Below are 143,675 nucleotides of genomic sequence, written 5' to 3'. Positions count from 1 at the left end.
GTGGATGCAGGCTTTGAGGTCGAGGTCTTATAAGCTCAAATCTGGCCAGTGTGTCTCAGTCTCCTACTGCTGCCTTCTGACCAAGATATAAAACTCTCAGCTCTTTCTCCAGCGCCATGTCTGTCTGCATGCTGCCATGTTTCCCACCATGATGATAATGGACTAAACCAAATTAAATGTTTTTTGTCATAAGAATTGCCATGGTCACAGTACGAATCCTAACTAAGACAGTGACAAAGACATAAGATTTGAATGTGTGAGACTCCTGTAGGAGAGATAGACTGTTTTTGTGTTGATCCCCAAATGTGGGATGGGGAACAGACTTGTGAGAGAGCAGGATGTTTATCACCTTAGAAGTCGAACCACTTAGTAGCGGAGCTTGGATGTTGCCAGCTGAAAACATCCTAGTAGACACTCTGAGAGCCCAAAACAAGAGGCTTGGGAGAGAGGAGTTGGGATTGTTTTGGCTGCTGATTGCAACACTTTAAGAGATGCTCCTATAGAGAACTGCTCCAGGGAAAGCTTCAAGGCTTTGGACTCCAGCTGAGGCTTCAGGTTCCAGCAGTTAACGTTGTTGGGGTTGCTGGTTTGCTGGGGTCCTGCTGACTACGCCAGGAGAATCACCAGGGAATCGTTCCTCAGAACTAATATCCTTAAGGTTTCATTATTGTGTTCTTTAATCTCCTTTTCCTATTGTTTGGGCTACTCGGGTTGTAAAAGAGGTAGGCTCATTTAATAAAGTTCATAATAAAATACAGTTGTTAAGAAAATTGATCTTACAGACTCCGAGTGAATCTGGACCATTCTGCCCATTGTTAGACATGCAGGACTATAACTTGTTATCAAATGTGTAGGAAAATGGATGGGCTTGGAAAGTCACATTAAGTGAGGTGACCCAAACTCAGAAAACACTCTCTCTCTCTCTCTCTCTCTCTCTCTCTCCCCCCTCCTTCCCTCCCCACCCCCCTCTCCCCCTTATATGTGGTTTTATACATGTACATGTGAAAACAAATAGTCTACAATTTAGAAAGGAGACTAGGAAAGATGGTGTCTGGTAATAAGGGCAGATGCAGGCAAAAGCACAAACAAGCCATGAAAGAGAATATAAAACTTACATCTTTTCTGTTGTTTGTTTGTTCTACTCTTTACATTTCTCTTGTTGCCGATAAGTGAATAAAAATTGATAGTCAAAGCGTAAAACCCTATGCGAAGCTTCATTGTCTCAGAATGTCTAACCATATAGAAGTCCGCTGAGCTGTGCAGAGATTGGGAACAGGAAAGTGTCTGAATGGCCTCCTTAAATTAGCTATGTGATGTTTTTATTTCATTTCCCACTTAATTAGAATAAAGTGATTTTTTTTTTTAAGACCTGTGATTTTGTTTATTTGCTTGTTTGTTTTTCGAGACAGTTTTCTTAGGACAAGACAGGGCTGCTGCCTGACCTCCTGCAGCTGAGCTGTAGTTGCCTGTAAAAGATGAAGCCAGTCAATATGCCAGCAGGGAGCGGGGAGGGGCACTCAGGACCTCACCCTTAGCAGTGGAGCTATTGGCAGCTGATGGCTGAGGGCATGGAATCAGTTTTATCCTTGGCTGTCCTGGAACTCAGTTTGTAGACCAGCCTGGCCTTGGATTCCCAAGAGCTCTGATTAAAGGTGAGAGTCACCATCCCTGCCTTTTTAAAAAGCTGCAATTTTGACTGGGCTGTGGTGGTGCAAGCCTTAAGTCCCAGCCCTTGGGAGGCAGAGGCAGATAGATCTTTGTGAGTTTGAGGCCAGCCTGGTCTACAGAGTGAGTTCCAGGACAGCCTAGGGCTACACAGAGAAACCCTGTCTCAAAAAAACAAAAGAGAAGGGGAGCTGCAATTTTAAAAATAATTTTATTCTCTGAAAATTTCATACGTGCATACATTATATTTTGATCATATTTATGCCTCACTCCCTCCTCCAAGATGTCACCCATGTTCCACTCCCAACTACATGTCCCTTTTTGAATTTGTTTTTGTAACCCGCCAGGTCTAATTACTCTTGCCCACATGTACATGAGTGTGAGGCCATGCACTGCAGCATCGTCAGCTTCCCCGGGACCACACCCCTAAAGAAAACTGACTCCGCCCCTTCAGCCTTCAGCTGCCAATAGCTCCTCGGCTAAGGATGAGGTCTTTCATGACCTTCAGCTCTCCATGCTGACATATGCTGGCTTGATCCTGTGCAGGCAATCATAGCTGTGGGAGTTCACACGGCAGTCCTGTCATGCACAAAGACACTGTTTGTTCCCTGTACTACTCACTCTGGCTTTTACAATCTTCCAGCCCGCCCATCCACAGTGTTCCCTGAGACCGTGTGATAGAGATACCCTATTTATAGCAAAGCCCTTCATAGACACACACTTACTACAGTTGGAGTCGTGAGTCTCTGTCTTAACCACTGCCCACTCCAGTAAGAACCTTCTCTAATGACGACTAAGGGCAGCACTAGTCTTTGGGTATAAAGACATGTGTTTACACGACAATTTAAAACTGTCTATTTGGCTAATAATAGTAATACGTGTTGTGGCCTGGAAAATAGGAGCTAACACCAAGTTGTTGCAAGGTAATCATTTTATTTCCAGCTGGGCCAAACTTACACTCTCCCTTGATAGGAGAATAAAAGGGACCACACCAGAAGCAGAAAGGCCTTTTTATGGCAAAAGAGCAAGTGATTACAAGAGCAAAATTTTGCAGTTATTTTTATGATCATAGGAAAGATCTTACGGGTGTATGGTTAGACAGTTAACATACCATGAAACATTTTATAGTTAGTCAATTCTTGGAACAATTGAAACAGTTTACAGTGTGTAATTCACAAGATTATTGAGGAAGAACAAACAAGAAGTTGACCTCAAGCTAAAGTCAGCTATCCCTTAACACTGTGTTCTTCTCGAGGGCCTGTACGAGCTCCCGGCCATGGGTTCTTGGCTATATGTACAGTCCCACAAATGAGTTGCCCCCTCCTGTGGCTTTAAATCCAATCAGAAATGACTTGTTTATCCCTGTAACATCCATGCCACGGTTGCATTCACATCTTGCCCGGCGGGCCATTATTGTAGCTCACAGGGATCACAGCTGAATAAAACTATTGATGTTTTTTTCTCCCCACCCCCAGCACCCTGCCTAACACCTTCTGATGCTGTGAAAGGAAAAGAAGCCTCCAAGTCTGTTCCAGGTTGATTTCTCCATGTCCTGTGACCAAAGTATGTAATATCTTCAGTAAAAGTTCTAGAATCTTACCATCAAAAACAGAACCAAAAGTGGCATAAGCCTTTCATCCCAGAAGTTGGGAGGCAGAGGCAGGTGGATCTCTGTGAGTTCGAGGCCAGCCTGGTCTACAGGGCAAGTTCCAGGACAGCAAGAGCCGTTACACAGAGAAACCCTATCTCAAAAACAAAAACAAAAAACAAAACATGGAACCAATGGAAAGCGTGTGTGTGTGTGTGTGTGTGTGTGTGTGTGTGTGTGTGTGTGTGTTGGAGTCTTGATATGTAGGCTGTGTTGACTTTGAACCTGAGATCTTCCTTCCTGCCTCACTGATGGGATTGTAAGCACGAACCATAAACACCTTAACCATGGCTTCTAAGCCAGCAGTAGCAGTGACAACTGAGCTGATTCCCAGAACAGGAAAGTCCATCTGCCAATGTCCTGGGCAGAGGCGTGGTGTGCACCAGGGGCACTTATTATTATAAGAAAGACTAGAATATCATGCTGCAGTCTCACTTGCCTCTCTGTCTATGTGTCTTACATGATGGATCACATGATAGTTGGTCTCGTAAGTTTGATAAGCCTGTATGCCTGGTTTCTTTAATACAATCCAATAAATTCATGTGTCCATGTGCGCCTGATGAAATTTGTGTGTGTGTGTGTGTGTGTGTGTGTGTGTGTGTTTTGCTGGGGATCAAACTCAGAGCCTGTGGATGCTAGGCAAGCACTGGGGTTGTGGTGACAAGATTCCTAGAGAGATGTGGACGAAGATATACTCATCCCAGATAGGGAACCCATGGGAGACCAAAGTACAGATACCACCAAAGTCCAACTTGGTGAACCAGTGAGTTTCTTAAGAGTTACTTATTGTGGAGGGGGGTGCTGGAGAGATGGCTCAGAGGTTAAGAGCACTGGTTGCTGTTCCAGAGGACCCTGGTTTAATTCCCAGCACCCACACAACAGTTCTGGAAGATCTAGTGGCTTTACACAGACATACATACAGGCAAAACACCAATGTACATAAAAATATTTTATTACTTATGGGAATATGGATTAGGAATTAGGATTACAGGGGCAGAAAAAAACATAAAGACAGGTGCATCACCAGTGTCCATCTCAGCATGAATGACAGCTCACAGAAGCTGGAAACCTAGACTGCACTGCACACCCTGCAGACAGCTCAATATGGTAGAGAGTGTCGTTTCTACGTAGCTCAGTTGATCTAGCCTCTTGCAGACAGCTCAACTTGTCTTTGCTTTTTCTACGCAACTCAGCTTGTCTCCAAATGTCTCTAGACAGTCTTTACTGCCTAAAAATAAGCTTGGTGAATGAAGGGTCTAATGAATCTGGTCGTTTTCGGAAACCTCCGGAAGCCTTCTTTACTTCTGTACTAAAGAACTGTAGAAGAGTTCTTTACTTCCTGGGTTAACAGGCTTTGGGATTGAATGTTTCACTTCCCCTTAAATCATCATGTTGTTTTGTTAGAGTCTAGAATGCACTGAAGAAAACACCCCAGACTCAAATAGTATGTAAGCAACAAAGAACATTTACTGTGCAGAAGTCCAGCATGCTGGGATCACCACTTAAGACACAATGGCGACCCACCAGGTGAACTCACAGGCTCTCTTTAAAGGCATTCAGGGGAATTCCAAGGGAGGTTAGGTAATCATTCGCACTAGAAAGCATGGGCAAGCTGAAAAAGCAAGAGCACCCCTAGTCAGTGGTCTCGAGTTAATCATAAGGCAGGAAATTACCAGACCCTACTGTAAATCTTCCTTAAGCAATTAGACTGACAGTTGATCAACCTTAAACAATCTTATCTTCCTCTGGCCAGTGGCTAGGCCATCTGACTGGCTGCCCATTTTCTGCCGTATTTCCAGTGACAGCCTATTACAGAGTTGGCTTGGCTCCTAGATCAAGCCTTTTGTGGCCTCAGGGTTCCTCAGGGTTCTTGAATAGGGGTCCCTGTGGGAACCCACAATTTCACTTCCTTTCTTACATCCTGTGTGTTAAGGGGTTTCCCTCCAGGATGGAGGGACTTTTTTTTTTTTTTTTTCCGAGACAGGGTTTCTCTGTGTAGCCTTGGCCATCCTGGACTCACTTTGTAGACCTGGCCTCGAACTCACAGCGATCCGCCTGCCTTTGCATCCCAAGTGCTAGGATTAAAGGCATGCGCCACCACGCCCAGCCTGGGACTATTAAATTTAAGGAAACTGCTATACAAAGGCCACTGAGCTACATCCTCAGCACTACTGGTTTTATTTACTATGTTCCTGACTATTACAAGTTAAAAACATATAGTGACTGTAAGCATAAGAGTCTCAGAAAACTTGGGCTGGAGAGATGGCCTAGAGGTTAAGAGCACTGACTGTTCTTCCAGAGATCCTGAGTTCATTTCTCAGCAACCACATGGTGGCTAACAACCATTTGTAATGTGATCTCACGCCCTCTTCTGGCCTGCAGGGGTACATGAAGGCATAGCACTGTATGCATAATAATAAATAAATAAATCTTTAAAAAAAAGAAAACTACAGGTTTGGAGATGAGTAAGGTTGAACTCAAAGGTCACAAACACTTCCACTTTAAGCATGGGTGGTTGCTATTTTAATACTTTTATTTGAAATGTCTCTATAAAATATTCTATGTAGACATTCCTTATGGCTTTTTGTTATATTGAAATCCTTGATTTTTGAATGGTGAAAAACTTCCAACATCTCTCTGGGGTGAGGGTCTCTGTAATGGTTAATAGTAATTGTCAGAGGTGTTGAGATGGCTCCCCAGTTAAGATCACTTGCTGCTGTGACAGAGAACCCATGGTCAGTTAGTTCCCAGCACTCACATGGTGGCTAACAACTCTCTAAACTTCAGTTCCAGAAGAACCAATCCCCTATCCTGGCCTCCAGTGGCACTAAGCACACATGTGGTTCAGATGAATACCTGATGGCAGTTATACACTGAAAATAAAATTTTTTATTGTTATCCAGCCCAGTCTCAGAACTGAAGAAGCATTAGCCAGACAAGCTGCCCTCAGCCTGTGAGTGGGTCCTGGGAAGGGATGCCTGGTATGTGACTGACTGTGAAGACAGCACTCTCCATTAGTCTCCAAGAGAACGCAAACAAAGTGCAAGGTACCCTGTGACTTTCTCAAATGCTGGTTTGGTTTGGTTTGGTTTTTCCAAACAGTTTCTCTGGTAATAGCCTTGGCTGTCCTGGAACTCTCTTTGTAGACCAGGCTGGCCTCAAATTCACAGAGATCTGCCTGCTTCTGCCTCCAGAGTGCTGGGATTAAAGGCATGTGCCACCATGTCTGGCTCTTAACAGTGTTTTTTAGGGGTGTGAGTTTTCATTTGGATAAATGCCTAGGAGTTTGACTGACAGGTCCAATGATAAAAGTAAATGTGTAACTAAAAAAAAAAAAAAAAAGGTGGGATAACCATTGAGATGTAACAAGAATAAATTAATTTTAAAAAATCATTAAAAAAACAAAAGGTAACAACTAAAAGTAACTGTACATACCATTTCATATTGTCATAAACAGTGTATGAAAAATAACTTTCTTGAGCCGGGCGTGGTGGCGCACGCCTTTAATCCCAGCACTCGGGAGGCAGAGGCAGGCGGATCACTGTGAGTTCGAGGCCAGCCTGGTCTACAAAGTGAGTCCAGGATGGCCAAGGCTACACAGAGAAACCCTGTCTCAAAAAAAAAAAAAAAAAAAAACCAAAAAAAAAAAAAGAAAATAACTTTCTTTGTATTCCCTTTTTACTTATTTTTGAGGTCTTACTATGTAGCCTTGGCTAGCCTGTGATTCCCTGCGTAGACCAAGCTGGGCTTGAGCTACCATGCCCTGGTTTCTTTGCATTCTAATAAACATTCAGTATAACTACTTTTCAGAATTATCAACCCACCAGGTATGGTGTACACCTGTAATCCCAGCACTCGGTGTTATCCCTAAATATATATATAGAGAGAGAGTGCAGCAGATCTGATATAAAGAGATTTATTTGGGGAAGGAAAGAGGAGAGGAGTTAGAGCCTGAGTGGGCCATGAGGGGAGAGAGACACAGTGGGAGAGAAAGTGAAAAAAGGAAAGGGGGGGCACCCCTTAGAGAGAGTGCAAGAGAGAGAGAGAGGTAAGAGAGAGTAAGAGAGATAAAGTGGAAAGTTGGCCCTTTTATATCTGCTGCACAGCTGGAGGGCATCTGGCACACACCTAGCAGAGACAGGTGATGACATCACAGGTTGCTAAGCAACCTAGAGGCAGGCTAGTAGAGCTAACCTATATGCTAGCACTTCGGGAGGCAGAGGTAGGCAGATTGCTGAGTTTGAGGCAACCCTGGACTACAGAGTAAGTTCTAGAACAGCAAGGGCTACACAGAGAAACTCTGTCTTGAAAAAAACAAGAGAGAGAAAGAGAATTATCAACTTTCTAGGTGTGGCGGTGCACACCTTTAATCTGAATACTCTGGAGGCAGAGTTGGGAGGATCTCTACGAGTTTGAGCCCACCCTGGTCCACATCGAGAACTCCAGGACAGCCAGGGCTACATAGAGAAACTTCTTTTTTTAATGGGAAATCTTCATTCATTCTTTACAACCCTAAACAGTGACAACAAAATTAGAGTAAGAGAAAAGCCTATTGACAAAGAGGAAGTCTAGGACACTCCTCAACCTGTCATCCTATCAATGCTCACTAGAATTGGCTAGAATAGCTGGCTCAGGCAAAGAGGCACATCCGTGTGTCTTAAGGTATTGTAAGACTCAATGTGGTACTAAAATGTGCACGCCCTGAGTCGAGACGAAGACACTAAGCCTATTCAGCTTATTAAGCGCCATCTCAGCTTGTTGCTCATATAAAAGGGTCTCTACACAAGGTCAGATTTACCATAAATTATGTTTATGCTCAACATACCCTATGGCCTTATTAATCAGCAAAAATTCCCCATCCGTAAGTCCCGCTGCCCCCAACTGCTAGGCACACTTTCAAGGTTAACCAGAACTGCTTGTTAGCAAAATAACTTGAGTCAGAGCTGACCACCCTGTTCCACCATCCGCCCTCCTGAATCAGGATGTGGTTCAGACCCCAAACGGGCTGAGCTCAGAAAATAAAGCTTTACTTTTAAGCTTTGATGCCCCCTAAGCTCAGAAAATAAAGCTTTAGTTTTAAGCTTCTGCATCTGAGGTGAGTTTTCTCAGCTTCAATCCCCAACCTACTACCTTTGTAAAACACTGGGCATTTGAGTTTCTAACTTTTCCCCTCCTCTGGCCTACTTCCTCCCTTGGAAATTATTAGTTTTAGGTTCTTTTGTTTTGTTTTGTTTTTAGTTAGAGGTCTCTTCAATCCATCATGGAGGAAAAGTCACAGTGGCAAGAGCTTGAAGAATTGTTCTTATTGGTCAGGAAACAGAACAAGGATTGCTAAGGTTCATACTAGCTTCTTTTTTTTTTTTTTTTTTTTTTTTTTTTTTTTTTTTTTGGTTTTTCGAGACAGGGTCTCTCTGTGTAGCCTTGGCTGTCCTGGACTCACTTTGTAGACCAGGCTGGCCTCGAACTCACAGCGATCCGCCTGCCTCTGTCTCCCGAGTGCTGGGATTAAAGGCGTTCGCCACCCACGCCCGGCTCTTTTTTTTTTTTTTTTTTTTAAAGATTTATTTATTATGTATACAGTGCTCTGCCTTCATGTACCCCTACAGGCCAGAAGAGGGCATCAGATCACATTATAGATGGTTGTGAGCCACCAAGTGGCTGCTGAGAATTGAACTCAGGACCTCTGGAAGAGCAGTCAGTGCTCTTAACCTCTGAGCCATCTCTCCAGCCCTCATACTAGCTTCTTTTTATGTAATCCTGGGCCCAAGCCCAGGGAATGGTATCACCTGTAGTGGGTGACTCTTTGCATCTCTGTTAACCTAGTCAGGAAAATCCCCTATAGGCATAACCAGAGGCTCATCTCCCAGATAATTCTAGATCTCAAATTGACAACTGAGATTAAAACCATCACAGAAATATATTGGTTTTTTTTTTAATTCTCTCACCCCGCTTGCTACTATCTACAGGTCTGTGTTCCACTCCTTGTTCTGGGATACAGAAAGGTATCCCACTTGCAGAAGTTCCCATTGAACTCTGATAGGCCTCAGTGTCCGTATCTATGACAATGATTTGTTACTGGAAACAAATACAAAGCAATATCAACAAATGAAAAAGATACGCGGGACAATGTAAGATCTAAGTGTGCTGTAAAAGCAGACACTCCCCAGCTCCGCTGTAACCTATTAGATGCCCCTACCACTGTACTTGCATTGCTTTCTGATTTCCTTTGTTCTGTGACTAATAAAATCTCCTGTGACCACCTTCACAGTGGAACTATCATTCAAGGCTACCTGAATCTGTGTCTCCCAAACATGGTCACTTTTTACTTAGCCCTGATAAACTCCCTTTTAATTCCTTTGAAGGAAGAACTATGTTTTGCCCTGACATTCACTAGAATCATTTCTAATGGAGTCACACAGGATGTGATCTGTTAGTTATATTTATAACGCTGCGTTTGTTTCTCTTAGTTTTTTTTTTTTTAACTTATCTTTTTAAGATTTATTTATTATTTATACAGTATTCTGCCTGCATGTGACCCAGCAGGACAGAAGAGGGCACCAGATCTCATTGTAGATGACTATGGGCCACCATGTGGTTTCTGGAAATTGAACTCAGGACCTCTGGAAGAGCAACCAGTGCTCTTAACCTCTGAGCTATCTCACCAGCCCCTCCTGATATGATTTTAATATGTCTATTTTTCCCTTAAAATCTCAATCCCACTAACGAATTTGTAGCTTACTACCCCAAAGGATAAACTATTTATTCATCTATATCATGTGAATAGTGCCAGACAGATGGTGCTACTCACATGTCCAGGGTCCAGAGTTACCCTCCATCCTTACAACAGACTCAAACGGTGCTTACAAAATGCAGTCCTTAAAGCAGAGAACAGTCTGGGAGGGAAAAAAACCAAAACTGTTTGTACAATATGGAGTAAATAATGGCCACAGAGAGGCTCTAGAAATTGGGTTCAATCAGTTGTACATAGTTAATAAGCCACAGTGAAAAGTCTCAGTCTAGCATAGTGTTGCATGCCTGCAATCTCAGCACTCAGAAAACAGACAAGAAACTTGCTACAAATTTGAGGCCAATTAGGTCTCTACAATAAGTTCAGGCCAGCCAGAAATACTCGGAACACTTGTTTTAAATAAACACAAATTAAAAAATGAAAAACTTAGAAAGTCTGCTGCCATGAGCTTTCCTGGTTGATAATTACATCCATGTGCTGGAAGGGAAGGGTGTTCCATACTGATCTTATGGAAGCTTTATGTTTAAAATGCTCTCAGGCTTTGCCCTTTCTCCACTTGCCTGGTCCCCATCTGTATACTGTGGCTGTTCGTAATTATTATGTTGTGAATCATTACAGCAAATTGGTAAGCATCAGGGAATTCCGGGAATGCCACGCTTAGAACCATCTGCTCATAAAAGCAAGTTGTCCATACAAGAACCTCCATGTAAGCAAGCACTCTACCCCTGCGCAATGCTCCCACCAGCAAGGTAGTGCCCTAACCTGAGAACTCTAGATCTTTCACCAATAGATCTTGTGAAGGATCTTACCCTAACACTGTGAAGCCTGAGCTAAAATAAAGTAGTCAGCATCAGCAGTGCACTGCAGCCAGCCACTCATAGCATCTAAAGTGGCAGGAGTGGCAGCAGTGACCAGGGCAGAGACACAGCTCCATTCTACTCCCCCTGCATACACACACTTTCTCTGGCCCGCACTGCACATAGTAGGACTCTCCACTCAGGCAATACTGAGATTCAGGGCCTCATGCTGAAAGAAATTGCACGGCAAGCCAGTATGAAGCTGGAGGTTTGTTAAAGGACTTCCCATCTGTTAACCCAGGCTATGCCAATTTAGTATAACTCAGCCAAAAGAGCCGTTCCTCCATTCCCCAGGCCATGTTCACACGCAGGTTTGAGCAATTAGGAGGAAGCTGCCATACTGTGGGTGAGTCTGGGGGAATTCCTCTTAAGGGACAAAAGTGGGAAATAGAGTAAATATTGGAATTGACACTGACTGCAGTAATAATCTATTATTATTAACACAGATATGGGGGAGAACCTTAGCAGGTGCACCACCCTAAAAAGCAATAGCAGCTGCTTCTCCCCTAGAGCCTACGACTTTGCTGGTCACAGGTTTTGTCTAAGTTCCCAGTACCATATGTGAATTCCCCCCTGGTGGAGGGGGCCCAGTGTCCAAACAAGAAGTTGGTTCTATCCATAACTGCTCATGCCACTGCTGCAGCACGAGCTGGAGTATCTTGCCAGCAACTTCCATCATGAAGCACACAAGATCCATAACGGCGGACTTGAGCACAAGCTTTCCTTTCCTCTGTATCAGCAGCCAACTCCAAGGGCATTTCTTCTTGTCTCTAGTTCACTCTTTTTTTTTTTTTTTCTACTTGGCCTTTCTCATGCTGTTAGAATGATACATGTGAATAATGCCTTGGGGAACAGTGAGAGAGTCTCAAAAAAAAAAAGAAAGAAAGAAAGAAAGAAAGAAAGAAAGAAAGAAAGAAAAGTGAAAGAGAGAAACCTGTTCTTTAGGATCCCATGTGTGGGATCGGAACGGTCTAGTGAGAGAACAGGTGATGTTAATTCACTAGAAGAGCAACCACCTCGTGCAGGAGCTTAATTGCTACCAGATGAAAAAGATCCCGTGAACAGACTCTGGGAGGAGATATATAAATGAGCCCAGAACTGGCGGCAGGGGCGGATTGGAGACTTGGAATAGATTTGGCTGTTTATCGCTGCCCTTCAAGATGCTCCTAGAGAAAACCGCTTGAGGGAAGGCTTCAGAGCCCCGGCTCCTGCTGAGCCTCTGGGGTCTGGTTACCCCGGATTCCAGTGGAAGAAATCCTACGGCTCCTGACCGGAGAATCGTTCCTCGGGACTGATATCCTTAAGGTTTTGTTGTTGTGTCAACTAATCTTCATTTCCTACTGTTTTGGTTAATCGGGTTATAATTGACGTAGGCTCAGTCAATAAGTTGTTAATAAAATATTTTGGTTAAGAAAATTGAGTCTACAGAAAAAAGAAAAAAGAAAAAAGAAACCCTTTGCCTCAAGGGCATTTTGTTCCCTGGATTGTTCTTGAATGTGGTTTCATGCCTCTTGTGGCAAATATTTACATTTATAAGACATGTTTATTCTTGTTGGAGCATAGCTATCGAACTCAATCTGGTGAAAGGATATGCTAAACTCTGTCCTCAGTGTACCCTAAACCTGGATATGGCTTTCTGCCTTGCTTTCGTGCTTTCCTAGATATAATCCATAGTATGTGCCAGGCAATTGTGTTTAAATTGTCCTGTCCTGAGAAAGGGCTGCTCTGTTAATACTTAGTATGTGCTTACCGGCGTTTCTTTACATGGTTTTCTGGACTCAAACAACCTTCCTTGGATCATTGCTTTTCTTGTTTTATTCATGTATAAAAGTGCACTGAAACAGAAGTAAAGTTGTCTGCAGCATCAGACTGTAGTCCTGCCCATTCTTTAATGTTTTCAAATCCCAGGTCTTCCAGCTAGATCTGCAGAGGCCAGTGAAAGTCGACATCATGTATTCCAGCTTTGGGGTTCCAGGAAGGGCTGTTTAGGATAAATATAATTTGAGTTTCCTTTACCCTTCAATCTCCTAGTTGTGAGAAGTGCCAGGCTAACACCACCATCACCCCTCCTTTTATCCAATTTACGCAGTAGATTGGAGCACAACAAAGGAAACCAGCTGGGTGTCTCTCCTTTGTTGCAGTTCCTCCCTCATAGCTGCCATCGCCCTCTCTCCCACCACCCAGGCTTCAGATAGCTCTCAGCATCCAGAGCAGCAACCAGGCTGTGGTGTCTGCTGTTCTCAAAACATCTCCATACTCCCTCCCTTGCCTAATCCCACCCCTTACCACCCAGAAGACTGTCATCCCCAGCAGGCATCCCCTCACCTTGGTTTTATATCTCACTGCCTTCTCCATTCCCCATGTCACTCTGCCACTTCTGTCAGAAAGCACACTACCCCATGTCACACAGGGAGAGAAAGCCGTGTCAGAATTTCCTCTGCGAACACCCCACCAGTAGGCTTCAGCTGCCTGTCCTATTCACCATATCAAGGCAGCACCATTGTTCTTCCTGAATTTATCCTCAGTTTTATCACATCCTGCCAAGTGTTACTAAAATTTCGTCCCTGGGGGAAACATAAACAATGTTTGCCCCCCTCCTATTGGCCCAATGACAAAACATAATTCCATCTCTGGGGAATTTACAGAGCAAAGTTCACTCTAGCTGACTTACAGAGCAGCGGCTGAGGGCTTAGGGGTAGAAACGTGGAAGACCTTAAGCCAGAGTCCTGCACCCAGCACGGAGCTAGTGCTCTGAAGGAGAATGGCCTCCATAGGCCTTAGATTTGAATGCTCTGTCAAAGAGAGTGGAAGTCTGTGACAGGAGTGGAGAAATTAGGTGCTGTGGCCTTGTTGGAGGCACTGTGGGAGTGGGGTGGGGGTGGGCTTTAAGGTTTCAAAAGGCCATGCTACAGCCAGGCACAGTGGCCTGTCATCCTAGCACTCGGGGAGGCAGAGGCAGGCAGATCTCTGTGTGTTGGAGGCCAGGCTGGTCTACAAAGCCAGTCCAGGATAGCCGGGGCTATACAGAGGGGAAAAGAAAAAAAGCCCAAGCTACACTGTTTAGTCCATGCCAAGCCCACTGTTCTCTCTCTTGCCTGCAGATTAATGTGTAGCTCTCAGGCCACTCCTCCAGTACCATGCTCCCTGCCGTGATGGTAAAGGACTAAAGCTCTGAAACCGGAAGTCAGCCCCCCAATTTAATCCTTTTTGTAAGACTTCTCTTGGCCATGCTGTCTCTTCACAGCAATAGAACGGGTGTCTAAGACAGAATTAGCACCAGGGAGCAGGGTGTTGCTGTGACAGGCCTGACCGTGCTGCCTGTTCATAGACTGTGGACTTTGGATCAAGAAGGCAGCTGAAAGCTTTAAGTGGACTTAATGGGCCACACCAGTAGGAGCAGGGCAGACGGTGGTGCTGAGAACAATGTAAAATGTAAAGGCCTGGCTCAAGAGGTTTCATAGGGGAAGAATATTAACAAGTGGCCCAGAGACCATTCTTGTGATATTTTGGCAAAGAATGTGGCTGCTTTTGCCCTTGTCCTGAAGATCCGCCTGAGGTTAAATTGAAGTTGGACTGAATGCCTGCTGCATTATGGGAGGGCTGAGAGCCTATGAGGGCCATGTGGTGGAATGCGGTGGTTAGAATGAGAATGCTTCCCCTCCCGCCCCCCTGCAGGCACATATAATTGAATGCTTAAACACCAGGGAGTGGAACTCAGGGTTGCCTTGGTCATGGTGTCTCTTCACAGCAATAGGACAGTACCTAAGACAGTGAATAAGGACACCTCCATGCTGAGTAGATGGAGCCGCCCCCCAGTCGTCCTCCACGTGTGTAGTACTGTATCTCTCCCTCCAAACCCCAAGGTGACGTGCAATTAGAGCAGAAGTATATATAACGATTTAGGATGAGTTGCTGGGTGCTCTGGTGAGGGTCCTATGACCCTTCCTGTCCCCTCTTTCTATGAGAACATGTCAATAGTCAGCAAACCCAGCTATGATGATCTTTCCTGAGCAGGCCAGCCAAACTCCTGCAGATGGCAGTCCTGTACCTCAAATAGTCCTATACACTGGCCTACATAACCTCAGCACATTGGAGGAAAAGGCAAAAGAATCAGGGTATTGGTAGGAGAAAGAGAAAGAGAAAGAGGAGAAGGAGGGAAGGAGAGAGGAAGGAGGAGGAGGGAGAGGAGGAGGAAAGAAAGCAAGCCAGTAAGATAGCTCAGTAGGTAAAGGTGATCGCCATCAAACCAGCTGAGTTTGATCCTTGCACAGTGGAAGGAGAGAACACATGGGTACATACGCACATATATACACACAAATTAAAAAAGAGAAAGTCAGAGGAGTAGACCTAAAGATGTAGCTCAGTGGTATGATGCTTACCTACCATGAACAAAGCCCTGGCTTTCACCCTCAGTAACACACATATAAGAATCACTGAGTCCCAGTGTAAGAGACGAGCTCAGGCAACACAGCGCCACCCCATCTCAAACATTTACGTAGTTCCAAAAGATGTAATATACTAGCATTATAACCACTGACATTTGGCCAGAAGATTAGCTTTTTTACAGGTTTTCAATGAAAACTGCAGTACTCACTCCGCTCTAATCAGCCTGTGGACTTCTGTTTGTGTATGAAAGGCAAGCAAAGCTAAGCAAGCATTCTGTCACTGGGCTACATGTCCAAGTTTGGTCATCTCCTGACCCTCGACCCAACCCCTTTTTGTTTGCTTGTTTGTTTCTGAGACAGGGTTTCTCCGTGTAGCCCTGACTATCCTGGAACTCCGTTTGTGTGTTCCACTCCGAGTGCTGCCAGCAGCCCCACCCCCACCCCCTGGCTAAGTGTCTTGTATCTAACACACCTATTTGAGAACTTCTCTCTGCAGCGCTGATACAACTTAGGCTACCCCCTCCCCAGAAGCATGAACCTGGGTGAATCCATGGGGTCCCTTTTCTGCATCCCACTTCTTCTGCATCAGTACCTAGTGCTAAAATTCCTAAGAGGGTATGGAAGGTCACTGGCATGCTGATCAATCAGGGTATGCCATGGCCATATAGAGAGCCTCCGCCAGCAGCACTGAGTTAGAGGCTTTCAGTTAAAAAGGGAATGGCGGTACAGAGAGGGACCGCTCAGGGCTGCTCAATCCCTGGCTTTGACTTACAGCAGAAACAGTTATTAGCAAGTAAGCTAAAAGGATGTGAAGCTCATCACCTAAGTTCACCTGGCCCCTCGTGTGATAACCACCTGCACAGCCTGTGCCCGTTAGTCCAGAGTGTAAAACGTTATGGCCATTATGTGTGATTTTTGCCAAATACTTGAGCTCTGACCCCACAATACTCTTTTTCTCTCCAAAAGCTTAAAATAAATCTGGTATCAACAAATCCATGACCCATCTGCTGGGCAGATCACTTCCATCTGTAGCCTTGGCTCTGCTACCCGATTGGAAGCCTTGCAAAAAAAAAAAAAAAAAAAAAAAGTCCTTGGCCAAACATTGTCTTGTATCAGAATTTAGATTCCCAGTTAGGCGGTTGTAACCCTAGCATTCAGATCCCTTCAGCCAGGGAGTTTGAGCCAGTGTGGGCAACCAAGCATAGGTAAAATCTGTCTGGAAACAAACAAAACACTCATACTCTTCATGGGAATTAAAGTTAACTTAAATAAGTAAGAACCAGGGCTAGTGGCACATGCCTCTAAAGGCAAGGGCAGGCAGATTTCTGTGAATCTTAGGCAAGCAAGGGATACATACACCTAGTCTCAAAACAAAGAAAGAAAGAAAGAAACAAATTATCCTATATCCATGATGAGCAGAAAGGCCTTTGATCCCAACACTTGGGAGGCAGAGGCAAGAGAATCTCCTAATTTGAAATCAGCCTGGTCTACAGAGCAACGTTGAGGCCAGACAGTTATAAAGTGAGACCCTGTCCCCAGTCCCCTGGGGGGAAAACCCCTAATAAATAAACACATAAGGCTGAATATAGAATAAATTAAAATGTTAAATGTCGGCCGGGAGTGGTGGCACTCACCTTTAATCCCAGCACTCGGGAGGCAGAGGCAGGTGGATCGCTGTGAGTTCAAGGCCAGCCTGATCTACAAATCGAGTCCAGGATAGCCAAGGCTACACAGAGAAACCCTGTCTTGAAAAAAAAAAGTTAATTGTGATTTTAAAAAGTAACAGGGAAGTTGCTTGCAGATCTTCATAGCTTGCTTTTTCAGCCTTCTAACTTAAAAAGCAAAATAACTTTTTTTCTTCTTTTTCAGGATATCAGCGAAGGCCTAAGCATGCTTTCCTTGACACTGTATACTTTCTCACTGTTTCTCTAAAGCCTCCCCACCCCATCCCTGTTACCCATACCCTCCCCCAGCATCCCCTTTCTGCAGTTGGCTTATGTCTAATGTAAAAGGCATGGCTTTTTCTCTCTGCCTTCCTCTTCCCAGCAGCCACTGGGATTTCCAATTTGCCTTCCCGATTGTTTTTCTCTCCAACTCTAATAAAATGGTCCTCAAATTTCATCCCCACACAAAACTAATAACAAAGAACAATGAGAGAAGGGAAGGGAAAGAAGGATGAATAGAGAAAAAAAATAAATTAGCCAGGCACTCAGGAGGTAAAAACAGGAAGATCAGGAGTTCAAGGTTATTCATGCTGCGTGGTAATTTTATTATTTATTTGTTTATTTTTTGGTTAGTTTTCTTCAGGACAGGGTTCTTTGTGTAAGAACCTTGGCTATCCTGGAACTCACTTTGTAGATCAGGCTGGCCTTGAACTCATGGAGATCCACCTGCCTCTGCCTCCCAAGTGTGTGTGTACCCACCACATCCAACCCTGCATAGGAATTCTGAGACCAACCTGGGCTATATAAGGGGAAGTTGCCCCATCCCAAACCAAAAATAAAAGAGAAACATGATGGTTTGCTCACAGAAAGCAGGAGTCGGCCAGGTACTAGTGGTGGTGCACACACACCTTTATTCTCAGCACTAGGGACACAGAGGCAAGTGGCCAGCCTGGTCTATAGAGTGAGTTTCAGGACAGGCAGGGCTGTTGAAAAGCAGGAGAGGAGGAGGAGGAGGAGGAGGAGGAGGAGAAAGAAACTGCAGCAATAGCTGCTGCCAGTTGGCAAAGACTGGAAACCCTTCCCTTCCCCACTTGGGGAATAGCAAAAGGAGGGTGTCCAACCAAAGCCTCCCACATACAAACCTGAGAGAGGCGGGTATGTAACATCTTATAAAGTGTCCCTCTGGCCCATGGCCCAGCAATTTGGATCCTTTGCCTCAGCTCACTAGTCACTCCCATTAAGAGGGCTTTCCCTTTCTAATATTCTATTTCTGTTTTAACCACATGTCCCTGGCCAAATTCTTTGCGGTGGGACCTGAGAACCTGGATACTTCAGCAAGGAGCCCTTAGTCGCTTGCTTCAACTCACTGCCCATTCCACCAGCGTTCTGTCTTCTGTTTCTGTCTCCTGTGTATGTGCTGCTAAAACTAAGGTCTTCTGCCCTGAAACTTCCTCACCCCAAAGTTTCCAGAAAAGAATAGATGATAAGATGCAACACAATCAGGAATTAAATAGGGTAACAAAATGCCTTTGGATTTTGGCGATTTGGATGGCACTCAGGTGAGTTGGTGGCTGAGGAAGCTGCTGACCTCATGGCAGCCAGGAGCAGAAGGACACTGATAGAATTATTCTGGCAATCTCTTAAGAATGGACTGAAGCCAGATATATCCATGTAAGTAATACAAAGTAGACATTAAGGTCATGGGTAAAACGATATATATATATATATATATGAACTACTTTCTTTTCCCAGTGGGTGGGGCTAAAACTCTTGCTTACTAATAAACAAAGGCGCTACCTCTGAGGTACACCCCCCAACCCCTAGTGTATATGTACATGAGTGTGCACAGGTGCACGCATGTGTGTTGGGATTAAACTGATTTTGCATGTGCTAAACATGTCTATCATTGAACTATACCAATAGCCTGATTTTTTTTTTTCAGTTGAGTTGCTATAATACAGTCCAGACTAGTCTTGGCCTCTTGATTGTCCTGCCTCAGCCTCCTGAAATGCTGGCATTACCGATGTGGCCACCAAAACCAGCCTAGCCTGATTTAAACAAACACACACATTACAAGGATGAGTGGGTAACCCTTGGTTTAAACATTATTAAATTCCTAATGTTAGCCGGGCGTGGTGGCGCACGCCTTTAATCCCAGCACTCGGGAGGCAGAGGCAGGCGGATTGCTGTGAGTTTGAGGCCAGCCTGGTCTACAAAGTGAATCCAGGATGGCCAAAGCTACACAGAGAAAGCCTGTCTCGAAAAACCCAAAAAAAAAAAAAAAAAAAAAAAAAAAAAAAAAAGTTCCACCCTAGTTCCCAGAATAGTTACATGTTAAGTTTCCATATATCAGATGTCCCCAACTGCTTTCAGTAACCGCCCTAAAGACCCACATCCAAGCCCCCACAAAGCTTCCCAATGCCAGATGTCCTAATGTCCATATGGTCTAACCTGATAAGCAACCCCACCTGCTTTGTGGTTTTAGCCTTTAAAACTAGCCTGTAACAGCTACTCGGGGTCCTTCACCTCCCGAGTGCTGAGGGGCCCTGACACATCGACAATTGGGACTTCTGATGTGTCAGTAATAAATTTTACATATACCTCCCGCCTGTGTGACTTGAGTGGTCTCTTGAGGCGACTCCCTTCCTGAATTGGACTCCAGGGTCCAACATTACTTTTTTTATTCTTTTGAGACTAGGTCTCTATGGAGCCATGGCTGGTCTGGAACTATGTAGACCAGGTGGCTTTGGACTCAGATCCGGCTGTCCCTTCTTCCCCAGCACTGGGATTAAAGTGGGCGCCATCACCCTCAGCTGAGAGTACTTTATTTAATGCTCACAACCCAGTTAAAATGTTATCTTAATCTCAGGTGAAAAAAAAAAATTGAGGCTGACTTCCGGTTGGACACATCTCTGCGAAAGCCTCAAGGACTCCTTATCAGAGTCTAACGGAGAAGTCCCTGATACTAGTCCTTTCTGGGGAAACCTAACAAAATTAACTCTTGAGACCTCGAATGCTCCGCAGGAGTCTGAGTCACGCATTCGCCAAGAACATCAGGGCCACGAGACCCCCATCTTGCCTGGAGAAAAATCAAGCCACCGATGCAAACTCTCAAATACAGCGACTGTGTTTAAATTCCCTTCCCGCAAGGACCAGATTCCCAGGAGAAAGCCAGACAAGCCGGCAGACAGACCACCGCAGCAGACCCAGCACGCAACGACCTCGCGCAACCAGGAAGCGGAATCTCCTGCCCACACGGGTGGCTCTGATTGGCCACGGGATTCGCTCGAACGCCCCGGGCGTGGGACGTCACTTCCGCTGGGCCCGCCATCTTGTTCCCAGGGGCAGTTGGCGGAAGAGATCGCGCTCCTTGGTTGTCCGCTCTGCGTTGCGCCTGGAGTTCTCGTCGCCCGCGTTTGGTCTCCGTCCTGGGCCCGGGAGTCCGTGTGTCGGCGTCCCAGTTGCAATCCCTCGCTCGGCTGGGGCACAACGCGGCGGGCTTCCTGCCCCGGCGGCCTTCCATGGAGTAGGTCCGGGACCGTTGTCCCGAAGAGCGCGATCGAGCTTGGGCCCCCCCCCTCCCGCCCTCCTTCCTGCCGCGGCAACATGGCTAACAACAGCCCCGCGCTGACAGGCAACTCGCAACCGCAGCACCAGGCGGCCGCGGCCGTGGCCCAGCAGCAGCAGCAATATGGCGGCGGCGGCGCCACCAAGCCGGCGGTGTCGGGCAAGCAGGGCAACGTGCTGCCTCTGTGGGGCAACGAGAAGACCATGAACCTCAACCCCATGATCCTCACCAACATCCTGTCGTCGCCTTACTTCAAAGTGCAGCTCTACGAGCTCAAGACCTACCACGAGGTGGTGGACGAGATCTTCTTAAAGGTACGCATCCTCTAGGCCTCGGATAAGGGGGTAAGTTTGCCCGAGCGGGTTGTCGGAAACCGGTGGAAGCGCCCCCCTTTCTCCTCCCTCACCCCCCCCCCCGGCTCCCTCCCGAGACTTGAGGATTTGGGGGAGGGGGAAAGTTGGCGGAGGGAGAAATGAGGCTGGTTTGGGACGGGTTGGGCCAGGGCCACCCTTTCCTTTTCAGGTTTGGCTTTTCTTTCTTTCTTTTTCTTTCTCTCTCTCTCGCTCTTTTATTTATTTATTTTTTTAAGAGCCCGGCGAGCCCGCCACAATCGATCTTTAACCTACCCCAGCCTCCTACCTATCCCTAGGGAGCTGTTGGCTAAAAAAGCTAGGGGAGAGAAGAAAAGTAATACCAGAAGCCTGTCCAAGTTCAACGTTTTAAAAAATGACTCCCCCCCCCTTTTTTTTTTTTTAATCTGTGTCGACTGAGCACTAATTTGGTGCTTCTAACGCTGCCCCTCGGGCCAGCGGAATTCCCCAAGTAATTGCTTTTTCAGTGTCGGCCTCGTGTACATCGTTAGCTCTCCACTCCAGACAGAAATTGGTCAGTGTGAGAGTGTCAGGTGGGGTGGGAGGGTTGAGGGTGGCGTGGTGTGCCAATGCGAAGAGCTGTACAGAAGGCCTGGAAATTTTTCCCAGCAGGAAGTCAGGAGTCGGAGGTCTCAGCCACCTGTGCATTTGGTTATAATTAGAAGTATCTGGGCCCTGGGCTTCTGCGGCAGGGTCGGTGCTGGCTTGGCTGTGCTGGGGAGCTCACCTGGCGCCTCCTCACTGCACTCTTGTCTCAGTTCTTGTTTCGTTAGCAGGATTGACTCAGTCTTGCAGCGAGGCTCGGAGCAGCCCAGGGTCGCAGGTAGAGGTATGCACTATTAATCATGCTCAATCGCCATAAATGCATTTCCCTGGTTAAATGAATGGCTAATTAGTGTTTTTGGGTTTTTTATTTTTTTGGTTTGGTTTTGGGCCATTGATTTTGGTCTCATTAAGTAGATTCTCCACTTCTCTGCAAATTAGGTAGTTTAAAAAATACCTTCCAGGCCTCCGAAGTTAATTAATATTTTAATGAGTGTGTAAAGTCTTAATGCCTTCAAGCATTTTCTCTAGAGCATATAAAATAAGATGCAAATCATTTTTCTTGTCTTGACACTTACAAACTTGAGACAGACCAAAAAAGATTATTTTCTGTCATTTAAACATACATGTGGAGATGTTAACCAAAAGAAATTCTCTGTATATTTTACGTATTTTTTTCCTAGTTATATGTTTAGGTTAATGATAGATTTTTGAGATACTACTTTTTATTAAAAAACAAAAAACTTTAACTTTGACTATATAGAGTACACAAATACTCTTGGTGTTCTTTTTCGAAAGCTTGTTAAGTAGGTGTAACTGATACTATGAAATAGTTTTGGAAACCAGCTTTTAAAAGGGAAGGCCTTTTCAGTGTGGGTGTAACATGATGAAAAATAGTTTATTGTGTATGCAGTTAACTTTGGAAAATTAGGTCCCTGCACCGTTGTGACAGGTTGTTTTAAAATACAGGGGTAATATTTCAAGTTAATTTCAAATACTGTATTTTGAAACAACTTATTCCACCAGAAAGTATGTTTGTTCATTTTTAAAAACTAAAGTCTCAGCAGGTTGTAGAGGTGCCCCGTGGATTATGAGCATGTTTACCTTTGCAGAGGACCTAAGTTCAGTTTCCACCATTCACATTGGGCAGGGGGTACAACCACTGTACCCTCAATTCTAGATCAGATCCACACATACACATAATTAGAAGTAAAATCCTAAAACATGACTGAAAACATACGAAGTTCTTTGGATCAAATAATCTTTGAAATGTATAGGCTTCCAATTTTGCATTGTATCCACTCCTTTGGGAACCCTTTGAGGAACAGAAACGAGTTGGTTTCGGTGGTGCGGTGGCCCTTCACTTCACCCAGCACGAACAAGGCCCTAGGATCAACTCTCAGCACTGGGCTGGGTGGGACATGACTTGGGAACAGGAAAGAACTCCAAGAACTGAGTAGTTTTTTCTCTAAAGCCACTGATTTGAAGGATAAAGTGTTACCATGTGTGGTCAGAAATAAAGAGCAGGGCTTATTTGTTTTAAAAAACAAAAACAGGTCTAATATTTTTGGCTTATCTCTTAGTGTTAGCTTTTTGCTATTTTTAGGTGAAGCTGTTAGGGTACTTCCTTCAGCGAAGAGGATACAGAACCATTGATTGTATTTGGTATATATTAATGACTTCACACTTACCTTTTTAACTTTTTGCTTTTTCGAGACAGGGTTTCTCTGTGTAGCCTTGGCCATCCTGGACTTGCTTTGTAGACCAGGCTGGCCTCGAACTCACAGTGATCCGCCTGCCTCTGCCTCCCTTTTTAACATTTTATATTCTGGGTTTGCAGTTAGGCTGAAAATTAAGGACAAGAATGACCTTGTAGCTTTGTGATTTTAATCTTTACAACTTGATCAGCTGGGCTTGGTAGTGGATATACCTTGATAAAGGAATGGTAGAGAGCCAGGCACTGTGGTGCACACCTGTAATCCCAGTGCACGGGAGGCAGGGGCAGGCAGATCTAAGTCCAAGGTTGGTGTGGTAGTAATCAAGCACTTGTGAGGCGGAGGCAGGAGGATCTCTGACATGAGCCAGAGATTCCCTGACCTCCATCTTCCGCACCCACCTCCCTACCCGCCACCCCAGGCCTTAAGCAAGCCCTCTTCTGCCCTTAGCAACATCAGTAGTGTGGGGTTAAAATGCATGTTAAGGAATTTTTAAAGCTTTATTTAAAATGTAGACCTTCTCGCTTTTTAATACTATAAAAGATAAAATAGGGCCAAATAATACTTGTTGCAAGTGATTTCCTGACCTTCATATAGATATGACCTGTCTATAAAGCTAGTTTAATGAGCTATCTGCTTTTTGAGAACATGCTAGGGTTTTCTTAAGTCCTCATAATTTTTTTTTTTAAGTCCTCATAATTTTGTTGGTGTTCTGTCTGAGCAGTTTCCCAAAGATGAGCACTTAGTGTGTGAGTACAGGCTGGTGTGGATGATGCAGGCACAGTGGCACGGCACTTGGGAGCAGGTGCTCTGAGGAACTGAGCTTACTTCAGGTTCAGAGTCCGAATGTTTGTTGTCTTCCTCTTTTTTATTTTCAGGTCACACATGTTGAGCCATGGGAGAAAGGAAGCAGGAAAACAGCTGGCCAGACGGGGATGTGCGGAGGGGTAAGTAGAAGTACGTGCATTTTTTTTTCCCAGTTTTTCTGTCTGCTAAGTTTATAGGAAAACTAAATGTTATTAGATATTCAAATAACCATTCATTGGCAGATCTTAGAATTTTTCGAAAAGGTAAAATTCAAGACTCCAGTGAATCAGCTTAGGATAAGTATTAGTTTTTAATGCTCCATTTTTAATTCTAATTTATGGTTATTGATAACTAACAGCATCAATAAATGGGTATTAAGTATCTGCTTATTGTTTTTTATTAATTATGTTTCCTTTAAAGGTTCGAGGTGTTGGAACAGGAGGCATTGTTTCTACAGCCTTTTGCCTGCTATACAAATTATTTACCCTGAAGTTAACTCGAAAGCAAGTGATGGGGCTTATAACACATACAGACTCTCCATATATCAGAGCCCTCGGATTCATGTATATAAGGTGCGCCTGTGCTGATCTGCTCTTCGGGGGTTTTGTTTGTTTTGTTTTTTGAAGAGAGTCTCTTTGTGGCCCTGGCTGTCCTAGAACACTTTGTAGACCAGCCTGGCCTCAAACTCAGAGATCCTCTTGCCTGTGCCTCCTATGTGCTGGGATTAAAGGCATGAGCCACCATCATCTGGCTTATCTACATTTTTCAAATGAATGTTTTATTTTAATTCACATAAATAATAGTGAACTAATAGTGAAAACTTTTTTTCTTTTATTTAAATTTTAGGTATACACAGCCTCCTACAGATCTCTGGGACTGGTTTGAGTCCTTCCTTGATGATGAGGAGGTATGTCAGCAAGGGTAATCATCCGCTTTCTTCTGGCTGCTCTACTTTTGCTCTTTTATTTGTTAAAGGGTTGTGTCTTAGAATTTCTGTACATTTATTTCATTCGTATTTGGGGATTGCTAAGATTTGATGACTTCTGTGTTGGGTTACAATTTTAAGTTCTGTTAAGTGTTTTAAGAGTTAGTATGACTTAATACCTTGAATAATGACTTTCTCTTCCCAATTACACTCTGTATTGTGTTGATCCTAACTTCTACGGCTGATAGTCACTTTCTAAGGTGATAGAAGGCACATGCTGCCATCCCTGAAGGCATTTTAAATTGATACTTTTGTGTTTTTTGTGACCTTTTATAAATACCAATATTTATATTTGCTTTTAAGTACAGACTTACAAAGAGTTGAGATTGGCTTAAATGGCCCAACAACTATACTTTTCTAAGGTGAAAAAATAATTCTTTTCTGTTTTCCTTTTGAGCCAGATACTCAGTGTTGCCCAGGTCAGTCTCAAACCTATAATCTTCCTGTTTCAGCCTCCTGAGTAGCTAGGATTACAAAAACAGGATTTACCACCAAGCCTGGCTAATTCTAGCTTTCTTTGTTTTTTTAAAAAACCAGGCTTAAAATTTAAAAACTTAACTCATATTCACAAGTATATGGCTCTGGGATTGATCCAAACACTGCCCCTCCCCCCAAAATTAAGGCCAGTTCTTTTTCTTAAATTACCACTTCATATTTTGAGTCTAAATCTGGTCACTGTCTCAAACATGATGAACAAAGGCCAGAGTTAGATTAAAATCATACCTGTATTTTACATATGTATTGAGGACTATTGAAAAGTATCACCATAAACCCAAATGTGAGCTATATTATCTTTATATCTACTTTGTCACTAATTTGTGATTCAAACTTTATAAATAGAGTAAAGCTTCTGTGAGTTCAAACAAATTGGGGCGCAGGTGCTTAGGGTAGCACACCTTTAATCCCAGCACTTAGGAGGCAGAGGCAGACGGATTGCTCAGTTCCAGACCAGGCTGGTCTACATAGTAAACTCCAGGCCACCCGGAGTGAGACTATGTCTCAAATTCTTTTTTGTTATAAACCCATTGTAAAACAAACAAACAAACAAAACATCACTGGTGTAGACATAGAGGAACAACACTTTTGAGAAAGGTCTTCTGTAACTCAGGTTGGCCTCCGCAGCTGAGAAAGGCCTCTTCTGCTGGTCCTGTCTCAGTTCCCTAGTGATAGGGTTACAAGCATGGCCAGCAGGCCCAATGGTGGTTGTGATTTTCCTGCCCTGTTTTTTGCCTGTTTACTAATTCAAAAGACCAAGAGAGTATTTGAGGCAAAAATCATGCTTGTTAAAACTTTTTTCCTAAAGACAGATTTAAGTGCCTCAAAAGGGCATGTCACTTTTTAAATTGTAGTGGGTTTCTAAATGCTTCTAACTTATTTATCTGTTCTTTGTTGTGTTTACAAGCCTGAGGTCCTCTATTTGAGCTAACGTATGTTTTCTTCTTTAGATATCTGCAGCGATTATATTTGGAAATTCTGTATATCTGAACACTTAAATGTGTGTGAGTGCAAGCAGTTTTACCTTTAGCTCTTGTTTTCCTGTTTAGATAACAAATCTCACTTTCCTTGTGTGCTTGCACTATAGGTTTGGGACTGACAATAGCTGACTAACATGTCCTGAGCTGTGAGAGGGCATAGCAAGAAGGCCTTCATGCGGTAATGACCCTTTTCAGAGACAATGGTCATCATGGATTATGCGTTTCCAATTATTTGTTCATTTATTTATTTTGTGCATAACTTTAAATTAGAAACCTCACTGCTTCATGGCAGTTGGTTTGCTATTGCTTCCAGTTTTAGCAGGGCTTCATTTTATACTGCAGCTGTTAGAGAGTAGCCTGTAGACAGGAGGTGTCTGAAAGGAGGAGTCCCTTGTAGCCAGGTTTCAGTGCGAGATGTGCTGTGTGCAAATGTGTCCTCGGGTGTAGGTATGTGAGGTGGAATTTTAAACCACTGGTTCCATGTAGTTTAGCAATATTAAGGGCTTTTTCCTATTTTTGTTAATGAGTGAGTTAGTTCCCTTTATGCCCAAGAGGCTGCAGGGTTTGTTCTCACCTGCATGTATACAGTTAGCCCCAATATTCATTCATTACCAGATTAGGGTACACAAATTGAAATTTTTTTGTTAGTTTTTTTTTTATCCTTGATTCCAAAGATGGTTTAAAAAAAAAAAAAAAAATTTTTTTTTTTTTTTAATTTTATTTTTTTAGTGTTGACATATATGTTGAATTTTTTTTTTTTTAACCACCTGGGTATCTTTTATGTTTCCTAGGACCTAGATGTGAAAGCTGGTGGAGGCTGTGTGATGACCATTGGAGAGATGCTTCGTTCTTTCCTCACAAAACTGGAGTGGTTTTCTACTTTGTTTCCAAGAATTCCAGTTCCAGTTCAGAAGAATATTGATCAGCAAATTAAAACGCGGCCAAGGAAAATGAAGAAAGATGGAAAAGAAGGTGTTGAGGAAATAGACAGACATGTTGAGCGAAGGCGTTCCAGGTAATTAGCAGTTACATGTCTTTAAATGTTCTGTACTAAGTTGGTGATCTTGGAAAGCACCAAGTTGTTATGGTGGACATACCGTTTGTCATTCCTCTTTAAAAAATTATTCTTTAGCCGGGGCAGTGGTGGCGCACGCCTTTAATCCCAGCACTTGGGAGGCAGAGGCAGGGGGATCACTGTGAGTTCGAGGCCAGCCTGGTCTACAAAGTGAGTCTAGGACAGCCAAGGCTACACAGAGAGACCCTGTCCGGAAAAAAAAAAAATTTTTTTTTTTTCTCCCAGCAAAATTGTGCATCTATAATGAGAACAGTCAAATTCTTAGGTGTCTCTGGTGCTAAGCATTGACGTACACATGCACGCTATGCAAGCACTCTGCCACAGTTATACCCATCCTGATTCTTTTTGCTGTGTGTGTAAGCTGATGAAAATGTTATGGTGTGTTTGGTTGGTTTTGTGCATGTTGAGTGTTAGGGAGTGCTCGTTGCTGAGTGGCAGCCCCAGTGTCCTAAGGACATGCCAGACAAGTGTTCTACTGGGCTACAAGTGCCCTTACAGTGTTATTTATTCCATTTTTTCCTTTCCCCTTTTCTTAGATCTCCACGACGATCACTGAGCCCACGGAGGTCTCCAAGAAGATCAAGAAGTAGAAGTCATCATCGGGAGGGCCATGGATCTTCTAGTTTTGACAGAGAGTTAGAGAGAGAGAAAGAACGCCAGCGACTAGAGCGAGAAGCCAAAGAGAGAGAGAAAGAAAGGCGAAGATCCCGAAGTATTGATAGAGGGTTAGATCGTCGGCGCAGCCGGAGTAGGGACAGGCACAGAAGCCGCAGTCGGAGTCGTGATAGGAAAGGAGAGCGAAGAGACAGGGATCGGGAAAGAGAGAAAGAAAATGAGAGAGGTCGAAGACGAGACCGAGATTATGATAAGGAGAGAGGCAGTGACCGAGAAAGGGACAGGGAGAGATCAAGAGAGCGCTCCAAGGAGCAGAGAGGTAGGGGCGAGGGAGACGAGAAGAAACACAAAGAAGACAAGGAGGATAGGCGACACCGAGATGATAAAAAAGAGTCCAAGAAAAAACACAGCAGAAGTAGAAGCAGAGAAAGGAAACACAGAAGTAGGAGCAGAAGCAGAAATGCAGGGAAGCGGAGCAGGAGCAGGAGCAAAGACAAGTCAAGCAGACAGAAAAATGAGAGCAAAGACAAGTCAAACAAAAGGAGTAGAAGTGGCAGCCAAGGAAGAACTGGCAGTGTTGAAAAACTGAGAAAACGAGAACACAGCGCTAGTAGAGAGAAGTCTAGAAAGCGCAGCAGGAGCCACGACCGTTCCCACAAGAGAGATCATGGTGATAGCAAGGACCAGTCAGACAGACAGGATCATCAGAGGAGCCAGAGTGTAGAGGCAGAGAGCCAAGAAAAAGACAAAGATGAGACTGCGTGAAGATGCTGTAACATTGGATCACATTGAATCCTATAAATGTTGATTAAATTCTGCTTTTTTCCCCCAAGTTGAAATTGTGCAGTAGTTATGCACTCTGAGCTCCCAGTAGGCTGTGTTTTCATTTCTTTTGTGTAGGGAAGTGCCTTTGTAATCCCTTTAAACATTGTTTTCACCTGGTTGAGTTGACACATGATACATAGGTTGTTCTTGCATTTTTGTTTGTTTTTAAAATGTACAGTCTGTACATAAGTCCTGAAAATGTTTAATTCCTTTGGCATGGTTGCCATGTTGGTTAAATTTGTATAAGGCAATAAACTGCCACTAATTCTATTTTTGTTTTGTAGGTGTGGGATTATGGTTGTGTACTGAAGTTAGCATGGCTGTGCTTTTCATAATAGAATGCTAAAGACTTTGGGAATGGAGCTTGGATGTTTGTTTTAGGAGAATTATGTGCTTTCAGTATACATGAAAGCAACAGTTGTAGGGTTAACATTCTTGTCCACTGTATATTACCTTAAAAGCTCTTGTTAATATGTTATACTTAATATTCTCCACAGTCAATGTTAGAATTTATAAGAGGTTTAAATTAGGCTGTGATTTGATCAAAAGTCCTTTTAGCATTCTACCTCAAAGGGACACTGTTAGTATGCCTAAAATCTATTCACTTAGTTTCTTTAAAAAAAAAAAAAAAAATTGACATGTGCTTTCCCCGCCACCTTGGATTCTTTCTCAGATTTTAAAAGTGCTATATTAAAGAAAATGTGTAACCCCGCATTGCAGCAACCCTGTGCTGACAAGTGACTGAGAAAGGGCAGGCACGTGTAGAGACGCAGCCGAGCCTCAGGCTTCCAAAGCATTTTTTATAAATGGAGAATACTTAAATTATGAAACAGCTTGATATAGTATCCTTTTTTTAAGAATTCAAAATTTTTTTATTGATAATGAAGATTGCTGTTTGAGTTTTTAAACTTAATCTAGGACAGAAGTATTAACAGTAATGCAGTGCTGCGTTATTTAAGACTTTCAGCAAATTATTTGATAGATTGTTCTTATGACTTGTATTCTGATTTCAGAAAACCATCATGAGTGTGGAATAAATACTGGATTAAATCCTTTATCCTGGGTGTTGGCTTTCCCCCATTTGTTAAAACATTTTTTAAACAACTGAAGCCTGCCTTGGGGCACACGCCTTTAATCCCAGCATTTGGAGAGGCAGCGGTAGGTGGGTCTCTGAGTTTGAGGCCAGCCTGGTCTACAAAGCAAGTCCAGGACAGCCAGGGCTACACAGAGAAACCCTGTCTCGAAAAAATAAAAACTGGAGACTGACAAAATGTCAGTAGTTTTCTGTAGAGGATATCTTGAACAAAAGCGACTTTTAAAACATTGCTTAACCTGTAAAGGTGCTTGCTGCCTAGCCAGACCTAAGGTCATCCCTGGGCTAGGAGGAGAGAGCTGACGTCAGCACTGTCCTGTGCCCCTTACACAATCCTAAAAAATTTTTTTTTTTTTTTTTGAGACAGGGTTTCTCTGTGTAGCCTTGGCCATCCTGGACTCACTTTGTAGACCAGGCTGGCCTCGAACTCACAGCGATCCGCCTGCCTCTGCCTCCCGAGTGCTGGAATTAAAGGCGTGCACCACCACGCCTGGCACAATCCTAAATTTTTGAAGATTGGAAGTGGATGTGCTATGCTGATGGTTACTAGACCTTGATGGCAGTTTCCCTTTTTATTGGGGCCTCTTTTGCTTTGTCCACATCAAAGGAGATTGTTGACAGAGTATTTGCACTATGTTAATACCATTGAAAGTTTTAAGATTTTTAGGACAAACGATAGAGAACCAAAGTGATAGGTTTCATCTGGATAAAAAGTGAATGAAGGTTAACAGCATAATACTCTGTTAGGGTTTGTCTCAACCCCTTGGCCACTTGAGCACTTAGAAGATACTTTACAAGTGGTCAGGAGCAAGAGACATTTGTACGGTTCCTTTTAAGAAAAACTTCATTAAATGAAATGTGCACGTTAAAATGCTGCACTTTAAGAAATCTAGTCATATTTCAAATTGAGCAGCTAATCTGTTAACAGACAACTAGAAATTAGAGAAACAGGGTCAGCCAGATAGTTCAGTGAGTGCTGAGAACCTGAAGCAGAATCCTGCAGGTTGCCCTCTGACTATGCTGTTGCTCTACTAAACCAGGTTTATGTTCTGTTTCAGGGGTTTTTGGGTTTTTTTTTTTGCAGTGATGGGGAATCTAACCCTGGGCTACATGGTAGGCACATGTCTGCTCTCAGCCTTTGAGCATATCTGAGGTGTTAAGTGGTTTGTTGTAGGCAGGCTGGAAAGCTTTTAGGACACTTACAAGTGAGATGAAAATTAACAGCTGAATCTCATGGCAAGTGTTTTCAAAAGATGCCTTTGGTGGGTGTAAATGTATGCCTATTTTACTTGGAGGGAGTCTTCCCATGACTGGGAATGAGTTGGCCCTGGAAGATGCATTGATCATTTATCGGGACCTGGTGGAAACTGAAAGAGTGCTTTAATAGTGGTTTAATACAGAGTTGGGCATAGTGGTGCATGCCTTTAATCCCAGCACTGGGACACCAGAGGCAGGCAGATCATTCCTAAGGAAATTGATAGCTTTTATTGATCTCTAAGTATCTGTAGCCCCACTAGTCTTCAATTTGTTTTTAATTATGGTATATGTGCAGGTGCTCTTGGAGACCAGAGAGGTCTGTTCCACTTGGGCTGACAAGGTGCTAGGAACCAGACTCGGGAAGTGTACACTACTCTCAGTTCCTGAGCCCTTTAGCCCCTTCGTCTCATCACCGTTTAACATCCTAAACAACACATGAAAGTAAATGCTGCATGTTAAGCAAATGCAAGAGAAATCCTGTCCTCTTGTTCCCTCAGATACCTTGATGCTGCCAGTGTCCTAGATATCCAGCATTACCAGTAAGGCAGCCAGTCTTACTGCTTTTCTTACCCCACTTAGCTGGCCACCTCCATCCCACTTCGTGCCAAGCTGTGTTTGGGAACCACTTCTAACTTGTGTATGCACCACTTTGTGTATTGGCTCCAAATCCGGCCTTCATGGCCCTGCATTGTGACTTGGAGCTGACTGTGCCACACATTCTCTCCCAACTGGCATCAGAGAGCTGGAGGGATGCTGCAGAAGAGACTCATGGTTCCTGTTTACACTGTAGGAGCTTAGCTTGAAGGGCACCCGCAGGCAACTTCTGGGAGTTTCAGCACTATAGTGGCCTAACTACCCTTTTTTGGTTAGGGGTGAGGGGCAATCTGGTGTGATGTTTTAATCACACCAAAAGAAGTCTTATTTGTTGATAAAGCATCTAAAAGCTATTTTGTAATATAATTTTTTAGATTGAAAATTTATACAAAACATTCTTAAATTGAAAATGTGTACAATATATTTAGATCAGTTTCCCCTCATCACCGAGATGCTCCCTACCCTTTTAACTCCAAGCCCTTTTTAGACAGGCAAAAGACAAAAAAACAAAACATACCAAAAAAAAAAAAAAATTGCCGGGCGATGGTAGTGCACGCCTTTAATCCCAGCACTCAGGAGGCAGAGGCTGGTGGATCGCTGTGAGTTCGAGGCCAGCCTGGTCTACAAATTGAGTCTAGGACAGCCAAGGCTACACAGAGAGACCCTGTCTCAAAAAACCAAAAACCCCACAGAATTGTAAGCTATACTATATAAGCAAAAGACTAGAGAGGTGTTTTATGTGTTGGTCAGCTGCTGGTGTTGGAATAGGGACGGCCATTTATTGTGGCTTATACACACACACTCCACTGGAGAATGTAAATTTTCTTTGGCAAGCAGTTGTTGGTTGGAGATTGTTTCTTGGTTAAGGATGGAAGCTTGTGTCCACTTCCCCTTCTCTGCACCGAGACCCTGTTCTCCAGGTCCTGCCTTCCTGTCTCAGCACACGGGACCACAGCTATACCCTCTCCAACAGTGAAACTCAGTCTTGCTCGGGTACCAATTCTTTCCCTTCCTTTGGCACTTCTGCCTCATCCCTAGAGGTTGCATCACTTCCCTCGAGGCTGGATCCAGAGCTAGTGTATTATGATACTGGCCATATTGATGCCACCTCCTCACACTGCTTGGTAACCTCTGATGCTCAGCTGAGCAAGTTTGTTAATCATACAAGTGAGTCAGCCTGACTCTACAAGTGTTTTGAGAGGGACCACAAGGTGTATGTAGCAGGTGTCCTCATTGATGGAGTGCTGACCTGGCATGTGCAAGGCCCTGGGTTAATCCCCAGCAGTGACAAAAACAGACCCTAGAAAGACAGGACCAGACTCATACACATAAAGGTGAGCATGTGAGTGAGATCCCAGTACCTAAGTCATCGGACCTCGAAGCTGCTTTATTTCCTGCTGGCTTTCCAAGCCGTCTGGTTTCTATTTTGTTTTGTTTGCATTTGAGTAATGAATATCCTTGTGATTTCTCCATTTTCCTTAGGAAAGTCTGATGTTTCTCTCCCTTGGAACCAAAGGGCCAACTCTGGTTACTTTTACTGTTAATCAGCATCAAACCTCGTTCAACCAGGGAGGTTCTGCCCAGCATTTCCTTAACTTTGAAATTCTACCTAGCCTCATCACCAGGCCAGAAAATGTCACCTTGAGTTAGCCAACCAACCCAAAAGCTTTGAAGTGCCATTCCTCTCCCTTGGTAGAAATGCTATCTCTGCTGGAGGGCAGAAGGGGATTGGGGGAGGGTGAGAGTGTGACTTGGTGTCACAGAAAATCTTGGTTTTTACTGTTTCCTGAGCCTGTGAACAGTTTGTGTATGTATGTGTGCCCTGGGGAGCAGCCCCAGGTGATTGTGGACTCTACTGAGCTGTAGTTTGCTTTCTGAGGTTGGTTTGGGGTTATATTTGTTTACTTGCTTGTTTGTGGGTTTGTTGTTTTTTTGTTTGTTTTTGTTTTCTTGGTTGGTTGGCTGGTTTTGTTTTGTTCTTTTTTTTTAATTAATGTATTTTTTTATTAATTTATTCTTGTTTCATCTTGTTTTGTTTTTCAAGACAGGTTTCTCTGTGTAGCTTTGACTGTCCTGGACTCCCTTTTGTAGACCAGGCTGGCCTCGAACTCACAGCAATCTGCCTGCCTCTTGGGATTAAATGCGTGCACCACCACCGCCCAGCTTGTTGACTTGTTTTTGAGACAGGGTCTCACTGTGTAGCCATGGCCTGGACCTTGCCATATAGACCAGGCTGGCCTCAAACTCAGAGATCCGTCTGCCTCAACTTCCCAAGTTCTAAGATTACAGGCGTGCATTCCCACACCTGGCTACTGAACAATTATTAAGCAAACAAAACAGGCCTCACTATGTTGCCCTGACTCTCCTAGAATTCCATATGTAGAATAGTCTGGCCTCAAATTCACAAAGATCCACCTGCCTCTACCTCCAGAGTGCTGTGATTGAAGGGGTGCACCACCCAGATCTCCTAAGCAGTTCGTATGTACCCCCTACTATCCTACAATGGCTGTTTCAAGCCTTGACCCCGCCGCCCCACTCACCTAACAAACTGTCAAGTGGAGTCCCTCAGGGTGCTACCTTCTTTCCTCCAAGCTGCAAGGTTAGCTGTAGTCACATCTATCTTACATCTCTTGCCATCTCTCTTCTCTCCCCCGTCTCTTTTCCACTTCTCCCTCACTCACTTTCTCCTGCTAAATGTCCCAAATGTCTCCCAACCTCTCACCAGCTGCATGGAATTATGTGACCAAATTATAGCCAATGGGATGGAAGTGGCCAGAAGGTTTTTCTGAGCTGCATGGTGGCACACAACCGTTAGTCCCAGGACTCCAGAGGCAGAGGCAGGTGGATCTCTGTGAGTTCAAGGCCAGCCTGGGCTATGGATCTAGTTGCAAGATGGCCAAGCCTGCTTAGAGAAACCTTGTCTACAAAAACAAAACAAAACAAAAAAAAACAAAAAACAAAAGTTTCTCTGGCATACTTGGTTGTGATCACTGAAACACTATCTTGCATCAAGAGGACCTCATTTTAGGGATGACCGAAACAGTAGAGACTGAGTCTCTAGAGACACCATGGAAATCAATCACCATGTCTTCTCTCTTGCATTTGTTATCAGAAATGTCTAACCATATATCTGTCATCTAGAGATGCATATCAAGTAACAAAACACAATTTTTCCATTAAAATTTAAATCTTTGAGAATTCATACGATCTAGTTTTATCATATTCACCCTTCACTCTTTCTGACTCCCAGATCTAGTCCCTCCTCCTTAACCCAGCTTCCCAGCTTTTTTTCTTTCTTTTTGTTTTGTTTGATTTTCTTTTCTTTTTTTTTTTTTTTTTTTTTTTTTTTTTGAGACAGGATTTCTCAGTGTAGCCCTGCCTGTCTTGGAACTCTCTCTGTAGCTCAGTCTGACCTAAAACTCCAAGATCTTTTATCTCTGCCTCCCACGGGGCTGGGATTACAGGCGTGGACCGCTACCACTTGGCTCCCTTTTGGGGAGGAGAGGGGAGCTAGTAATCTATCAACACCAATTTGTGCTGGTCACTATACTCCTGGAACATGGCCACCAAGAACCACACCCATAAAGAAAACTGATTCCCCCACTCCTAGAAACCATCAGCTGCCATAGCTTCTCAGGGGTGGGGCTCATGGGCCTTCCATCTCTATGCTGGATTGTTGGCTGGCTTGTTCAGGTTGCATGCTCCAACCTCAGCTGCTGAGCATGCACGGCTTTATTCCAGCCTTCCCCAGCCTAACCTCTGGCTCTTAGTTTTTCCACCTTCTCTTCCATGACGTCTTCTGAGCCTTGGGTGAGGAGGGCGTGGGTAATAAAGATGTCCCGTCTACGGCTGAGCACTTCTCATATTCTGAGTCTCTGCACTTTGATTACTTACAAGTTTCTGCCTTAACCAACATCTACTGGCAAAGAGCCCGAAAGCTGCACTAATCTACAGGTAGATCATGGAGGGAAATAGTTCGCATACAACATCCTAAAAGTGCAATCTTCCATTTCAGACGCTTATTACCTTTTTATATCCAGATACTCTCCTGAACTTGGTATCACTGCTGGCGTATGTGTGTGTGTGTGTTGGTTATCAAACTCAGGACCTCACCTTTGATAACACTGAGGCGAATCTTCAACTTGTTGCTTTCAGTGTTCCTAGTGTTTCCCCACTGCACACTGATGTTAAATAGGCTCGTGTTTGTTTTGCTATTGTTACTGTTGGGTTTGTTATTTAGTTTGAGACAAGATCCCTGGCGCTCAGTCTGGCCTTGAACTCACCAAATAGTTAAAGATGGTCTTGAACTTCTGGTCTTCATGCCTTCCTCTTTTGACCCCTCCCTCCAGGTTTTTGCTGTGCTAGGCATTGACAGTGCTAGGCAAGCACTCTATTAACCGAGCCATCTCCCCAGCCCAGTAGACTCTTTCTTGTAGCTGACCGTGTTCCCTTATTTCTGAAAGTATGTACTTTCTACTTCACAGAGTCCCATTCCTGAAAACAGGATCCAAACAATGTGATTTTAGTAATTCAAAGCTATAAAGTATATTTGTAAAAACAATTGATATATTTCATTGCTTCTCAGCAACAATGCTCATCACCTATCTTGACAACTCAGAGGTTGACAGCCAGAAATAGTTGCTAATGTCATAATTACCTTCCCTAACTCCTTTTTTTCTTTTTTCTTCTCTCTCTCTCTCTCTCTCTCTCTCTCTCTCTCTCTCTCTCTCTCTGTCTGTCTCTCTGTGTGTATGTGTGTGTATGTGTGTGTGTGTCTGTGCATCTGTGTGTCCTGTTTTTCGAGACAGGGTTTCTCTGGGTTAGCCTTGGCGGTCCTGGATTGTAGACCAGGCTGGCCTCGAACTCACAGCGATCCGCCTGCCTCTGCCTCCCAAGGGCTGGAATTAAAGGTGTGCACCACCATGCCCAGCTAACAGTGCTTAGAAATTTCAACAGCTACCTTGCTGTCCCTTGGATCTTTTTTGTTTGTCTTGTTTTAATTTTTGAGACAGGGTCTCATAGAGTACAGACTGGCCTAGAACTTGCTGTGTAGCTGAGGCTGGCTGGCTTGGAATTCCTGATTCTCCTCTATCCACTTTCCAGGTACTACAATTACAGTTGTGTGCCACCCTGCCTAGTATGTCATTTAGATCTTGAGTATCCTCCCAAGGGACCCTGGGAGTTTGTCCCCAACCTGTGGTCTACTAGGAAGTGTTGAAACTTGTAGTTGGATGTTAAGTCATCAAGGGTGTGCCCATGACAGGAATACCAGGACTTCCGTCTCCTCCAGTCTTTCTCTTTACTTCACAGCAGCCCTATGGTGAATGACTTTACTCCACATGCCCTGTCTACCATAATGTTCTGTCTCTCTATGGGCCCGAAGGCAATGAGACAAAGACTCATGGACTCAATCTGCTGAAATCACCAGCCCAAATAAACCTTTCCTCTCTTATAGTTGATAATCTCAGACATCTTTTTTACAGTGATATATACCTGACTGACACATGGCTCCATGCCTCTGCCTCCCTGTTCCTGCCATAAGTCTTTTGGTTTGAGGAGACAGTGTCTAGCCCAGGCTATCTACAACTCAAAATCTGCTTAATGTCTGTTTTCTTAGTGCTGAGATCTATGACTGAACCACAGCATCTGGCTACCCTTGGCCGTTTGTTTGTTTGTTTTAAAATAGGATCTTGCAGGGTGGAGAGATGGCTCAGTGGGTTAAGAGCACTGGTTGTCTTCCAAAGATCCTGAGTTCAATCCCCAGCAACCACATGGTGCCTCATAACCACCTATAATGAGATCTGGTGTCCTCTTCTGGCAGGCAGGCACACATGCAGGCAGAACATTATATACATAATAAATCTTTAAAAAAAAAAAAAAAAAAAAAAGGATCTTGCTGTGTAGCCCTGGCTGTCCTAGAACTCACTAAGTAGGCCAGTCTCGTTCCTGAACTCAGAGGTGATTCCCTAACCTAAGTGCTTACTAGCATACACTGCCATATCTACATAATTCTTCCATGTATTAATTTATTTGCCTGTCGGTTTTTGAGGAGTCAGCACTCTGTCATTGAATTACATCCCACCCTGTTGCTATAACAATGATGTCAGCATCTACCGAACAATCTTTCCAATGCCTAGACCGCCCAATTTTTTTTCAAGCCCCTACATCTCCGGTGCCATCTTCTCCTCCACCTAACCTCAGCTGCACGACAGCACCATCACAAAACTGCCCGTTATCGACAGCTAAAATTGTCCCACCACTCCTGCTTGGACAGCCAGTTCCCTAGCTACCAACTTTTTTTTTTTTTTTTTTTAAAGTTTCACACAACTACATAGCTGGTGCTGCTGCCCTTTCTTCCACACTCCTGTACCCTTTCTTCTTTGTTCCCCTCCCATCTCCTGTGGGCCTCCTTCATCCCTTCCTTCTTTCTTCCCCTCCCGTCTCCTGTGGGTCTCCTTCGTCCCTTCCTTCTTTCTTCCCCTCCCGTCTCCTGTGGGTCTCCTTCGTCCCTTCCTTCCTTCTTTCTTCCCCTCCCGTCTCCTGTGGGTCTCCTTCGTCCCTTCCTTCCTTCTTTCTTCCCCTCCCGTCTCCTGTGGGTCTCCTTCGTTCCACTGGACAGTTCTTCTTCTTTCGCATCAAATATACACACAGGCTTGAGTCTCCTATACAAAGTGTAGGAGCCACGAGTGAGGGAAAATGAGGTCTCTGTCTGGCTTAATTCACTTACTGTCACTATGCCCAGTTGATTCATTGCCTGAAAAACCCATAACTTTTTTTTTTTTTAATGGGTGAAAAAAAAAAATCCCTTTGTCTACATAGATCACGCCTTTTTCATCCATTTCTCAGATTTTAGACAGCCAGGTTGGTTCTACAACTTAGCTATTGTGAAACAAGTTGCAGTAAACACTGGTGTGTGCGGATCTCTCTGACAGGCTGACTCAGTCAGTCTTTTGGCTGAACATCGACTTCTGTATCCCCTACTGCCTTCCTCTAAAATCCCATCTACCAATTCTTTGATTCCCTGGGTCTCCCAGGCTACTGCCCCGCCAGCTTTTGACTCTCCTTTGGAGCCCACCTCAGCCTTCATTGCGGCAGAATTAGTGGGCTTCGTTCTTTACCTACCTCAGGCTCCACTGCCCAAAGCCACAGCTCACTTCCTTGTAAACATCTTCGACTCCTTGCAGCTCTTCTAGCCTGTCTCTGTCTACTTGTCTAGCGTTACCCCAGAGGCAAATTAAACACAGCCCTCAGCTACTCTGAGCCTGTACACAAACGACTGAACAAGGCAAGAAAAGATGATACTGCTGACTGGTGTCTGCGTCGTTAAGTATAAGATCAGGGGGGTGGAGAGATGGCTCAGAGGTTAAGGGCGCCACCTGCTCTTCCCAAGGTCCTGAGTTCAATTCCAAGCAACCATATGGTGGCTCACAACCATCTATAATGAGATCTGGTGCCCTCTTCTGGCATGCAGGGGTACATGTACGCAAAACAATGTATACATAATAAATATATATATATTTTTAAAGTATAAGATCAGGAGTAACCTGTCAAAGATGGAGGCTGAATACATTTGAACAGAGAATACAATGGAAGGGGAGGGTTTATCCTTCAGGATGCAATATGTCCCCTAAGGCAGTGAGCATGATGGGATGCTGGAGCCCAAGCCGGTAAAGCAAATGTGCCTTAAACCATGGATGGATGCAGGAGGAGCCCTTTTACACCACTCCCAGGCTTTGAACTTCCCACCTCTGGAACTCTGGACACACAAGCACCTAGGCTGCATCTCTTGCTACCGCCCCCCCCCCACGCCCCTAGCCCTAGTGAGTGTCATGGTGTGTTGCCCAGAAACCCTTACCAGAGCTGTCCTGGATTCAGGCAAGGGACACTGCTAATCCTTCATTCAGTCACTGTTTGTGTTTAGAGGTGTTGGTGTGTGATTTTTGTGTAAGGGAGCTCCATCAGTCAACAGCAAGTCAGAGAAAGACTGCCAAAGCCGACAGCCACTGATACTTCCTGTCACTGGGAACAGGTGCCCACATTGGCCTAACCAAGCCCTTACCCACAACAGAGTTCTTCTTGCATTTGTATAAATTAGCACTGCATCTTTCAATAATGGCCTGTTATTCTGATCTATTTTTTTTTTCTTATGTAAAGTTTAGCAACACTGGGCATACTTTATTACTATAGCTATTTATTTTCGTCTTCCTCTACTAAAGTTTACAATCTACCAGAGTAAGACTGCCATTCACTCATGTGTGTAGCCTGCTGCCCGGAACAGTTCTTGGTGTATAGCAGTTACTCCACATATATTTACTGAATGCTAGATTCATAGTAGTAGCCTCACAGAAGAGTTAGTAGCAAGCAGGAACTTGAGATGCTGACGTTAGACCGGCTTCGCTTTGAGACAGGTCTGGTGTGGTCCAGGTTGGCCACCAGCTAACCTTGAGTAGTTCATCTCCCTGTCTTTATTTTCCCTGACTGGTTAGATTGATAGAATCTTGTGTGTGTGTGTGTGTGTGTGTGTGTGTGTGTGTGTGTGTGTGTGTATGCATGTGCATGTGCGTATGCATGTGCATGTGCGTGTAAATGTCACAGTGTTCGTGTAGACATCAAAAAACAACTTGGAGACAACAGTCCTTCTACCATGTAGATTCTGGGATTGACCAGATCCTCAGGTGTGAGGGTGGAGCCTTTACACCACTGAGGCACCTTGCTAGCCTGAATCTGATTTTTAAAAAAAAAAAATAGCTTTATTTAGATATAACTTATTGTAATAGTTAACACTGTCAGCTTGGCAGGGTCTAGAATCACCTGAACATAAGGTCCCAGACACACCCGAGGGGTTACCTGGATTGCCTTCACTGAGAAGGGAAGGCCCACCTTAACTTTGAGCAACACCTCCCGGGGCTGGAGTCCTGGACTGGATAAAAAAGGAGCAAGAGGGATGGGCACCAACCTTTATTACTCTCTGCTCCCTGACTTCGGGCATGTGAGCAGCTGCTTCAAGCTCCTGCCCCCAGGACCCACCCACCGTGACGGACTGTGCCCTTGAACTGTGAGCCAAAATAAATGCTTTTCTCCCTTAAGTTGCTTTTGTCCGTTTTGCTGCTGTTGCTGCTCTGTGTATTCAATCACAAACACAGAAAAGGTAACTAATGCAGCAAATGTCCATCTGAACACTATCACTGAAACATAAACAGTGTTTGATAGATGTGCCTACCCATGGACCCTCAGCACCTTTCGGATGATGAGCAAACCCTCATCTCTTAGAGTTGCCTCTCCTCATATGTCCTCCTTTCTTCCTACCCTTCCTGTTTCTAGGAAACCACCAATTTGCTTTCTGTTTTTAGAATAGTTTATATACTTTTAAAAAATTTTTTCATAAGAGGATAAGGCCAGCCGGCGACATTATTCTCCTTTCTTGCTCCACTTCCCGCTTTCTCTCTTTCCATTTCTTTTTCCTGGCCTTTTCATTTAGTTGTTTATATAGTACTTTACTCATTTTTGTGTGTGTGTGTGTGTGAGAGGTTCTCATGTAGCTCAGGTTGGCCTCTAACTAATCGTATAGCTGAGCATGGCCTTGCACTCCTAATCCTCTTGCCTGTACTTCCTTTATTTTATTTTATTTTATTATTATACTACTACTAATAATAATAATTGTTATTATTAGTGTGTGTGTGTGTGTGTGTCTGTGTGTAAGAAGACATCTTAGGTCTGTAGGTTTGCACAGCCTTTACCCACTGGACCATTCTGCCAGCCTTCTGTTTGTAGTTCTTTCGATCGTGGTATTTACTACAGCAATAAAAAGCAAATTGGATGCCATGCTTGCCGTGGCCTACGAGTGGAGATCAAAGAACAACTTTGTGGAGTTTGTTTCCCCTTTCAATTTTACGTGGGTTCTAAGGATCAAACACAGGTTGTCAGGTTCAGTGACAAGTGCCTGTAACTGCTGAGCCATCCCACTAGCCCTCAGTTGTTTTCTTATTGGGTTTTGAGAAAAATACACAATCTGTGCATACACACACACACACACACACACACACACACACACGTGCGCATGCTCTATAAGCCCTCTTTTTAAAAAAAAAAGTTTATTATGTATACAATGTTCTGCCTGCATGTGTACCTGGCCGCCAGAAGAGGGCACCAGCTCTCATTAGAGATGGTTATGAGTCACCATGTAATTGCTGGGAATTGAACTCAGAACCTCTGCAAGAGCAGACAGTGCTCTTATCCTCTGAGCCATCTCTCCAGCCAGATATAAGCCCTTTTTAGATATGTGATCTGCAATATTTCTGTAACTTGTCTTTTTATTCTCTAAATAGCACCAAAGATCTTGATTTTTATAAAGCCCAATTTGCTGATTCTATTTTTCAAATGGATCATGTTTTCAATGTCATGTAAAATTGTATGGACTTTCTATGTTGGCCCTAGCTCTGAATAATAACACGGAGAGTTATATTTATTTATAATAGCTTTAGGCCTTAGCTTACTGTTGTTCCCAACTAGCTCATATAACTTAGGTTTAATCTACTTTCTGCCAATTGGCTCTTTACCTCCCCTCAGTTTCATACATCCAACCTCCTCCCTGTCAAGCCTCTTTCTTTCCCAGAGTTCCTATCTCTCTGGAAGTCCCGCCTATTCTCTCCTGCCTTTGCTATAGGCCGGTCAGCTCTTTATTCAACCAATCAGAAGGTGATGGAGAGCAATGTTTACAAAACATTGAGACAGGTGATTTTTTTGTTTTGTTTTGTTTTGTTTTGTTTTTCAAGACAGAGTCTCTCTGTGTAACCTTGGCTGTCCTGAACTCACTTTGTAGACCAGGCTGGACTCGAACTCACTGGGATCCGCCTGCCTCTGCCTCCCGAGTGCTGGGATTAAATCTGCGCCACCACGCCCGGCTGATTTTTTTTTTTTTAAGTAAGATTTTTTTGTTTTTGTTTCTGAGTCCTTTCCAAGAGCAGCCAGTGTTCTGACTACTGAACCATATCTCTAGCCCCAAGTTTTTGTTTGTTTGTTTGTTTGTTTGTTTGTAGAGAGTGTCCCATGTAGTTCAGGCTAGCCTCAAACTCAGCATATCCTTGAGGATGCTGTAATGCTCTTCCCTAGCAGATAGAGCTAAACGGACTTCTCTGAGATCAGGAGCCAAAATGAACCTTCTCTCTTAAACCGTTTCTGTCAGGTCTTTTGGCCACAATGGCAAAAGGCAGACTAATATATACAAACTCTAATTAAAACACAAGCATCAACTAAAGGTGAAAAACAAAAAATGAGACTAACAGGAATCCTCGAATTGAAAAGCATTTTACTATTATCAATAATTTTCTCTAGAGCTGCCAGGGAGCTATGGGACTAGAGGAAAGCCGGGCGTGGTGGCGCACGCCTTTAATCCCAGCACTCGGGAGGCAGAGGCAGGCGAATCGCTGTGAGTTCGAGGCCAGCCTGGTCTACAAGTGAGTCCAGGATGGCCAAGGCTACACAGAGAGACCCTGTCTCGAAAAACCAAAAAAAAAAAAAAAAAAGTTGAGTGGAGTCATGTCCAAACCCCTGGAAATCTTGTCCTGAGATCTGCAGGAGTAGGATTACTGTCCCCCCCACCCACCCATCTCCCCCCTCCATCCCCATTCCCACCCCTGCCTTAGCCTCCAGGAAGTCTAGTAGCCTGTTAGTCAGGTTAAACTTCTTCTCCCCAAATAAGATCCTACCCAGCAGTACCTGGAATTCCTCCTTATGCAAATGAGCCACCCCCCTCCACCCCCCCAAATGTTTAAGTTGCCTTTGTTCCCCTAATTAAGGCAGCCATCTCACTGTAGGTGTCGCCCTAGGGTCTACAGAGAGGTCTGTTTCTTGCACCACTCCGGCTGCCTGAGGTCTCTTTCACCCGGGCTCATCCCTGCCTTCCCCTTAAACTGGCTGACTGCGCTGTTATGGGTTGGAAACAGAGCCTAAAGGGCACACAGCTTTGTAGATTTGATTTTGTTTTTGTTTTGTTTTGAGACAGGGTTCTGTCTGTCCTGGAACTCACAATAATGTAGACTAGGCTGGCCTTGACTCAGAGAGCTGCCCGTCTGGCTCCCAAGTGCTGGGATTAAAGGCCTGGATCACTGTGCCTGGAGGAAATTTTATTAAAAAGGAGCCCATTGCTTATAGTTCATTGAAACCAAGGTTACAAAAGCGCCATTGGCCTGCCTGGCATGGCTTTCCCAGACTGTTTGTTTGTTTGCTTGTTTGTTTGTTTGTTTGTTTCCAGATAGGGTTTTCTCTGTGTGGCCTTGCCTGTCCTGGACTCACTTTGTAGACCAGGCTGGCCTCGAACTCACAATGATCCTCCTGCCTCTGCCTCCCAAGTGTTGGAATTAAACGTGTGCGCCACCACGCCCGGCTCCTGGACTCTTTTTTTCCCCCCAGTCTTTGCAGTACCTGTTCCTGCCAATCTCCAGTGTCCCTAGTTACAGGTAAGCTCTGCGCCAATGGAGAGGCGGCGACTCCCAAAGTTTGTTTCCAGCATTGTCGCCCCACACTCTGCGACCTTCAGCGCTGGGCTTCTGGGAACTAGAACCGATTCAGATCGCCTGTCTCGTGCTTTCGTGAGTGCTGCAGTCTAACAGGATGGCTGGAAGCTCCGAGCTGTGTTTGTCTTTGACTGGACTCACTCTCCTCTGTCTGAAAACGGTGAGTCTACCTTTCCAACCACCTGCAATTATTTTGGGGGAAAAAAGATACCCACACGTTATCTTGTTCTCTTTACGAAAGGCCGAGGAGTAGGGAGATAGAACTAGAAAGACTTTAAAGTCATACAATGCCGGTACGTTTGTGGGTTTGAGATATAATGTGATGGGCTAGACAAAGGGAACAAGATTAGCATTGTGTTTGAAGAATGAAGACTCCTTGCGGGGTGGGGGAGGGGTGGGTGGGTGGGGGAGGGGTGGGTGGTGGGGGAGGGGTGGGTGGGTGGGGGTGGGACGTCTGTCAACAGCCTCTGACTTAGCTCAATAGGCAAATTCAAAGGGAAAAATGAAATAGAAACAAGATCTGCACTAGCCTCTAAGTCCGTTTCAGCGCTGCTTTATGGTAGATTCAAGTGCTGGGAAGTGAGTTGCACGGGAAAGCGTTACCGTCAATGGGAGCGTTACTCACACTGTGCACTGAAACGCGGTGGTGGTTGTTGTGCTCTGATTGACGCCTTCGTTTCAATTTCCCCAAAGTGCTGTTTCTTCGTTATTCTTCTAACTTTCTAAATTTTTTCCTTTTCAGGTCATTTCATCCAAAACAGGTAACAATTTATGACATGCAAGGTTTTTTTTTCTTATATTTGATTCCTTTCTTATATTGTTGGTTCTTAGGCTAGTCTTATATATAAAGACTATCTCCGAGGGCAGGGGTCAACATTTTCTAAGCATGCGTACTGGGTGCTAACACCACTGTGAAAGGTGCTGGAGAGACCGTACTTGTAAAAACAAATCAAATGGGTCATATTTTAAAAGTAAGTCCTTCAGCTGGGTGTGGTAGCACATGCCTTTAATCCCAGCACTCGGGAGGCAGAGGCAGGTGGATGGCTGTAAGTTCGAAGCCAGCCTGGTCTACAAACGAGTCCAGGACAGCCAAAGCTACACAGAGAAACCATGTCTTGAAAAACAAGATAAATAAATAGATAAATAAATAAATAGATAGATAAATAAATAAAAATAAGTCCTTCAAAGGTATCATTAGTGAGAACTACAAGGCCACTAGAAACTTTTTCTAGACACTTTTCCTGCCTCGTACATCCAGAAATCTCAGTCCACGGGGTAGCAATTTATGTTGAATAGGTTTAGATTGTCTGCAAAAACCATACAAAATCAACTCTCTTAGAGATAAACACACACTGGAACAACTTTTATTATTTTGCCAGCATCATAAAAAAGGCACTAGAATTAGGAAATTTTAAATTGAAGATGTGGGTGCATTTTAATTTTTGTTCTGTTTTTGAAACAGGGTTCCTTTATATAGCCTTGACTGTCCTGGAACTCACTCTGTAGACCAAGCTGGCCTCAAACTCAGAGATCTGCCTGCCTCTGCCTCCCAAGGGCTGGGATTAAAGCTATATAGTTGGTTTTTCTTTCTTTCTTTCTTTCTCTCTCTCTTTTTTTTTTTTAATATTTATTTATTATGTATACAGTATTCAGCCTGCACGTGAGCTAGCAGGCCAGAAGAGGGCACCAGATCTCATTATAGATGGTTTTGAGCCACCATGTGGTTGCTAGGAATTGAACTCAGGACCTTTGGAAGAATAACCAATGCTCTTAACCTCTGAGCCATCTCTCCAGCCCCTTAGGACGAACTTCTTTAAGTCCCAAAATGGTCCCCACTGGAGAGTAGGTGGGAGGCCGAGTTTTGACAGCAGTGATGCTATTAGCAGAGCCATCTTGCCTTTTCAATCCATAGGCTGTACCCGATCTGTATGGTGCAGAAGGCTCTCCCTTGGGTGTGTGCGCATTTGGTTCTCTTTGGGCTTTGGCATCACAGTTGGTCTGAGTCTAGATTCTGAGGACTCTGAGCTGATTTAGATTCTCTGAGTTGGTCAAATGTGCTGAGTTGGTTAAAAGAATCAAAGGGTCGGGCATGGTGGCGCACACCTTTAATCCCAGCCCTTGGGAGGGAGAGGCACGCGTGGATCACTGAGTTTGAGGCCAGCCTGGTCTACAGAGTGAGTTCTAGGACAGCCAAGGCTATAGAGAAACCCTGTCTCGAAAAACAAACAAAAAACAACAAACAAACAAAAAACCTAAAAAAATCAAAGAGTTTCATTTTTAGTGCTTTAGTGTGGTCAGACGCAAATCTAGAGAATAAAGTCTTTCATTTTTTTCAACCCAGGAAGTGCCTGACACTTGATACTCAGCTCTCTCTCTCTCACTGTTTGTTTGTCTCTCTCTGTCTCTCTGTTTCTCTCTTCTCTCTCTCTCTCTCTCTTCCTCCCTCCTTCCCTCCCTCCTGTCTCTTTCTCGACCTCAAAAATTGACAGTAGGGAGGGAAGGACCCATAATTTCTATCATTCTTCCTCAGATTTTAATAATGATAAAAATAACATTGTTAAAGCTGGATGTGGTGGCGCACACCTTTGATCCCAGTTTTTGGGAGGCCAAGGCAGGTGAATCTCTGAGTGGAGGCCAGCCTTGGTCTACAGAGTGACTTCCAGTACAGGGAGGGATAGCCAGAGCTACACCAAGGAAACCTGTCTTGAAAAACAAACAAACAAACAAACAAAAAAGCAAAAGAAATAAACCAAGCCAAACAAAAACCCCACGCTATTGTCAAATGGTAATAATAATAATACAATTTAATCATCACTTAGTTGGGGGCGGGTAGCTCAGTTGTAAAAGTTTGCTTAGGACGTGTGAGACACTTCATTCAAATTTATAGCACAGAGGATGGAGAGAAGCAAAGCTGAGCCCTATCAACCAGAATCTCCAAGCTTCTTGGTGTAAAAAAAATAGATGCCACCTGTTCTCAAAAGAGTAGTAGTGCCAATAGATCTGTCTGTGCCTCAGAATCAGATTCTCCCTTTTCACCAGCCCTTCTCAGGCTCCATCTTCTTTCCAAAGTCCTGCCCTTATTTTACTCGATGGCAAGGTCTTATGTCCCTCAGCATGGCCTAACATCATGATGCAGTCAAGGATGGCCTTGAACGTCCCATCTCCTACTTCTACCTCCTAAGTACTGGGGTTGCAGCCATGCACTGGGTTTCTGTGGTGCTGGGGACGGAGCCAAGGCTTTGTGCGTGCTAGGCACACACTCTACCCACTGACCCACACCCCTAACCACTCAAGAGCTGCTTTGCTTCTTCTGTCCCCTGAGGGTCTGTTAAGACTTGTCACAGCACCAGATCTACCTACCAGTCCATCCCTCCTAGGGAGCAAGTGTCCCCAAAGTCTGGCCCCACCTGGTCTTATTCCGCCACATCATGGCTGGGCACTCATTTGCACAACGGCAGATGATCACACTAGCTCTTGTATCTGGCTCAGCAGGCTCTGATACACTCAACCGCTCCCGTTCAGCCCTTCTGCCCATGCCATGTCCCCATGAACACTACTGGGATTCTGCTTCTCCTGTCCTAGAGCAGCAAGTCTCAGTCTTTCACGGGGGCGGCCTGAGACCGCCATGAGACACAGATATGTACATTATGATTCATAACAGCAGCAAAGTTACAGTTAAGCAATACCAATGAAAATAATCTTATGGCTGTTGGTCACCACAACATGAGGGACTGTGTTAAGGGCTGCAGCATTAGGAAGGTTGAGAGCCACTGCCCTACAGGGTTCAGTTGATTTGTGTGTGTGTGTGTGTGTGTGTGTGTGTGTGTGTGTGTGTGTGTGTGTCTCCCCTCCTTCTCACTCCTGTGTTCACCCCAGAGTCTCTCTTTACTAGAACCCTCCCATGGGCTATGAGGTATGATATGGCTTTTCCAAACCCATCCACACTTGTTTACCTTGCTAGATGCATCCACGTTCTCTGGAACACACACACACACACACATTTGCACACATACTTGCACACACAAACACATAGTGGGGAGGGGGGCTTTCAAAGTACCTTCACATACACTTTAATTTCCACTTTGCAATAATCCTAAATTCTATCTATTTTACATTTCAGAGTAATTCCTAGAATGTAGACGCTCCTAGCTTTCTCAAAGGAGGAACCTTACACTAGAATAGCTTAAATGTTTTGCATTTACTCTTAACACAAAAGCAAAAACCAAAAACAAAACAACAACAACAACAACAAAAAGAGTCATGCCTTAAACCTAGAACTCCTGAATCCACATTCTTTGCTATTTTTCCCAACCCTCAATTGTCACTCTGCTGATACGGGTTCCTGTACAACTCCTTCAGAGCTCAGTTTAATGGGGAAAATGTAGATCCCACAGGCAGTATGGCTGCCCGTGGGAATACAGTCTGGGCAGGCCCGCCTTTTAGCTCTTGTCCATGAATGCAGCGTCCGGCCTTCTATGTCAACAGCTGGTCATTTTCCCAGGAAGTTTGTCTGTTCCAACGAGCAGGCCCATCTATCATGGGAGAGCAGATAAACTGGGACAGAGGAAACAGAAGGCATTGAGAGACGCCAGAAGATGAGAAGGAGGCACAGACCACAGAGAGATGACTGGGAGGAGGGGTAGTGGGGGGGGGGGGGCTTGCAGATGAGAGATAGCGGGTGGGAGAGGGAGGCCCTACTGGGGTTTTGTTGTCGTTGTTGTTCTGAGGGGCCAGAAGGGGCCTCAACTCTTCCTGCAGAATCAGCAAAAGTCCACCAGTGCCCTACACACTCTCTCTCACACACACACACACACACACCTTTCCCCAGCATGTGTGACCAGTATAATTTTCTCTCTATGACAAAGAGATACTCCTGGATGCTGTTCCAGAAGTATCTGGCCAATGAACAGTGGAGACTTTGTTCTTTTTTTTTTTTTTTTTCAGCTTGCTTATTTCTGAGAAGCTGCCAATGTGAACTCTCTCGGCTACTGGGACAGAAAGAGAAGGTTGTCTGCATTGTGTACCTGGGGACTTGGCTGAGGGGAGGCCAGGAAGGGTTGATGCTGGCAAATCACTTGCTTTTTCTTTTTCTTTTTCTTTTTCTTTTTCTTTTTTTATTAATTTATTCATATTACATCTCAATGGTATCACTTGGTTTTTATTCTGTTTTCTTGCCCTATAATTCTGCCCTTAATCTTTGTATTTGGTTGGTTTGGGGAAGTTGCTCGGCTGACGGACTGGTTTGGGTTTCTTTGGTGGTTGTTTTTGAGATACGGCTGCAAATAAGCTGAGGCCGACCTCCTCCACCCCACTGTACAGCTGAGGACGTCCTGCCTGTCCGCCTCCTCCCAAGTGCTGGGCTTGCAGGGATGCATGCTACACCTGGGTCTAGTAGTGTGTGTTTGTTTGTTTGTTGTTCTGTTTGTTTGAGATTTATGTAGCCCATTTGGGCCTCAGACTTGAGATCCTCCTGCCTCAGTCTCCCAAGTGCTGGGTCTCAAGCATGCACCACCATATCTGGCTTGCCCTTCAGCTTTGAATTTGGCACAGTGACTATGCTCGACAAATGGAGTACATCAACATTAAAAGACCCAGAGCCAATTTCAAAAATAAAAACCCAGCATACATTTATTGATTTTTTTTTTTTTTTTCTTCTCTCTGGATCTCCTACAAGACCCAGGGCATTCTTTTGTGCCTGTGGATTTTCTGAAGTGGTGAATCTGATTCTTGCCCTGTATGTTGTACCCTGTATCAGAAGCAGAGGACTCTGGGGGGGGTGTACTTGTGACGTAAACATTTCCCTTCCCGTGGTGAACTTTGGACAGTCCCAGAAAGGCTTCAGTATGCATCACACCGGGGCATATATTTTGATGGGCAAAGGAAGAATAAAGTGTATATAGAAAAGTGTATATAGAAAAGCCCGAAGATTGTTCTGCTCTGACAAAGCACCGTGGGGCAACTGTAACAGGGCATCCAGTTCCCCTCCCTCCACTGTGCGATTAGGGCCCACTTGGGAAATGTGCAGAGTCATGAGAAAGTGACCACAGGCACCGAGAGAGGTGGGCACAGAGGGCCCAGCTGGAGGCACGGCAGCCTGTGTGGGGGCAGGGAGGGACATCAGTGATAAAGCAGCTTTGGAAACTCACAGAATACCAAAGCACAGTGGAACCCTCTGGAATAAAGCCACTCTGCTATCCTTTCCCTGTTCTCAGAGCCGAGCCGTTCTCAGAGCTCTTTCTACAACCTCTCCTGCTCTTACTTATTTAAAAGCATAGAATATGAGAATACATTGGGAGAAAGAAAAAGAAAGACAGAAAGCAAAGAAAGAGCAAGCAAGTGACCCACAGGCAGCTGGAAGTGAGGGATGTACGCCAGCTGTCTTCTAGAAAACAGTTGTTACCCCTGCCCACTTCCTCCACTCTCTCTTGTTCGGTTTCTACTCCTGTGTTTCATTTTGCTTTGTTGGAGACAGGGTTTCTCTGTGTAGCCCTGGCTGTCCTGTAACTCGCCCTGTAGACCAGGCTGGCCACGAACCCAGAGATCCACCTGCCTCTGCCTCCCAAGTGCTGGGATTAACGGTGTGCACCATTACTTAGCTCTCTTTTTTAATTGTATTTTTATTATATTTATGTGTTTATGCATTTTACTTATTTGTGTGTACGCATGTGTTCAAGTTCATGTCCTCTGTGTGGGGTGTGTGTGTGCGTGCATGTGTGTGTGTGCCCATGTGTGCTGTGTGCACCTGCATGCTACAATGCCCATGTAGCGGTTAGAGGACTTCAGCTTCAGTTCGTCCTTCTAACATGTGGGTCCCAGGGATCAAACTCAGGTCGTCAGGTTTGGCCGCAAGCCCCTTGCTTTCTGAGCCCTGGCATCAGCCCCTTTCTTCCTTTCTTTCTTTTTGTGATCCTGGATGTTGAGCATGGGGGCCTTATGTGGGCTAGGCAAGTGCTCCACCACTCAGATACATCCCAAGACCTGTTAGCATAACCATTATTATTATTATTATTATTATTATTATTATTATTATTATTTTAAAGTTTGAGATAGAGTCTTGTAAAGTTGCCCAGCCTGGCCTCGAATTTCCTCCCGCCTCCGCCTCTCCTGCAGCTGGACCACAGGTGTGCATTACCCCACCCAGCTTCTTTCCTATGGAAAGCGACAAGGCTTATGGTCATGGGAAGACACAAGAATGATGTAGTTTAGGGAGGAAGTGATGAAAGAAATCATCCTTGTAGGATATTCTGGCTAAGGTACAACTCCAAACTCTCTTTCAGCTCCTGAAATACCAACTATTGACCAGGCATATTCAAAAATCAGCAATAGCATCACTGTAGAATGGGCCACAGTGCCAGGGGCCACGAGTTACTTGCTCACAGCTGAAGACGGGGACACGGTCATTGAGACTATGGTGGCCAGTTCCCCAGGCACCGTGACAGGCCTGAAGGCTGCGACATTGTACCAAATCACGCTCAGATCTGTTAGTGCCTCTGGACGAAGCCAGGCATCCTCTCCAAAGCAGGCAAAGACAGGTAGGAAGCTGGATGTGCATGCTGTCTGCGTGTTGGCTTTCGATGTAGGTCAAACTGAACAGCACTGCAAATATGTGGCGTGGTTGAGCACATGTGACTTCCACAACGCAAGGCCCAGAGAGGCAGAAGCCACCAAATGTTCTTCTGGCAACTCAGCAACTTGTGGAGAATGTGACATTTAAATGCCTAGTGCTTTGCTTTGGGATTTAGAGTCCATTTCTGGGCAGCTTTAAAGGCAGAATGCTTTTAAATCCCTGAAAAAGCAATTTCTGTTTTTACCCATGCCAAGTAGGAAACACATAGAATAGATTTTGCAGCAGGTTAAGCATATGGCAGATACGTTTGGGGTTTGCTGTCAGCAGTAAATTCATGTCATAAAGTCACACCTGGGCATATTTCTGAAAAGCTATGTACAGGGATTGGTGTACAGCTCAGTGGTAGAGTGCTGGCCTAACTTGTATAAAGCTCTGAGTTCACTCTTAGCACTGAAAAATAAAAGTTATTTGCAAGCTAAGCACGCCTGTAATCTCAGCACTTGGGGAGGCAGAAGCAGGCAGATCTCTTTTGAGTTTGCGGCCAGCCTGGTATACAAAGTGAGTCCAGGACAGCCAAGACTACACAGGTGTCTCAAAACATCAAAACAACAACAACAACAACAAAAAGTTATTTGCACACTAAAATAACATGGTCATTTTCCTTACTCGTGTATATGGATACTTTATCTCACTTCTTACCAACTGCCAGTTCAAAGTATTTCCTGTTGTTTACTGGTGTCTCCTTTGCTCAGAGTTTTTGAGGCAGCTTAGCCAACCCTGACCTCAAACTCTGAAGCTATTCTCCTGCCTCAGTTTCCCAAGTGCTGGGATTAGAGGTGTGTACCACCACTCCACATTTCCTCCTCAATTATTAGCATACATATTTTAATATACAAAGGCTTAAATAGCTTTTCTAAAAACCCATACTGTAGAACGAACCCAGTGGCCTCCAGCACCGCGCCAGGCAAGCACTCCACCACCCAGCCACCTCCTCAGCTCCTCTTAGCAATTTATTAAATGGAACTCTGCCATTAGAATATGAATACTGAGCGGATAATCAACCTGCATTTATTTATTCCTCGACAACTTGAATTATCCTCTACAGACTTTTGTACCACGAACTCACTCTTTCCTTTCCTTTTTACTTCTCAGTGTTGGCTGCACCAACTCTGGAAGTTAGCTCTCCAAGTCCGGACTCCATCCTGGTGAGGTGGGGTGCTGTTTACATGGCGATTGGATTCTCTGTGTCCCTTATGCGAGCCAATGGCTTGGGTAGGATTTGGAAGGAGAATACTACAAACACGTCCTTAACCTTCAGCAGTTTGGATGCCGGCACTCTCTACACTATAAAGGCCTATGCGTGGAACGCCAATGGAATCCCCGGGGATGACTCCACCTGCAATCAGAGAACCAGTAAGCGCGCTCTTGGCTCAGCCTTGGGCCACCTCAGTTTTCATTAATGAGGGAGCTGTGCTCCGCAGCCGCAGCCGCAGCCGCAGATGCAGAGAGCCATGCTGAATGATGAGTACGAGGCAGCTGGCAACAGCTGTTTAAATTTATTATGAAGTTATTTATAGTGCCTTGACTATTTATTCCCTGGCAGCAGTTCAGACGCTCAGCTGGGCGATGCGGAGCACAGCGCCCCCTCCCCCCACCCCCCACTTCCCACCCCCATAGCAAGTCCACTGCAGCACCCGCTTTCCAGATCACACAAGGAAAGGGTTCTTGTTAGGTTGGCCAATCCTTCCTTGTCCCTTCCTGGTCTTGTTAGGCCAACTACAACATTCCTTGGTTGTTTTTGTTGTTTGTTTGCTTGTATTTGTTTTTTCCCCCTGTGTTCAAGCCAACAAGTCTAAACAAACAAAAAAATTGAGGCGAACAGGAATTCATTTATTCCACAGACATTTAGTAAGTTTGCTCCAACCCGAAGTCAGCATTATTCTGACTTCTGTTCCTGCTGCTCCTGTGCTCGGCATGAGGGTCTGTGTTTCAACTCTGCAAAGCTGACACGGGGCTGCCCACCACCCCTACTCTAGCTGTGGGCTTCCCAATGGGAGAGCAATGTTGCATTCTCTCACCAGTCCACCCTAGGCATGGGGAGTGGGGGCGGGGGAGAGGGGGTTCCTAAGCATGAAAACCGGAAGTCCAACTTCAGCTTGCTGGAGTGAGATTGACGAATCAGAGGGAACAAAAGTGTGTGTGGGGGGGGGGCGGTGAGGGATGGGGAGGGGAACAGGTAATAAGTGCTAGGCTTTCACCACCTTCATCAGATCATCACCCAGGAAAGGTGGAAAGAAGAGATGGTTTGTCTTATCGGCTTGGTAAGTCAGGGAGGGTATCTGTGCCAAAGCAGCCTTCCTGGACCTTTTAGAGGCTTGCCTGCCCTGGCCAGTCTCTTCCCCTCCCCTCCACTCCCCTCCCCTCCCCTCCCCTCCCCTCCTTTTCTCCACTTCCCTCCTTCCCCACCCCCCATCTCATCTCCCTACAAACATTTAGCTGCTGAGAGTACAAAATAAAACCAAGGGATCCCTACACCCAAAGAACAGGCCCTGTGCGGAGAAGGGTGTCTCAGCCATCACAGTTATGTATATAGCCAAGAGCTGTGCTAACATGTACACCTGCGCCCTTGTGCCTAGGAAGGGGCTTATGCCTCAGGGTAAGGGACAAGAGAACCACCAGGCTTCTCTTTGAATAAAATCTTTATTATTAGTTTTTGGGGAGTTTATACATATGCGTTGATATTCACCACCAGCACCCCACTGCTCCCCACAACTACCCACAGACCTACCTCCTCACCCCCAAACCTCATGACCTCTTTTTTTTTGTTTTTAAATGTACGTAGGTATTTTGCCTGCGTGTATGTCTGTACATTGTATGCATGCTTGTTGTCCAAGGAGGCCAGAGGGAGCATCAGAGCCCCTGGAACTGAAGTTATAGCCACCGTGTAGGCGTTGGGAATCAGACCCCCCCCCCGACCCCCACATGCCCCATCTTCTGGAAGAGCAGCAAGTGCTCTTAATTACCGAGCCATCTTTCTATTCCGCACCCCCTTTAAAAATAAGCCTTCAAGTCCAATTTGTGCTGCCCATATGCTTTTGGGTGTGGGGCCACTGGGGCTTGATTGACCTACCAGAGACTTAAACACACTGCTGGGACCCACTCCAGCACCCCGCCCCCTCCCTCCCCCCCCCCCCCCCAGCTATCAATAGCTCCTCCCCAGCGAGGCTAACTGAATGCCTTCACCTAAGTGCCGGAAATGCGGACTAGACCAAGCCTGTGCAGGCTTTGGAGGGCAACTGCTTCATTTGTGTGCAGGGATTTTGCCATGTCCAGAAGGCGGCACTGTTTCACATGGGTTCATCACCTCTGTGTCCTCTTCTCTTACTACACTCTTTTATGATGGTCCCTGAAACTGGCATGGAGGCAACAATTAAATAGATGTTGCCATCTGCTCCCTTTACTTGTTTCCTCATGATTTTTTTTTTTTTTTTTTTTTTTTATTGCTTGTTTTTACTTGAGGCAGAGTTCCACAGCCTCCTTGGAACTCACTCTGTAGGTGAGGCTGGCCTCCACACCTGATCTTTCTGCCAGGCACTGCCATACCTTGCTCTCTTGCCCCGTGGTTTTTTTGTTTTTGTTTTTGTTTTTTTTAAAGATTTACTTATTATGTATACAGATCTCATTATAGATGGTTGTGAGCCAACATGTGGTTGCTGGGATTTGAACTCATGACCTTTGGAAGAGCAGTCAGTGCTCCTAACCTCTGAGGCATCTCTCCAGCCCCTTGCCCCATGTTTTACACAGTTGGGATTTAGTCTCCATAGGAGGTTTCTGGGCCTACTGTATAAAATGCCACAGGCTGGGTGGCTTAAGGAACAGAAACTTGTCCTTCCACAGTTGAGGCAACTCAGCCTAGAACCAAGGCTTTGGCAGAGTAGGCCCCTCCTGAGTACCAAGGAAAGATACAGCCAGGTGTTTCCCCTGGGCCTGTGTGTGGCTATCTTTACGTTCACGTGGCGTTTCCTTATATGCATGTGTCAGTGTCCGAATTTCTTCTTTTTAGAAGGACACCCATCTTGTTGGGTTAGTTCCCACCCTAATGACCCTATTTCCAGGTAAGGTCACTTTCTGAAAGTTCAAAAGGAGCTCTTCAGGACCTGCACTCCGGAGCTCGCTACTCAGCCCTTGACAGGCTGCCAAGAATCTGCCTCTTTCCCCTAAGCGTTCTATGTTTTGGTTGGAAAGTTGATTGTCTTTTGTTTGTTTTATATTTTGTTCTTTCTTTCTTTCTTTCTTTCTTTGGATGTCCTGGAACTCACTCTGTAGACCATGCTGGCTTCAAACTCAGAAGTCCGCCTGCCTCTGCCTCCTGAATGCTGGGACTAAAGGCGTGCATCACCACCGTCAGGCTCAGTTGATTGTCTTAAGACACTGCAGGTGGCCCCTATCAGCCTTGATCCAGTATAACCTCAGAGCAGAAGCTGGGGATCTTTTGAGGACTAGCAGACCATTCCTGTGAGAGATGCCCAGTCAAGATGGCCCGTAAGGGAAACGCACCAGGTGCCTTGAATGAGCCATGAAACCAGCTCCTCCGGCAGAGCCTTCTCTGGGCCCCAAATGTGTGCAGGGGATGTGTTCTGTGGAAGCCATCCACGAGGTTTTCTAAGTCCACTAAAATGCCATTGTAGATCCCCCAGGAGAACTAAAGCTAACTTCTCCCCCTGAGCACATATGTCCTTCAGTTTTTGTCTGTCTGTCTGTCTGTTTGTTTGTTTGAGGCAGGGTTTCTCTGTGTAGCCTTGGCTGTCCTGGACCTCACTCTGTAGACCAGGCTGGCCTCCAACTCAGAGAGATCTGCCTGCTTCTGCTTCCCTAGTGCTGGGATTACAGGTGTGTGCTACCATCTCCCAGCATCCTCCAGGTTTTTAAAAAGTAGTTGTCTATGCTTTCTATACTTGTCTGTGTGTATTTTCATGCCATGACATACATGTGGCGGTCAGAGGACAACTTGAAGGTGCCAGTTCAGTTCTCTCCTTTCACCATGTGTGTAGTGGAGGTTTTGGTTTCTTTAAAACATCAGTCATGGTATGCAAACACGGTTTTGCTTTAATCCCAGGTGTGGGATATGGGGCTCATTTAGATGGCCACAGCGGCAGACTATTTGCCTCCTGTGGGCTCTGAGAGTGCCCAGATCTTTGCCAGCTGTGGATAGCTCAACTCTGATGACCCTGGAGAAGGAATAAATGCCAGAACCTGGGGGTGGGGCTCTGAGGAAGGAGAAGGCTGTCGCTCCCCCCTGCTGCTCCTGGTCGCTGGTGATGCAGTCAGATGAGGAGAAGTCGGAGTGATCCCGAAATGAGGATTGGGCTTGCCCCAAGGAACCCGACAACCCTAATCAGCAGGAAGTAGCTAAAAAGACCTATGCCCCGCCCCCATGAACTTTTCTCTCCTATCCCCTGGAAGTGATAGAAGTGGAGACGGGAGGTTGAGCTATAAGAAAGCCCAATAAAGTAAGATCGATTTTTTTTTTTTTTTGAAAAAATGAGAACCTATGCATGTGGGCTCTGAACTCAGGTCGTCAGGCTTGGCAGTGAGTGCCTGGGCCTGCTGAGTCATCTGGCTGGCTCCGTCCTTCAGGGTTATCAATGGTTTCACCGTGAACACACCAAGACATGTTTATAAGAATGAGAGGGAAGTAGCCGGGCGGTGGTGGCGTACGCCTTTAATCCCAGCACTCGGGAGGCAGAGGTAGGCAGATCGCTGTGAGTTCGAGGCCAGCCTGGTTTACAGGGTGAGTTCAGGACAGCCAAGGCTACACAGAGAAACCCTGTCTCGAAAAACCAAAAAAAAAAAAAAAAAAAAAAAAAAAAAAAAAAAAAAGAATGAGAGGGACGTGCTTGGGAGACACCTTCATGGGTGAGAACTTAAACGTGAGTCTTTCCTGTCCTTTGATTTAGGATGGGGCATTTGTATACCCGGAAGCTATCGTGAACTAAAAAGTTGTTCAGAGTAAAAAGTCACCAGAGGTCAAACATAAAAGTGGTGGTGGGAGGCGATGAGGGGTAGGGGTTGAGCCTTTTCCTCCCCTGCCTTGAGCCACGTTCCCAGCCCAAGAAGTGATACATTTGGCTTCATGGGTCAGTAATAAAGAAGACATTTGACCTACCATGTGACAACAGGCTCAAGTGGCCCTTTCACATGTATATGCTCACTTTTTCCTGTTTATTTGGTTGCTCGGCCTTGTTGCCACAGGTCTCCCTATGTAGTACAAGTTGGCTGTGCTTTTCCAATGCTCCTCCTCAGCGGGGTGCCAAGGGCTGGGATTGTGCCACCGCCCCAGGCATCACAAATGTTATTCTCCACCACTTGTAGTATATTCACAATTCAACAGATGCTCTTAAGTGTCAGTTATGTGTTAAACACTGCTCTTACAATTTTTTACAAAATGAAAAAAAGGATTAATTAATCCGACAGTGGTCTATAGCTAAGGATGAGTTTGCACAGTAACGAGCATTATGTTGTGGCGCCCGCGCCACCGCGGTACCGAGTTGAGGATGGATTTAACTCATGCGCGCGCGCGCGCGCACACACACACACACACACACACACACACACAGCGGGTCCTTCGTGCTAAGAAAGCAGCAGCTGCTGCAGCAGGCGCGGCAGTGGTTTATTATTCTCATCCCTCCTCCAGAGTTCCAAAGAGCCTTCTCATAGGCAGCAAAACAGGAATCCTCCTCCCAGGTGAAATCCCTCAAGAGGTGATTGCACACAGGAGGAAAAGTCTCGAGGAAGGGAGGGGAGCGTTCTCAGAGCAGTAAACATGACTAGCTAACCAAGATAAACACAGACATGGAAGATGCTAGAAACAGGACATGAAACAGCAAGACAGGCAGGCAGCCCAGTCGGGCCTGGTTCCTACATTATGTGACTAATCCTCCTATACACTAAGCCCCAATTGTATGCTTTGAACAACTTAACATTATCCAGCCACCAGAGTCTCTTATCTACTGATATTGCAACGTTTAACTAAGCTAAATCTTACTAGGTTCTCATTTCTCAAAACCATAGGTCCTCGTGCCCCTGCCAACATTCAAGTCCTCTTTGACAGCGGGGCCCTAAAGGTATCTGTTTCATGGACTCCAGCAGAAGGGGCTTCCAACTACACGGTGATGGCATCGAGTGGTTCTTTCCAGCGGAGCTGCAGTACACCTCTCAGTTCCTGTAGCATCACTTCTCTGCAGTGTGGAACGGAGTACCTGATTTCCGTCTCGGCCAGCAACGATGCTGGCTCCAGCAAGTCCTCATCTGCAGAGACCCTAAAGACGGGTATGTAAGACAGAGCAAAGCCTGGCAGGGGCTGGTGATCAGAGCACTGCCATAAGGGGAGCGGAGATTCCCAGGAAGGTTCTAGAACAGCCTGGAAGCAGCAAAGATGAAAGCCTGGTCTAAGCTGGGCACACAGTTGCAACCCCAACATTTGGGAGGCTGAAGCAGAAGGAAAGCCATGAGTTCGAGGCCATCCTGGGCTACATACTGAACACTAAACTATCCAGGGCTACCTAGCAAAACCTGTCTCGGGGAGAGAGAGAGAGGGAGGGAGAGAGAGAGACTGACAGCTGCTGAGAAGATTTTGTGGTAAAGGTGTTTGCAATACAAGGCTGACTTCAATCCAGATACCCACACAAAGGTGGAAGCAGGAGACCAACTCCACAAGCTGTGACTGTCCTCCATGCACACAAAGTTGGACCCTCCCCGCCACATTATAAACACATACACACACACACACACACATAAATACATACACACATAAATACACACACTACACACACACAAATACATACACACATAAATACACACACTACACACACACAAATACACACACACACAAATACACACACACACAAATACACACACAAATACACACGCCATACACATACAGACAACCCGTATATACACACACACACTAGGCATGTAGACACGTGCACACATACAAATACACATACACATATACACAGAGATACACATATACACACACACATACAAACAACAATTAAAAAGTTAGATAGAGGGGCCGGGTGTGGTGGCACACGCCTTTAATCTCAGCACTCGGGAGGCAGAGGCAGGCGGATCGCTGTGAGTTCGAGGTCAGACTGGTCTACAAAGGGAGTCCAGGACAGCCAAGGCTACACAGAGAAACCCTGTCTCAAAAAACCAAACAAAACAAACAAAACTTAAAAAAAGTTAGATAGATAATACATAAATAAACAAACATTTTTTTTAAAAAAAGAAAGCCTATCCTGGTCTAAATGAAAGTGTTGAGCTGGGTTTCAGTGAGTGACCACTACTGATGGAGAAGCAAAAAGCACTTCTCTGACTAGTCACAGGCTTGGCCTGACTCCTGGTCTTTCATTAATTCTTTCTTACTTTTACTTTATTTCACTCTATGCTATTTTATTTTAATTTTGGAGACAAGGTCTCACATTGCTGCCAGGCTGGTCTGGACTCCCAGGGCTCAGGAGATCCTAGGTCAGCTGGGGCTGAGGGATCCATCACTGGGACTCACTTGCTTTTTTAATTTTCAAAGTTTTGAAAATGTAAAACTCCAGGTTTTATTTACAACTCTTTAGTATGAGCAACTAACTGCTTCTTCGTGTGTGTGTTACACAATAGTGTGTATGTGTGCTGGACACACGCAAGTATGAGGATGCCTGCAGCCATGAGTGCACCCACGAAGGCCAGGACGTCAGGTATCTTTGTCACACTCTGCCTTCTCGCCTAGATGAGGACTCAACCACATCTCATAGACCCAGAATCACATCTGTTTAGCCAGTGAGTCTGGGAGATGGTGCCGTCTCCATCCTCCCACAGTGGGATCAATGCATGTGCAGTCATACTCAGCTTTGTACATGATTCTAGGGATTCGAACTTGGGTCCTCATGGCAGAAGAGGGTGCTGTGACCCATGAGCTATCTCTCCTGCCCCTGACTTTCCTTGACATGTTTCATGACAAAGGGTTGGTAGGAGCTATTTTTTTTAATTTTATTTTATTTTATTTTATGTTTGTTTTTTGAGACAGAGTCTCTCTGTGAAGCCTTGGCTGTCCTGGACTCGCTTTGTAGACCAGGCTGGCCTTGAACTCAGTGATCTGCCTGCCTCTGCCTCTGCCTCTGAGTGCTGAGATTAAAGGCGCGCACGCTACCATGCCTGGCCATGGAGCTAGTTTTAAAACTAAAAGATGGGACATTTCTAGCTCTAATTATGTTTTTTCGATATTCCCAGTTTTATTCTTGTCTGAGAGTTAAAGACATGGAGCGGAGTGGCTTGCTGCTCCATTTAGAAGTGGCTATGTGTCTGGGGAGTTGGGACTAATATTTAACAGGAACTACTGCATCTCAGGCACCATAATTATATTACTTAACTCTGAGGATAATTTTGTGGTTTTTTTTTTTTTTTTACTGTTTTTGTATGTTTTGTTTCTCTCGTTTATTTGTTTGAGACACAGTTTAAAGAAGCTCAGGCTTGCCCTCCAAGTCAGTTGTGTAGCCAAGTCTGGCCTTCAGCTCCCGATCTTCCAGCCTCCACAGGCTCTCACCGCCTCCTTGCCTGGCTTATCTCTTTCTTTTAGAAGCAAAACCTGAAGCTCAGGGTGGCTAAAGGCTGTTTCCTCCAGTGCACACTGATAATAAGAGGTGCTGCTGCCGAGATCTGAGTTCCTGCTTGCCTGCTTGTAATCCGCTAGGCTGAGGAAAATGTAACCCCACCCACTCCTCAACAGTCAGAACCCTGTTGTGGTGAGGTACAAAGGACTCTGCACAGAGAGAGGACTGGAGTGCTCACCAAGCTGAGGACCTCTCTCCTACAAGGGAAAGGAATGTAGTCAAACCCTCAGACCCGCGGCGTTCGTAGAGTAAGGTCACCAACGCAAGCTTGGTCATTAGACTTGTGACGGTTACAAGGTTGTGTAGCAGGTGCAGTAAAAGCGATTCTGAGGAAGGAGTCGCTGAGGAAGGAAGAGCCAAGAGACACTTCAAAGACACAGACGTTCTGAGTCAGTCATTTAGTGCAGGAGAGAACCATCTTGCATTTTAAAATTTACATGCGCATCAGAACCATCTAGGACTCCTTCAGTTTTAACGTTGGCAGTCTCCACTGTGAGGCGGACGATGGTGCTGCATTTTGAGTGCTGGTCGGCCTATTGCTTTTATCAGAAAAATTCCTTGGGCCGAGGCATCAAGTGAGTTGAGAGAACATTTTGCTCAGTTTGACTATATTAAAAAGTATACTGGAAGCTGGAGAGATGGCTCAGAGGTTAAGAGCACTGGCTGCTCTTCCTGAGGTCCTGAGTTCAATTCCCGGCAACCACATTGTGGCTCACAACCATCTATAATGAGATCTGGTGCCCTCTTCTGACATGCAGGCAGAACACTGTATTCGTAATAAATAAATACTTTTTTAAAAAGTATACTGTAGGTTTTGACAGAGACTGGCTTTCACAAAGGCATAGGCTGGGGTCAGTTTTATTCACAGGAAGAACTTCAGAATGTACTACAACAGGAAAGCCATATTATTGATGGAGTAAAGGTCTGTGTTCAAGCTCCGAAACCAAAGGGGCTCAAACATCTGATGAAGAAAAAGATTTCTGAGATGATTAGTATACTACCCATTAAATAAATGTACCCAAGGCCAAAAAACAAAAACAAAACAACAACCAACCAAACAAACAAACAAACAAAACAAAACAAAAACCAACGTAGGAGCCCGGCGGTGGTGGCGCACGCCTTTAATTCCAGCACTCAGGAGGCAGAGGCTGGCGGATCGCTGTGAGTTCGAGGCCAGCCTGGTCTACAAAGTGAGTCCAGGGCAGCCAAGGCTACACAGAGAAACCCTGTCTCAAAAAACTAAAAACAAAAACAAAAACAAAAACAAAAAACCTAGGGGATGTTCATAAAGTCAAAACACCCAGATGCCACCAAGATAATAAAATTAAGATTTTTTGGGGGGGGGGGATAGAGCCCCGATAGAATAGTCTTCAAAAGCTCCCCAGTTGCTTCTTAACATAAGTGTTACTGAGAGTCCTTGTAACTTTCAGCTCCTGCCCTTATTGGTCCTCGAGTACCACTGTGGTGTGTGTATGACACACGCAGTACTGATTGTGAGAGAGCCTTGACTTATCAATAGAAGAACTATGTTTAGAAAGGACTATGGCTTCCTAGGGCCCAGCAATGTGAACTGTAATTTAGGAGGACTTACATTAGAGATGACTAAACTTTTGAAAGCTTGTGGATTGGATGGAGGACCTTCATTTGAAATCAACCTTTCAGGAAACATCAGTCCATGCTGAGCATAGATAATAGAAATATTTATTGCCTTGACACAGAAACCCAAGCGACATTAGCCAAGGAGAAGGAGATAGTTTAGTGTCTATTGTGTAAAGTAAGCATTGAGGGCATCCTTGGTTTACACCGAGTTGTACTTATTGTTTGATTTGTTTCTTGTCTGAGCATCTAGCATTTTAACTGTCTGGAGATGGAATGGGCATCTGAGAATGTGGCTCCTTTGCCGAGTACATGGAAGGTCAGAGTTAGGAGAAATGCCTGCACTATGAAGGCTTTGTACACAGCCCCTAGAAAGACCCATGTGCCCCTGTATCTTAGTTATGCCTATATCTTAGTCACTTTTCTATTCCTGTGAGGAGACGCCATGATGGTGGCAGCTCTAAAAAGGAAAGCATTTAACTGGGGGCTTGTTTACAGTTTCAGAGGCCTAGTGGTGGTGGTGGGGATGTCAAGGCACTGTAGCCTTACAGAAGGGCTAATCTTGATCTGCAGGCCACAGGAAGAGAGAGAACTGGGCTGGAATGGGCTTTTATGTATATAGTGCTCTGCCTGCATGTACACCTGCAGGCCAGAAGAGGGCATCAGATCACGTTATAGGTGGTTGTGAGCCGTTGCTGGGAATTGAACTCAGGACCTTTGGAAGAGCAGGCTCTTAACCACTGAGCCATCTCTCCAGCCCCTATTATTACCTTTTTAAAAAGATAACTTCTAGATATTTATTGTTTGGCTCACATCAAATAGGCTTCATGTCTATGTAAGGTGAAAGCCATACCTTTCCCCTCCCCATTAGACAGAGTCTCTCTATGTAGTCCTGGAGCTCACTATGTAGGTCAGGTTGGCATCAAACTCACAGAGATTCTCCTGACTCTGCCTCCCAAGTGTTGGGATTAAAGGTGTGTGCCACCACACCTGACAAGGCCACACATCTTAAGTTGACTCTCAAACTCCCGTGGTATATGCTGGGATATAGGCTGGTTTTCCTTAGCGTGCACAAAGTCCTTGGTTTGATCCCCAGCAGCTCATAAAAAGTGGGTGTGGTAGTATATAACCGTAACCCAGGTACCTAAGAGATGTAGGTGGGAGGATCAGAAGTTCAAGGTCATCCTTGGACATCTAGTATGTTTCCATGCAGCCTTGCGTATATAAGACCCTATTTCAAACAAAAAAGCCTCCAGTGGCCTATTATTCCAAATAACATTTGTTATAATGAACTAGCATAGGCCCCAGGTATTTAGCATAGCCTTTGTTTCTATAAAAATATCTTCTAGGGCTGGAGAGATGGCTCAGAGGTTAAGAGCACTGGCTCCTCTTCCAGAGGTCCTGAGTTCAATTCCCAGCAACCACATGGTGGCTCACAACCATCTATAATGAGATCTGGCGCCCTCTTCTGGCCCACAGGCATACATGCAGGCAGAATACTGTATAAGTAAGAAATCTTTTTTTAAAAAAACATATCTTCTAATGTTTCTGGTACCCAATTTTGCATCTTATGCATCCAGTTCAATGTTACAAAACACAGAGCTGTTGGTTCGGTTTATCTTGGCACTTCAGATAACTGCCAAGATGACAAAAAAGTCTCCTACAATAGTCATCTGACTGCTTACTTTGTGTTGTTTCCTAGTTGCTTGCGCACCTGGAAGAGTGACAATCCAAGAAGACCCCCCTGGTCACTTGTCAGTGGCTTGGTCCAGTGTGGATCTGGGTGACTACTATGTAGCTTTTGTGAAGAGTGACGATGGCTTGGAAGTACATTGCAACACCTCCCTCACCCAGTGCGACTTCCTGTCCGAGTGTGGCTTCACATACTTTATTAGTGTATTTGCCTATAACAAAGCAGGGCAGAGTCCTCTGGGGGATGTGTTCAACTACACCACAGGTGAGTCCCATCTGATGCTGGTTAAGGGAGCGTTGAGTTCAGTAAGCTCAGGGGCAGGATGAACAACCTCTTGTACTGACTGATGGCACCATCTGAAAGTCATTCCAGCACGGAGAGTAACTGAAATCCCTTGTTGCACATTCTTTCCAGAGTAGGGACGATTTGGCTCTGGAGAAAAAGTCGAACCAAGCATGCAAGGGTTAGGAGTCAAATTGGAGGGAGGGCGGGGATGCGTTTGTTCACCACAGTCTGAGAAACTGGACTGAACCTTTCACAAAGTTCTACTCCATACTCAGGCCTGTTTGAGGTTCTGAAAAGAATACAGCCATTCCCCCACCCCCCACCCCCATTTCAGGAGCACAGTTTTCTCTTGGGACCAGATATGGTAGATGTAGGGGCCAAGACGGCTGCATGAGGTGGAGGGCTTCTGAGCGGACACCTGAGATTAAGTCCAAACTTGACCTCTAACTCACTCAGTAGGAAAATGGCATGTGCCTTACTTCTCCTTCAGTGCCCTCCACTGCAAAATGGGACAGTAACAACACAGGTGGGAAAAGGTCTTTGTATGTGACAAGGCAGAGCATAAGTACTTTTATTAGTGTTATTATTATCATTATTAGCATCTGTTATCTTGGTTACCACCACTGTCCTCCTCTTGGCTTGGATCTTAGATCGGGCAACAGTTGTGCTTTATTCCTTGTTGTGGGAATTGGTTATTAATATTTGCTATTAACCTATATAATTATTATGGTGGTTAATATTTAACCTGCTATCAATCAATAAAGGACACAGACACCCGAAACTCTGTAACGTTGGAGCATCATCTTCAGCCTTCTGGCCTAGTATATCTGACAGACCTATTTGTGAGGCAGGAACTATTGAGGACTTGTTTACCTGTCTTGGCACGGCTCTGCAGCTGAGTAGGCCTGCGTCCAAGCTTGCCCATTTTAGGCACAATTCTGTGTGTGGTAGAAGTGGGGACATCTTCTTTGTCCTGGTGGCTAACTTGCCACATTAGAAGCAACTTCATATAGAAGTTTCCTCATGCTCCTATCTACTTTGAGGTAGGCTAGGGATGTTGCCAGGAGCTGACCTATCTAGTCAACAAAGCCTTAAATTGATTTAAAAAATATTTAAACGCCATATTTTGTAGGTCTCTCAGGTTTTTGAAGGCCATCTAGCTATTTATCATTATAAAGTACATAATCATATCTATCTATCTATCTATCATAAATCTGAACATGCAAATGTTTGTTTTTAGCTATTTACTACCTGTTTAATCTAGGAAACATATTTCTGTAATAAGCTAAACTAGTAGTAGACATGACTATGAGTCTGATTGACTAATAACTTTCATTATTTAATTATCCTAAACAGTTTATAATAGCAGCTTTTAAAAGGACTGGAAGTAAACCTTGTATTTATCAATGAATTGTATAGGTCCAATGTCTCATATCAGAGTACAAACTCATATATATGTATATATACATATATACATGTATGTATCAAAATTAACCTTAAATTTGTATCAAATAGAGCTGGAGAATGACTCAGAGGTTAAGAGCACTGACTGCTCTTCCATAGGTCATGAGTTCAACTCCCAGCCACCACATCATGGCTCACAACATCTATAATGTGATCTGATTCCCTCTTCTGGCGTGTAGGTATACATGCAGACAGAGCATAGTATACTAAATAAACAAATATTTTTAAATTTTCGTATCAAGTATACTAAAATTTATACCAATTAAAACCTTAAAACTGTATCATTATACAGAATTTTATACCAATGTATGAAAATTGACCAATTTTTGAGAATGATAACAGTTCCATAGTTAAAGAATAGATTTAATAATCTACCATTTATCTTATATTTTCCTCTAATTTCTCTGTCATCAGTGTGATCAGCACAGAGAGATACTAGGTCTTTGGAGAATGGTTGAGTGTGGGGGGCGGCTGGAAATGAATCATTTATAAAATATTCTAATTGTGAAATGTGATAAGGGTGGATTGTGATACATCTTACCAGGATTGAGGGCTATGACTAATTGGTGCTTTGGGAATTTAGAAAGGGGTGTTGGCAAGGTCAAGAGCACAGGAGCGGCCTGAACTGGAGTTCAGGAATGCATGGAATGTAGGCGGGAAAGAATGCAAGAGAAATCGCAAACTGAGCTAGGTCGCGGCCAGGGGCATTCTCTGGGGCTCCCTTTAAGATGTGTTAGTACAGTCCTCCTCTCTATCGACTCATACCCCACTTTAACTGGTTTAGTGTCTAGGTAGACTGAGTCTAGGACTCAGGCTCGGTATGACTTTATCAGGCAGAAGGGGTCAGATTTTCCAGCAGAGAGCCCAGAAGTCTTCAAGACTTAGGGAAGTGAGAGCATGGGTCGGGTGTGTAGAGGTGAGCAGCCTGATGTTCACTTGGGCGCCACGCTGAGGATTTGGCCCAGGTGGTTGGGGCTGACCAGTCTGCTCAGGAGGGCAAGGCCAGAGGGTCTGGCCACAGGGAGGTCAAGACTCACTAGCCCCCTCTGGTGGCGTGGCTCCTGTAATGGCCTTGGGTCCCTCTGCTTGCAGCTCCCTGTTGTCCTAGTGACATTAGCCCAGTGTTGGTGTTCAGTGACAGAGTGGAAATTGCCTGGTCTCCCGTGCGGGGTGCTGAACTCTACGAAACCAAGGCCGTAGCTGGATGCAGTGTTGTGGAGTGCAACGACACCGCCCCTGCTTGCACCCTCTCTGCTTTGAATTGTGACACCAAGTACAACATCACGGTGTATTCCTTCAGCGAGGTCCGGGGCAGCAATCTGTCCTGCCCCTCACGCTTTATCACCACAGGTATGGTACTGCTGTGCTGTCAGTCACCGATGTCTCAATAGCCAGCCTCAGCCCTGCAGAAAACAGGGCTGGAGAGGTGGCTCAGTACCACTCCGGCACAGGATGTAAATTCAGGGGCCAGCACCCACATCAGGAGGCTCACAACCTCAGGTAACTCCAGATCCAGTGATCTGATGCCCTCTTCTGGCCCCTGTGGGCACTGCATGCATATGTCCAATGTACACATGCATGTATTATTAAGTTGAGGAGAGGCAGCAAAGAAAGTGGAAACCAAAAGGTAGGAAGAAAGACAGTAGGAAGAGATTATGGGGATAGAGGAGGAGTTCTGGGTGCAAATTCTTGACCTCAGCCATCAGATTCATATCCCCGCCCCCACTGGAGAATGCCTGCCTGTACACCATGAGGTTATTTTGGGTTTTGAAGTTCAAAATACTCCATTTTTCAGTTGGCCCAAAACTGCAGGAACCTAATTTCTATGCCAACATCAAGAGTTTTCTGCAAAAACTTTCTGTGAACTTGGCCTATATGTACATATGGTTGAAAGCTGCGGGGTTTTAAAAATAATATTTCTTTTTTCACAATGTCATACATACATAATGTATTTTATCACTGTCATTGTCCTCTTTTATTCCTTCCCCCCACCAGGTGTTTTAAAAACAAAACCAAAAACCCTAGTTTAGGAGGTTGTGGTGGCACATACCTTTAATCTCACAGCATTTGGGAGGAAGAGGCAAGTGGATTGCTGTGAATTTGAGGCCAGCCAAGCGACATAGTGCTAAGGTTATTTTTATGAAGCTGTGTTTGTTTCTCAGTTTCTCTCTTAACCCAGCTATCACACAAATAATTGGGACTCTGTTTGTTTAATAATAAGCTTCACAGCACAAGAACTGAGCAGTTATTAGTCTAGTCTTACTCCTCTAAGCTAAATTGGCGTCATCTCAGCTTAAATCCCAGAGATGCTTGTGCTTTGTAGCTTTTCCTGTTCCAGCTCCATCTTCTGATGTCTCTTAGACCTCTTCCATGGCTAAATCCCCCTACTTCTTCCTCTAACTCCTCCTCAGGCTGGCAGGAAGTCCAGCCCTATTCTCTCCCCTGCTCAGTGATTGGCTGTAAGCTGGTTTATTGATGTATCAGAGGACAATTGGGGAGCAGCGTTTACACAACATTGAGACAGGAAATTCTCAGAACTAGAATTGTAACCAGATATGGGGGCGGGGTGGTAGAGAAATCAGCATTTGAAGTATACAATAGCCTTATGCCTACAACACAGAGAAACACTGTCTCAAAAAAAAAAACAAAAAACAAAAAACAAAACAAAAAAAAAAAAAAAAAAAACCAAACAAAAACTTAGTTTCTTCTTCTTCTTTTTTTTTTTTTTCCTCTCATTTTGAGATGGGGTCTCTTTAACCTAGGTGGCCTGGTTGCCTTTAAGTCACTGCAGGCCTCCTGCTTCAGTTTACTAGTACTGGCATTACAGGTACCACCATACCTGGCTCCATTTCGGGGTATTTTTTCTTTTTGGAAAAGGGTCTCTCATATAGTCCAGGTTGGCCTCAGACTCACTGTGTAGCCAAGGCTGACCTTGAACTCCTGACTCTCTTGGCCTCTACCTCCCAAATGCTGGCATTCAAGGCCTGTGCTTCCAAGCCTAGTTTATATGGTGATGGAGACAAACCCCAGTACTTAGTGCATGCTAGGCAAGTCTCTCTACCAGCTGAGCCACATCCCTAGCCCTGATGGTCTTTGTGCTGGAGGTAAAGGGAAGCAGGAAGAGGAATCCATCTTGGGCCAAATGGCACAATGTGGTATATTTGACTCAGATGTTTTAATTAATAATCTAATACTTCCTAGCTCCCTGCAGTCCCGAAATAAAAAACATCTCAAAGGCTGCGTTCTCTATGGTTAATGTGCACTGGCGATCTACAAATGAAGGAGCCACTTACACAGTGACTGCCCAGGGGAAGAAGGGGCTGTTCCAGTGCAGCAGCACAGGGGAGACTTGCACGATGGGGGACCTTCCCTGCGGCTCCATGTTCTCTGTCACTGCTGTGGCCGAAACTCAGGCGGGAAAGAGCCTGCCCAGCTACAGTGTGCCCTTGGAAACAGGTACGTAGCCACATTGACTCAGCGAGTCCTTAGGAATTGCTTAAGACATGAGTTTTATTTACCCGTCCCTAAGTGTGATGAGGACTCAGTATTCCATGGCCTTTCAAAGAGTCCCAGTCAGGCTGAAGAGATGGCTCAGCGATTAAGAGCATGGTCTGCTCTTCCAGAGGTCCTGAGTTCAATTCCTAGCAACCACATGGTGGCTCACAACCATCTGTAATGTGATCTGGTGCCTTCTTCTGGCATGCAGGTAGATATGCAGGCAGAATACTGTATACATAAATAAATCTTTTTTTTGTTTGTTTTTTGTTTTTTGAGACAGGGTCTCTCTGTGTAGCCTTGGTTGTCCTGGACTAGCTTTGTAGGCCAGGCTGGCTTCGAACTCACAGCAATCCGCCTGCCTCTGCCTCCCAAGTGCTGGGATTAAAGGTGTGCGCCACCACGCCTGGCACATAAATAAATCTTAAAAATAACAACAACAAAAACAGAGTCCCAGTCTTAGAAATTCTTTTTGACATTTTACATGTTTTATAAACATATCTTCAGAAGTCTCTTATCTTGCCCAGCATTCATATCCAAGGAACAATACACTGACCCTGCAGAAACATTCCGTAGAAAACAGCTAACAAGAAACCAGATAAGCTGGTTTATTGTTCATGTCTCCAATGGAGCCCTTTCAAATCTTTCTCTAAAAAACACTGAGTTTAGTTCCTAGGGCTGGAAAAATAGGTCATTGGTTTAAGAGCATTTACTGCCCTTGCAAAGGACTTGAGTTTAGCTCCCAGCACCCACATCAGGTGGCTAAGAATTATATGTTAATTCTAGCTTCAGGGATCCAATGCCCTCTTCTGGCCTCCATGGGCAACTGCACACACACACACACACACACACACACTTAAAAATAAAGTAAATATTTTAAAAATCACTTTCTGCATTTAGTTTCTTAATCAGTAAGAGGCAGGTAATAATCTCACAGGATAGTTGTGAGCACTAAGCTAATTATGTTACAAAGCACTTGATTTGGTGCCCAATGCATAATAAGACCTCAATGACAAAAAGCTTGTTCTTTAAAAAATAATTATTTATTTATTATGTACACAGTGTTCTTCCTGCATGTATGCCTGCAGGCCAGAAGAGGGCATTAGATCACATTATAGATGGTTGTGAGCTACATGTGGTGGCTGGGAATTAAACTCAGGACCTCTAGAAGAACAGTCAATGCTCTTAACCTCTAAGCCATCTCTCCAGCCCAAAAAAAGCTTATTCTTGATTGAGAGGGTTATATTTGAAAAACATTTAGCAGATGGGCATGATGGTATAAACCTTTAATCCCAGCAGGTGCATTTCTTTCTTTCTTTCTTTTTTTTTTTTTAGATTTATTTATTTATTATTATGTATACAGTGCTCTGCCTACTTGTGCACCTGCGGGTCAGAAGAGGGCATCAGATCACATTACAGATGGTTGTGAGCCACCATGTGGTTGCTGGGAATTGAACCCAGGACCTCCAGAAGAGCAATTAGTAATCTTAACCTCTAAGCCATCTTTCCATCCCAGCAGGTGCATTTCTATGAGTTCAAGGCCAAACTGGTCTAAATAGTGAGTTCCAGACCAGCCAACAGCTACACAATGAGACCCTGCCTCAACACCCTCCCAAGACAATTAACAAATTACTTACATTAATATGGGTATTTTTAGCATTGGTGGACTGCTTGCCTAGCATGTAGGAAGCCCGGGGTTGAGTTCCCAGCACTGTATAAACATGGTGTTATGGTATACACCTGTAATTCCAACATCCAGGAGGTGGAGGCAGGAAGATCAGAAGTTGAAGGTCATCTACAGAAAGATACGTATAGAGCTCAAGGCTAGCCGGCACAAGACTCTGTCTCAAAAACCAACCAAACAAAAAACAGAATTGGGAGAGACACATATGATCCAAAGCCCATCTTAAGATCCTGCATCCCTGGGGAGCATACTCACTATGTCTGGCTGCAACTACAAGACGTAGCGGAGGGTTTGGACAAAGGAAATCCTTCCTTAAAAGGAGAAAGTATGAGAAACTTGGAAATTTGAGTGAAACATGAACAAAGTCCTATTCTTTTTATTCATTGTTTATTATTGTGTCTGGGTGTGCATGTGTGACAGGGGAGGGTGTGAGCATGCCACAACATACGTTTGGGGTCTGAGGACTTTGGAGTGAGTTCTCTGCATCCACTGAGAGTCCCGAGGGATTGGACTCTGGTTGTCAGGCTTGCCCAGCAGGTGATTTACTTAAAGTTCAACCCCAAGTCCCGTTACTGGCTATTGTCCCCAAGTAATCTGTGGAGTAAAACTAAGTCCTTTTCTTTGGCGTTTCCATGTTAGCGCCGTGCTGTCCATCTGGTCTGACAGCAGCTCAGGTCACCCAGTCTGTAATCAACGTCAGCTGGACTATCGGGGCAGCGGCTCAAACCTATGTGACAGTGCTGGCGTCACACATCGGACAGTCTAAGTGTCACACCCGTCAAAACCACTGCCTTCTGGGATGCGTTGCATGTGGCATCAACTACACGGTGGCACTGAAGGCCATTAGTGCCACAGGACTGACTGCAGACTGTGCCTACCAGGGTTATTCTTCTAGTAAGTGAACTTTGCTCTTGAGTATGGCTGGCATAATTACTGTCCTAATGCTGTGAAGAAACACCATGACCAAGGCAGCTCTTTTGTTTGGTTGGTTTTGGCTTTGTTTTGCTTTGGGTTTTGTTTTTGTGTTTTTGTTTTTTTGTTTTTTTTCGAGACAGGGTTTCTCTGTGTAACCTTGGCTGTCCTGGACTCACTTTGTAGACCAGGCTGGCCTCGAACTCACAGCGATCCGCCTGCCTCTGCCTCCTGAGTGCTGGGATCAAAGGCATGTGCCACCATGCCCGGCTTATTTTTTGAAATAAGAGTCTCTCACCAAATCTGGAACTCACTGCTTTGGCTAGATTGGCTGGCCACCAAGCACCAGGGATGGGCCTGTCTCCCCTTCCGCAGTGCTGGTATTAGAGGCACATGCCATCGTAGTGTTGTTAGGCCCAGTTTTTTGCATGAGTGCTGGAGCTCAAGCTCAGATCCCCCTGTCAACACTCCACCGACCTATCTGTTGCCTCAGCTCTCGCCATGCAGATTGCTCGCTATCCTATTGACAATTCCAGTTGACTTAGAACTCCAAAGCTCGTCAGTAGTTGATCCATGGCTTCCCCTGGTAAAGAGTTCAGGTTATGTTTCCTGAAGGGATGGTGGTTTTGTTTGTTTGTTTGTTTTTATGACAGTGAGATGCCACCACGCCCGGCTTACGTTCTCTCTTCTAAGCCACTGCAGATGCTTCTATAATTTCTCATTTCGACAGGCCAGACAGAGCAAAGGCTTCTTTCCACCCCAGTATTCCTTGTTCTTCCCAAATGCCATTCGGGAATAGCAGGGGAAGAGACAGCAGGCAGAGCGGGGCTAGCAAAGGCTTTCCCCTTACACAATTCTAACCTGCTGAGGCAGCTGCTCGGAATGCTGTTTTGAAAACAACAACAACAACTCTAGAGACTGCCTCCAAGCTAGAGGAGAAATTGTTTGATAGTTTATTGGTTGTCACGTCCCCAGATCTGGGCATCTTGGAGACGGTAGAGAATCTTTTTTTCTTTCTTAAATTTATTTACCTTTATTTTATGTGCACTGGTGATTAGGCTGCATGTATGTCTATGTGAAAGTATTAAATCTTGAGTTGCAGACAGTTGTAAGGAGCCACGTGGGTGCTAGGATTTGAACGTGGATTCTCTTGAAGAGCAGTCAGTGCCCTTAACCGCAGAGCCATCTTGTCAGCCCCAGTAGAGAATGTCTTAATTGGGAGCCTAAATTAGAAATGGCTTCTTTGTTTTGTTTTGTTGTTCGAGACAAGGTTTCTTTGTGTAGCCCTGGCTCTCATGGAACTCACTCTGTAATCCAGGCTGGCCTCGAACTCAGAGATCTGCCTGCCTCTACGAGTGCTGGGATTAAGGGCGTGTGCCACTACTGCCTGTCTTGAAATGGCTTCTTATAACTTAGGCTGCTTTTATTTTTCATGATTCTAGTTCCTTATAGGTAAGAAAAAAATAAGGATGACTGTTAAATATGCACCACAGAACAAACATGGAACAAGATTTATTGTAGAAGCATGGAGAGAAGGAAACGGGGGCGGGGCGCGGCGGGCAAGGGGGGAAGGGGAAAGGGTGGGGTGGGAGGGGGCCCCAGGAAGGTGGAGAGAAAGAGAGAGAATAAAAGTTAGAGAGCTAGGGAGATGGTGGGTTTGTCCTTTTTATCCTGGGCCCCTGGTGACTGCAGCAGGTAATGGCATCAGAGGTTGCTAAGCAACCTGGAGGCAGGCGTGTGAGGCTGCTTATATGCTAACATTCCTCCCTTTTTCTATAAATAAATAAAAAGAAAAAATGAGGACATTGGATGGCTTTTCATGCAAGGCAAGTTAAAGTATATAAAGTTGGTTCATTGTTAGTAGCTCTCGTCTGCCATGTAAGGTGGAAAGAGAGAGAGAGAGAGAGACAGACAGACAGAGACAAAGAGAAAGCAAGAGCAACAAAATATCTGGATTATATGGTGATGGGGAAGGAAAAATTAGCCATGCCCTGCAGCAGATAAAGACTGAGGAGTGCTGGAGAACTGTCCTGGGTCTAAAGCACATCTGTAACATCTGCCTGGCCTCAGTGTGAAAGCATTTATAATGTTTTGTACATGCGTGAGTCCATTACTTTCAGTTATATTTGCTGCTTCATTCTCATCTTCATTTCCGGTTCTGTAAATGTGGTTTATTGTTTATTTTTTTCCTTTAAATTTAATTAGTTAGCTGTGTGTGTGCCTGTGAGAATGTCAGAACGTGCTCATGGAAGTTATTGGACACCATGCGGGACTTGGGTCTCTTCTTCCAGGCCAGGGAGATTGAACTGAGTTGGTCAGGCTTGGTGGCAAGAACCTTTACCCGCTGACCCACTTTGCCAGCCTGAAAACAATTTGTTGTTGAATTGAGACAGGGTTTCACTGTGCATCCCTGGCTGTCCTGGAACTAACTCAGTAGACCAGGCTGGCCTTGAACTCAGAGATCTGCCTACCTCAGCCTCTTAAGTACTGGGATTAAAGGTATGCTCCACTAGCACCCAGCTAAAGCAATTTAAAAAAGAGAGAGAGAATAAATTAAATTAGACCAGGCAAGGTGGCTCATGACTATAATCTCTGTACTTGGGAGGTACAAGCAGGAGGGTCATGAAATTAGGGACATCCTGAGCCACAGGGCAGCCTGTGCTAAATAAGACCCTATCCCAAAACAAAACAACTATTTTCAATAAGTAAAAAAAGAACAAATTCAGCTAGGCATTAGTTACTTTTCTTTTCTTTTTTTTGTTTTGTTTTGTTTTTTGGTTTTTTGAGACAAGGTTTCTCTTGGCTGTCATGGACTAACTTTGTAGACCAGGCTGGCCTTGAACTTACAGCGATCCGCCTGCCTCTGCCTCCCGAGTGCTGGGATTAAAGGCGTGCGCCACCTCCCCACTACTCCCCCACCCCCCCAGCTTCGTCACTTTTCTTGTTGCTTTGACAAAATATTTGGCAAAAAGCCAGGCAATAATGGCACATGCCTTTAAGGCCAGCTCTCAAGAAGCAGAGACAGGTGGATCTCTGAGCTCAAGGCCGGCCTGGGTCTACAGACCGAGTTTCAGGTCAGCCAGGGCTACAAAGAGAAACCTTGCTGAAGAAAAACAAACAACTCGAAGGGGCTGGAGTGACCGGCCCATAGGGCATCCATGCTCTCCCACTCCTCCGGAGGACCTGAGTTCAGTTCCCAGCATCCATGCCAGGCGGCTCATACTGCAGAATTCCGACTTCAGGGGATTGTACGCCCTCTCCCAGCCTCTTCAGGCACTGCATTCACGTGCCCACCTCCCTCCCCACCACCCACATACCTACAGTTAAAAACAAATCAATAAACAACGAAATTGCTTTTTAAAAATAGGTCAGAAAGGGTTGATTTCAGCTCACGGTGAGGGAATCAAGGCAACAAGAGAGAGCTGGTCACGTGGTCTGAAGTCAGGAACAGTGCAGCCCTGGGCCCCATCTTATGGAATGGTACTAGCCACATTTACAGTGGGTCTTCTTGCGTCACTCAACATAATCTAGATAACTCTGTACGGAAGCTAACTGCATCCAGATGATCCCTCATGGGCATCCCTGTAGGCTTGCCTCCTGGATGATTCTAGATCTGCCCAGGTTGACAGTGTTAAGCCCCCCCATACCAGGCTCCTGCCTGGCAGTCCAGCGCTCAGGAAGCCAAGACAAGGAGGTTTACCAGATAGCCGTGATTTCAAAGCCAGCCTGGACTACGCAGTGAATGAGACCCTGTCTCAGCCTGCCTCCCAAATCATCAACCAGGTAAGCAGTCATGCTGGGCATAGTGCTATAGACACAGAGTCCCAGCTCTTGAGACTGGAGCAGGAAGGTGAATTTAAGGGCTGGCCTGGGCTATAGCAATACTCTGTCTCAGGTGAACACACACACACACACACACACACACACACACACACACGCACACACACACAGAGAGAGAAAGAGAGAGAGAGAGAGAGAGGGAGAGGGAGAGAGAGAGAGAGAATGTACAAATCATATGAACCTGATTATCATTCACAATTTAAAAAATATATATACAATATGATCTTTATTTTAGTGAGCATTTCACTATCTGATGTCCTGATCGGTACCTACTATGTGGCCCCAGTCAAAATATTTGGAAAACAAGCTCAAAAGAGTACCTAACCACTTAGCATAGATGACGCACTGGACTTGCCAGCTTGCCTCACTAGCCTGTCATAAAGTGGCTGCTTCTGAGGTGTGCTACTTGGCTCATAGCTGCCATCTCGTTTTCAGTTAAAGGTGAGCACACTAAATTATATTTAGACTTAGTTGCACTGAAGTCTAATGAAATCAGGGCATCATGCTGTAACTTGATGGGATTGTGAGCATTTGACTCATGGTGTGAGTCACTGAGCAGTGCAGCATCTCTCTGCCAACTGTAGACCTTTGATACACCGGTGTTCTATATTATAAACGCGTACCCCTCCCCACCCACACATGGATTTCTGAGCATGTGGCTCTGCTGGGAAGAACACGTGTATCCCTTCAAACTTTGCTCTGTCCTAACCAGGCACGAACCATCCTATGTGGAAGATTCTACTTGTGATTTTTCCCCCTATAGCAATTGTAAATATGGCCATGCTTGTGTGGTAAATAATTCTGTGCTTTTTTTTTTTTCCCCTGTAGGTGCCTGCTGCCCATTGGGGGTCAAATTATATAGGCTGGGCCCTAATGGCATCCGGATCTACTGGCAAGCCTCCAGGGGCTCTGCCAACTACAGCACTGACCTCTATGGTTCCAAAGGCATCTTTACGTGCGCCCCACGTGCTGGCCTAAGTTTCTGTGACATCACTGACATCCCCTGTGGGGACGTGTACACCGTGATGGTCTCACCAGTTTCTGAAACAGGACTAAAGCTTACTTTCTGTCCAAAAAAAATATATTCGGGTAAGTCAAGCTATGACCCTTAATCTGAAACCAACCTTTGAGCTGAATGCAGCACAAGTGGTACAGCGCTTGGCGTAGCATGCACAAGACCCCAGCACCCACAAGAAAAGCCCAAACGGAAGATTAGAACTAACCTTTGGGCTGGTAAATGGTGTTCGGTGGGGTGGGCACTCCAGTTTGCTTTGTTACTGCGATAAACAACATGATCAAAAGCCACTTAGGTGAGGAAAGAGCTTGCTCTATAGGTCACAGTCCATCACATGGGAAGTCAGGGCAGGAACTCAAGCAGAACAGAGGCCAGAAACAAGGAGGAAAGCTGCTTACTGGTTTGCTCTCAGGCTCAGGCTCAGCTACTGTTCTTATATAGCCAGGTCCACCAGCCTAGGGATTGTACTGCCCACAATGGACTGGGTCCTTTCTACATCCATCATCAAAAAACACTATTTCCCACAGACATATCCACAGGCCAATCTCATGGGGGAAATGCCTCAACTGAGGTTTCTGCTGCCCAGATGACTTAATCTGTTTCCAGTTGGCAATAAAAACTAACCAGTAGAGTAGGAAAAAGTGCTTGCCAGGCAAGCCCAATGACCTCAGTTCAACCCCTAGAACATTGTGTGCCTTATGTTTTTTTTCTTCCTTTTTCAAGACAGGGTTTCTCTGTGTTAGCCTTGGCTGTCCTGGACTCGCTTTGTAGACCAGGCTGGTCTTGAACTCACAGCGATCCACCTGCCTCTGCCTCCATCACTGGGCTGTGTCTTAGGATTTCTATTGCTATAATTTAACACCATGACCAAAAACAACTTGTGAAGGAAAAGCAATTATTTGCTTACACTTCCATTACTGAGGGAAGTCAGAGCAGGGGCTCACGCAGGGCAGGAACCTGGAGGCAGCAACTGAGGCAGAGGGCATAGAGGACTACCATTCACTGCCTTGCTCTCCCACGGCTTGCTTAGCCTGCTTTCTTATAGAGCCTAGCTCAGAGGTGGCACCATGCCCAATGGCCTGGACCCTCCCACATCAATCTCTAGTTAAGAAAATGCCTTATGGAGCCAGGAGTGGTGGCGCACGCCTTTAATCCCAGCACTCGGGAGGCAGAGACGGGTGGATCTCTTTGAGTTGGAGGCCAGCCTGGTCTACAAAGTGAGTCCAGGACAGTCAGGGCTACACAGAGAAACCTACTCTTGAACTCCCCCCCGCCCCACTAAAAAGTCCTGAACTTTTATTTGCACAGATTGAGAATGAGGACTAAGGAAATGTTTGAGGTTTGAGAAAAGAGAATGTATAAATCATAAATTAAGGCTGGAAATATGAGTGGGTTGACAGACTGTGATCACAAACCAAGGCTGTCAGCCAGGCTGTATCTGCAGAGCTGGCAAGGAGACATTAACAATCCTCTTGTTACGTGTTTCTGCACCCTCGCCCAGGGCACAGTCATACATTTTTCATGTACTTCTAAGAGAAAGGAGAGAAAAGCAGTAACAAAGCCTGAGATTTTATAGGTGAACAGGAGAAGAAAAAAAAAAAATGACTCACGAGCCTTCACTGATAAGCAGTCAACATTTTCTAGTTAAATGTAGGTGACAAGAAGTTCAAGATGGCTCTAGGTGATGGAACATGACCAGCTCTTCCTGAAGAGGTGGTCCCGATGTCCTTAGATGTCATGCTTCGATTCTTTTTCAATCTTGCCCACAAAATAATCTGGCCCATAGCACAGCCTTCTGAGAAGAGACAAGAATGGATTCTTGGGGCACAGGCGAGCTCTTTGGAAGATGAGCTTGTCACTCAATAACAACATGTCGCTCTCACTGGGTATTAACAACTGAACAAGTGTCTTCACATTTATATCGGAGGGAATCCTCAAAATAACCCTAAGACGTAGATTCAGCGGACTGTCTCTCATTTATAAATAAGGAGACTCAAAGACTCCAAAATCTCTATCTTCCACAGTTCTCTTCAAGTCACTAGCTTGTATACAGGCCTAATTATACATAGACACACGATGCTATCAGAGGATAGCATCTTGGGATAGCGCTTGGGAGACACAGTTTGCCTGACTGCTCATGCACCCCAAAATGGTTCAGGCCGGGTCAACCTTTCCATTCTTCCCACCCCATGACATCTGGAATATTTTGAACAGAAATTGTCCAAATGTGATGGTGGTTAGGACAGGAGAAACCTATCCCATTGTTCAGAGACGGGTGTACGTGGACCTCGATGCAAGCGTGGCTCTGAGGTGCATCGTTTGGGGACGGGAGTGTGCGTACATAGCCTGTGCAAGCAAAGGAGCTAGGCTGCCAAGGGTATCACTGGAGGAGGGCTCAATGTGTACAGCCCAAGCCTACTGTGGTCCCAAGTTGCCAAGCCATTCACTATGCTTGCCTACCTCAACATGGCCTTCTCTCTCTCTCTCTTTTTTTTTTTTTTTGTTTTTCGAGACAGGGTTTCTCTGTGTAGCCTTGGCCATCCTGGACTCACTTTGTAGACTAGGCTGGCCTCGAACTCACAGCCTCTGCCTCCTGAGTGCTGGGATTAAAGGCGTGCGCCACCACGCCCGGCAACATGGCCTTCTCTTATTTGAGTTTTTTCCTCTATATCTTCGACCTGCTTTCCATTTATTTTATTTTATTTCATTTCATTTATTTATTTATTTTTAGCAGTTCTGGAGATTAGACTCAGGGTATCGTACATGCTAGGCAAGCAGCATACTACTGAGCTAACAACCCCCGACCCCAGGCCTGCCTGTAGCCTTTCCTTAAAATTTTATTTGGAAACAATGGCTTCCTAAATTGCCCCATACTGGCCTCAGCCACCTAAGCAGTTGAGATTACAAGCATGCCCCACCATGCCCAGCCCTTTTATTCTTCTCTTTAATGTGTAGATTTTCCATCTGAAATACATCAAGAGGGCTGGGAAGATGGCTTGTTAGGCAAAGTGCCTGCCACGTGATGTTAATTAAGGATGTAAGTTTGGATCCTCAGAATTTAAGTAAAAAGTCAAGTGTGGCACCACACACTTGTAGTCTCAGCTCTTGTTGGGATCCAGGGGCGGTGGTGGTGGGGCTGATAATCAGAAGCTCATTAGCCAACTGTCTTAGTTAGGGCTTTGTTACTGTGAAAAGACACTGTGACCAAGGCACACACCTTTAATCCCAGCACTTGGGAGGCAGAGGCAGGCGGATCGCTGTGAGTTCAAGGTCAGCCTGGTCTACAAAGTGAGTCCAGGACAGCCAAGGCTAACACAGAGAAACCCTGTCTCGAAAAACCAACGACGACAACAACAACAAAAGGCAACTCTTATGAAGAAAAACATTTGATTGAGCCTGGCTTACAGTTCAGAGGGTTAGTCCCTTATCATCATCCGGGGAGCTTGGCAGCGCGCAGGTGGACATGGTGCTGGAGGAGCCGAGAGTTTTCCGTCTTGATCTGGAGGCAGCAGGAGACTGTGTCTTCTACACGGAGCATAGCATAAGCATAGGAGACCTCAAAGCCCGCCCCAACGGGGACACACTTCTTCCAACAAGGCCACACCTAGGGGGGCCTTACCTATTCAAACCACCAAACTAATCTAGCCAAATCTCTAGGCTTTAGTTCAGGGAGAGAAACACTAGCTGAAAAACTATAGGTGGCGAGCAAAGGAAGACCCTTGACATCAGCTTTAGGCTTCTACTCACACACTTGCACATGTGCAGCTTCACACATGCCTACACTAGCAAGTACACACACACACACACACACACACACACACACACCATACACACGCGCGCAAATGCATTGGCGAGTGTATTTTCAGTGCTTACGTTTTGATTTATTTTTTACAGTCACCTGTTCTGGAAGTACACTTGGGATGGGTAAGTCCTTTTTCCCATGCATAGAAATAGAATTTGTGTTGCTGCATTTTGCAGTTAATACAATCATCATCAAAACCAATGCTGTAATTACTAGGAATGTCAAATGTTTCTTTCATGCAGGAGTGTCCTCCTCTGTCAGAGTGCTTCCCTTCACATTGCATAAACCGAGGTGAATTCCTTCAGATGTTGAAATCCTTTTAATCTTCTAGAGTCCCAGAGAAAAATGCAAATATTTGTTGGAGGGCAGCTAATTATTCCTCTTCCCCTCACACATACTTTAGAAGGTGTTTCCAGCCTTGCTGCATGCTAAAATTCCTTGGAGACCTTAAATTTTACTGATGCTGGGGATCTGGCCCCTGCCAATCTGGTATAATTCTTCTAAAGTCAAGGCAGGGTGGCAGGATTTTAAAAAGCTCCTCTGGTGATTTTAAAGTGAGGCAAAGACTGAGAACTGCTATGGTAAGCAGGGCTTCTCCGTGAGGTACATGTTCAGATAGATCCCCAGTGCCTCCGCAGAGGCAGGGCCTGAGGCTTTTTACAGGGCCAATGGGGAAGGCTTAGAGAGTCGCCCCTCCCACTCTCTCTGAGAAAGCCATTTGAGAACCCCTACAGAACAAAGGAAATCATTATACCTAGGAAGAATTTCTAGATTTTATCATTACCTTCTATGAATTTAGGATTGGTCAGATCAGGATCCTGGTAGGCAAGGACCCTCTCAACCTGCCAAAAGATCTTTTCATTTAAGACTTCCTTGATTCTTGAACTATTGTATATCTTGTCAACCCCATGAACTGACTTTCTGTCTCACAGTTTCATTCTGTAGCCCTGTCTATCCTGGCACTCACTATGTAGACCAGGCTGGCCTTGAACTCACAGAGCTCTGCTTGCCTGAAGTGCTGGGATTAAAGGTTTGCATCACAATGCCGGGCTGAAATGACTAAGAGACAGTTTTGGACTCAAATCCTGCTGCTCTTACTTGTCTTTACCTGAATTATTTAAATCTTCTAAGCCTTGCTTTCCACATGTCAAAACTGTTGTAATAGTCACTTCATAAAACATAACAAGGTTAATGAAATGAATTGATTAGACACACTGAGAGGCTTCTAGTAATTACTAAGTGATAGTTATTAATTCAGGATCAATTTCTTCTCTAACATTCTATTATGCTCTAGATATTAACATTTTAATGTGCCACTTCTAACATAATTTACATTTTCACCTTAGCCCTCATAAAACTTTAACATATTAGTTTTCAAAGTGTGGATCCAACAGCACCAGTGTTATCTGGTAACTTTTTAGAGAAGCTTTCTCTGGAGTTTGGCCAAAGGCCCAGTAAACTGGAAAATTCTGGAGAAACTTTGGTGGGATTTTTTTGTTTACTTGTTTTGTTTGAGACACGGTTTCTTTGTGTGGCTCTGGATGTCCTGGAACTCGCTCTGTATGTAGACCAGGCTAGCTTTGAACTCACTGGGGTTCACCTGCCTCTGCCTCCCAAGTGCTGGGATTAAAGATGTGCGCAGCCACCACCATCTGGCCGGCCACTTTGTTTTAACCACGGGGTTGGAAGACCAGGGCTCTAATTTAGGTGAGCTTCTTTGTTGCTGGAAACTTGCTGCCTGGATGGAGAAGGAAGCGACAGGCGGAGGGGAGTGCACTCCCACATCCTTCTGTGTCTGGCCTGCTTCAGTGTCACCTGCTTAACCTGTGGAGTTTTGGGGACTTTCCTCCCCACAGCATCCTTAGCAGTCGAAAGTTTATATTCCCCACATGCAGATGCCTGAGTGAATGAAATGGTGGAGTTTGCTAGGGGTGGGGTGGGGGTGGGGGACGACCGACACAGCAAATTGGCCTGAGGAGGGAAGGAAAATTCCTCATCCAGTCAGGAGTGTGAGCTCAGAGATACTTGGAAGATTGACATATTGAAGCATTGGTTTGGTCAGTGTGGTTAGTGAGGCAGGCACTTCTGGTCACGCTGAACAGGTTTCGTAGCCCACTTCCCTCTTGCTTGCTGTGAGGTGATACAAAACCCAGCATCCCCCAACAGCGACACCAGTAAAGCCTGCACATATGATGCATCTTGTGTGTGTTCTCTCCCCTGCCCCTGCAGTGATTTACAGAGGGAAGAGGACCGACGCGGCGAGCCCCAGGTAGAACCAGACACTGCGAGAGGTGAGCAGTGAGATGTAGCTCCGTTTGGTTCTACAGCAAACCTTTCCTTCCGTTTAAAAAATGCTTCTCACTTCTCTTGCAGAGTTCCTGTGCTGTAAATGAGCAGCGATAAAAACAAACTGTTAGAACATAAAATGCCCGTAGGGTAGGAAAATTTCCTTTGGCCTTTACAGGAGTAATGTGCACTCTGTTTTGAGTGGGCAAGGTCAAGCGTGTCATCCGCTGCAGAGAAGATGAAGATGAGCTGCGAGGAGAAGATTCTATAGAGGAAGGATCCGTGGAGTCCCCTGGAAGGCTGCCAGTGTGACTCAGCCCCCTGTCACAGCCCGGAAGCGCGCATAAAAGCTCCGTTTAGCAGGCTTCACATAGGGACACGCCACAGGATATTGCCCACCCCCACCCCGTGTAGCCCAGGTTGGCCTTGAAGTCTCAATCCTTCTGCCTCAGTTTCCCAGAGTGCTTAGGACTACAGGTATGCGCCAGTATGTTCCATCCTAGACTTTAACACGTCCTGTCCATGAGCGTCTCTCCAAGACAGGTCTCTGTTTGGACTTTTTGGCTTGAGTCTATAGCAGCAGCTGCTAGGGCAACGTGTGGTAACAGATGCCCTGGGCACAAGTTCCTAGGGGAAGCTGAGCTGCCTGCAGACTTCACTGAGTCAGAGCGCCATGTGAGCAGACATCTGCCAGAGCCTCTGGGAAAACAGAACTGCAGGCCTGTGGCTGCGAAGACTGTCATCACGCGGAGTGAGTGAAGACCACAATTGGAGCGGCAGCCAAGGGCAAAGCGTCTCAGACTGTGGCAGACTGATATACACACATCTTTTCAGGGGCTCGTCAATCTTGTAGCCTGTTCTCCACACTCCGCTCCCGTGATAATGTCCTCTCCATGGCTGGAGAGGGAAAACAGCGACATATAACACAAACCTGCTTCACCTAGAACCGTGTTTATCTATCGAATGCCAGAAACCTAATTGTAAAATAGTATGAATAAGATTTGTGTCACACGTGCCTGTAGGGTCTGCAGGGATGGTTCAGTGGTTAAGAGCACAAGCTATTCTTGCAGAGGACCTGGGTTCCGTTCCCAGCCCTCACATGACAGCTTACGAACATCTGTTACTCTGGTGGTGGCGGGGGGGTGGGATGGGGGGGCGCATACCCTTTTCTCGTCTCCTAGAGCATCAGACACACAAATGGTGCATAGACACTTGCAGGAAAAATTCTCATACTAGTAATAAATAAGTAAAAAATAAATAAAATTTTAAAGCATGGCTATAGCGTTAAGGATGTGTGTGCTTGGAAGCAACTATAAAATACTGCCCCCAAAGAACTGGAGCATGAAGTTAGGCATGGAGCCAGCAGAGAGGAGAGCAAACTTTCCCTCCTGCATCGCCTCTCCATGGAAACCAGTCGAAATCTTTCTGTTTGTGAGACTGACCAGAAAGCCAAGTATGAGGGCACGTGCTGGTAATCTCCACACTCAGGAGTCTGAGGCAGGAAGATGATGAATTCAAGGCCAGCTTGGCACACATACTGAAATGTCTCAACACACAAACAAATCAGGGATGGGAAAACATGTTACCGATAAAGAGATTTTTATATGGGGGCTGGAGAGATGGCTCAGCGGTTAAGACCACTGACTGCTCTTCCAAAGGTCCTGAGTTCAATTCCCAGCAACCACATGGTGGCTCACAACCATCTATAATGAGATCTGGTGCCCTCTTCTGGCCTGCAGGTGTACACACAGGCAGAGCACTGTATGTATAATAAATAAATAAATCTTTAAAAAAAGGAGAGATTTTTATAATATCAAATATCTATTTTTTTAAAGATTTATTTATTTATTATTATGTATACAGTGCTGTGCCTTCATGTACACCTGTACATCAGAAGAGGGCATTATATTACATTATAGATGGTTGTGAACCACACCATGTGGTTGCTGGGAATTGAACTCAGGACCTTTGGAAGAACAGGTGGCGCTCTTAACCACTGAGCCATCTCTCCAGCCCCAAATATCTACTTTTAAAAGATTTATTTTTATTTTATGTGTATGACTGTTTTCCCTGAATGTATGTCTGTGCGCCACGTGCATGCCTGTAGAAACCAGAAGAGAGCACCAGATCCCTTGGGGCTGGAGTTAGGAGTGATTGTGAGCGTCCATGCAGGTCCGGGGAATAGAACCCAGGTCCTCTGCAAGAGCGGCCAGTGCTCTTAGCCACTGAGCCATCTCTCCGGCCTCCTTTTACTCACCTTTACAATTCACATATGTACGTTTTGCACACTGAACACTCACCTACCACTTCCCTACTACCCAGCTCTACTCTCACCACTCTCCGCAAGCCTCTTTTGTGTTCGTGTCTGTTTTGTTCAGTGACCATCCAGATTTGCCAGGGCCATCTGTAGGACCTTAGGTTTGGAGTTATTGATGGGGGGCGGGGTGCACTCAGCAGAGGGAATACAACTAAAGACAGCACCCCTCTTCTCATAGGATCTACTGATAGTCAATGCTTCAGAGGTACAAGGTGGGGTCCCATGAGCCTCATGATAAAGAGATGGTTCCCCAAAGACAAGCAAGCCAGTCCTAAAAGTGGAGATCAATGCTTCAAGAGCACAAATGGAAGAGGGTTGTGTAGCCACAACTTTTTATTATCTTTATTCTCTTATTTTGGTTTCTTATGCTTCTTTCTCCCTTCTCCACCCCCAATCCCTTCCAACACCCCAACACCAGGTAGGAGAGAAAGAAGATTAGTGGGGAGAGGGGGCGTGGTTCTCTTTGGCTGCTTCCTGCTTTTAAGGGTCATTGGGTCCCTTGGGGACAAGTCCGATCTTTGTTTCAGGACACCTCCAACTTCTCATCAAACTGCATCAAGGGAGGAGCAGCAGCAGGCTTCTTTCTTGGAGCCTCTTGTCTCTTTTTCCCTGGACTCTGGCCTTTATTTCCTCTCCAGAGTCCTCAGCATTAAACTCTCTGCAGCTGGGAAAGAGCCCCTCTCAGAGCCCCTCTCATGAGGCAAACAGTCTGCTGCTGCAGACAATATGAATCATCCCCATATCCCACACCTGGGATTAAAGCAAAAAACATGTTTACATCATGTAACTGAGTTTTTAATGACACCCAAAACTTCCACTACAGCATTACGTTTTGTTCACTTGAAAAAAAAAAAATGGTTTTGCCAGTCGTGATAGTACACAGCTCTAATGCTAGCACTCAGGAGGCAAAGGTGGGTGGATCTCTGTGAGTTCAAGGCTAGTCTGGTCTACATAGGGAGCTCCGCACCAGCAAGAGCTAGGTCATGAGGCCTTGTCTCAAACAAACAAAAAAACAAGTCCCCACCAAAAAAAAACTTTTCATGTATTTTAATTGAGCAATTTTTTGTTAATGAACAGCATGAGCATCATTATGAAAATTTCACATCAATATTATTATACTTAGATCATATTCAGCTCCCATCACATCCCCCTTTTGTTTCTGAATACCATGGAGAGAACAGCAGTTTCTCATTTACGTTCCCAGCTGTCGTTCGGAGACTAAAATTAATTAGGTACGGGACCAGGCCTGGAGATAGTGGATTTTTTTTTTTTTTTTTCATGCTCACCAAAGGATTCTGCCTTGCGATTGCCTTGGTGAGTTCTTTCTTGAATTAAGATTTCAGTGACAGGAACCTGAGAAGACAGAGGAGATGTGTGGCCTTCAAGGAAAGACCAGTAAGATGCTCAGTGCTCAGAGGATATCCTGGTGGGGCAGCCGTGGTGGAAGAGAGGCGGGACCATATTCTGGGCTGTGTGGGATAGCAGCCGCGGGAGACTATGTAACAAATCAGTTGGCCACAAGGCCCCTTCAGAATGGTACCTCAGAAACTGGGTCTATGGCTGACTGGAAGAGACAAACAGCTTAGGCCAAACTGAAGGCCATTTCTGTTCTCAAAGATCAATGCAAGAAAATGGCCTCCTGTACCTCAGCTGTGTGTCTAGGCTATGGCGCGCTGGCCAGAATTCCACAAAAGGCAACGTGGTCCACACTGGGTGAGGGCAAAATTAATGTTTACTTATTTATTTTACTTAATATATGTGACACACAGACCACACACTGCAGGACAGCCTTCGGCATACTCATTTCACTTCCGTAAGAACCCCACAAGTTAGGTAAAACCCTCGTCCATGGAAGGAGGCCCGGAAAATTCAAGACATCACTCCCGTGCACGTGCCCGCTGGTGCAAACACTCTCATCAAGAGGGCAAATCAATATCCTGTTAATGAAGAATATTTCACTAGGTTGTTACGATAAGTTCATCAGTTGCCGGAGGAAAAAGACCAGCATGGGATAAAGGGAAACGGGATAAAGGGTGGGTTGGACCTGCTCTAATTCCAGGACCCCAAATTCAAGCTATTTTATCTAAAATTTTTTATGGCCTGTGCAGCTTTTCATCTCTGGCCAGTGTTGGGGTATTTTGCCTTCATTCTGCTGTGTCATATTCAAGGAATCTAAACTCAGTTGTTAATCTGTGTAGGAGAGCCAACTAGAGGAGACCTGGAGAAACAGCTCAGAGAAATTATGCAAAACTAGGGATCGTGGGAGGACTGACAATAGGAGCGAGAGAAGGGGTGAGTGCGATCTTGCAGCCGGAGAGTTCTGGTCCTAGCTCTTCCTGCGATCTTACAGGATGTGCCTAACCATCCTGAGCCTTACTTTCCTCATCTGTAAACCAGCAATAAAGATCGTCATCTTGCTGGGTGAGGTAAGGTTTTAGAAACGTGTCCGGGGGCCGAGGAGATACCTCGGTTGGTCAATAATTTGCTGAGTAAGCACAAGGACTTGAGTTTGGATCAAATACTGGACAAAGTTGCCTATGGTGGTGTGTGCCCGTAACCTCAGTCCTGGGGCCATGGCAACATGGCCAGTGCTGAGATAGTGGGCCAGTCTGTCTACTCCAAATAAGTGAGCTCCAGTGAGAGACCCTACCTGACAAAATAAAAGTAGAAGCCAGGCATGGTGGCACATGCCTTTAATCCCAGCACTCAGGGAGGCAGAGGCAGGAGGATCTCTGTGAGTTCAAAGCCAGCCTGATCTACAAAGCGAATCAAGCACAGCCAGGGCTCTGTGTAACAGAGAAACCCTGTCTCAAAAACAAAAACAAAAAAAACAAAAAAACCCCAAAAAATTAAAAATTAAAATATGAAGGTGGAGAAGTAAGTGAAGAAGGTACCTGATATTGGCCTATGGATTGTGCGTGTACACACACACACACACACTCTTCTCAACATACAAAGAGTGTATCACACACAGGTGCAATGCAACTGGACTGAACCCACACTGTTAGTAAGAATCAGACCTAAATTTGTACATGGTGGACTTGTATATGTGTGCAGCTAAGGCCTATACTTGACCCACTACTCCACAATGTCCCTCAGCCTTTAGGGACACGTGTAGCCACAGCTCCTTTTGACTATACTTCCAACTCTGCAGAGCATCTTGTGTCACTCCCTGACACTTAGCCTTTTAAGGAGGTATCCCCCTATCTCACTTCTTCCTCTTGGTTTGACCCCCAGGGGTAAGAAACTGCAGTAAGGTTTGCTCCGTTAGAACTTTTCTGGGTTTTTTGTTTGTTTGTTTGTTTTGCTTTGCTTTGAGACAGGGTTTCTCTGTGTAGCCCTGGCTGTCCTGGACTCACTTTGTAGACCAGGCTGGCCTTGAACTCACAGCGGTCCACCTGCCTCTGCCTCCTGAGTGCTAGGATTAAAGGTGTGAGCCACCATGCCCGGCAAACTCTTCCTTTTTTTCTTTTCTTTTTTTGGTTTTTCGAGGCAGGGTTTCTCTGTGTTAGCCTTGGTTATCCTGGGCTCACTTTGTAGACCAGGCTGGCCTCGAACTTACATCGATCCACCTGCCTCTGCCTCCCGAGTGCTGGGATTAAAGGCGTGCGCCACCATCACACCCAGCTTTTTAGGACTTTTCTTATGGGTTAAGCTCCACCTTAGTATACATACTAAGCAGAATTTTCTTTGAATTTGAAAAGGAAGTGGGCAGTGTGGTGTATATGCAAAACTGTGTAAAATTGAGTCAAGTTAAAAGAAGTTTAAAGGGAGCGAAGGCCCCAACCTCGATTGCCATGTAAACCTCAAACAGAAGAAGCACTCTTGTCAGTTTTTTCCACTCCTTCTGCCTTTGTTTTCTGTGTAGAGCAAGCTGAACCTTTTCCTCGCTGCAGCACAGGCCATGGACCCTTGGCAGCTAATGACATCAAGACTTCCTTATTTCCATGGGTTGCTTGAGGATAAAGGACATAATCCACTTTGTTTGGTGCTTGGTGTACCCTAGGCACTCAGTATTAAACATTGTTGGCAGCAGTACGTGCTGACCGCGCTTCCACTGTGTGACCAGCGTTAATCTCTGAAACTATTGACTCAGAGCTCTCAACATCCTGTATGAAAGCCTATGCCTCAGCCAGCAACTGAGCTTATTGACTGCTTTGCTTTCAGGTCCTAAGACAACCACCTCAAGCAGGCTGATGCCTAAATTGTCTTAGTATGAGCTCAAATCATTTCCTGTTCATCAGCTTCCAACAATAATTTGTGGTCTTAAACATTGATAATCTTGTCCATGCATTTTTTTTTTTTTGCACAAACTTGTTGAATAACGGATTATTGTTTTCTTGGTTCATTTATTTATATTATGTCCCTAAGGCATTCACTTTTTTTGGGATTGGGAAGGGGCAAGGTCTTTGGTCCAGGTTGGCCTGGACCTAGGTGTATAGTCAAGGATGACCTTGAACTCCTGATCTTCCTGCTTTCTCGTCCATGTACTGGGGTTACAGAGATTTGGGTCACCACATTTGGCTTTAAAGCATTCAATTGTTCAGCCCTCTTTTGACTACTACAAGATACTGAGCAATCTGCCTGACTCCATTTTGAAGGCAGAAGCCATTTTCTTGTATTGTTAAAAGTAAGTTTCTAATTTCTGTAAGAGCTGAGTTTCTGTTTTAAGTTTCTGTTTCCTGGAACCTGACCTCTCCCAACTCATGACCTTGACTTGTTTTTTAGAATACTCTGACCTTCCTAATTAGTGACCATATAATGATGAATGAGGTGGGTTTTTTTTTTCTTTTTGTTTTTGAGATTTTTCTGTATTTCCTAACTGCTCTGCTGCCTCACTCTGTAAACCTGCTTTGCGACTACTCCTGATTTTACTCCTTAAAAGAGTCATGAGAAACAGATTCAGCACCTCTCTCTCTGTGTCTCTCTAACCTGACTTAGGAGACAGTTGCTGGCCAGCTCTCTGGACCACTCGAATAAATAAAACTTGCTTCAAATTTGGCTCAAAATTTGTGATAGTGTTCTTAGCCTCAACTGTTGGGATTAACATTTTCTGGAGGCCCCAGTGAGATAAAAACCACTCACCCAGTTCACTCTGGGAATCCAGGGCTAAAGAGGCCCCTCAGGAGGTGTGCATCTTGAGATGTTCCAAGGCGCCAAGGTGTGTTTTTAGTTTCCCGGTCTACCAGAGTGAACTGCCATGCTGAGAAAAGCAGCAAGCAGCAACAGAAACCTCCCCAGGTAAGTCATAGTAATTTTCCATGATATCCGGTTCTGTTGGGATCCTGATCTGGGATGAGGAGGGGGTCTCATGAGATCTAATACTCTTCCATCCAGGGCAAAAAGTGAGATGTTGCACCACCTATCCAGTCTGCTGTTGTGTCTTGTTTGTCTTCTCTTTGTACTTCTTGTCTTTGGTTTCGTTTTTACTGTCTCTATCTCTTGTATGTTCTGAGCTCTGTGTTAACTCATTTATCTTGGACTTGGGCGATTGAATGGTTATTTTGGTTAATAAAACTAGCAAACCTAACAGCCTTCTAGCCTACGTTCTGAAGGATTTTGACAAACTTTACCTCCCTATAGCCAAAGAGGATTACAACTATCCTCTCACCGTGAGTTGCCTCCAAACATGCTGTGAACCTGAATGGTCCATATTTGGGGTTGATTAGCCCTCCAGGAGGCACTTTTGATTATCATGTAGCCTGAGCGGTGGTAAGCCTGGCCACCCAGATCAGATTGGATAAATCCAGCCGAAGCAACTTCCAACCTGATCAACCTCCAGCCCTTGTGAGGGTTTGAATGATCCACAATAGGCCAGGTGGCCAAGCCCTGACTGTCAGCAGGCAGGCCCTTTGAAACATGCTCTGTGGGGCTCATAGGAGGAGTAATTCCTCCTGCCTCCATATAACGATTTTACCCTCAATCTCCACCTTTGCCATCCCAGTCCCCACCACCTCAGGCTCGCTCTGCTCCTCCATCCCTTTCAACCCCCTCCCTGACACCTGGTTCTTTCCTACCTCTCCCTGTCTTCTCTCCCCTAGCTCTTTCCTACCACCCATGCCCCCCCCCATCTTTTCTTTTCCCCACACCGCATTAGAGGGTCCTATATATCCCTCCTGACTCTGACTTCTCCTCCAACCCCGCTTTTGAGATAGTGTTGGACCCTAGAGTCCACTGGGGTAGTAGGGGGTCGTCGCGAGAGACCACTCAAGGACCACAGTATTGATGCAAAAGCACAAGGTTTATTGCTGACGCGCATCAGAGGCCTCAGTACTCACTCAGGAGTGAGGGAGGCGCACCCTGAGTCACTGTTACAGACTTTTTAAAGGCTAAAACCGGAAGGTTAGGAGGGGCTACGTGCCCTATGTTAGGATTGGCTCTGGTGGTCGCTAGGGGTGCTTGTCTAAATGTTATTGGCTATTGCCGGGGTCATTGGTCTTGGGGGCTATTCTTGGCAGGGAGGGGTGTTGGGGAGTTTCCAGAATTTCCAGATGGTACTTTTCTGAAAATTGTTTATCTTAGTTGAAATTGTTTATCTCGGTTGGCCACTTTGATCTCAGAAACTGAAGCTGAGCTGACCTTCAATTCTTTTTGGGTCATTTTCCCAAGCTTGCCTGGGTCACGTTCCCAGGCTGGCTGAGAGAGAGGGCCTTACAATAGCACCTCCCTCTGTCTTTACTGCCCTATGGTAGTTTCCTGGCAATCAATACCTGTGTGCCCCTTTCTCCACTACAGATCTCTATAACTGGAAGAACCAGAACCTCCCTTTTTATCATCACCCTCGATTCATCAATTTCTATAATTGATTCCATCTTTTTAAATCATCTCCCACACGGGATGACGGCCAGCAGATTCTCTATCCCCCTCTTTACTACTGAAGAGATGGAACAGATTCTCACAAAAGCAGCTGAGGCACTCTCCAGAACAGCTTCAGTGACTGATGGCCAGAGGGTAGAGACAACTCTGTCAAAATGGAGACCCCAGTGGGACTGCAACACAGAGGAAGGAGGAGGTCACTCAGTAAGCACCACCAGGTTCTCTTAGAAGGAATGAGATGGGCAGCCCAGAAGCCCACCGACCTATCTAAGGTAGCAGATGTGAAACAGAGCCCAGATGAATCGCCTTCAGCTTTCCTGGAACGCCTCCTGGCCGCCTACTGATTACCCACCCCTATAGATCCAAAGGACCTGGAATATCTCAAGGCAATTAACCTGGCTCTTGTTACTCAGGCAGCCCCTGACATTCATAGAAAGATGTAAGGGACAAATAGGTTTGCAGGAAAGAACAGGCCAGAACTTTTAGAAATATACCAGAAGGTGTCTGACATTCGAGACGGCAAACAAGATGGGGTGGACCACTGTGGCTGCACTGCAAGCTCCGCTCAATTTTAACTCTGCCCATGAACACCACAATAAAGAGAGGAAACCTTTACCAAAATGACCAGTGCACCTACAGCAAAGAAATAGGTTATTGGAAGAATGCATGACCGTGACGGAAACAGGTGGGTGTCCCCCCCTCCAAAAAAAAAAAAAAAAACCCAAGCCAATCCTAACTATGGAGCCAAGGCTAAGGCTCCTTCTAACGAGGCCCCCAGGAGCCTATAGTAACTTTCACCATTGGGGGGCCAACCTGGAAGTTTCCGGGGGACATGGATTTGGTATTATGGGAGCCCCTAGGACCCCTTACCAACCAGACAATGGGAATGGAAATACAGGAGGCAACAGGGGATATTAAAGAATAAATGGACCACTGACCAGGACAAGGATCTGTGGCTCATTCTTTCATCGTTATCCTTGAATGTCCTTACCTTTGCTAGGGCAGGACCTCCTGAACAAGCTCCAGGCAACAACAGCATTCTCAGGAGACACTCCTCGGCTGCACTTGGGAGTTCCTGCTAAGGCTTTAATTATAACCTGCCCAATAAGTGAGGAAAACCTGCTGCTCCAAACCTAAACTCATTCCCCCAGAAGGAGAATGGGAAAAGTTGTTAAGCCAGGACATTTCTACAGTTTGGGTACCACCCATCATAGTGCAACTAACATCTGGGGGAGGGGTGGAATGCTTAGAAGCCAGGGAAGGGACTAACGTTCATGCCAGGTGCCTCCTTGAAGCAGGCATACTTACTCCTTGCCAGCCAGTCTGGAATAACCCTTGCTGCTTGTTCAAAAGCCTGGAACTCGAGACTACTCACCGGTACAAGAGTTAAGGGAAGTGAACAAGTGGGTAGACGTCATTCACCTGATTGTTACAAATCCCTACAGTTTGCTCAGTCTGTTACCACGAGGACATAAAGGTTACACTATATTGAACCCAGAAGATGCATTCTTTTCCACCGCCACTCCACCCCATCAAAGGTAAGTCAGCCCAGCTCCCCATTTGAATGGGCTGATCCTGAGCTGGGGATATCAGGGCGACTCGTCTGGACAGACTGCCTTAGGGTTCAAAAACTCTCCCACCACCTTTGATGACGCAATCAGCCACGACTTAAGTCTCTTCAGTAGTGAGTACCCTGAGATAACCTTGCTTCAACATGTAAGTGATTTATTATTGGCTACTAAAGATGAGGAAGATTGAGAGCCACTCAAGGACTTTTGGAACCTCTTGCCCAGTTAGGCTATAGAATTTCTAGAAAGAAAGTCCAAATTTTCTTGCTCCAGATAACCTACTTGGGATATGAACTGAGAGAAAGGGAAAGACTACTGTCCCGGGGCCTGCATAGCGGCCATAATGCAAATTCTAGCTCCAACCAGCAAGAAACAAGTTAGGTAGTCTTTGGGAGCTGTTGGATATTGCTGCCATCCTTGGATACTTGAGTTTGCCGAAATTGCCAGACCCTTCTACTCTGCTGTGGCTGAGGCAACACCCCTTTGGAATGGACTGAGGAAAATGAACAGGCTTTAAGGACTTAAAAGAGAGCTGGTCGTGGTGGTGCATGCCTTTAATCCCAGCACTGAAATTCTTGTAAAAAGAAGTTGGCAAGCTCACAGTAGGCCAGATTCTAACTATAACAGTTCCACACTCTGAGCAAACCCTATGGAGGAATGCCATCAGCTAATGGATGTCAAATGCTGGTCTGACTCAGCACCAAGTCCTTCTTTTAGATAAGGAAAGACTGACCTTTGATAAATCTTCACCATCAATCCCATCACTAAACAAGGGACGACCCTGGGGAGTCCATCCATGCCTCCCTGGAGATGCTGGACATCAGCCAAGGTATGAGACCTGACCTCGCAGATGTTCCTCTCACCACCAGAGATACAGATCTCTACACAGATGGCAGCAGTTTCACTTAAGGAGGAACCAGATATCCAGGGGGTAGTGGTGGTCACAAACCAGAAGGTCATTTGGGCACAACCCTTGCCCAGGGGCACACCTGCTCAGAAAGAAGATATAATCGCTCTTACATGGACTTTAAAATGGGCTGAAAAAGCTGGGCAAGGTAGTGCATGCACTTGGGGAGGCAGAGGCAGGCGTATCTCTGTGAGTTCGAGGCCAGCCTGGTCTACAAGCGAGTCCAGGACAGTCAAGGTTACATGGAGAAACCCTGTCTGGAAAAAACAAAACAAAACAAACAAACAAACAAAACAAAACAAAACAAAACCCACCCCAAGCCCCAAAAGATGCCCTGAAGGAAAAAAGGTGAATATCTCCACAGATAGCCAAGATGCTTTTGTCATGGCTCGTGTTCATGGACAGATTTATAAACAGAGGGGTTTACTCACCTTGGAAGAAAAGAATATTAAATATAAGCACAATATTGTTCAGTTGCTGGAGGCTACCTGGCTTCCAACGGAGCTTGCCATAATACACTGGCCAGGATACCAAAAAGACAAAACTCCCAAACTCGGGGTAACAGCTATGCAGATCAAGTCACCAAAGAGACTGTGCTCGGGGGCACCCAAACTCCAGACCATCCTGGAATTATCTGCTGTTCCTGAACCCCGACTCTGCTCTCAGAAAGATGTTCCCAACTACGCTCCGCAAGAGATCAAGTCATATTCTGGCTTGGGAGCTCAGGAGAACCATAACGGTTGGCGGATCTTGACAGATGGAGGATTCTGCATGCCAAAGGTACTGGGGCCAACTGGCTAATTGCCTTGTCACCTAAGAAGATCTTAGCGCTCATCTCCCCTTACGTGGGGCGGGGGGGGGGGGGGCACGTAAACCATGTGACCAGGGAAACTGGCCTGGAGACAGAGTGAGGTCGAGACATGCCTAAACCCTGACAATCTCAATCCTGAGACTCACAGGTGTAAGGAATGCTTCCTACCCTCTGTTCTGTGCCTGTGTGCCCCAGTGCATGTAGTATTGTAAACCCCCGCCCCCCGCCGCAATCCTTGAGGTAGTCACATAGTCTAGCTCCTGGAATTCCTCTCCACACAAATGCAGCATTCCCAGCACCTCAGCCCCAGCCAATGATGTACGCTCACCCCCAAACTCCTACCCACGTCCCCAAGGTTTATAGAGCCATTATCCCTCCCAATAAAGCGAGCCGTATCACTGGGAAGGCTGTGTCGCTGGAAGGGCTGTATGGGAGACAACTTCTGACTGGCAACCTGGCTGAGACTGTTCTCCCCCTCCACTGGCCCTCTAATATTATTTCTGCTGCTTATTATAATCGGGTCCTGCACCTTCTGATGTGTTGCCAACTTGATCACCCATCAGATAAACAAGCAGACTCATTGCTGCTTGTCAACATTATTAAAAACAGTCCTCTATCAAGGATTTGACAGGGACACATAAGTCAAGCAGGGAATGAGGAACCTTCCTGACTCCATTTTGAAGGCAAGAGCCATTTTGCTGTGATTTTGTTTTGTTTTGTTTTGAGAGCTGAGGAGCAAACCCAGGGCCTTGCATTTGCTAGGCAAGCGCTCTACCATTGAACTAAATCCCTAACCACATTTTGTTGTATTGTTAAAAATACGTTTTCGGGACTAGAGAGATAGCTCAGAGGTCAAGAGCACTGACTGTTCTTCCAGAGGTTCAATTCCCAGCAACCACATGGTGGCTCACAACCATCTACAGCGTGATTTGATGCCCTCTTCTGGCCAACAGGCATAAATGCAGGCAGAGCATGGTACACATGATAAATTAAAAAAATGATCCCAGCACTTGGGAGGCAGACGCAGATGGATCGCTGTGAGTTCGAGGCCAGCCTGGTCTACAAAGCAAGTCCAGGACAGCCAAGGTTTCACAGAGAAACCCTGTCTTAGAACCCCTCCCCCTCCCCCCAGAAAAAAAGAAAGAAATAAAAAAGCACTCACCAACATGCATGGCTTAAAAATATAAAGTTTTCATTTACAATAAGAGCTGAGTTTCTGTTTTTGGAACCTGACCTGCCCCAATCCATGGCCTTGGTTTGTTTTTGAGAACACCCTGACCCTCCCTTATCAGTGACTACATAAAGATTTGCTGTTGTTGTTGTTGTTATGAGATTTTTCTGTACTCCCCAACTACCCCATTGTCTTGCTTCTGAGCATGCTTTGCAACTACTTGGCACTTTACTCCTTAAAAGGACGCCAGGAAAGGGGCCCTCAGCACATCTCCTTCTAACCCCTAGCTGGGCAGCTCTCTGGTGCACCTGAATAAAATAAAGCTTGCTTCCAATCTGGCTCAAAAATTGTGAGTGGTCTTATTCCCACGGGGTGGGATTAACAGTGTTAGAAATTGTGCTTTATAATTTAAATTATAAAATTCTTCAGGGGAAACAGAGGTGTTCTCTCTCTCTCTCTCTCTCTCTCTCTCTCTCTCTCTCTCTCTCTCTCTCTCTCTCTCCTAAAAGTCTAGCACAGTTCTGGACATAACTTATTGTATGTTACCTTATAGTTTAACGTAGTCAGTGATCTTGAAAAATGAGTAAAATGAACTTGGGGTGGGGGGGTAATTTTACATTTGATAGTTGAGCTGGTTTCTGAATAGATTAGTACGAATCGCTTTGCTAAATGAAACATTAGTTTGTAAAGCAAAAGGTCTCTACATTTGGGCCTGACAACTTAAGTTCCAACCCAAGACCCGCACTCTGGAAGATGAGGTCTTCTGATCTTCACGTGAGAGCCTTGGCATGCACACGTGTACACATACATACATACACACACACAAGCAAATGCAATTTATTTACTTATTTATTTTTCGAGATAGGTTTCTCTGTGTGTAGCCTTGGCTATCCCGAACTGACTTTTTAGACCAGGCTGGCCTCTCTCTGCCTGGGATTACAGGCGTGTGCCACCCCGCCCAGCTGCAAATGCAATTTTAAAATACAAAAAGAAAAGACCCCGTATATATAAATTCAAAATTGCACAAATTGTGTTAGTTCCCATCTTTGCTTTCTGATGCCAAACTGGACACTGAATTTTTGGGTTTTAGTAGGCTCCGCCAAAGGACGGCCGACGGCTCACCGAATTCCGCCCACACTACGCAGCCTCAATCCAAGCGAAGGCTCGACGCTTCCGTGCTGACGCGTGTGACGTCACCAGAGGGCGCGGTCCACGGAGGGGGAGGAGCCTTCCTTACCGCGAGGAGAAGGAACCTCCCCCAGCCCCAGTGCAGCTTGGAGGGCAAAGTAGGTTGCGAGTGGGAGGCGGTGGCAGCGGCTCCACGGCTTGGGGAAGATGGCGCCGCCAGCGACGGAGCGGGGGCTGAAGAGCGTCGTGTGGCGGAGTGAGTGCGGAGGGCTCAGGGCTGAGACAGGGAAGGGTCTGCCGCGCCGGGTCTTGTTTTCCCGCTGCAGCCCAGGAGCCTCTCCCGGAGCCGCACAGGCACTTGTTGCTTTGGGACCAAGTCCCTGGTAGGGCTCCTTCCGGCTTCTCGGGCGAGTCGGGTTTCGTGCCAGCACCAGGGATGGGCGGGGTGACCGGACGCGGCCTTCTCTCTGGCTTCGGCCGAGGCTCACCCTCGGCCCGGCTTGCTTTCCCTCCACGGTCCCTGGGCTGTCCCAGAACAGTTCTTCTCACACCTCCAGCCCCCACCCCCGCCACCCCCGCCACACCAGGCAGGGACGTCTCTCCACCGGACATAGACTGTGCTCTGTGTTTCTGTATCCCGCCCTCGTCCCTGCGTTTTCAGAGGGCCCCTTGGTGTCCCACATTAGTATTTAGCATCAAGGGTTTTACTACCATGCTTTTCAGTGTCTTGTCCTTTAAAAAGTGCAGACTTCGCTGTTCAACAGAGCCTTCTGCCCTTGTTCCTAGAAAAGAGGACTTGCTGTTAAAAAAAAAAAAAGTTCTTGAGAAAGGACCATTGGACTGCTAAAGTCTGTCTAGTGTCCATCCTTGGGTGGTCCGCCTCTTCACTGTTAACAGTTGGTCTGCTTGTTGGTTACTGGTGTTCTGCCGTATCAACCACGACTTTTATTAAAAATCACACTAAACCTAGGCCTGCCGGTCTATAGGAGCAATGAAAGCAGCAAACCGGAAGGACCGTCCTTGTTTGGCATCTCTGGCTTCTAAGTAATTATAGTCTAGTAGTGGAAACGGAGTAGCGTCTTCTTACTCCACTCGGTGAACAAGGAAAAGAGTAGAAATTAGTTAACAGAAGTCGTAGGGAATTCCTTGTGTAAAAACTAAAATCAAAATCAGTACAGGCATACTGTTTACCATATAGAAAGCACTAAACAGGTATATAAATAGGTTTTGTGGAGTACAAAATTATCCTTTCAAAATTTAGTTTGGGGACCACCAAGGTGGCTCAGTGGGTAAAGGTGCTTCTTGCCAAGCCTGAGGCCCTGAATTGGATCCCCAGGGACCCACGTGGTATGTAAGGAGAGAACTGACTTAGGCAGATAGTCTGTATTGACTCTCATACGAAAATGGGTGACAAATTTGTGTTGTATAAATTACTTCTGAGTTGTAATGACACTTTATTTCAGAGTTTATGAAAAAAAAAAAAAAGATACCATTACGCCAGCAATGCCAGTGTGAGTAGTGTGAAAACTAGGAAGAAGGAGAGTATAGACATAACAGAATTTCCCTCTTAGTATTATCTTGGGGTAACACCAGGCTCAGCAGATGGAGAGTAAATAGCAGACAGGCCCGATGGGAGGAAAAAGATACAAGGCTGTTAAATATTCTTTGGAACTTGTGTAATTAGAAACACAACCAAAAAACAAGGTAATAGTTACTCAATGTTTGTTGCACAAAGCATATATATTGAGGAGTTGCAGGAAGGGCTTGATTAAAAAATGAAAATTGCTCACATTTCCACAGGCTGGTGCATGGATGAGTGATGAACACATAAATGGATACATATCTTATTTTTTTCAATAAGCATAAGTAACATGCTGATATGTTTTATGCTACTGCATCTTGGAAACATGCTAAGTAAAAAGCCAGTTACAAAGGACTACATGGTATGACATCATCATGCATGTGAAAAAACATCCAGGACTACCAAATCCAGAGAAATCAGAGATTAATGTGTCCCAGGCTGGAGAGATAAGATTAAAGGGATGGGGTTTCTCTTTTGGTTTTTGTTATTGTTATTTTGCTTTGGTTTTAGTTTTTTGAGAACAGGTTCTTTTTGTTTTGTTTTCTGAGACAGGGTTTCTCTGTGTAGCCTTGCCTGTCCTGGACTCGCTTTGTAGACCAGGCTGGCCTCGAACTCACAGAGAGCCACTTGCCTCAACCTCCCAAGTGCTGGGATTAAAGACATGCGCCACCGCCGCTGTGCCGAGACAGGTTCTTGGTGTGTGTTCCTGGTTGTCCTGGAGCCATATAGTCTGGGCTGGCCTAGAGCTCCACCTGCCTCTGCCTCCTGAGGCCTGGAATTAAAGGCATGCACCACCACACAGAACTTTGTTTTGTTTTTGAAACAGGCTCTCATGTACCTTAGGCTGGCCTCAAACTCAACTTTGTATCCAAGGATGACCTTAAACTTGTGGTTTTTATGCCTTCACCTCCTGAGTGCTAGGATCAGTGGTGAATCCTACCACACCTGGTTTTATGTAATACTGGAGATTGGCCTCAAGGCCTTTTGCAAGAGTAAACATGATCATCTGAGCCACAAACATCCCCAGCCCCAAGGAATGAGGCCTTTTTTAGTGCAGGATAAATGTTCTGAAGACAGTTGTGGTAATGTAGTGATAGATGCATGGCATACTCGAAACCATTCCCAAGTACACTTTTGAGTAAGTGAATTCTGTTGGTTGCAGTTTGTTTTAATAATGCTATTAAAATGAACCCTGACAGAGCTATTAAATCTAAGCCTAAGGGTCAGGCATGGTGGTGCGTGCCTATAATTCTGCTGCTTAAGAGGTGGATGTCCAGGTATCAGTTCAGCTGTACAGAGTCCGAAGCCAGTCTAAACTTTGAGACCGTGCCTCAAATAAATAAATGAAATCTGTACCTAAGATTCACACCCAGCACAGAGTTAATGTTTGATCTGTCTGTGGCTTCTGTAATATGTAAACCTTAGGTTAGGATCTTATTTTATATACAGTCTATTGCATTAGTCTCCTAAGCACTCTGCAGAGCTCTTGCCTTTTCTTTCTTCCAGTCCATCCAGCAAATAGCTGCCAGGGTAAGCTTTTGCTAACACTGGCATGAAGACTTGCAGAGGCGCCAGTTGCCTAAAATCCATTTCAGTCTACTGTTGACTGTTAGCTAGCTCCAGTCTCCCTTGGTGTATGGTATTGATGCTCCCATGCCCGTACTGTTTACTCTCATTGCATTATTTTATCTTCCTACTTTATCTTGATGGCCTGTTCGTCTGACTTTTGATCCCTTTCCCTAATTCTTCACCTACTCAAATTTTAGCCTTCAAGTCTTAGTTCAAATGGACTGACTTTTTTATTTTCACTCACTCTCCTTTGTTTTAGCATTTAGTTTGCCCTTGTAGGACCTGCCTAAGAGGAGTCCCTTTGGCTTTGCTTTTTTGTTTCCTTTTGTTTTGTTTTCAGACAAGTCTCTTTAGCCTAGGCTAGCCTGGAATTTGCAGTAGTCCTCCTGCCTTCTGAATGCTGAGGTTACGGGCACGAGTTACCATTTAGTTAGGAGTCCATTGAGAGGCTCTTAGAGGGTAAGTCCACCGTGTGTGTGTGTGTGTGTGTGTGTGTGTGTGTGTGTGTGAGCTTGCATGTGCTCATGTGCAAATTCTAGTGCCCCGCGTGCATGCTTGCAGGGGCCAGAGGTCGATGTAAGATGTCTTCCTCTAATGCTCTCTGCCTTATGAGACAACGTCTCTCGCTGAACCTGGAGCTCCCTTGGCCTGGCTGGCTGTGAGGATCCACCTGTTCGTGCCTCTCCTTAGGCAGATGTACTCCACCTGACCTGACTCACAGCGTTTGATGGACCCAGACTTAGGTCCTTGTGCTCGGGGAAGGCCTGTTCCCAGCTGAGCCCTCATCAGCCTCCTAGGTCTCTAAGTCCTTTTGTCCCCAGCAGTGTGCGACGTGGGGATGGATTTTGTCTTAAATAAATGACTCCTGTTCTTGCCTCGAAGACCCCATTTGCACAGCATTGAATTCTTGGGAAAGTTCCCAGTGCTCTTCAGGCTTGTGTTCAAGTGGGGACTAATAGATCATAAAGAAGAAAACCAAGATCAGTCCAGTTTCTGATGAAACAGGGAGAGAGGCTACATTAAATTGGAGGATCAGGAAAAGGCTATCTGATTAGGAGACACATCGTGGACCTAAACCTCAAGAGGGGATCGTCCATTAGGAACTACCTTAAAACTCCATTTTTAAAAAAAGGAGAGGATGGTTCAGTGGATAAGGGGCCTGTGTCTCAGCGCGAGTACCTAGTCTGACTCTCTAGTACTCACATAAAAGTCAGGCGTGGCAGTGTAGTCAGCTAGTCTAGTCAAATGGATGAGCTTGCTCAGTGAGAGACCTTGTGTCAAGAAGTAAGGCTGAGAGTGATGAGGAAGGCATGAGTGTTGCTGTGTAGCCTCCTTGCACATGTGCACACAGTGAATTCTTGCATACACCACATACAGTACAAAGCATTTCCTATTTTGGAGAGAAATGGCATTTAAAATTCAGTTAAGTGTAATGTAAGTTATATTAATGTTAAGTATACAGTGAGATGGTAATTTTGCTCATGTAACTGCCACCCAAGTCAATCTGTAGACCGTTTCCAAGCACTCAGGATTTCCCAGTGCACGTCCTCTCTTCACCCTTGGAGTGAGCCATATTCTCACTTATGTTATCATCCAATAATTTACAATGTGTTTTCTCACCTTTACACTCAGGTTTAAGTGAGACTCCTCTGCACTTGCCATTAGATTCTCACATGCATACATACACTATTTTTTTGCTTTTGTATTTGTATTTTCCAGTGTGTGTGGGGGGGCAGGGGGAGAGAAGCGGAGTGGGGGTGGGAGAAGGTGTGGAGGAGTAGGGCGGGGTTGGAAACTAAACCCAGAGTCTTTCACGTGTTAGGGAAGAAGGACTCTAGCACTGGGATACAGCCCAGCTTTGTATTTAGTTCTCTTATTTAGTCCTAGTTCTCATAAGTTCCGGTTTTATATACTTTTTGAACTAAACATATATAAGTGGAGAAAATACCAGCCAGGTTTAATGTATAGAGAATGCCTAAAATTGATAAATAAAAGATTATGGCCCAATAGAAAAATGAGCAGAGGAAATAAAGAGGCAGCCCACAGGTGAGGTAGTCTGGTTTGACTTGGAGAAATGCACATTAAGACCAGTTATCCCCTTTAGCCCATCACATTGATGGAATCCGGTGACTGATTTCATGTTGCAATTGGAAAGCTTCTTGGTGGGAATATGGTTCATTACAGCTTGTTGAGAAAGCTGCTGATGACAGTAAGACAGGAGATAGTACTATGTCAGCAATCCCACCATAGGCCTTTCCATAAGTAGAAGTGATATAAATATACATGCATACTTTCTCAGAAGATTTTTAAACTATATTTTAAAAATATATATTTTGTGTGCATACATGTATGCCTGTACACATACTATGGCACATGTGTGGAAGTCACAAGACAATCTGCAGTATGCATGGGTCTCAGGGATTGAACTCAGGTCATCAGGTATGACAGCAGTCACCTTTACCCACTGAGCCTTCTTACCCACCCATACTTAACAGAATCTTTTCTTTTTTTTTTTAAGACAGTTTCTCTATGTAGCCTTGGCTGCTCTGGAACTTGCTCTGTAGACCAAGCTGGCCTCAAATTCATAGAGACTTACCCGTCTCTGCTTCCTGAGTGCTGAGATTAAAGGCGTGAACCACCACCGCCTAGCTCTTGTTTTGTTTTTTCTTTTAATATTTTTATTTTAAGTATATGTGTGTTTTGCCTGCATGCATGTAAGTGCACTGCATGCTTGCTTGGAGCCTCTGGAAGTCAGAAGGCGGTGCTAAGTTCCCAGGAACTTAACAGATAGTTATAAATTCCACGTCAGTGCTGGTAACTGAACCTGGGGCCTCTGGAAGAATAGTAAGCACACTTAACTGCTGTTCCATCGCTCTACCTCTATTTAAAGATCCCCCAGGCAGTAGTGTAATAGCAAAAATGGAAACAAAATGGCAGCCCGGTACATAGGAGGACAGTTGAGTAAATATGATATGTCTGTATTTTTTTTAGTTACTGAAAAAGTTACTAAAAAGAATGTTATCTTTATTTGTTTGATTTACTTATTTCTTTGACTTATTTATGCGGCAACTATCCATGATGCATCTTTAACAGAGAGGGCAGTAACAGAATAATATGTATATGCCAAACCCTTTAAAATAATAATAATTTGATTATTAAAACCAGAACAAAGTCATAAAAGGAGAGGGGATACGCACTTGAGCAATTAACTGAAGTAGGAGCCAGTAAGACTGTAGTGAGGCCATGTTGGTACAGGAGAGAAGGTTAGAAGGTGCAAAAGGAAGGAAAGAGATGGTGAGAGAAGTAGTGAGTTAAGGAGCTGCAGTCATCCTAACGTGACGTTCTGGTCCAGGAGACTAAGTGCTGACGTTGCTGTCTGTTGGTGAAGAGAAGGAAGGGAGGTTAGAGTTGCCGTGATTCCAAGTGCTATCTAGCTGTGGCATAGGCATTTGGAGATGGCTGTGACTAAGAAACTAACAGTAAAGCTACAGAAACGAAGGCTAGAGCAGTTTTTATGGAAGTGTGTCTACTTGAAGTGTGCCATGCTTAAACCTGCATTGTGTGACTGAATGAGGCCCAGGAGAGCTGGTCTGTAGGACTGCTGAAACTGACGTGACGGATGAAGCTTCAGTGGTGAGCGTAGTCTCTGCGGACGAGTGTGGAGTGGGCAGAGCAGAGGGAGAGGAGTTGAGTCCATATGCAGTTGCTGAAGGAAAGGCTCCGTGCTTTTCATTGACTGGTGCATACAGGAAGCTCTGTCATAGCCGATGACGTTTCTTTCCACCCGACTCTCAGGGCTACCTGTGGTCCTGTCACTTTTGATGAATGCTTCTGATCTCTCCATCCACAGCTCAGTTATTAATTATTTACTTTTAAGATGTTAACATTGACCGTGTCTTTAGCATCTCAGGCTGCACTCTCTACACAGTAAAACTATGATGCAAACTGGCTAAGATAACAGAATTATATTTAAAGTATAATTGAAGTAAATGAAATTAATTGTAATATGTTTTATTTAATCTGACATATTCCAAATATTTTATGCGATGTGAGAATTTACATGGTAAGGGGGAAAATTCATAGGATATTTTGTATTTCTCTTTTTTAAAACTTCTAAGTCTTTCTCTATTCCTTTTGTTTTGGTGCCAGGGATCACACCAGGCCTTCAGATCTGCTAAGCGTGTGTTCTGACATCGAGTCACAGCCCAGCTCTCTCTATATTGTTACTTTCTTTCTTATGGAACTTTGCATGTTTCAAATGATTTTGCTTTGATTTTGTTTTGTGAAGCTAGGTTTCATTCTGAGGCCTGGGCAAGGCTGGACCTCAAAGTCACCCTCCTGCTCAGCCTCCCGGGTACCAGAATGCCACAGGCATGAAGGGCGCCATGGTCACATGGGCCTAGTTCCTGTCTTCTAGGGCAGTAAGGTATAAAGTTTCAAAGACTACTGATGTGCCCTCTGCTCCAGCAGCACTGGCTTCCTAGAGAAGTACAGAGGAACCGTGAGACCATGCAGCACCTTCAGTTTTTGCTTTGCTGCGTACAGTGGGGCTGGTTCACCAAGGGGAGTAGTCATCTGATCTCTGCCTTAAAATGGCCTCCATGTTTGCCTGGTGTGCCCCAGAAACCTTTGCTTTGTGATGTAATTACAAGTTACAAAGGTAAATACTCTATGGCTTTTTTATCGTTATTCCCCTATAACATAATCTACATATTAGGCAAAATATAATTGTCTTTACTGATCGATCTCTCTCTCTCTCTCTCTCTCTCTCTCTCGGGGTGTGGGGGGTGTGCACCTATGTGCATGGGTAGAGCCCAGAGGTTGACATCAGGTGTCTTCCTCCATGGTTCTCCACCTTATTTTTGGAGGCAGGTTCTCTCATCCAGGCTGGCCCTGAGCTCCAGGATCTCCTTGGTTCTTTCCCACCCTCCTCGCAGCACGTGGGTACAGACTCCCCCACAGCTGGGGGCAATGCTGGGAATCAGAACCAGTTCCTTGTGCTTGCACAGCACTCATTCTACTGACTGAGCTGTCTCCTGGGTTTCCGTTGTTCTGTTGTGTTGTGTTTACGTTTGGTTTGAGATAGGACTTCATGTAGCTCAGGCTGGCCTCCAGCTTTATGTAGCTGATGATAATCTTGAACCCCTGATTCGAGTGCCATGTCACCACACTCAACTTTCAACTGATATTTCTTAACACTTCAAAAATATTCCTGATTATAAAACTCAGATCATAAGTTAGAAAATTCCAGTTGTTGACTGTATGTGTAAGATAGCGCAGTGCAGGCACACACAGGCCACAGTGTGCCTGTGGGGGTCAGAGGACAACTTCAGGGAGTTGGTTCTCTCATTCCACCACAGAATCTGGGGCTGGACAAGCACCTTTACCCACTAAGCCATCTCGTCAGCCCCAGAGCACAGCTTTTGTGATGAGTGCTGACTGTTTTTCCTTGGAACACTTGTAGCAGTAGATGTGTTATCTTCCCTTCTTACTAACCAGTTCTCCAAGTCTTCAGATGCTGATGGGATATTCCACAACTCAGTTTAATGCTAATGCTACTTAGAGCCATAGCCTGCTCTCCCACTCGGGGCCATGCTTCCTCATGCCCGGCTGTCTGTGTGCTGCCTTCCCTCTCAGGTTTAGTAATTCACGGCTTGCAACTAGTAAAATACTTCCTGTTACCAGGGGTCCTGTTGTTGTTGTTGGTTTGTTTTGTTTTTGTTGTTGTTTCTAAAACATACTAATCAACAGCCAGATAATGTAAACAGGCTGAGGTGGAGAAAGGTTTGGGTCGCTGGGGTTTTCCTCCCCGGGGAGCCACACCTGGGAGCATTCAATGACTCAGTGCGTGGGTTATGGACGCTTCATTATGTAGGCCTACCTGATGAACTCTTTGGCCTCTGGTAATTGAACAGTCTCTAGTCTCTGTTGCCTGCCTCCTTAGAAGTCACAGCTTCCTGTCACCAGCACGCCATAGAGTCTCTGTCACATAAGAAATTTCAAGGATTTTAGATTTATAAGGAACTAGAAACATAGGCCAAATTTAAAAAAAATATATGTATTTTTACTTTAAATTGTGTGGATGCTTGTGTGGGTATATATACAAAAGCAGGGTTGTCTGTGGAGGCTGGAGGAGGGCTTGAGTTACAGCGGGACGGGAGTCACCCTTCCATGCTCCCAACCACTGACCGTCTCTCCAGCCCCCCAGACACTAATTATGTTGCAGTAATGCCTGCTGTAGATCATTAGAATTGGCCCCCCCCTTTTTAAACATGGTGTCAAAATGTGATGGTAGATTAACCAAAAGCATTTACTGAAGACATATATGCTTAAAAACAGAAAAGCTTGAACGAATTAGAATTGGGCATGGAGGTGCATGCCTATAATCCAAACATTTGGGGGGTAGAAGCAGGAGGGAGGGGCTCCACGGTCATCTGGGAAGGATGTCAGATGCCCCGAAGCTGAAGTTACGGGCTTCAGATTATGAGCTGCCCGGTGTGGGTGCTCAGAACTGAAACCAGGTCCTTTGTGAAAACACTAAGTGTTCTGAACCCCCGAGCCATCTCCCTAGCCCCAGCCTATGTGTATTCTCTAACAAGAAAGCAAAGGAGGATCAAGTGTTTATGTAGACTCTATTGTCAGATGTAATTTAGCCACAAGCCAGTTAGTTAAGGGTTTTCCTTTGGGTTATTTCTTTCTTAATACTTAAGAAAGAAGGAGAATGTAAATCACATAGTAACTTCGGAAATATTTTCTGGACATGTTCATACACTTATGTGTGAGAATATATTACAGTTGAAGTGTGTAGGTGAGGTATTGAATATAGTTGTGTTTTACTTACAGCTGAAGGGGCAGTGTTTATGCAGTGTAACACATTCCAAGTTGCAGTTTTTCTGGGAGGTTTAGAACTTTTTACGTAAGTCTTACATTTCTAGTTGTTGCTTTAGATCAGTAAGCGATTTTCTTTTTTCTTTACAGAGATAAAAACAGCCGTGTTCGACGACTGCAGGAAAGAAGGCGAATGGAAGGTACAAGCTGTGTAATCCGCTCCTCTGTGGAGGGCGTGTAGGCTTCGGCATGTTGTGCCCAGGCTGCCCCATGGGGCACAGGCCTAGAACTTCACCTCCAGGCCCCACGTCTGCACACTGCTTTATGGCAATAATTCTGTACATGACATTTTCGGAAACTTCGATGTTAGACGTTAGATGTACTTAAAATGAACAAGTTCTGCTTCAAAATAGAAATATTTCTATTTCTTTACCTGTATGAAATATTAGCATGCATGTGTATTGAGAAAGTAAGCTGCGAAATTATGCAATCTAAAAGAGAAATTACTAAATTCCTGTTTTTTGTTAATTCTTGACAATCACATGTTTATTTATGCGCTTTCTTAATTTACTTTGTTTTAAGATAATGCTGTTGGATGAATTTACCACTAAGCTTTTGTCATCATGCTGCAAAATGACAGACCTCCTGGAAGAGGGCATAACTGGTGAGTGCTGCCACTCCTCAGAACACTTGGCATCAGGGTGTGAGTTTAGAGTGTGGAAACTTTTCAGCTGCTTTCAAGGTTGTTTTCTTTTTCTTTCTTTTTTTTCTTTAGATTTATTTATTTATTATGTATGCAGTGTTCTGCCTGTATGTATGCCGGAAAAGGGCACCAGATCTCATTATAGATGCTTGTGAGCCACCGTGTGGTTGCTAGGAATGGAACTCGGGACCTTTGGAAGCGCAGTCAGGGCTCTTCACTGCTGAGCCATCTCTCCAGCCCCTCAAGGGCGTTTTCTCTTTTAGGCCTCCAGCCATAACAGATTTGTCACTCCTCAGTTGTGAGGCATGCAAGTAAATCCAGTACTCTCCACAAACCCTGACTGCATAGTGCTTGTGCTCTGATATTTATGAACACAGTGACCTGCGACCTGTTGCACGTCCAGTTCATGTTTGCTACATAGTAGCATGTTTTTAAAAAGAAGTACAAATTTTTTATTTTTAAATTTTATCACATTTTTATTAGAGTATGTGTGAGAGAATGTGTGTTGCACGTGTGGAAGTCACACCACCTGGAGCAGTCAGTTCTGTCTGTCCACTATGGAGTCCTAGGGACTGAACTTAGGACAGCAGACTTGGCTCTAGGTGCCTTTACTCGCTGAGTCATCTCATGTCCCCAAGAATTATTAGGTAAGCAATGTGACTTGTTCAAATTCCGTTAGACTGTTCTGATAGAGATCAGATGAGAACCGTTTGATAAAGGTGAGAGTACTATGGGATTGCAGAGCTAGTACGCACTGTTGTAGGGGACCTGGGTTCTTTTCTAGACCATTGCTTCTTACTATATGTCCTTTGTTTTGTTTGGTGTGTGTGTGTGTGTGTGTGTGTGTGTGTGTGTGTGTGTGTGTGTGTGTGTGTGTTGAGGGAGTTATTTTGTTGGGAGACAGGGTCTTAGGTAGCTCAGGGTGTCCTTGAACTCCTGATATTCAAGGAAAAGATTCTGTGGCCAGTAAGCGTGGAAAATAGTATTCAGCAAGGCAAACAAAGCAAGCTCCTGACATGCCATTGCATGTATAGGTTCCCTGCATAGCAGGGATCCCGGGGCCGTCGCTTTCCAGGCTTACTTGACCACAGGTAAGACTTACAACACTCTGGATGATCTTGACATCCCGTAAGTCACCTAGGCTTGCTCTGTGGGCTCAGCCATTGTGTTTAACTGTCACTCCCCAAGTTTCAAATGGGTTTTCCCATTTTCAGCTGCTTTCAAGGTTGTTTTCTTTTTCTTTCTTTTTTTTCTTTGGATTTATTTATTTATTATGTATGCAGTGTTCTGCCTGTATGTATGCCGGAAAAGGGCACCAGATCTCATTATAGATGCTTGTGAGCCACCATGAAACTTGGCATTGACTATTCAGTGGTCAGATTTTCTCTTGTCATGCCAGTCGATCATTTGTAAAAATAATCAGTATTGTCTTAGCTTCTAAAGAAATAGAGGAGAGCACCTAGCATGCTGGTACATACCCGTGGCCCCAGGATTAGAGAGGCAAGAGGACCAAGGCCATTCTTGGCTACACAGCAAGTTAGAGGGACATCTAGGCTACACCAGACCCTTGGGGGAGAATGAGCTCCTCCAAAATAGATGAGAGATAAGATGGAGTAAAACCTTTTTAAAACTTGGAATTCAATCATTCCTGTCACAATAGAAGACCCGCTTTTAAATTCACGTGAAGCCCAGTGACTGGAGAGGCTGCATTTTCTACTGTGAGATTTCATTTCCACAGCACCATAACAGCCAGTCACCTCATTCACCCAACATGTATTATGTACACGTGGCACCCATCAGGCTTCTCACTCGGGGTGCTTCTGCAGGCAGCATGAGTAGGTGGCTCTGTTCCGTTCTGGGTTTCGGGTTCTGTTTCTGAGATAGGGTTTAAGGTAGCCTTTATGTTTTAAAATAATAATGTACTGTGTGAGGGTGTCTATGGCCAAGTTTACATTTGCAATTTTAGTAGCATGTATTTTAAAATGCATATTTACTATTTTAAAATTTTATTGCTTTGTGTGTAGTGTGTATGTTCACAGGACAACCTGTTGGAGTAGTTCTTTCTACTGTGGGGTCCTGGACACCAAATTTAGGGCATCATGTTTAACAGTCTGTTCTTTTACTTGCTGAGCCATCTCACTGACCCCAAGAATTATTTTACTTTTTAATGCATTTCTTTGTTTCTTCCTGGTATATTGATTGCTTATGCTATATTCTGGTAGGCCTACCTATAAAATGACTGCTTTCTCTTTTTCCTCAAAATTTCATGTAACATTTGAGAGAAGATACTTTTTTTTTTTTTAGGACTTACTAACTTAGCAAATGAAAAAAAGTAAGCCAAATATATATGTGTTATTATTATAATCATCATTATTATATTATTATAAATGGAAAATACAATGAAGTTTATTTAAAAATAATTTAAACTTTGGTTCTATCAAATGACTCTTTTGTTGTTGTCGTCAGTTATAGAGAATATTTATAAGAACCGTGAGCCCGTGAGACAAATGAAAGCTCTTTATTTTATCTCTCCAACATCAAAAGTGAGTATTTTCTGTCTTGAGAGTGAGTATTTGGGCTCAATGGTAGTGTGTGTACTTTCCATGGGCAAGACTCATGAAACCTTGATCTTAAAATTTTGATAGATTTTTATTTTGTGTGTATGCTAGTGCTTTTTTTTTCTCTTTTGTGTGTGCACATGTGTGTGCAGGTGCCCATGGAGACCAGAAGAGTGTATTGGGCAGCTGGAGTTACAGGTGAGTGTGAGCTGTCCAGTGTGGGTGCCTGAGAACCGAACACAGGTGCTCTGTCACGGCAGCGGCGCTTGTGCTTGTAACTGCTGAACCAGCTCTCCTGCCCCTCAGCCCTTGTTAGGAAAAACAAAACAAAACAAACAGAAAAACCAGGTTCTTATTCAGAGTTTCAAATATGCTTTATTAGAAAAATATTTCCATTATTTGCGTTATTTATAACATTTTTTTCTGTTATAATGTTTATTTTTACTGCTCCCAGTAAGAATGTATAAAGATTTATTTTCTCCTATCATATGAAAGCCAGTTGTTTTTTTCTATATGCACTAAGAAAGCCGAATTTAATGATATAAAATGGTGATTTCTTTGAAGGATTTGAGTTTCACATAGCTCCTGTTGACCCTTATTTTGGAAGAGATGAAAATGTAGATAAATAAGTCTATTAAAAATATTTTTAAAGGTGGACGTGGTAGCACACTCCTTTAATCCCAGCACTCAGGAGGCAGAGGCAGGTGGATCACTGTGAGTTTGAGGCCAGCCTGGTCTACAAAGTGAGTCCAGGACAGCCAAGGCTACACAGAGATACCCTGTCTCAAGGAAACCAAAAACCAAAAATGTATCATATATATTTTTTAAAGCTGGGCACAGTAGTGTACACCTGTAATCCCAGCACTCTGGGAGGCAGAGGCAGGCGGATCTCTGTGTGTTTGAAGCCAGCCTGGTCTATAAAGCAAGTCCAAGACAGCCAAGGCTACACAGAGAAGCCCTGTTTCAAAGCCTTGTGTGTGTATGTGTGTGCATTTAAGATGTATGTGTATTTATATTTTATGTGTATGAGTATTTTGCCTACACATGTACATATGTGTGTCAGTTACGTGCTTGGTGCCCAGGAAAACCAGAAGAGGGCATCAGATCCTCTGGAACTGGAATTGTAGGCCAATGTAAGGGCTCCCAACTTCCAGGGTATGTGTGTATTGGATGCTTTGGAAGAATTATACTCTTAACCTTTGAGCCCCCTCTCAGTCTTGATCAATACGTCTATTTATCTTAAAGATTTTCCGATAGAATACGTGTGTGTGTGTGTGTGTGTGTTTATGTCAAAAATTTTCAGCTTTTCCTGACAATGTAACTTGACTTGCTTCTTGCGCCAAATTTCAAGTATTGTATTAGATTCATTTTTCTCTGTGTAATATCTTCTTGTTTGCTTTTTGAGATAGTTCTCATTATGTGTCCTAGGCTGGCCTGGAAGTGACTCTTTGTAGTCTAGGCTGACCTTGAATTAACAAACTCCTCCTGGTTCAGCCTCCCAAATACTAGGATTACAGGCCTGAGCACTAAGAGTGCTTTTCTTCTTTCTTTCTTTCTTTCCTTCCTTCCTTTCTTTTTCTTCTTTCGTTTTTTTCTTGAGACAGGATTTCTCTGTCCTGGATTCACTTTGTAGACCAGGCTGGCCTTGAACTTACAGCCATTCTCCTGCCTCTGCCTCCCTGAGTGCTGGAATTAAAGGCATATGCCACTACGCCTGGCAAACAGTGCATTTAAAAAAAAAAATTATTTACTTACTATGTATACAGTGTTCTGCCTGCATGTATACCTGCATGCCACAAGAGGGCACCAGATCTCATTATAGATGGTTGTAAGCCACCATGTGGCTTCTGGGAATTGAACTCAGGACCTTTGGCAGAACAATCCATGCTCTTAGCCTCTGAGCCATCTCTCCAGCCTGAGAGTGCATTTTTTAACACTTTTTTTTTTCACTCCCACTTTTAACTCTAGTAGAAACTAGGGAAGTAAGCAAACAGAAGAACAGTACACAAAAAATATCTTCATATTTTCTGCTAGGAACAGAATGTTTCTTAATATTTTATACTTTATCCATGATATAGTGCTACAAGAGTAAATTCATGACTGGAAAAAAACTCAACATAAAAACACCACGTTTAGCTTTTGGGAAGCAGGAGGAGATGGATCTATGTGAGTTTGAGGCCGACCTGGTGTACATTGAGAATTCTAGGCCAGCCAGGGCTACATAGTCAGTCACTGTCTTAGAAATGAAAAGAAAAAGAAAAACATTATTTTTCACCTAGCAAATTATCAAAAGGATTGCATGTGTGCTCTCACTCTTTCTGTCTCTGCCTGTCTCTGTCTGTCTGTCTGTCTGTCTGCCTGTCTGTCTGTCTCTCTCTTTCTCTCTTTCTCTCTCTCTCTCTCAGTTATTCTAGCCATCCATGGTTAATGAAGCAAAACTTGGCATATACTCTTATACTGATAATGAGACTTATCAGTATAAGAAATGGATTTGCCATTTTCCAAGAAGCTTTTTAAAAATGTTCTGTTTAAAGTAAGCAATAAATGGTTAAATTAAGATGATAGGGTACCTGGTACGGTGGCGCACGCCTTTAATCCCAGCACTTGGGAGACAGAGGCACGTGGATCACTGTGAGTTCGAGGCCAGCCAAGGCTACACAGAGAAACTCTGCCTCGAAAATGATACTGCCAGTACCATGGCTTCTGAATTCCTTGATCTGTTACCATCCAATAATATTATCTGTTGTTTCTGTCCTAGACCTCTTCATTGTCAATAATGGCATCTGTGTATTCATACTACCTTCTTGCTTGTAACCTTTTTTTTTTTTCCTTCAGTTTTTCGAGACAGGGTTTTTCTGTGTTATATTAGTGGTCCTAGACTCGCTTTGTAGACCAGGCTGGCCTCGAACTCACAGTGGTCAACCTGCCTCTGCCTCCCAAGTGCTGGGATGACAGGCGTGCGCCACCACTCCCGGCTCTCACTTGTAACCTTATTATGGTACCTTAATAGCTATTACTGGCTGGAGAAATGGTTATTTAAAAATTAGTTTATAATTACAGGGCATGGTGATGCATACTTGTAATCCCAGTATTTGGGAGGCAGAGGCCAGGGCTCCACAGAGAATCTCTGTCTCGAAAATAAAAATAAAAATCAGTTTATAAGTTAAACTTTTAGCCAGTAAGGGTTTATTTTATTGAAATAAAACAATAATGGTTGCTTCATAGCTAGCATACTTAAATCAGTATTTAATAAAATATGTGTTAACATCTCCTTTCTTTTTCAGTCTGTAGATTGTTTCTTGCGAGATTTTGGAAGTAGATCTGAGAACAAATACAAAGCGGCGTACGTGTACTTCACCGACTGTGAGTGCCTCTCTAGGGCTGTCACCTCACTGTTTATATACTTCACCGACTGTGAGTGCCTCTCTAGGGCTGTCACCTCACTGTTTATATACTTCACCGACTGTGAGTGCCTCTCTAGGGCTGTCACCTCACTGTTTAACATCCTGTTAGTTTTAGGGTGTTTACATATATGAGTGTTTTGGAATCTTAATTAAAATTCCAATTGAGCATTATTATATTATCAAAAAGAAGAAGCACCAAAGAAAAGACCTTTTTGTTTGTTTGGTTTTTTGTTTTGTTTATTGAGAATTCTCAATTTACTGAATTTCTCTGTGTAACAGCCCTGACTCACTTTATAGACCAGTCTGGCATTGAGCTCACAGAGATCCACCTGCCTCTCTGCCTTCCCAGTGCTGGAATTAAAAATATGTGCCACCACCCCCGGCTTTGTTTGGCATATTTTATGGGAGAAAAATCTATCCTGTTTTCCTCATGGTACACATTAACATAAAAAGCAAAAAAAGAAAAGAAGCCCGGAGACATCTATGCTTATGTTGTGTTATATAAATGTATTTTAATAAAAAGTCTGAAGCTGGGTAAGGTGACCCACACCTTTAATCCCAGCACTCAGGAGGCAAAGGCAGGTGGATATCTTAGTTCAAGACCAGCCTGGTCTGCAGAGCAAGTTCTAGGACAGTCAGGGCTACACAGAGAATCCTTGACCTGGAAAAACTACAACAAAAGAAGCTGTTACTTCCTCATTTGTCTCATGCCTTGTAATAGAGTGTCTCTGTCTACAGAGTATTCTTGCGTGTTAGCATGATTTATTCAAAAGGAGTAAAGACTTAGAAGGCTTATTCTTTTTCCTTCCCTCAGTTTGTCCTGACAGTCTCTTTAACAAGATTAAAACATCTTGCTCCAAGTCAATAAGAAGATGTAAAGAAATAAACATTTCCTTTATTCCACATGAATCTCAGGTACTGGTAATTTTTATTTTAAAGTTTTTGTTCATAATGAATTTTCAGAATTGGTTTTATGAGCTTGTTACTAAAGCATGGTCTGAGGATGTTATATATTTATTTATATATATGGTAAATTTTATGCCTGATCTACAAGTAAACATTCCCATGGTAAGTGGAGAAACATGAGCAAACACTGGAAGGCAACATTAATAATGACAAGAGGAGCTTACGGTTCTCACCTGCCACCAACTCCTGTGTCACCAGTAGATTATGACATTCAGAGATGTTTTAGCTTTTGTAATCCTTTGTGATATTTAAACAAATATTTGATATCACATAACTATGAAATAAAGGGTGTTTATTTGTTTTGCCTTTGGCACAGTTAATGAGTCTTTATTAATAATAGTGGTGATGACAGTAGTAACCCCCAAGAGAGTGTTTACTCTGTCAGGTCATTTTCCTGGTTGCTTTATATAAGTTTAGTAATTTCATCTCTTCAGTAGTACTGTGGACACTTCTGTTCCCGTGTTTTGTTTTAAGACAAGGTCCACTATGTAACCCTGGCTGCCCTGGAATTACTGTGTAAACCAGGATGGTTTGGAACTCCAAGAGTCACTTACCTCTGTTGCCTGAGTGTTGGGATTAAAGGCATGCACCACCGTGCCTGGCTTCTGTACCCTGCTTTAAAGGTTGGAAATTTAAGCCATTAAATAACTCACCCCAAGCCACATAGCCAGTAATAGACAGGCTTCTTATGCTCTGTTCCCTGTTAGATTTTAGATCTTATGGGGAATTATTTGGAGAACTTTTGGAACTACCAGGTCAATACTTGGGTATAGGAATATCCTAGATAAAGGATTCTTCTTTTAAGCTTTGCTGCTTGTGACAAAAGCCATTGTGGTAGTGCTTGCTTTAATCCCAGCACTCGGGTGGCGAGTCCAGGACAGCCAAGATAACACAGAGAAACTCTGTCTCAAAAACTAAGAAAAAACCAAAAACAAAACAAACAAAAAAAGACTATAATATAAATTGAAATACTTCAAGAATCTATTAAATTTCGTCCTTTAGTACAATAAATATATTAAGTTTAGTGTAGGATAAAAATAGGCTTCCTAAAATCCGGCGTGATAGAAACAGTAGCATAGTAAATGCTGTGGACATTTCTAGAGCACTGCTTCACAGCAGATATAATTTTAGTCCCTAAATTCACTAAAATCCTATAGTTGCTGTGTTAGCAGGAAGGAATTTCATAGCAATATGACTTAAGTTGGTGACTTATGGCAGAAAATGTCTATGTATATAAAGAAGTCCCTTGAGAAAGTTTTACTGCCAATCTGTGAAATATGATTATTTAAGGTCCTGTTCATGTATTCTATCTAAGTTTTTTCTCCTAATTTACTTCCTTGATCTACATCTATGAGAATTTACTTTAAAAAATTATTTTGAGATTGTGTCTGATTCTACCTACTAAGTACTGGGATTACAAATGTCTAATAGCATGCCTGGGTTTACCTAATAAGTTTAGTTGATATGGAAAAATTATGATGAGAATAAAAACATGTTGGAAATGCTACTAAGTGCTTTAAGCTAAGAGCAGAGGTTTATCTGAGCATGTAATATTGTTTCAGGGCAAGGTGTGATGGAGCATGGCTAAAATACCAGCACTGGGAGACAGTGGCTATAGGATCACAAGTGTAAGGCCAGCCTGGTCCACAGAGTGAGACTAGAGCAGCTAGAGATCAGCTGCCAGAATCAAGGCAGTCTTCTGTGAAATGATGAGCTTAATACTGGTCTTGGGCTGGAGAGATGGCTCAGTGGTTAAGGGCACTGCCTGATCTTCCAAAGGACCCGAGTTCAATTCCCAGCAACCACATGGCAGCTCACAACTGTCTCTTGTAACTCCAAGATCTGACACCCTTACACCACTGCACATAAATTACAATTAAATAAAATATTCTTAAAAAATAGCTGGTCTTGTCTCACTTGAGAATTGTGAAAGAGATACGAAGTATCCAAAAGTTTTATCAATCAGGATTGGGTACAGCTGAGTACAACAGGAAACTCTAAACTTCTCAATGCGTGAGAGTGTGTTTCTTGCTTTATAAACTTTGCACAGTAGATCTACAGAGTCGTCAGGAGCCTGTTCTCATAGGCATTCCATTCATGAGCCAGAGGACTATAGAATTATATTCCTATTTGAGGTAGAAGGACAACAAAAGATATATGGTAAGCAGAGAGGCAGAACGAAGTAAGAATCTTCATTTATACTGTGTTAGCTGAAATTTAGTTCTGTGACTACACTAAGCACACGGGGTACTGAAAGTGTCTTGTATGGACATGCACAACTGGACTTCTCAGTGAACTGGAGTCATTACTGTAAAGAGCATATTGTTGAGGACACATGGCACAGTCAGCCACAGAAGGAGTATTTACTAGGAGACTAGGAAAGCATTTGAAAAATGAATACAATTTTACATGGTAGCAATTAAGAGGCACATTCGAGGAGGTAAAAAATATGAATGCAAAGATTCAGAACAGAAAGATGTGGGAGCAGTAGGAACATGGGTTACAAGGAGTGCTGGCTTTCCATAGTTGGGAGAGACCATACTACAGGTAACAGTTACACATGAGCGGGTGCAGAAAACTGTGCACTGATCCCCAAGTCTTTAAGGAAAAATGGAGTCTTGGAAGTCATTATGATTGGCTGGATTTACATCATCTTTGTGCTGGGACCTAAACTGAAAAGGCAATGGAAATGTAGCCAGGAAAAGAAAAATGTTGGAACCACACAGTTGTTTCTTGTTGCTCTTGTCAGTCATTTTTGTTACGAGGATTTGTTTGGTTTTGGTAGGTTTGGGGACTCAAACCCAGGGCCTTGAACATGCCAGACAAGCACTCTGCCACTGAGTTATTATCCTCTGTGTCCTACCACGCTCACATGCACACGCACACGCACACGCACACACACAGGTTCTTAGAATTTCTTGCTTGTTACTTGTCTCTTCTGGTAACATTCCATAGTCGAGACATCTGTGGGTGGGAAATATGTTCCTATAGGGCAGTTGTTCTTAACTTTCCTATTGCTGTGACCTTTTGCTGTAGTTCCTTATGTTGTGACCCCCAACCATAAAATTATTTTCTTTGCCACTGCATAACTATAATATTTGAATCGTAAATATCTGATATACAGGATGGTCTTAGATGACTCCTGTGAAAGGGTCATTTGACCCTCAAAGAGATTGCAACCCACAGATTGAGAACCACTGCCATAGGGAGAAATGTTTTAGGTCTGGGATGGTAACATTCTGAACAAACAGCACTACCTACTGCAGTGGCATGTATACTATAAGGTGGCAGTTCATGTGCAGAGTGCTTGTTGGTTGGTAATTAAAACAGCAGTTGAGCCTTTGAGACACACCTGGATTGGCACAGCTGGACTTTAGTCTGTGTTCGGGCTGCTGCTATTGGTTATGATCAAAGAGTAAATGACCTTTAGTGAAGGGAAAGCAAAGGGCTTGTTCATAACTTGTTACATACCTGTATTTGTTATTCACCATTCCCACAGCCAGGGCCTCATCTAAGTTGAGAAAGGATTACTCTATTTTTTTTTTTTTTCTTTAAGACAGGGTTTCTCCGTGTAGCCCTAGCTTTCCTGCAACTCTCTCTGTAAACCAGGCTGCCTTAAACTCAGAGATCCACCTGCCTCTGCCTCCTGAGTGCTGAGTGTGCCACCACAGCCTAGCTTACTCTCACTATTCTGAAAAACCCAGCTCTCAACTCCTTCCTGTCTGTCTCTCAAATAATACTCATAAACGGCTGCTAACCCAGGAAATGTATCTGTTAGGTGAGAGAGAGAGAGAGAGACAGAGAGAGAGAGAGAGAGACAGAGACAGAGACAGAGACAGAGAGAGACAGAGAGAGACATCTGTGAGACTTCATTGTATTCATGTTAAGTCTTGTGATTTGGGGAAGAAGATCTTTAAGGATGTGAATCTAAGCTAAACAATTAAAGAGATACCTATATGAGCCTTGGGAACTTTCTGCATATGTACTGAGTTAAGATTTATTAGCTCTTCTTTCTGCCAAGCATTAGATATATTTAGTTTAACAACTCTACTTCAGATTCCTTCCTCTGTTGCAGACTGTAAAAAGCACATACTTCAGCCGGGCGTGGTGGCGCACGCCTTTAATCCCAGCACTCGGGAGGCAGAGGCAGGCGGATCGCTGTGAATTCTATGCCAGCATGGTCTACAAAGCGAGTCCAGGACAGCCAAGGCCACACAGAGAGACACTGTCAGGTGGGGGGGAGGAGGGGGGAACAGACAGTCACTTCAATTAGGGTTAGGTTAGGGTTAGGGTAGGGTTAGGTTAGGGTTAGGGTAGGGTTGGGTTAGGGTAGGGTTAGGTTAGGGTAGGGTTAGGGGTGAAGTAGACTGAACAGGGTTAGGGTTAGTGTTAGCATTAGGGCTAGGGTTAGGGTTATGGTTAGGCTTAGGGTTAGTGTTAGGATTAGGGCTAGGGTTAGGGTTATGGTTAGGGTTAGGGTTAGGGTAGGGTTAGGTTATGGTTAGGGCTAGGGTTAGGTTTAGGGTTAGGGTTATATTAGGGTTAGGGTTAGGGGTGAGGGGTGAAGTAGACTGAACAGGAGGAGAGCGAGGAAAGAGATGAAGGGTGAAAGATGAGGCAGTGAGAGCTGAGTAAGGAAAGACAACTGTTTCCGGAAACAGCCCTCAGCATTTGTCCTTCACTGTCTCAAACAAAAGCTGCAGATTTTGATACATTTTTAGAATCAAGTCTCTAGATTGACAGTGTAACTTTTTCTGGCCTGACTTAGGTTTATACTCTTGATGTACCAGACGCATTCTATTACTGTTACAGTCCAGACCCTAGTAATGCCAGCAGGAAAGAAGCCGTCATGGAGGCAATGGCGGAGCAGATTGTAACAGTGTGCGCCACCCTGGATGAAAACCCTGGGGTGAGGTATAAGAGGTAAGGCTCGGCAGTGCCCTGCTCATCTAGAAAGGCCTAAGGGCACTGCGGCTCTGCTTTGTCATATTGCTTCGCGAATAGATCTTCCTTGTGTAGTTGCCAAGCCTGACGTAAAGATGTAAGGTTTAGGCTTCAGATCGCCTCTTACTGAATTTCAAAGCTTAAATTTGGTTCCTTTAAAGAAAGTTTTTTTAAAAATCAGTTTAATAAATGTTTGAGGGCTGTTTTGTCGCCTGTAATCTTGGCATTTAAATGGCTACATTATTTGGATACTTGTTACAGTATCTAAGCATTTCTAGTATTTGATCCTAGTGAGCGTTTTAAATAAATTTTAGAATTTTTTTTAAAAGAGGTAAGGTTCAAATTTTATACTACATATCTTTATTTGCTTGTTTCTTTATGAAAGTGAAGTTACAGTAAAGTGCATTTGTTTTATGTATAAGGTTTGTTAGTTCACTCCAGTATTAACACTAGTAGCCTTCTGACCCTTCTGTGGAAAACAGCACCCACAGTGTCCCAAAGGCTGCCTTCTTCCCAGCCACCTCACCTTTCCCTTCCCAGAGCAAACTGCTGCTCACTTTTGACATGTAGCTTAGTTTTGCCTAATTTTGAACTGGCATAGATTAGACCATAGAATTTTATTTGTTTCATAGTTTTTTTTTATTTTTTGCTTTTTTTTCTTTTTGTCAGTCACTTGGATTTTAATCTTGGCTCTGCTACTGGCCAGGTGTTCTTAGAATTGTGTCTTAGAATTTATAATTTTAAAATGGGAATGGTGATAATAGTTTTCTCATGGGGTTGTTAGAATGCCAGGAGTTCACCTGTAAATTACTAAGAAAGACAATAACTACACTCCACTGCTGCATGTAGTGAGTGTATCATTGGCTTTTGCTAGAGCAGGTTCTTTATCTGAGTATTGGCATTTGTCCAGTTGATGGTGAAACATCTGCAAATTTACACGCTACTGTAAACTTCATCACTCTTAATGTAGGCATTTTAAAATCTGCCTCAAAAAAATAAAATAAAGAACGACAGAGGAAAAACCCACTGTTGACCTGGCCTACACAGGCACTCACACACACACACACTCTAACACACACTCCACTAATATACAAATTCTACTTGTTCTTTATCAGAATATTCTTTTAGGCTGTATAAACATCATACAGGATTTTAAGAATTAAGTATATTGGAAGACTGAGTAGAAGAGTATTGAGGAAATACCACACTGCCAGTGGGGGAGGGTGTAATTGTCACTTCATTTGGAAAGCAATTTGGTAATGTTTAGAAAAGCTGAAAATGCAAATGCCCTCAGGCGCAAGGTTCATACCTTCATGTGCAGCGTGCATGGAGAAATGTGCCCAGCATATGTGTTTCCGGGTTGTTCATAACGTATGAAGTTGAGAATGATCTGGTGCCTGTCTCTTCTCGGGGCTGAGTATGTAGAGTCCCGTGTAGTGACGGAGGGAGGAAGTACAGGAACAGCAGCTCCATATGTAACAACTTATTCCTCCACAGTAAAATAGCTGAGGCTATGGCAGTTATGTGACATGTTAGTACCTGAAACTTTCCATGTTTTAAAATTTTTGCATTTTATAAACCTCAAATTGCAAACTCTTATTTTAGAATTTAACTTTATAATATTGTAAAGTATGTCCTGACAGGTAATTGTTGAAATATTTTTTTCATTTTTAGTAAACCTCTAGATAATGCCAGTAAGCTTGCACAACTGGTTGAAAAAAAACTTGAAGACTACTACAAAATTGATGAAAAAGGCCTAATAAAGGTAATTTATAAATGGCAAATAATGACTGTATAAAGTTTATATTTTTTTATAAGTCAGAGCAACCTGTTCATTCATTTTCTAGTATTGATTTGGGACCCACTAAGATGGACTGAAGTTCTGTTGAGAGACCTTAAATGAAAACGTTATATAGTGTGACTTGGCAGTGTGGCCTAGGGAGGCGGGAGGCTTTGAAGTCAGCAGTGGGCCTACATCTTGGCTGTGCCATTTGATTAATAATTATGTTAATTAAGACAAATTGCAGAACTTCTATGAACTAAAATTTTGTCTCTATAAGGTGGAAATAATAATGCCTATTTGTAAGCTAGTTAATATGTATGAAGTCTTCCAAATAATGCTTCCCGCTGGGTTAGTATTTACTATATGCTGGGCTTCCTGCTATTACTAGCTCTGGACCCCAGTGTTTCTCGTCTCTGAAATGAGTGAGGTAAGGTGTACCTTGCTTGGTTGGGGTGAGAATTAGGTGAAGTACTGTCTAAGCATTTGGTACAGGTAAGAGTAATAAGCTGGGCGTGGTGGTGCACGCCTTTAATCCCAGCACTCAGGAGGCAGAGACAGGCGGATCTTTGTGAGTTCAAAGCCAGCCTGGTTAACAAAGCGAGTCTAAGACAGCCAAGGCTACATAGAGAAACCCTGTCTCAAACCCTCCCCACCCCCAAAAAAGTACTAAATAGCAACCTTTGTGTCTTCTAAAAATAATGTAAAGCAGTCAAAGACTGGGACCTGCGGAATGCCCCGCGCAGGTGTGGCTGGAGAAGGAAGAGCCTGAGGAAGTAGATGGGCAAGAGCTGTCCTAGAAGCTGTGTCACAGCAGTGACAGAGCAAAGGCCTGTGCTGCTTCAGGGGAGGAGTGGCCGAGGGACCACGGACTGCAGTGGAAGCTATTACTCTGTTAGGAAAGTAGAGTAGCTAATAAATACAGCAGGCGGTGAATAAAAACATTTGTTAAATCAAGTCCGACATAATTTCAGTGGAAAAAAAGGCAAAATACTCTCTCCCCCTCTTTCCTTTTATTCTTTCTCCTGGGAAATTAAGCATCCTTCAATTGCTCGGTACCTTTCTTTTATTCAAGCACCTGATAAAGGCTTACATTTATTTGAAGCCCTTCCTGACTCTTCAAGACAGGTGACACCACCATGTTCTCTCCTGTCTCCAAGCTTTCATATCATACAGTACGGCCTTTTTGTTTGTATTTCCGCAGCTCACCTGTATTGTGTTTTGTGGTAATGCATTTAATCTTCACAGCAATCTTTCAAGGGAGAGGTCCTGTCATTTTATATCATTTTTACCAAGCACTGTGTGAGAGGTTGAGAAACTTGATGGCCAAGGTCATACAAGAAGCCAGCTGCAGATAAACTCACCCAGACTTGATTCCATAACACTTTTTAACCACAGCACTTTTCTGTTTCAGCCTATATTAGGAGAGATAGTAACTAAGTCAAATGTATTTTAAAAGTCTAACTGGTGGATTTACCTCTGTCTGCTTTGTGTAAATAAGTAGGAATTATTGTCTGAGTTGTAGTTACCTCTTACTTCTTTGATTAATAAGCTAAAGAATTAGTTACTTTTAAGAGTGAAGTGTGAGCTGGGCGTCCCTCAGGAAGACAGAGGCAGGCGGATCGCTGTGAGTTCAAAGCCAGCCTGATCTACAGAATGAGTCAGGGACAACCAAGGCTAAACAGAGAACCCCTGTCTTGAAAAACCAAAAAAAAAAAAAAAAGTGACGTATGGACCAGGATTGGTGCTACTGGCTGGCAATCCCAGTTACTTTGAATGCTGAGGAAGGAAGATCACAAGTTAAAGACCTGCCTGGGGTACAAAGTGAGCTCAAGGCTAGCCTATCTCAAAATCAAAAATGAAAAAAGGGCTGGGGATGTAGCATCTGCCTAGCATGAAATACCAGCACCCCCTTCACCCCCAAAATTAACTGGAGACAATTAAAAAATTAGCGGTAGAATTTCCCAATACCATTTCTCACTCACTGTTTAGTAGTTGGTAGTATTTTTGAATTAATGTTAACTGGGCTTTTAATTATGATTTATAATCTTAGTTTTCATTAATATAATCTCTACTCTTAAAATTGCATAATAGTTCAGAGTACAAGCACTGAAATAGAGCTGGCTTGGGCTTAAAGCTCCGTTCTGCTACTTAGCACCTGAGTATGACCTGGAGATTTGCTTAGTCTTAAACTGTAGTGGCCTCTTAGTTGTGTGTATATGATCTATCTGCCTTCAGGGATACTGCAATAACTGAGGTAGCGCCTCTCTGAAATGAAGTGTCTTTCTTGACTAGCAAATGTCTAACACGAAGAACTCAAGTCGTAGCTACTACTCATAATTTATATCAGCCTTATTATTTGTGGGACTGAATGTCCAAGAAGATAACTTTGGCCAAGCATAATATTGTCTGTGCGCCCAGCACGTGGGAAGGTGAGGGCGGATGGTGAGTCCAAGGCCAGCCTGGGTTATATACACAGTAAAGACCCTGTCCTAGAAAAACAAGAAAAGAAAAAAACATATTTAGGGAAAGCCAAATGTTACTTCTTCAAGGAAACTTTGGACTATTATATTGCTATATTTAGCCTCAATCTAATTATGAAAATGATAGTTGTGTAGTCTTGTTTTTCCCTACTGTGCCACTTGTATTTTTGTCTGTTTCAATATAATTTTGTTTTATTGTGTGTTTTTTTTGAGGGAAAGGATTAAATTTAACTTTCTAAGATATTAAAAATGTGTTCACACAAAGTTACTGAAATTTCTTAAGATAATTTTATCTTGTTATTCTAGGGTAAAACTCATTCCCAGCTCTTAATAATTGACCGTGGCTTTGATCCTGTGTCCACTGTCCTGCATGAACTGACCTTTCAGGCAATGGCATATGATCTACTACCAATTGAGAATGATACATACAAGCAAGTATAAACTGAAGGGCTTATAAAGGGCTTGTAGACAGACTACTTATTGACTTAGAAATCTGCAAGCAGCAGAAATCTGAAAGGCCTGTACCCTGTTTGCTCGGAGACCTTCTCTCTCTCTCACTCCTGTAACTGTAACCCTGACAGCATGTTTACTTTGCAAACTAACGGGCAGCTTGCTTTAGAGCTTTTAAGTGGACTGGCTTCCTTAGCTATGCTACAGTAGCACTGCATTTAAACAAGTTGAACTCTTACTTTTTACTCACGTTCAGAGTAAATGCCAGGCCCGTTATTATAGTGCACATATGTTACATTCAAAATGATTAGGCTGTGTTTATTCTAAATCAAAAATCCAAAGGTGTCTTGTCAAGATAGTTTATTTTAAAGGACACTAGAAACACAGCCCGGCTACTGAGAACAGGAATAGTTTTACTGTTTTCATAGTTATTGATTTAACCTTTAAGTAAGGATATTACTTTTAAACTAAGGGCCAGTAAGTGAAGTGAGATAGCTTTTCTTATGAAATCATTTTACGGGCTGGAGAGATGGCTCAGAGGTTAAGAGCCCTTCCAGAGGTCCTGAGTTCAATTCCCAGCCACCACATAGAGGCTCACAACCATCCATAGTGAGGTCTGTGGCCTCTTATGGTGGGCAGGCAGAACATTGTATACATAATAAATAAATAAATATTAAAAAAAAAAGAAGAAGCCATTTTACACAAAGCAAGTCGACGACAGCCAGGGCTGTTACACAGAGAAACCCTGTCTCGAAAAACCTTAGGAAGAAAGAAGGAAAGAAAGAAAGAAATAAAAAGAAAGAAAGGAAGAAACCATTTAACTTTACATACATTTACAGATACACACAGACACACACACACCGACACACACACAGACACACACACACACAGAGACAGGCATACACATTGTGCTTTTTGACATGCTCTCCTAAGTCCAAATAGTATTTTTTTCAGCCGAGATTTGCTACGTGAAGCCAGGCATACAGCACACACCTGGGACCCTCAGCAGAAGAACCCTGAGCTCAAGCCAGCCTGGGCTGCATTTCAGGTTTCAAGCCAGCAGATTTAATACTTGAATACAGTAGTGAAAAATGAATATTAATTTTATGAAATTTTGTTTATGTTTGTAGCACTAGGTCCAGTGGTTCAGATCTGTAATTCTAGCTGCTAGGGAGGCTTAGGTAGGAGGATCACAAATGCAAGGCCAGCCTGGGCAGTTTATTAAGACTCCAACTCAAAAATGTTTTTTTGTTTTTGGTTTTGGTTTTTGGTTTTTTGAGACAGGGTTTCTCTGTGTAGCTTTGCATGTCCTGGACTGGCTTTGTAGACCAGGCTAGCCTCGAACTCACAGAGATCCACCTGCCTCTGCCTCCCAAGTGCTGGGATTACAAGTGTGTGCCACCGCACCCAACATAAAAAAAAAAAAATGTTTTTTAATAATTGAATGAAAAGAAGATTTAGGGCTGGAGAGATGGCTCAGACTTTAAGAGCACTGGCTCCTCTTCCAGAGATCAATTCCCAGCAACCATATGGTGGCTCATGACCATCTATGATGTGATCTGATGCCCTCTTCTGGTATGCAGGAATACATGCAGGCAGAGCACTGTATGTAATAAATAAATAAATAAATCTTTAAAAAAAAAAAAAAAAAAAAGAAAGGATTTTAGGGCTGGGCATGGTAGCTCACACCTTTAATCCCAACATTCAGGAGGCAGAGGCAGGCAGATCACTGAGTTCACAGCCAGCCTGGTCTACAAAGTAAGTCTAGGACAGCCAGGCTACACAGAGAAACCCTGTCTCAAACCCCCCCGTCGCCCCTTCCCCCTCTCCCCCCCGCAAAAACAGAGGACTTAGTTATAGAGCACTTGCCTAGCATGTATGAGACCCTATATTAAATCTATTGTACTATAAAATAACCTAATTAGTTAATTCAGTGTTTTATTAAGCAGATATAACATTTAATAATTATTATACTTGGCAATTTTTCTTAATGTTTGTATTTTCTGCAGTTTTTACTTGCATTTCAGTTAAATCTTGATTCTCTCCTTCCACCATGGTCCCAGTAGTCAAACTCTGAAGCTCAGCCTGTCAGCCTTCTCCTGCGAGGGCTTCAGTCCCCTGAGCCAGCCTCTAGACACATGTGCTGTGCCTCTGTGCTGCTAAATCCAAGTGTACTCTCACTATTCCTTCTTAGCCCCTACGTCTTAGGGTTGGAGTGTTCTGGCGTTGAGTTTGGGGACTCTGTGTATATACATTCAGAAGCCCACTGGGCTCCCACATCATGTGTATTCTAAGCCTTAACTTCAGACTCATCAACTCCCTAGTGAATATCGTCATTTGAAATGTCTGCTGAGCATCTTCAACATTTGTGTCCACACCTGGGTTGCTGGTGGTCACTTCAAAGTGCACAACCAGTGCTCCTAGTAAATGCAGCTCCTATCTCATAGTTACATACGCAGGCCAAAATTTCAGTCATGGCCAATCAAGTTCAAAAACAATTCACTATTAAATCATTATGACTATATGTTAAAGACCTTTCTAATTTTTCAGCTGGCTTATGACAACAGACTTAGCTCAAGCTCATGATGTTGCCCAGACTGATGTCCACCTCACTGTCTTCCTGCAGACTTCTGACTGATCTCTAATGCTCTGCTTTCAGTCTTTCCCCAGCTTGGGGAGAAAGAAAATCCTAGTAAGATCTATGTCAGTGCATAGCACTTCACTCAGAACCTTTCCATGGCGTCCTCAGAGAAAAAGGCAAAGTGGATGCAATAGTCCCTAAGCCTCATGTCACCTGTGCCCCCACCCTCTGATTTGCTTGTCTACTAATCATCCTGTGTTCTGCACACTGTAGTGGGACTCAGTTCCCTGCCAATTCCTATCACATACACTCTCCCAGGGTCTCCTGTGTAGCTCTGGCTGGTCTGGATTTCATTACGTAGACTAGGCTGGCCTTGAACTCACAGAGCTCCACCTGCCTCTGTCTGGGAGTTCTGAGAGTGTTGCCTTTGTGCTACTGATTTGCTTATAAACCACCTAACCGGCAAAGGTATTGTATAAATGCACATTGGTATTCTGCATGACAGAGGGCTTCAGCCTTGTAATTAAACAGCCATTTTTACCTTAACTAACACCACATAGGAAGATTGTTTTGTAAAAGAAACCTATAGTTGGGGGTTATAGAAATTACTGTATTCATATAGCAGAAATCTCCATGAATTGTCTGTCCATGGTACGTAGTCCCTAATATTGCCTCAGGAAATGGATGCTCCCAAAGACAACTGAGGCTTCCTGCCTCCAAAGTGGAAGGAGGGTACCTGCAGAAGAAAAGAAGGAAGGAAGGAAAGGAAAGAAATTACTGTAAGGGGGGGGCTAGAGAGATGGTTTAGCAGTTAAGAACGCTGGCTGCTCTCCCAGAGGTCCTGAGTTCAATTCCCAGCAGCCACATGGTGGCTCACAACCATCTGTAATGTGATCTGATGTCCCCTTCTGGCCTGCAGGGGTACAAGTAGGCAGAGCATTGTATGCATAATAAATAAATAAAAATTTTTTAAAAGAAATTACCTTAAGGAAATCAATCAAAAAGTTCATTGCACAGGTTCTGTGGATCTCTTGAATTGCTGCTTACTCCAGCAGAACACATACGAGTTTTTCTCATTTCTTCCTATCTTTAAAAGAGGTGTGATTATAGGGTTGGGTAGGGTAAAGCAGCAGACGGTGTGTGGTGTTTGTGAATTTTGCACCAAACACTTTGAGCAGGCTAGCTGGAGTGGCAGTTCTCCCAGCAGACATTTGACGGTTGAGATGTGGGTTATTAGCCCATCACAGTCACCCTAAGCCATGGTAGGCACAGCTGCTTGTGCATTCAGCGTTGCTGGTCTTTGTTTCGTCTTCGTGGTCTTTGCTGTTTGAGACAGGATGTCTGTAACTCAGGCTGGCCCTGAACACTGTTGCTGGGATGATCTTGGCTCTAGTCTGTCTAACCTCTGCCTTCCGAGTACCACTATACCCAGCTTCCTTTATTCTCAAAGCTGACTATAGGATGCTGAATTCTGCTTTGTAAAATGACGTTCTGCCAAGACTACAAACCTAACATTTTAAAGGAAAAAGATGTTTTGCTAAATTTCTAATAGATTCTAATCTGCCTTGGGTTTGACCCCCTCAGGTAGCAGACTGAGTCTATACTTTTCAGTTGCTTTTCATAATTGTTGTTTGGAAAAAATGTTTCTTCCACTTTTGGAGGTAGAGAATCCAAACCTGTTCTCTCGGTCTGTTGTAGATACCGAACAGATGGGAAAGAGAAGGAGGCCATTCTGGAGGAAGACGACGACCTGTGGGTGCGGGTCCGGCACCGGCACATCGCGGTTGTGCTGGAGTATGTGAGCCTGTTCTAACCTAATTATGTAGTTTTTAGGCTCTGAGTTGTTAAAGTGTATTCTATAACTTTAAAGTAGTTTTGTAAAGAACTAATTTAGACATTTCTTTTTTCACAATCTGGCAGGGAAATTCCAAAGCTTATGAAGGAAATTTCATCAACAAAGAAAGCTACGGAGGGGAAGGTAAGAGCCTTTCAAAGTGATAACAGGAAACTTTTTTTTTTTTTTTTTAGCCAGGCCTGCCAAGGCAAATTATAAACACAGTTGAAAGTGAAAAGGATGAAAATTACCATTAACTTTGTATTTAGGGACCGTTCTAACACAGAGGAATAAAGAAAATAAATTCCTATACAACCATTACCTCATTTAAAAAAAAATTACCAACATTTTTATCTGCGTTACTTACCCCCATTAAAATTTAGTTACCAAAGGCCATTTAGTCAGTTTCATCAGTGCATAGAAGAGGGTTTTTGTTTGTTTGTTTTGTAAGACAAGACTCTCACTATGCTGCCCTGGCTGGCTCCATCTGCTCCTGGGTACTGAAAGTAAAGTCATGTACAACCATGCCAGTTCAGCTAGTTGAGGTTTTTAGTATTAAAGATGAATACATAAGCCGGGCGTGGTGGTGGACGCCTGTAATCCCAGCACTCGGGAGGCAGAGGCAGGCGGATCGCTGTGAGTTCGAGGCCAGCCTGGTCTACAAAGTGAGTCCAGGACGGCCAAGGCTACACAGAGAAACGCGTCTCCAAAGGAAAAAAAAAAAGATAAGTACATAAGTAGAGCGCACAAATCTTAATGTGTACTAAGTTGTTTTTCTTACAATTACACATTTCCATGTTATTTTCAGTCTAATGTTACTGCACAGTTTTGTAAATAGCATTAGTTTTTAAATTCTATTTTGTTAGCATATAAAATATAGATGATTTTGTAAACTTTTACTTTGGATCCAGTAACCCTAATCAATTAAATACTTTGTGTAATAATAGAACCAGTGAGTAAAGGAAATTTAGTGTCTTCCTACCCAGATTAACGTTTATGGACTTGAAACTGTTTTTCTTAGTAGCTAATCTCTCCTGGCTCTGGGTGGCCCCAGGACCTGACAGCAGAGCTGGTGGAAGGGAACTTCCTTGTTCCGGTGACCTCCTCATGAGGGCCTTGTTCCTTTTAGTCTCATCCTTGATGAGATTAAGGCAGTTCTGTTTTGTTCTATTTTGCTGTACATCTTTAAGTGCTTAGTTTTCTTCTTTTTTGTGATGGTGAGGATCAGACAGACTGAAGTGTGCTGATCTGTCCTACCTCGACCTTTGCTTCCTTTTGGGAAAACCCTGTCTCATCAGCTGCTGCTTCTCTGTTGTACTCCCTTCTCCTAGAGTCTGTTAGTGTGATGGCCATCTCGCTGTTGTGCTAGTTAACCAGCTGTCTTTCTGAAATGGACTCCACTTGGTCATGATGTCTGTCCTAAGTACTGGCGGGTTCTGCTTGATTAACACTTGCTGCTGGTGTTTGTTTCCTGTCTACAAGGAACGTTTTCTGTAACATTAATCTTTCGTCTCGTTCTTGTCCAACTTTTATATAAAAATTATGCTAACCTTATGAAGTGAGTTGTTATTCTCTCATTTTATCCTGAAAGTATTTGTGTAACTTAATTGTTCTATATGACTTGAATTTATCACTGAGGATAGAGCACCCTTGTCAAAGCAGTCTTTAGTTATAATTTATGTCAGTTCTTTAGTGTTACCCTGAGTTCCTTACTTAGAAGTCCTGATCAGGTGCCAGATAGCTATTCTAGTTTCTCTGCCTCTTGTGACAATAACCCCTGTGTTTCTAATTTTGGGGAGGTTCTCCCTGTGTGCCACAAAAATTTCATTATCTAAATGAAATTGTATTTCTGTGGTTGTCTGGTCACAGTTGCTCTAGAAATCTAATATTATGTCTGGAGTTTTTACATCAGTCTTCTTCAGACAGTGAGTGATAGAAACAAGAGGTCCCTAGTGGAGGGAAAATCTTTTATTTATCTCTTAACCTCAAAGCTTTGGCTGCTCACTGCACAGGTGCTCTGCATCACTGCATAGTCCAACTGTTTGCAGCCTCGCCTTTGTTTGTTTGTTTTGTTTTGTTTTGTTTTTTGAAGCAGGGTTTCTCCTACAGTCCTGACTGTCCTGGACTCCCTTTGTAGACCAGGCTGACCTCAAACTCACAGATCTTCAGGCCTCTGCCTCCTGAGTGCTGGGATTAAAGGCGTGTGCCATCACATCTGGCAGACTCACCATTTAAAAAAAAATCTCTAAAATATTATGAGACCATCTGCTAAACCCTAATAATTGCCAAATAAAAGAGCCATGACTGTAACTTAGTGGCCTGTCTAAAAGATTCCCTGGATTCAAGCCCTAGTCATACATACATACATACGTGGTTTTGTTGTTTTCTTTATATGTTAGTTTTGTTTATTTACTATTGTATGGGTACAATCTGTGTATATGGTGCGTGAGTGCTGTGGTACATATGTAGAGACCAGAAGACAGCTTAGTAAAGTCAGTTCTCTCTTTCCGTCTTCTGTGGGTTCTGGGGACCAAACACAGACCCTTGAGTTTTCATGGTACCTGCTGAGCATCTTGCTGGCTCTGTTGAGGCTAGCTTTAGATTTTTTTTATTTGCACACAGTCCTAATGCCCTTCAACTTTGTTTAATTGTTTTCCAGCTCCTTGAATTAGACATTTAGACTATTGATTTTTAAGTTCTCTCCCACTGTTTCTATTTAGAGTTGTTTCCTGCTTATCACTAGCCAGCTTGCAGGAGAGTTAGAATAGCTTTTTCCCTTTCCATTTTTGGTTTTGGTTATTTGAGAAGTGATCTTACATCTTTTTGTTTTGTCTCTGAGAGTGCTCCCGTGTCTAAGCACAGAGGAGGGTCCAAGCACAGCCACTGCTCACATTTCGTTCGTATGTTCTGGCAAGTCCCTTTCTCTCTCTAGCCTTCAGCCTAGGCAGCCCTGAAGGAAGAAGGCAGGCTGAGCGCAGAGCTCACCTGCTGTGCTTCCCCGGTTGCCCAGAAGGTACTATTTCATCTCTCCACAGGGGAGAGTAACTTCATGTCAGCTGCTTTAATGTGACAGAGTCGGAAGCCCCGTAAAGCTCTTTTAAAACCCGGCACATTTATTAAATTAGCTGTTTATTAAGGCTTAGAAACTCTAGATTAAGAAGGTGTAACGTAGAAGAACTGAATCTTGGGTTTGCTTAATTGTTTTTCTCTAGACTTCACTTAGTGCTCTCACTCAGCTGATGAAAAAGATGCCTCACTTCCGAAAACAGATGACGAAGGTAAGCAAGGTCCTGTGTGAGAACCTTTGTCTGAGCCTGTGGTCAACTTAGCAATGTCCCAGGAATAGTTGCTGGGAGTTGTCCTCCCAACCCTTCCTGTGGATATGAGAAATGCCCAAACCAACCAGAGCAGCCACTGATGATGTCTCGTCTACATCACCTGTATCTTTTAAACCTTTTTTAGAAAGTTGTCTCGAGCAGCTGATCAAAATAAGTTTACTATTTCTCAACCTCATAGAAAAATTCAGTGTGAGATTAACTAGTGGCTGTTTTGTTTGTTTTCAGTGCTTGGCACCAATCCATCTATTTCCTTATATTAATAGTTACAAATTAAACTTAAAACCATTTAAGGTATATCTGTACAGATAAACCCACTTCCTTTCCATTCTTTTTCCCTCCCTCTTTTCATCCATTTTTCTATCCATCTATCCATCCATTTTTGGAAGTAGAGAGTTTGGTCTTTTCTAGGTCAGACTGAACTGGAAGTCACTCTCACCTAGGCTAGTGTCAGACTTGTGGCAATCCTCCTGCCTCATCCTTGAGATTGCAGGTAATACAGGTGTGAGCCTCCATGCCTAGCCAAGTCTTTCCTAGAAATCACTATCTTTTCACATTTTTATAATGTTGTATCCCAGTCAGGAACCAGTAATATAAAAGAAACCTTTTGTTGCTATTCTTTAAGATTTGGCTTTTTTCCCCCATGAAAGCTTTACCCAAGTTTTCATAACCCTTCATACTGCACACAGACTCAGCACTTGTTTTGACTTTGCTGTCTGTTGATTCTTGATCTATTTGTCATATTGATTCTCACTTTCTTTCTTGAGCTGCTTCTCTCTGTTGAATGTTTCTTACACTGGAACCCATATTATCTTAAAGCTTTAACATTGGTGCTGGAGCAATGGCTCAGCAGGTAAGTAAGAGCACTGACTACTCTCCCCGAGGATCCAAGTTCAGTCCCCAGTGCTCACATGGTGCCTCACAGTCATTTGCAGCTCCAGTTCTAGGGCATCTGATGCCCTCTTCTGGCCTCTGGGCACTAGACACACACTACAACTGGCACACAGACATACGTGTAGGCAAAACACCCATAGACATATCTTTTAAGTTTAATATTATCAGTTACACAAAATAATTAAAATGTAAATAATCAATTTCCTCCGATTTTCAGCAAGTCGTCCATCTTAACTTAGCTGAAGATTGCATGAATAAATTTAAGCTGAATATTGAGAAGCTCTGCAAAACTGAGCAGGTATGTACAGAGCCAGAAACACCATGTCTGTAATCATTTCCAGAGCGGCTTTTGTAAGCTAGCATGTAATGTTTTTGCTTAATACAGTGACTGAGTTCCACAAAATCGTAGATTCTTAGAAAGGGACTAGGCAGTATTCGATGCCTGATAGCTTTGTGTTGCTATAGTAACAAATACCTGAAATGATAAACTTCTAATGAGAAAAGGATTATTTTGGCTCACAGTTTTGGGTTGGTGTTGGGGCACACTTGGTTGAGAATACTTGAGACTTATGATCAGTTGGCGTCACTGCTTTTGGGCGTGTGGCACGTCATCGCGGGGATGTCTGGCAGAGCACAAGAGCTCACCTCATGGCGAGGACACCAAGAGATAGACAGAGAAGGACAGCAGTGTCACTGTCACCTTCAAAGGCACAGCCCAAAGACCTGAAGACCTCCCTCCATCCCTCAGAAACACCAAAGGACAGACGCTTATCACGTGGCCCTCTGGGTCATTCCAGATGCAAACTGAGAGTCACCAACCTTGACAAGTAGCCCTCCTACTCTGTGATCTTTTTTATAGTTCCTAACCTGTTTAGAATATTCCCTAACAGAGATTGAATGCCAGTTGCATGCAGTATTAACTATTCTGGTAGCCACACTACAAAGGTTAAAAGGAGTGTGAATGATTTGGGTAATAAATTTGACCTAACCCAGTATGTTCACACTATTGTTTTAACATGTAATTAATAAAAAAATACTGTTAATGAAGCCAGGTGTGGTGGTGCATACCTCTAATCCTACAAAGCAAGTCCAGGACAGCCAAAGCTACACAGAAAAATCCTCTCTCAACAAAACAAAAAAAACTGTTAATGACATATTTTCTGATCTTTCACAAGTATTCAGAAATCCATTGTTTTGTGCATACTGTCATTCTTAGGGGCTGCCCAGTGGCTAGGCCAGGGCTACGTGATATTCTTTCCTCTGATTTGCTTTATGACCTTTTGTGTTTTGTGCAGTGAATAGTTTGCATATAATATTCAGGTTTCCTATGCAGTATCATCAATGTTCCACAAAAATCTGACAGTTTAATAAGAGATACTTTAACAGAAAAGCAGATTTGGATTGTAGAGCACTGTCTGCATTTTTCTGTCATTAAGGACCTGGCTCTTGGAACAGATGCTGAGGGCCAACGGGTGAAGGACTCCATGCTGGTGCTCCTCCCAGTGCTGCTCAACAAAAACCATGACAACTGTGACAAAATACGAGCAGTCCTGCTGTATATCTTCGGCATTAATGGTAATGGGGAGCCTGCTTGTTTCTATGAGTGTATGGAAGTACTGACTCTAAAATCACTTAGCCTCTGTTTACATTTAGCCATTACATATTAGTTAATGTGTGTGATGGAAATGGTACGTGTCACAGCCTGTGACTGAAGTGATTTTACATCCAAATTACAGCACCCACCAACGCTGCCCAGTGCCCATGTGGTATCTATTCTGTGATCTTGCAGTTTGGGTCCCAGGGATCAAACCCAGGTTATTGATCTTTAGCCAGCACCATTAGCCACTGAACCATCTGTCTAGCCCCTGCCTCACTGGCTTGTTACTCACCATAATGAAGTCTGGGAAACAGCAGAAGAAATGCTAGTTAAGGTGAATACAAAGAAAATAGGAAACTGAGAGAAGTCTAGAGAGGATATAAGTTTGCCTTTTTTTTTTTTTTTTTAACTTTATTTATTACCTCAGTCTTAGAATTAGTTACAGCAGCAGTTATCTGACTACACTTTTGCTTCCATTTTTCTAAGGAACGACTGAAGAAAATTTGGACAGACTGATCCACAATGTAAAGATAGAAGATGACAGTGATATGATTCGTAACTGGAGTCACCTTGGTGTTCCCATTGTTCCCCCAGTAAGGAAGTCTTGTGTGTGTGAATGAGCGTGTGTGCCTGTGTGTGTGTGTGTGTGTGTGTGTGTGTGTGCGCGTGCGTGCGTGCGTGCGCGCGTGTGTGTGCACTTGTGCCTCTGTGTGTGTGCGTATGCGTGTACCTGTGTGTGTCTGTGTGTCTATGTCTGTCTGTCTGTGGGCACGTGTGTATACGTTAACTACTTTTGGACTCAGACAAACTGCTCTTGTTCCATGAGGTCCTTGCATGAACTGCTTTTGTATATGGGAATCTTCTAGACATTCTTGACTTCATCTTATGGAATGTGATTATTAAGTAAGCAATTGGGGGTTTTTGTTTTCATTTTCTGAGACAAGGTCTCATGTAGTCCAGGCTGGCCTCAAACTTACTATGAACCAAGAATAACCTTGAACTCCTGTCTGCCTTTGAAGTGTTGGGTCATAGGTGTGTGCTGCCACTCTGTGTCGCCAGGAACTACAGGTGTGCTCTCTTACCACCTGAGCTATATACCCACCCTGGTGTTTTGTTTCCATATGTAATCTGAATAAATTAAAAATGCTAGTGAATTTGTATTTTCTTGCTCTATTATAATTTGCTACTTATACTTTTCTGTTTATGATTCATTTGTACCAAAAGTTGCATTGTATATCCAACCTTCTGTACAGCACTGCTAAAATACAAAATGCTGTTCAGTGACCCAGCACGTACCAAACTAGTGTGATACTTTTTCTTTCTTTTTTTTTTTCAAGTAGGCAGTTTCTCTATTAAATGCAGTGCAGACTTTCTGGTAATTAAATCTTTGTTAGGAATATAAATTATATTACTGAATAAAATTATTTGTTCCTTTAATTACATTAGTCCCAACAAGCCAAACCATTAAGAAAAGATCGGTCTGCAGAAGAGACTTTTCAGCTTTCCCGGTGGACACCTTTTATCAAAGACATCATGGAGGTAAAAATCCAGCCTTCCCCCAACCCCTGAGGCTCCGGGTTACTCTTTCCACTTGGTTATCTGTCACTGTAAGCAGAGCTCACATGCAGGAGTTCTTTGTCTTCTACAGTATAACTTGCCTCCTACCCACCAAATGATTATGCAGAAGTAGTTTTTCTTTCTTTCTTTCTTTCGGGGCGGGGGGGGGGGGGAAGGCGGGGTTCGAGACAGGGTTTCTCTGTGTAGCCTTGGCTGTCCTGGACTCTCTTTGTAGACCAGGCTGGCCTCAAACTCAAAGTGATCCGCCTGCCTCTGCCTCCCAGTGCTGAGATTAAAGGCATGCACAACCATGCCCGGCCCTAAGTAGTTTTCTTAACTGTTTATTTTTAAAATGAAAATCAACCTGTTGAAACACTTTAACAAGGTTTGCATGCTAAATTCAGAAACTGTACTTTGGATCTATGGTTTTCCTAGGCTTTCAAAATTTCTCCTAACTTAAAACATGATTTCTTCCTTTCTAGCAGTCTTAATTAAAATCCTCTTCAACTGTGCTGGGTGTGGTGGTGCACACCTGTAATTCCAGCACTTGGGAGGCAGAGACAGGTGAATCACTGTGAGTTCGAGGCCAGCCTGGTCTACAAAGCAAGTCCAGGATAGCCAAAGGCTACACAAAGAAACCCTGTCTCAAAAAACTTCTTGAACTGCTTTGTCCTTCTTGTTATCACTTTTCAGTGCCTATGTGCTGTCATCTATAAAGCAAACTGTGTTGACTAATAAAAACTGTAACCATAATAAATTATGAGCATAAACCTGCTGATTGACCAAATATAAATTACTGTATTAATAAAGCATTCATAGACATCATAAGCATATGCATAAGTATATCATAAAATGTAACACTGAGAAAAGGGAGTTTTTAAAAAATACTATAAACAGGAAAACATTCCCGTCATTGGACTGTCCTCAGTGTCGCGGGGCCAGGTATGTGCATTCTGCTTCACAGGCGCTGCTGTGAGGTCAGTGGCCTAGGGTGCCAATTAGAGACCTCTAAGTCCTCCTACCATTGCAGAAACTCAATAAAGGCAGATCTGAACTATATGTTTGTTTGTTTAATATGTGAGTCAATTAGTACATTAATTTTTAATTTTCTATTTATTACTTTAATTATGTATGTCTATGTTTGGATATGTGTACGTGAGTGCAGCTGCCTGTGGCAGCCAGAGGCATTGGATCACCTGGAGCTAGAGTTACAGGCAGTTTGTAAGCTGCCCGATGTCAGTGCTAGGAACTGAATTTCAGTTCTCCAGAAAAAGCAATGAGTGAGTGCACTTAACCACTGAGCCGTCTCTCTAGTCCTAGTATATTGACTTTTGCTGCAAGTAATATTTGTGGGTGTAAAGAAGGAGTAATCTTACTAAATATGTATGCATCTTTACTGTTCATTAGAGCTGTGTACAAAACAAAAATCTGAAATTACATTTTCTTGACGGTGTTAATGGCTTTTCTCCTCTAGGATGCCATTGATAATAGATTAGATTCCAAAGAATGGCCGTATTGTTCCCGGTGCCCAGCAGTGTGGAATGGATCTGGAGCTGTGAGGTAACTTAAAAGCGACTGAAATGTTTTTGCTACAATACTACAGACCAAATGCTGCTCAGATGCTCTCTTTGAACAGCTGTCCTCTTTGAAGCATACAGCAGTGTGAGGGGTTGTCTTTCTTCAGCGGTAGCCAACTAAATGAATTCAGGAAAGCATACTTTATAATATAGAATACTGTCATAAAACCGTCTCCTCCCCACACATCTTTTTCCTTACATAGTGTAGTTGCCCCCTCACCTCCCTTCTGTTTTGTTCCGTTTTCTTTTTTTCTTCCCTTTCCTCCTTGTCCTTCCCTTTCCTTTTCTCTTTTTGAGGAGGACCTCACTGCATATCCCAGGCTGCTGCTCCTTCTGCTGAGTAATGACACCCAACTTGATAGGACCCTTTTTTGTTTTGGTTTTTTGTTTTGTTTTTTCAAAACAGGGTCTCTCTGTGTAGCCTTGGCTGTCCTAGACTTGCTTAGTAGACCAGGCTGGCCTCGAACTCACTGCGATCCGCCTGTCTCTGCCTCCCCAGTGCTGGGATTAAAGGCATGCGCCACCACGCCCAGATACGACTCTTTTTTTGATAATGTTTAGTTTGAAAGTTCCAAGAGGCAGAATATCCTTATGCTCGCTCCTGTCCTCGGAGCCCAGCTTCAGTGAAGTAAATCCAAGCTTCCTGTGTTTCGTGCCCTGATTTTATTCTCCTTTTTTTTCTTATCTTAGTTAATCGTTTACCTGTATGTCCATACTTATTTCTAACTATATTTCTACCCTGTGTAATGTATTGAATTGTGCTTTGTAGGATTTGGGGTTGTTTTATATTCTGTATGTGGATGCACAAATGACACAGTGCATGTACAGAGGTCAGAGGACCATTACAGGGGACAGTCCTCTCCCTCCACCATATAGGTCCTGAACCCTGAACTCAGGTGTCAGGCATGGCAGCCGCAGGCACCTTTGTCTAAGGAGCCATGTGGGGCTTTCTCTTGATACTTGGCTTCTGTCAGTTTGACTGTGTTATGTCAGCATGGGGTTCTCTCTTGTTTGTTCTCCCTGGGGGTGTGTTTGGTGTTCTTGCATCCTGAGCCCACCACCAGCCACCCCCCATGGCTCGCAGTGGGGCTGCTGAGTGATTTCTCTACTTGGCTAGGTGGTTGTTTCTGTCTATTTTAGCATGTCCCTTCTGTCCTCCACTGACCACACTGAGGATGACGTGATACACGCTAGCACTTGGCTTTTTCCTTCCCCTTTCCCCTACATGTTCTTGATGCTTGAGTCTTCCCTGCATGTAAACAGTGGAGCAGCTATCTAGCAAAGTCTACAGAGCAGATCCTTGTTTTTGTCCTTGTGTTTGTTTTGAGGGGGTTTCCCACTTCCTGGACTTCCCTGTTCCCTGCTCAGTCTCTGACAGATGTGATAGCACATTACAGATGTTTTTGCCTGGGTCTAGACCATCATCCTGTGGTGGAGTCACAGGAGTGGCTGTCCCAGTACCACGGTAGATCCTAGTCTGCCCCTGTCCTCTTCCCCTGCTTGTCTTTAAATCTCACTCTTTCTAAATTAGGTCTTCATATAAAATAAAAGAGGGGCCTAGAAGAATGGCTCGGGTTAAGAGCACTGGGTAATCTTTCAGAGGATGCAGGTTCAATTCCCAGCACCCACATGGTGGCTTACAACTGTTCACCCCTGCAGTCTCACAGGATCCAGTACCCTTTTCTGGCCTCCATGGATACTGCATTCACATGGTGCACAGACTTACATGCAAGCAAAATACCCATACACACAAAATAAAAATTAAAAAATATTTTAAACATTAAATAAAATGTTAGCTTTATAAGTAAAAATGTTGAGCTCTAGTCAAAACGCAGTCTGAGTGTTGTTTTTGTTTTTGTTTTGTTTTGTTTTCAGTTTTTCGAGACAGGGTTTCTCTGTTTAGCCTTGGATGTCCTAGACTCCCTTTGTAGACCAGGCTGGCTTCGAACTCACAGCGATCCGCCTGCCTCTGCCTCTGCCTCCTGAGTGCTGGGATTAAAGACTTGTGCCACCACACCCGGCGTCTGAGTGGATTTTATTTTAGTTTTTGGAAATAAGCCTTTATTTTATATATATATATGATATATTTTTTTCAATTGGATTTGTTCAAATTGGAATATGAAAGACGGCTTTGCCTAACTGTGATGAAACTGTACCGTGCTTAGATCATTTCATTAAGACCAAGACAAGTGCTTCCAAAGGTGACTTTGATTGTGTGGCTTTGGGAACGTTTGTAGCATGTTTGCTTTATTTTTTACTTTTTAGTGCTCGCCAGAAACCCAGAACTAACTATTTAGAGCTGGACCGGAGAAACGGGTCAAGGCTGATTATTTTCGTAATTGGAGGAGTTACATACTCTGAGATGCGTTGTGCTTATGAAGTTTCTCAGGCACATAAGTCCTGTGAGGTTATTATTGGTAAGACTTTCATCTTTTCATTGCTTAAGTGTTTCAGGCAAAATTATACATGGGAAAATTTAAGACTGTCTTATTACATGCAGAGAAAGGATCAGTCATAGAACATACTTTATAAAATTGCCTAAAGGTCCCCCAAGTTGATATTTTAATAATTTTATTTTTAAATGCTCGGATTTTTAGGGGCTTGAGCTTACTCCTTTAAAGCTGCATCTTCTGACTTTGCTCTTGCCATTAAGTGCTTTTGTGACATATTAATACATGTTTACTTCACAAGTCTTTGTGTTTGTGGCTATGGATATGACATTGGTGAGGCCTGTGTAGAACTGAGTTTTAAAATACTAGTCTGGGCCAGTGAGAGAGCTCGGTGGGTAAAAACTGCTGCTGAGCAAATGTGACAACCTTCAGTCCCAGCACAGTGGCACAAGAGAACCCATTACTAAAAGTCATCCTCTGGCCTCCATGCGTGGGCCACAGCATGTGTGGCCCTGCACATGTGCACACACACTAATAGTAAAAGCAATTAGATTTTGTTTTTCTAGTGAAGCCATTGCAAATAGGTGGTTTCCTAAGCAGAGAGCTGCAGGAGTTGTGTGACAGACTTTGATTCACAGCACTACTTAAAGATTCTCTCTCTTCATTTAGGAAAAATTTTCTCCTTGCTAGATACCAATGTATAGTACAAATCACTGCCCATGTGTGATGGACAGTGTTTCTGCAGCATTATTAAGCATGCTCAGCGGCCAGGGTTGATGTGAATCTTACATAAATGTGTTAGAAGTATTGTTCAAATACAGCAAACATTTTAAGCAGAAGAAATTAATTCTGAAAATTTATAATTTTTTTCCACCAGGTTCCACACATATTTTAACACCCAGAAAGCTGCTGGATGATATAAAAATGCTGAATAAATCGAAGGATAAAGTTTCCTTTCTTAAGGAAGAGTAGCTTTTTTGTTGTTGTTGTTCTTATTTTTATTAGAGGCTTTGTTAATATGTTCAGCTAAAACAGAAGATGTTGCTGTCATAATTTAAACAATGTAAATAGTTTATGGAGTAATGTGCTTTTCAGGTATGCTTCTTCAGGGAGTTTATGCATTATTGGATTTGCCATTTCTAATAATTTAATACTGTTGCTGCTTTGTACAAGATACAACATTAAAGTGCTTTCTTACCAGGAAGTTTTCACCTTTGGAGCAGAGTCTGTTAAGAGGACAGGGGGTTAGCTACCTGTCACATACTAATTACTGGATACTTAGGCTGAAATACAGTGTGGGGGCAAAATGATCCTGAATGAAGAGATCATAAAAGTAAAACTGTAAATGTATGTATGATAGAATTATTTCCTATGAGTGCAGTTTCTTAAAGCTGAAATTGATTTTTATGTATAAAATAATTCCAATTAATACAATTATTTCACTGTGTATATTACCTGCAAGATAATTCTAAAGAACACAGTTTTATATGCTTGAGATCATGTCTGCTTAAGTTAGAAACCAAAAATAATCATGAACATTCTATGAGAAAATAAATATATAGTTGCCAAACTTTTCTGAGTATTTCTTTCTTTTTTGGCTCTGAATTGGAGGCAGAAAGAAGAAAAAGAAGAACCTTCATATTCCCACCATTACAATACCTAATGACTTTCAAAAACAATGCGTTGTCTGTGAGGGTCATTAATATAGACAGGCCTGCAGGTGTGTGTGTTACAAAACTGAGCATCTTCATTTCAGATCTCTGCTTGACCTCGGAGCATTCTTTTTTTTTCTTTTTTTTTCCATTTTATTATTTTATTCATATTACATCTCGATTGTTAGCCCTTCCCCTGTTTCCTCCCATTCTTCCCTCCCTCCCACTTCCCCCCTTCTCCCCTCCCCTATGTCTGTGATTGAGGGAGACCTCCTCCCCCTATATATGCTCTTAGAATATTGAGTCTCTTCTTGGTAACTTGCTATCCTTCCTCTGAGTGCCGCCAGGCCTCCCCATCCAGGGGACGTGGTCAGAAAAGGGGCACCAGAGTTTGTGTGAGAGTCAGATCTCACTCTCCACTCAATGGTGGAGAATATCATGTTCGTCGGCTAGGTCTTGGTATATTCTCCTTGGCTGGTGCCTTAGTTTGAGGAGGACCCCAGGACCCAGATCTGCCTGTCATAAAGTTCTTCTTGTAGGTTTCCAGGACCCTGTGAGTCCTACTATTTC

At 44.1% G+C, this 143,675-nt stretch overlaps 3 protein-coding genes across 3 annotated transcripts; all 3 read left to right on the top strand.

Annotated features, from left to right (window-relative positions):
* Positions 1–20,341: 20,341 nt before the first annotated feature.
* On the top strand, positions 20,342–29,635 carry Prpf38b (pre-mRNA processing factor 38B). Its single transcript, XM_051165465.1, has 6 exons — positions 20,342–20,849; positions 24,043–24,111; positions 24,392–24,543; positions 24,818–24,878; positions 27,223–27,446; positions 28,043–29,635. The coding sequence occupies exons 1-6, from the start codon at positions 20,574–20,576 to the stop codon at positions 28,884–28,886; spliced, it is 1,626 nt and encodes a 541-aa protein (XP_051021422.1). The 5' UTR covers positions 20,342–20,573; the 3' UTR covers positions 28,887–29,635.
* Positions 29,636–44,689: 15,054 nt separating this feature from the next.
* Fndc7 (fibronectin type III domain containing 7) lies at positions 44,690–77,757 on the top strand. Its single transcript, XM_051165430.1, has 10 exons — positions 44,690–44,695; positions 45,145–45,163; positions 51,680–51,934; positions 53,122–53,382; positions 59,041–59,298; positions 64,930–65,184; positions 67,762–68,019; positions 69,871–70,125; positions 72,488–72,742; positions 77,429–77,757. The coding sequence occupies exons 1-10, from the start codon at positions 44,690–44,692 to the stop codon at positions 77,710–77,712; spliced, it is 2,106 nt and encodes a 701-aa protein (XP_051021387.1). The 3' UTR covers positions 77,713–77,757.
* A 20,750-nt stretch (positions 77,758–98,507) lies between these two features.
* On the top strand, positions 98,508–143,023 carry Stxbp3 (syntaxin binding protein 3). Its single transcript, XM_051165668.1, has 19 exons — positions 98,508–98,677; positions 108,551–108,600; positions 108,983–109,064; positions 111,570–111,646; positions 114,946–115,024; positions 115,880–115,980; positions 120,800–120,954; positions 122,650–122,740; positions 125,545–125,669; positions 129,968–130,063; positions 130,190–130,247; positions 133,316–133,381; positions 134,550–134,630; positions 135,769–135,907; positions 136,416–136,522; positions 137,376–137,468; positions 138,961–139,046; positions 141,329–141,480; positions 142,331–143,023. The coding sequence occupies exons 1-19, from the start codon at positions 98,629–98,631 to the stop codon at positions 142,423–142,425; spliced, it is 1,782 nt and encodes a 593-aa protein (XP_051021625.1). The 5' UTR covers positions 98,508–98,628; the 3' UTR covers positions 142,426–143,023.
* The last annotated feature ends 652 nt before the right edge of the window (positions 143,024–143,675 follow it).

The sequence above is a fragment of the Acomys russatus genome, chromosome 23 (assembly GCF_903995435.1).
Source record: "Acomys russatus chromosome 23, mAcoRus1.1, whole genome shotgun sequence".
In the NCBI taxonomy this organism is placed as follows: Eukaryota; Metazoa; Chordata; class Mammalia; order Rodentia; family Muridae; genus Acomys; species Acomys russatus.
This window is presented reverse-complemented; position numbering and strand designations above follow the sequence as displayed.

Bases quoted from the DNA above. Each gene is read 5' to 3' on its own strand.
- Stxbp3 (XM_051165668.1), top strand. From the start codon at position 98,629: ATGGCGCCGCCAGCGACGGAGCGGGGGCTGAAGAGCGTCGTGTGGCGG. The intron at 111,647-114,945 runs GTGAGTATTTTC...TTTCTTTTTCAG, and splicing joins TTATCTCTCCAACATCAAAA to TCTGTAGATTGTTTCTTGCG. The intron at 139,047-141,328 runs GTAACTTAAAAG...TTTACTTTTTAG, and splicing joins AATGGATCTGGAGCTGTGAG to TGCTCGCCAGAAACCCAGAA.
- Fndc7 (XM_051165430.1), top strand. The intron at 53,383-59,040 runs GTAAGCGCGCTC...TCAAAACCATAG, and splicing joins CACCTGCAATCAGAGAACCA to GTCCTCGTGCCCCTGCCAAC. The intron at 65,185-67,761 runs GTGAGTCCCATC...CTCTGCTTGCAG, and splicing joins TGTGTTCAACTACACCACAG to CTCCCTGTTGTCCTAGTGAC.
- Prpf38b (XM_051165465.1), top strand. From the start codon at position 20,574: ATGGCTAACAACAGCCCCGCGCTGACAGGCAACTCGCAACCGCAGCAC. The intron at 24,112-24,391 runs GTAAGTAGAAGT...TTTCCTTTAAAG, and splicing joins AGACGGGGATGTGCGGAGGG to GTTCGAGGTGTTGGAACAGG. The intron at 27,447-28,042 runs GTAATTAGCAGT...CCCTTTTCTTAG, and splicing joins GTTGAGCGAAGGCGTTCCAG to ATCTCCACGACGATCACTGA.